We start from the raw sequence: 144,179 nt of genomic DNA, 5'->3' as shown, positions 1-144,179 counted from the left end.
CTAGTTGCTTTGAGGACAATAAAGAAATCTCCCAAAGGTCTGGGTTTTTTTCCTTGACATTATTTACCTAACACTCAATTTTTGAGCTGTCATTATTTCTTTCTACTGCAGCCTCCCTGCTGCAGACTTCAGAAACTGTGAGTCAGCAAGCAGCGGGAACAGACTGTTCCATTTGAGAAGATAAGCCAGGAGGCAAGCATGTCAGCAAGGCAGGCACAGGTCAGTGTCCTCACCAGCAAAGGGTGCAGTCCACAGTAGCCAAAAAAGAAGAGTGGAGCAGGTCTGGTGACAGTAATCGGGGTCAGATAACAGTCCAATGGGTGTCAGAAAAGTTATAGGGATGAAGCAGTCCTAGGTTAAGCCAGTGAGACAGGGTCAGGTCTGCTAGTCAGGTACAGGCATAGCTGCAACGTAGCCAGGGCAAAGAACAAGGGCAAAGGCCTGAATTTAAGTGCTGCTTCTGAGCTCAAGGAAGCAGACCCCAACAAGGCTTCACACAACTCTCGCTAACAGAGCAGTCTGATCTGAGGCCAGAAAGCTGTACCACATCAGAGCTGGCCACAAGCACATGCAGCTAAACCTATGCGATGGGTGGGGGTGTTCAGGGCCCACATGTCCTGAATACAGCAGAATATGGCTTGTAGCTATTTTAAGATTTCTTTTGTTACTTCATTATTACACTGGAAGCTAATCAGATCTTACATCTAGTTCTAAAGCGTTACAAAAACTCCACTAGTAAAGAAACTTTAAAGACCCTCTTCCCATTGCAGTTTAGTAAAGGAGCAGAAAAATAGTACTAATGACAAAACTACAGAATGGAAACAGCGAAAGATAATCAAAGTGTGAAACACAGGATTGTGCCCGATACTACATATATAGAAAAAAATCTGTACACTTAAGAGAACAGCTAGAGGTCAGCCAAAAGTCTGGCCTCAATTATTCAAATATAAGCACTTTAAGGCCTTTTATCCATACATTTTGGTTCATTCAGTTTTCAATTGTGGTTAGGTCACTATTGTCCATTAAGGTGCAGTAATCTCCCCACTGAACAGACTTTCCCTTAAAAGGTTAATAATGGTCATATAAGTTTACTCCAAAACATTACATTATTTTTATAACAATAAAAGGCAAAATGCTAATCAAATGAAAATGATCCCTCACTTCAACAATAAATAAATGTGTTTAAAGTGTACAAAGATAGCAAAAATTAATTTTGGAGTGATCAATTCCTGAATTTAAATGAATATAATTATGTAATCATTAAGTTACTTAATGGATTTCATTAGGCTTATTTCTGGGTTTGTTGTCATTTTTCCTTCCAATTAACTCAGTTGTTAAGATTAATTTTATATTACTAGCAAAAGTAAAGATCAGAGCCAAGATTCACACTACTTAGGTTCACATAATACCATACAGCATTGAAATTGATGATTTCTTGCTCAGCATGAATACAGATTCACTATGTCCATACAACAATAACAACCACAAGTCCTATAAAAGAGCATTGTTTTCACATTGTTTAAATGGAATCTAATATTATGCTATTAGCTAGAGTTGCCTTACAGTTTAAGTGTACTTCAGCCATCATTTTAATATCTTGCTTTCAGGCATGGAACTAATAGATGGATGCCTTATGTAGTTGATAAATCTGTAAACATTCATGCTATATTTTTCAGTGGTATTAATCTGTCATACCACGCTCTTAAAGATAGCACGTTCTCCCAAGTCTCACCCCATCCTATTGTTTTGCTTGATACTAAAACAAGATTTACCAAAGAGATGCAAACTAAGGCAGCATTTTAGGAAAAAAGGGAGATGTCTTGCCCCTGGGGAAAAAAGTAACCATTACAATTACGAACTCCTGGAAGTATTATGTAAATCTATACCTAGCACAGAAAAATTCAATTTCTACCACCACGTTATCTGTTGTATGAGAGAGAGGGGGAATAAAAAGATTTTCTGAAACCATCAACATTAAATAAGACAGAAACACAATCATTTTGTCACCTCAATTCTACTTATAAATTTGGAGAGATGTAATCTGAAGTCTGCTGTGAAATATATATTACATCTATTAACAGGTTAAGTTCTCTAAAGTAAATAATCAACTTCAGCAGAATACAAAATTTAAAAGACATTTCCCATATGTATATTTCAGATAAATGTTACTGCTGCAGACAACCTGTCTGTTACACACTTGCTTCACCTCTTGTCTACTAAAACAAATTATCCCTGACTTCTGAGTCACCTGTGAACAGTAGTGTACCACCACCAGTAAAGTAAGATTTTTCTTTTCCAAAACCTCAATTTGGACCAAAACAAACCATGTACAGAGTCACAAAAGCTGAAAACTGTCAATAATGATTTTGCTCTACAACAGCCTGATGCTGTAAGGTTCTGAGCACCTTCAACTTTCATTCAAATCAAGAAAGATCATTTCCAAAGCGTTAAGTTGAAGCATTAGGTGTGGGATGAAAAAATTAAGATTGCTTAACAATGGATGTCTTATTCACAGGGAAAACAAATATAACTGGATTCAAGTTATTTTACTCTACATCTCACCCCCAAAAATATTAAATAAAATTTTAAAAACCCCAAAGATGATGTTATCTGCCATTCAGTGCCTTGTGATGAGACAGGTATCTACTATACAGAGCAATTTGATAATTTTAGTTCCTCTTTTCACAGGAGTGTCAAATACTCCCTGTCCTGGTTTGAAAGAACCTTTATAGGTAAACAAGGCACAGTTAAAACATTACATTAACATCTGCCACAATCAGGGAAAAATAAATTCCTGCTATTTTAGAACAATGTGGTTTTGGATCTTAGGGATCTATTTTCTAACTAGGATTTATAAACCATCAGGAAGATACAGGGAGTATTCTAGAACATGGAAGGTGACAGAAATAAAAGGGAAATTATATTGAAATATATCAAAAGCTACCACAATCTAGAGATCTAACCTTTGCATCCATCAATTTCAAATGAATGTAATTCTCCTATCAGGGCTCAAAATCATCAGTTTAGAGTTGTATGAATGTACCCATTTGCAAAATACTGGGTTGCACAAATTTAATACGTGAAGATTCTAGGAAACTACTGTATACTATCTTAGTTTCCCTGAAAAGCAGAAACATGAAGTTACTAATACAAGTTGAGGTTGGTTCGGTGGGGGATTTTTTGGTCTGTTTGTTTACTTTAAGGGTTGTTCTGTGCTGAGGGTGTCTTTTGTTTGGTTTTGGGGAGAGGTTGAGCTTTGGTTTTGTTTTGGGGATTTTTGTTTGGTTGGTTTTTGCTGTTGTTTTGGGTTTTTTGGGGGTTGGTTTTTTAATTTGTTCCTGCTACTTAGTTGAACAAACATAACCTAGAAGGACAGTGCAGTTTAACACTAGCTATAATCTACATTCAGGCAACATGACCAAGACTCTTCAAATGTTAGAATCATGCTCACATTGCCAGATTAACATTGCCATTGGATATAATTTCCCTAAAGACTGTTAATTTTAGGGAGAAGACCAGATATAAGAAGGTCATAATCTCCACTTTATCTTTTATTTTTCTTCACTGTCACTAGATCCAATTCCAAATAGGTACCTAACCTGTATTTCCCTTGGTCAGAGTTCAGTATAGGTACAGTTCGAGTAGAATTGATTTACAATACCTACAATAGACAACAATTTTGCACAAACTAATATGGTGACAAAAAGAGGGATTTTTCTTTCTCAAAAAGACAAAACCCAAAAAGACTAACAGCTTTACTATCAGAACTACAGAATGTGTCTGACCGGAATATTATTCTTTACAGTTACCTGCTCTGTTGCAGCACCTTGTACCAAACACTTACTCTACTTGTCCTCTTTCTAAATCAAGTTTCTCAGAAAGACCACCTTACTCACAAAGCACCAGGAACACCTGCAGTGGCTATCCTCATATAAACTATAAGCCAAACAAAACATAGGTATCTCATCACAAATTCTGGGGGGAAACCCTAACCAAAAAACCCACCAAAAAAATCCAACACACACACACGCAACACCACACTTAGATGGTTAGCTTTCTCTTAATGTTGATGCGACTGCCAAACTTCTCTTCTCATATATCAGGGTACTCCTCAAAAAGATCAAAAACGTATTCTGCATGCTCCTCTAATACTATTGTGCTAATGCTTGGGAACATTCTGTGCTCTGAAATATTTTGCTTCCTTCTTAGATGTTTGGCAAACCATCCTTTCTTATGACCAAGTGATCATTTTCATATCAGCTGCACTCATCTTTTTGTTTCACCCTAAATTTATGCTTAAAAAGCAGAAAAAATACAGAGACATAATAATTTTACCTTTTTTTTAAAAAAAAGGAAGAGGTCTGCTGAACCAGCAGTGGCATAGTTGTCCCAGTAACTGCTTTTGCATAACTGGTGCTCCTATGTTATCATCCGGGTTTCTATACCATTTGATAACATATGCCTGCCTATTCCTTGAAAAACATGAGTCCTACTAGATTTTACTGGATAAAAAGGAGCATTATCACATTCCTTATGTTCAAATATGTTGCTAATCTAACACAGAACAGCAAAATCAATATAACAAACCTTGTTTAGGATCCCTGTCATATCCTAGTGTCAGATGTAACTACAGACAGCTGATCAGTTGCTTTGTTGCTGTAGATACAGATATTACCATATAATCAGAAGATGAAAGTTACTACCTGTTTTGTCAGTTTATTCTTTGGCAGTTGCCAAGATTTACCAGCTGTTCTTTTCAAGCAGGAGATAAATATTGTATTTGGTTTCTATTTCAGCACAAATATACACACATATACAAATGTATGCCCGCATACCAGAAGAACACTGGGTTTGTTGCATTTGTTTACATTTTGTAGTTACCCAAACAGCAATATTGTTGAACAAAAACATTCAGTTAAACTATAAATAAAGGATAAACCAAGTAACCTTCACATTTTTCCACTACAGTTCACATGAAGTGAGAAAGTAACAATGAAGATTTGATGTATTATACGTCATACTCAATTCCTTACATTCATTGAGCTAGAGCACTGCTTATTTAGTTCCCACACAGATGCACTCTTAAAAGCAACAAATAAAAAACATTTTAAAGGGAAAGATCTCCAATGCATTGTCATCAACTAAGAGAGCATCACTTTCATGTTTTTTAGCTAAACTCGTTTCTGATCTATTCACATTAAAAACCTGAATTCTGGGGCCTGATCTTGTCAGACACCTACATGGAGCCATTGGGAGAGTAATTTGCAAGTTTTCAGCTGTTTAAAAGCAGACCCTTAGTGAACAACAACCACAAAAATGGTAAATTTCCCATGATATGTATTTCCTTAGTAATCTAGTCTTATGTATAGGATAGGTATACATCATCTGCAATATAAAAATTATTGACAAGAAGGAAAAAGCAAGGGAATATAGAATCCTAGCGGTCATTAAGAAATCAATTTTCTGCATCCAATTAGAGCTTGGAGGAACATAGTCCATTTATTTCACTAGGAAAGAGGGAAAAAATGGGGACCAACTTAAAAAAATAAAACTAGAGTTTAGGTTACCCCATTAAAGCAAAAAAAGAAAAGAAAAAAGTATTTTGTATGCAGAAGGGGAAAGCCAGAATAGATAATAAATATTGGGAAACTGAGGACTGGAAGGTCAGAGTTGTGACACTTCTTTCCACACTCCAAAGTAGCTCCCTAACACTTTAGTTCTTCTGTAATGCAAGTAGTAATTACTTTATTCAATCTACAGTAGCTTAAGCACCCAGTATAATGATGTGGATTATCAGAACACATTTTTGTGTAAACTGAGAACAGAAACAAATAGCAGAAGCTGAGGAGATGGGAGAAAAGGAGGGAGAGAATGAAGAAGCACATTAGCCATACAAAGGAAATATCTAGAGCAAATAGGTAAATACAACTTAGATCCTGAGATTAGGATAAGTCGAAGTTCATTATCACAACTTAAAGTGACCATCTTTTAAAGCTTTTCCCCAAGAAGTCTTTCAACTTTCAATATATTAAGCGAGTAGTAGTTGCTGTCTTTCCTCTCCTGATTGTTACAGCCCACCTGAAGCCTCAACACAACACACAATGCTCAAGTACTGGGCAGGGAACTGAATTTATATCTTGTTCCCCTTAATGAAGATCATCCACAGGTCCCAGAGATCTGTTAGCATGTACTAGCACAATTAAATACAAATCAAGACTTACCTAACCTAGGTACATTTTTCATCACTATTCCATATCTAGTATCTACCCTATATCAACCATTTATTTTAACTGAGGTGAACTGAAAAAAAAAAAAAAAAGAAATTCCTGCCCACGGCACTTTGAGGAAAGAGTAGGTTGGTAGAAACTTGAACAAGAGAAGATATGCTGCTTCTGGTATTATTTTTCATCCTCCCCCTTCTTCCTATTTTAGAGGATCAATAAAGGAGGGATCTTATATATATGTACGTATTTATAAGTGCATACAGTATATATTCCCTATATTATACATAAAACATTTTATACATAAAAGCAGAATCTTGAAACTGAACCTTTACACTTTTTTTTTTTTTTTTTTTAATAAGCTCAAGATAGTTTCAGGTGCTGGCTCACAGAATTCAGACTTCAATTCATCCCTGCCACCAGTTTTATACTTATGAAAACATGACCAGGAATGGTGACAAACATTGTACATACCAATTTAACTGTCTAAGTGTCAACTGCAAGAGATTTTTGGTATCAGTTAAATCCATGGACACAATAGCTAATGTGTCGAAGCTAGGAAAATCTTTGAGTTGCAATGGGTCAGTGGCTAGCTGCAATATTCACTACAGCTTGATTCTGCAGTAGTTTTTATACCCAATCTGATTCTGAAACACTGTACACGTATAGCATTTAATACAGAGCTAAAAAGGAGAATATGCACATTTGCTTACAAAACTGGTTAGAAACAGGAAAGTAGATATTCTGTACCATAGAAATCTCTTCTCTGACTACCTTTCATAATGTTGCACCTTTTAAATTTTTTTCTTTAACACGCCATGTTGATTTTGACATGCCCAATGTTACACAACATAGCATGATGTAGCTTATGGACCCTGGTATGATGTGTCACAATACAAACTGTCAACCAGTACATCTAAAAAGGTACTTCTGTAGAAGTGGTCTGAAAGACTTTGGCTCAAGACAACAGCAAGAACTGAAAGGCGCAGGGGCAGCATGGAACAGGACAGAAGGGAGTAAGGTATTTCAGAATACTTGAAGAAGGGCTAATAAAGTTTCACATTCACAGCTTTAATCTATATATGACTCATTAGATCAAAGGGTTTTCTGACCACACTGATTAAACAATGATACCAGGCAGTTGCCTAGCTTTCAGCTTATTACAGAAGGGGCTGAACACGAGGCACACGTAAATACTGAACTAGATGGATGTTGTAATGATCTATTCAATGATCCAGTGACCTGTTAGCTTGGCTGCCTGTATTACATTTTCAAGGTGTGCAAGGAAAGTTGCTCAACATCTGAAAATGGGTAATAATGGAAGTAATTCTGCCTCCCCAACCACCAAGAATAAATCTAGAACACTTCTAGAGAAGGAAAAGGGAGAAGCTGCTGCAGTTGCTGCAGTATTAGGTTTAACCTCAAAGTGTGTTTGTGTTTTGGGGTCCCCCTCGCCCTTACAATTGAAAGATACTGGAAGTACTCAGAAAGGGAAAAGCTGGCTTTGGCTAAATTACTTGGTCAAGGCATTTAATTGGCTGGGGGTGGGGGGAAGTGTGCTGTTAGGTCCCTAAGTTCCTGCTGTCAAGTGAAACTCCTGACTATTTACTTAGTTCTGCAGGTAACAGTTGTGAAATTATTGGAACATCACTATATATGAGACATATATATGCTCAGTAATGTAATGACAAAGACATTCCCTTTGCATTTAAGTGAAAATATAAACAAACTCAAGAACTCTGGAATCAAACAAGTACAAAGATCTCATTCACTGCTGCCTCATTAAAGAGAAAGCTTTTAATTAGCACACAATAATAACTTTGTCTCCCCTCCCCCTCTTGTTTTTGTTGTGTCAGATTCCTCAGAATTACACTGATAAACTCGTATTAATGTACTTAAGGTAAAGGAATTTAGAACTGTTTTTTTGACAGAAAGGAAGGATAGCATAGAACAGAGAAACAGATCCCTAGGCTCAAATGTTCAAAACTAAATATGGCCAGATACTAACACTTACCGCTAATACTTCAACAAACATTTCACATTCTCATGTAAAAGAAAAATACCCTTGTACAGAATATCCTACTTGCCTTGCTTTCACAATTGTGGAGTAATTTGGAATATTTAACTGTAATTTTCAGTATTCAGCTATTACAAGACTGAGACATTACCACTTGCTCTAGCCATGTAACATTAACTCACGTGGTGGGAAAAGGAAATCAGAAGAAAGAGGCATAAACATTCTATGCAAGGGTCAGAATCAACTACAGGATGCTTTTTTTAGTCTCATGCAAAAAAATTCAGGTATCAAAAGTCAGATCAAATGCAGTACAAAGATAATGAAGCCTTAACTTTGAATGAAAAAAAGAGGATGACAAATCTTTTGCAGAAGATTTAGTTCCCTCTGATGAATGTTCAATAGAGCTACAGAGTGTGGGAAATTTAAGATCAATAACTTGGATTTGCTATAGCAATTTAAAAAGAAAGAAGCTGGGGAAAGTATCAGCAGTAATGGTCTCCTTAAGCAGATGCCTGCAGAGGTTGTCTCTAGAAAAGACTGTAATGAGTTTACACTCTTACTCCACCTATCCTATCCATAGGAGCTGGCTACTAATGATTGTTTGGTCCTTTTGCAGCAGTTAGTGTCTTATGCCTCACTAGATTAGATAAATGAGATAATTAAGGATCATGGGGAAAAGCTTGCTAATGATTAAAGCAGACATTGGAACAGCTTTCTATTTATTCCCCTTCCATACATTTCAGTTCTACCTGATTTACATCTGCAGTTGCATGTTTGTGAATCATCATATATCAATGAGCAATTTGCCTTCTCTTCACTTTTAACATTTTTCATATATGAGAAATGTAACTAATGCCAGCATACACTGCTTGGCAGATATCAGGTATCTGCCCAAATAATGGACAGTAAAACTGATGTTTCAACAGAAGCATATATATTTCTCAAATATAAGAGCACCCTAGAGAAACACACAGGTAGTCATACTGACACACACGCTTATAAATTGTAATGGCTCAAGAGCATCATGCACTAAAACATATTCCCCTTAAGACAGTAAACTGCTTATAGGGTCACAAAAGTATTTTCTTGTAAATTCTTTTTGTTAACTGAAACAGCGGATGAGTTTCTTCTATACATAAAATATAAGACCATGGGTTTTGAGCCGATGGTCAGGATATTTTGTTCTCTAGGCAGAATGTATGAAGTTGGGCGACAACTTCATCATATAGTATCTGTGCAGGCTTTTCAGCTCATTAGCCACTTGAAAGTAATGAACTAGAAAACATTTAGGAAGTTAATATTCATATATCTTCAAATTAGGTGTTCCTCCTGATTATACATTGAAACAGTGACCACAGAAATGCTTACAGCTGAAATAATACTGATAGCAGCTTAGGTTGTGGGGTTCTTTGGGTTTTGGGGGGAACTGGGGGAACAGTATAGGTTGATCATAAAAGCTTTAAATCAAAGCGGAAGCGAGGAGGAAAACAATTCTATAAAACATGGAGATAATTGGCAATTCTCCAATGGAGCTTTTTTGTTCAGAAAAAATTTATAAAAGATTACTTCTGAAAGTAAAAAAGTTGTAAAATGGTTCTACATTTTCTAAATGAAGAGAACATATTTGATGCTTCAGAACAGCTTTTTGTTTAAAAACATTGCAAGTTAACTTACAATTATCATGCGAGCCATCTGCTCACTCCAGTGCTTTTCCTTTGAATATTATCAAGTCTTAGAAATTTTAGTATTCCTCCTGAGTTTGGTTTGGAAGCCATTTTATTTGTTCATTGTTATTATTAAAAAACAAAACAAAACAAAAACCCAAAACACAACTCAAAAGCAGGTAGCCATTCACCCCTTGAAGTTATCCAGATGAGGCAGATCCCTAAAAAAATTTTTATACCAGTTCCAGTCATTTGAGTCTGAGGATTTCTTTCTGGCATCAAATGAGGTACCAAGTAGATCACTATTTTCTCCCCCTTAACACTTAATGGAAGAAGAGCTTGCCAATGCATGAAGGAGCTTACTACTTACACTTTAATAAGTTCCTTTTTGGTTACACAAGATTTTATTGAGCAAAGTTAGCCAAACAATAATGTCATCATCATGGAGTACTGAACAATGAGTACAAGTGTGTTTTCTGAACTTCCAGAGCAGCTGTTTTGAATCAAATGCTTATTGCCAATTTCTTTCCTTTTTATTTCCTTTTTTTCTTTTTTTTTTTTTTTTTGAGAAGTTTAAGTGAATAGAGAACACTACAACTTAAGAAAGCTGAGTGTTACTCCAATTTTCCATCCTAAGCAGAATTTTTTATTCCTTGGCTACATATTTATTTGGCTACAGTTAACTTCCAAGTATGGCAAAAGTTACTGAAATTCAAAGCAACCCCATTACTCCTATAGGGTAATACTTCTTGTCCTACATATACACAGTATTTAGTATCCTAGAAGCACTATACTAGTTTATAAAAGAAAATCCAATCCAAGAATTGGATCCACCATAAAGTTCAACCTCAACCAATTTCTAACAGCTTTTTTCTGTGTAAGTAATTCCATTTAAAAGCCTTATGATATCTGCTCTTTACCCCTTTTTTGGGCAAAAAAGGGATCTTATCATACTTCAACCCAATTCAAAGCACTAACTTAAAGCCTGACTCATGTCCAAGCCCAAGAAGATAATTGCAGTACAGGGAAATACACAAACCTTAGCTGTGATCAGCTGACTTCTGTCTTTTTATACCCCAAGAACTTTCAAGGAGTAACTGAAGCAACCTAGGGCCTTCTCTGTTTATAATTTAGCACAAAGTTTACTCCTGCTACAAGAGAAAAGCTTATCATTTCCACTCTTCCCTCCCTTTCAGAAATCCCTTCCCAACTATTCCAGAAAAACACTAACAAGGCATGTGTTGAAGGAGAAAGCAGAACTGTTCAAGATGAACTTCAAGTATTGGAGTCTGATAAACATTTAGATAGTGCTCTCTTTTGTATGCAAATCTATTCTTCTGACTTTAAGAAAAGTCTTTGTACACTTAGAAATATTACAAAGCCTAAATGTGAAGGCTTACCAATACAAGCAGTAGCACCCCTTATAAGGAAACTTCAATATGATCAAAATGGAAGTTTGCTTCAAAAAAGTGTCCATTTAAAGCTCTGGAAACACTAGAAGATTTTTAAATCCCTAACAAAATTACTATTTTTTTTCCCCACCTGACCTCATTTAGCACAGCAGAAGTCTGCTTTTCCTCATCTATTAAGACTTCAATAAAATCATTCATTTACAGTTAACTGCAACAGAATTCACATTTAGACCTGAATATTAATTGACTGATAATGAGATGATAAAGCTGCTTTTCTCTGCAGGTGTACCAATCAATTTCAATGAAACTGAAGAACTATTTTTCCTTACTGCATCTAAAATTAAAAAGTGATTTATATTTTCCAATAAAGTGCTTTTCATTGATCTCTTTCTGAAAAAGTATGGTTTCATTTGCACCTTTTAAAATTATAATAGTTTCCATTTGTACAAGAATGATTTTCCAATATTATTTTGGCTCCAATTGATGATTAGCTTTAATATGGCTTTGCAGAATTAAAAAACCCTCCAAAGAATTTCCAACTTCTAATAAACTTTAAAATTTCCAGTCAACAGAATGAACCTTTTTAAAGACACAAAAAATTATCAGAATAGTTTTTAAGCAAGTATTTCTCTTGGACTTCTCCATTTGTACAAACTGTTTATATTACTGTTAGCCAATGTAGCTCCAAGGTTAATATATTAAAGAGTTTTGCCAGCCATCAGTAACAAAATCCAGCTTGCAGCAATTCAAAGTACCATTATCTATTGAAATCTTCTAGCAGATGTTTGAACTAACAGAGCAATTAGATTTCACTTCAAAATTATTGTCTTACAAGTGATAATAATTAAGGAACAATGAAAAGAATGCTGTATTCTGAACATGTGTTCAAATACCAGACTCAGTGTAGGGACCAGGAAAATTGGGTACAGATTGTTTGCTTCAGTACCAAGAGACCACAAGAAGAAGGAAAATATGGGATATGGGGTAAAATACATCTAAATATAGGTATAAATATTGCTATACACTTGCAGAAACTGAGGACAGAGGCTTGGCCCCAACTCCTATAAGCTCTGGACATCTGGCACCTTACTGAGCACAGGTACTTAACCAAGGTACTTGATTAAAAAAATTTAAAATCAATGTTTAATATTTTAGTATCTGTAGAACATAGTGTTGTAGATTATAAAGAGTGATCTGAAATAGGCAGAAGAGCAGCTATGTGTTCTTAGCTGAATGAGAAGCCAAAACCAAGGACAACAATCTTCAACATTCTTAGTGACTAATCACCACGTAACTAACTACTATTGAAACTGGAAGTGACCATAAATTCCACCGCAATCTTACAAAAATTTTCAGAGCAGTAAAGACTGCACTTAAAGAATCACCCAGTATCCTTACATTCTAGACACCAGAAGAGTCCTAGATATAAACTATGGATCTGCAAGTGACTGTCATCCCAACAGGAATATCTCTTATCAAAACACATATGTAACACATGACCAGCTTGAGTAAAAGCATTAAAAATAAGCAAGCAAACAATGCTCAGTTATAACATTTATTTTACCAGAGGACTTAAGCCTATCCAGATGGGATCGGATGCCAGCACTGCAGACAGCAACCATCCCAGTACCAGCCACAGTGAAAAACATACAAGCCAAGAGATTGCATTGTTCTGATATACATCCAGTAAGATGGAGTCTGACAGATAAGGAGGGAGAGCCAACACAAGCTCTGGAAAGTTTAAATAAAATGGACCAGAACTAGGAAGCTGACTCCAGGACAGATCAGGAACCAGGAGTAGATAGCTACAGAGACAAAAATGATAAAGCACAGTCTTAGTGAAGAGCAAATGTGCAGCTGAGACATAGTACTCAAAGTCTTATATAGGCTTCTCTTGAGGATCTGTTTAGAATAATAATTTCCCATCACAGCAGAGCCTAGGAATTTAACCAGATAAACAGCAAGTATTTGTAGTATTTATCAGAGACATTTTTGGTTGCAATTTTGGCTTGACAGAAGCTACAGAAGTTAAATGGATCAAAGAATCAAGGAAGTAAGAAAGCAGCATTTACTATGACAGCCTTTAAGTAGACTCTTTCATATACTTTGTAGATGACAAACAAATATTCTTTTTAATTTGAGATCGTTTTTACTTACTGCAGAACTGCACGACAAATACAGGAAATAGCTTTCAGTCAGAAAGTCTGCTTTCAAGGATTCATTACCTTTGGAGTTTTCCAGAGCTACATGCATAGACTCATGAATAAAACATAATTAATTTTCTTCTGATATAAGTATTTCATTTGAAGAATTTAACTTCTTAATGGTATCATCTAGCCATACTCCATACATGCCCCCATACATACCATACCTCCATACACTGAAAAGTAATTTTCTTACTGCACTGTAAGAAAGTGAAATACATTTAAATTAAAATAGATTTTAAATCTACTATTTTCAATGGTAGACCTAAAGTTGTTTGTTTCCAATTTGTCAATTATCATCTAAAGACAGCAAGCCTAAACTCATGATGATTTTTAACTGTACTTCAAGAATATTTTCTTCTCACATTTGAAGAGGAGTATGCAGCAGTTCAAGACATTCACTATAATAAAAGTTTACATCTCCAGCACTATTCTGAACTCTCCCCAGAGTGCTACCATCACATTTCTGCAAAGCGAAGCAAAAGTATGTTTTTCAGTATGAAGAACAAAAAATATTGTGAGTTTCAAAGTAAACATAGCTTAGAGGCAGCATGTTTTTCCTCAAGGGTCTCCCAACAGGATCCTCCATCGAGCCACTGACCTTATCTTTCACTACTGCTTAACTTTAATTTTAGAAGTAATTTGTACCCTTCTGGAGTCATATTTAACACAACAGCAAGAACAGTTTTAAAGTTTTACCCAAGAGCTCGACAAAGTGGAGGCACACAAAAAATAGTCTGCCCCTAAAAACAGCCTCCATAACTTAGTGCTACAGATGCCCAAATGTGGCCAATGTGTACACAACAGCAATAATGGCAACAGAAAATACTTTAGAACATAAGCACTAGGTAAAGATTTTAAGCATTCAACTCATAACAACGACAACAATTTAGATCAAAGCCTTGATAGTTAAAAACATATAGCCTTTCCGATTGGTCGATTTAAGAGAGCTATGCAAGATTAGTGTCTCGCATTCTTCCCTACTGGTCATCAGCAAAGACTGTGTACCCACATTCCTTAATACAGCTTTTAGTCTCGTAATTCCCTTTACAACATTGCCCTCTAGCGGGTTTTGCCTGCAGATATTGTCTTAAACAGTAGCTCAATTCCCTTGCTTCAGTGATTTAGTACTTCTGAAGAAAATTTAATAGATCTCACCAAGTATTTGTTCATGCAATAAGTGTTCTACAGCTGGGAGAGGAGGAGAAGGATATGCAGAAAAGATCTCACTTCATCTAACCTAACATTCTTAGTATTTCAGTTAATTATAAAAAGTATTTTTAATTGCAGATGGGAAAGACAGTTAATTCCAAAAAAGCCTAGCACATGGATCTTGACACAAATTCCAGTTCAGACTACTATTTACCTCTCTGTTACTCCATATTTTTGCTAACGTGGAGAATAAGACGCATACCACATACATGAAATTTTGTTAGCAACTTATCTGAAAAGTTGCATTTAATTTTGTTATGGAATAGAGCACTTTAATGAAAGTAATTTTTTATTTATCTATGTATAGTTTTATACATAGAGACAGACACACACTCTCTTAAGCATTCAAGATAGAGGTAATTTCTTGAAAAATGTTAGTGGTTATCAAAAGCAGTTTGAGGGGGCACCACAAACATGAGTCTCACTACATTTGACAAAGTCACAAAAACAGTACCTTCGAGTAGTTCAGTCATCAGCATAATGCTTTCCAGGCTCCCAAGGCATTCCATTAAGGATGACTGGATGTAGATGAGGAAAAAAACAAGTGAATGTCACCAGCATTTAAAACAAAAGATGCTAATGCAGACATACAAAATCAGCAACCAACATGTATTTGGCTAAAGAGAGGCTCTAAATCTGCTGAACTATGGTTTCGTTCTGACAAGTGTTGAACATTTATTTAGAAGTGCCAGACACCTTTAACTTCTGCCTTCTTCACTTGCTCTTGAGGGTATAATAAAAAAAAAAAAAAAAACAAAACCAAACACAGCAAGTAGTAACAGACCTGATCTCTTTCCTACTGATCCCTCCCTCAGTGCAAATTGAGGTAGGTCCAGTAGGACCAAATGACACTAAAGAAAGTGTCATTTACTGAATTTGGACTACTTAACTGGACTCCACATTAGTGAGATATCCAACACAGCAAGAAACATACCCTTTGGAGAAATGTATCTTCTATTCTTCCTTCTCTACTCAAAGGTTTTGTCCTTTACAGGTATAACATAACATGACAGTTAATTGTATGAGGTTTGGATACATGAATAAGAAACAGAAATACTACTCTGTCTAAACACAAGTGAGTGACACATGGCTCAAGTATTTAAAAGTATTTGATTTAAGAAAAACAGGGTTTTCATCTACAGGATTTTACTTGTTAGTTGACTTAACCTAATGAATCTTTTTTTGTCTCCAGATTGATACATCATTCAAGGACAGAACAAGAGAGGGGCACACTCTCCACCCCCAAAAAACCCAACCCAACAGTTGATAGCTCATGCTCAGATATTTAAGCAGACAGCCAAGCATATTGTGTATATGCCTGCTTTGGAGTCAAAGCCATGTACAGTCCCATGACTAAACTAGAGTTTGTTCAGGATTCAGAAACAGCTAGATGTTCCTTTCCAGCTCACTATACTTTTGAATCAATTCCTTTGCAGGCTCACTACATTAGTTCAAAGCAATTAAGATAGTTTTACCTCATTCGGGCATATCTACCACACACCAGGCTCAGATTATTAAGAGGTTAACCAAATAACTTTAAAAGCTGCAATATTTACAAAAACAGGGTTCCTAAATATATTTTCTTGTTCTTGAGGTATTATATATAGCTATCAAAAAACCCAGAAGTTCAGTGCTATTATAGAGCAATCATTCAGCTCTGTAAATACATTCGTTATCTAGAGTTACAAGCTCTGTTTACATGTGTTCGAGTTTTATACCTCCATTAAAGAAATACACACCATTCAACATTTTTAATGGACATACAATTCAAATTTCACCTTCTCAAAATGAACACATATAAGCATTATTCACAAGCACTTAATTAATGAACAAGCCTTAAGAACTGTCAGACTTTTTAACAGAAGAAACAGTTAGAGGTATAGGCTAGTCCACAAAGAAATCTACACCTAGCAGTGTGTGTCTTGGCATATGTACAGCTTCTAGTACAAACGTTAATAATGGAAGGAGCCATTATCTAACAGGTAAATTTTAGCCAGATTCCCATCAACCTAAAATACAAGTGGTATAGGCCTTGTTAGAACAATAATTTACTTTAGTTATGCCTTTAAGCACAGAACTGTACAGAAATTGTTGCAAGTCTTTGCATCAAGAGGAATCAAGATGGATTATAATCAGGATTTTTAAACTGCTACAATAGAGTTCATTACGATCAGATACATTAGAATTACATAGTAAATATGAAGACAGGTCAATGGATCAACTTTTACAGTTGAGAATAGACAGAACTTAATATGTACTTCCATTTTTAAATACTAGATTTCTGTGAAATGTTTCTTAGATAACACTTTTGGATTATTCAACAAATATAATCACTATTTATACTTAGAAGTCATTGCAATAGAAACTGTTTCAGAGTCAGAGAATTGAAACAGATGTACACATATGTTTTAGGTTTTGTTTTAAAATCAGTTAATGCCCGAGATTTAGGACTTAATTGATTTCTGTGAGATTACTTCAGATCCAGCACAAGTTTCCAGGAGGTGATGTTGATGGCAGGGCTTCTCACACAACATACATGGTTTTCCTTGAGTATTCATGCAGGGAATTCATCAGCTTAGATGTCAATCTCACACCAGTGTCTAAACGCAGATTTCCTTAAGATCCAATATGAAACTTGCCTGTAACTCCACAGTCTGTCAGTAACACAAAGATCAATCCCTTCAAGCACAAAATGCCAATAAACGAGTTGCTTACTTCATAGTTACAGTCTGTATTTGGAGCACATCAATATCCAGTTTCAGCTTGTTCTGTCACATGCACTGTCCGTTATAGCTAAATTCTGGATAGCATTGGCAGTTGTTTCTGTGCAAGGGTCTTAATTTTCTTCCTTCTTCCTCAGGCCGTCCTCCAGGCTTCTGGACAGATTCCATAACTGTTGTGCTCTTACCGGTATTGCAGCCCATTTTGGTCTTAAACAGTCAATGAAAGGATTTTTCTCTTTTTTTGTAGATGTCTATAGAAGGCTCCCTGCATTGCAGGAATGAAGAACAAGGAAAGGAACTCCAAGCTAAATAGCCTTCTCTATTGTACTGTAGAGCAAGTATGTTTGGTTTCTGTGACAACCCACTGATCCTGCCAATCAAGCACTGCCTAATAAAGAGCTACGGTTTACTGCAGCCAGCAGAAGGCAAATTTTCAGACTAGGAAACTGTTCTTCATTAGTGAGTTACTCTGTTAGGAAAAAATACAATTGCCTTGCCCAAGGAAGTCTGCTTTATTTTAACTTTTAAACATCCTAAAGCTCAGTACTAGGAAACAGTGTCTGGCTACAGGGGGAAAAAAAAAAAATAATCTATGTTGTCAAAGTAGCAATTCTGTACAATCTTGTAAACATCTTCAGGATCATAATCTATACTACTATATATCTACCAGGTATTTTAAATAAACAGTAACATCTCCATAGTTTTGTTCCTGTTGCTTTAATGGCTTTGAGTCTGCAACTTTCAAGTTCCAATGCTAGTTTTAATAGAACTCCTTGATCCATCCTTGAGGGATAAACAGTTTGCTCAGTTCATTTATATAATCCAGGTTCCTCATTTAAGTCATGAAATTATCAGTTCACATTAAACATGACAACTTCTGTAACAAAAATTGTGCTATTGGCATGCCTTAATGTCTTTCCTGTTGACAGATTAGGCTTCCATTTCAATACAGCTGTGAAGTAACAGTAGCAGAGTGATTACTAAACCCATCACTATGTAGGTGATTTTGTAGAGCTTATGTTTTAGCACCACACAACAACTTTTGATTTTCTCAAGCTTACTCAAAATGTTTGTTTTGTCACTACCAGCCACAAGAAAGAGCCCCAAGAGCAGGGAGACACCTTGCTCAAGACACTAGTCTCTCAGAAGTGAGAGAAGGCCATATGCCTAAACCCTCTTAAAATATCAGCTTGAATCTTAGACTTAAGAAATACAAAACAAAGAAATACCCCCCAAAATCTCTCAACACTGGAGTAGCTTGAAGTTGTCAGTTGAAAAGAAAGACTGAATGTATACACTCCAAACTCAAGCATGTCAAATAGCACATCTCTACCAGATTCTAAACCAACAAACCAACTCACATTCTAACCCAGCAGACAAAGTTTTCTAGTAAGTCATATACAATCAGTACACAATGACTGGCTCATACTATAATTTATCCACTGCAAACTAACACCCTCGTGTGCAGACAGACCTCAGTTGTTTGTTCCCCCATGAAAAAACTGCCTTCTCAATTTTTTAAGCAGTTAACTGCAGAGGTGTATTTAGCTAAACAAAATATGCCAGTATTTCACAGAACCATATAGTAGAGAAGTGCTCAATAGTACTAGATCTTATAGCCATACATGGATCCTATGGGCTTCCACAAATACATATTTGACTATGGGAAGATCCTCCCTCCTGCACAGCACTCAATCAGCAATACACTGAAGTTGAGCAGCAATTCTCCATAATATACTCAGGGATCAAGAGAGGACAACCTCTGAAGAACTTTGATAATTGTAGGGGACCCATCCACCAAGTCAGAAAAAGAATTTAGGAGGGAAGTTCCAGACTCATTTCCATTCCAAGGCTAGAGCTATTTTAACCTCAGCTGATCAAAGGGCATACAGCATCCAGCAGCTCCAGAAAAAAAGAAAAGAGCTGAATGGAAGTATGAGGAAGAAGCAGAGGAGAATTATAGCTGTGCTGGAACATTTTGCAATTACTCCCTTACTGTTTTTAAACACAGTCCAGGACCACATTTTCTCTTTCCAGTACAAAGTCAGCGCATTTCAGCCAAACCCTCTGAACCAGGCCGAGTTTCACTTCCATTTAGTGATCTTAGTTATTACTGGCAATACTGGAACATGCAGTGTAAGTGGCTTTTAGGAGTTAGCTTGGCTTAAAGTTACATGTAGTTTGTCAGACTGAGGTCAACACAATTGCAAATGGAGCCATACACACGCACTACTTCTTTAATGATTAGCTACTCATTTAATGTAAGTGACAAGCACAGGTTGGCTGTATGGGATTAAGTAGGCCCTTATCTTCTAGATCTATTGAAAGCTGCATCAGTAAGCTTCATCACTAGATGCTAAACTGCACATTTTTCCTGCATACACTTTAAAATTTTATTAAAGGTACACCAAGATGAACTGTCTTAGTGTGAAAGAAAGACTGATGTTAATAGGGAAGAACAATTAAACAGGTGCCTCAAAGATGTTCAATGGAAATAAAGAGGTAAACTCATTTTCAGTCTTTTGAGGCAGAGACTATTGAATTTGCTGCATGATGTTTAAGAAAGCACTCTTTGCCCCAAATTCGGGAGGATCACTGGTTTGCGCATCTGAAGCAAGTCAGAATAGCACCACACTGAGTTTGACTCCGTGACTCCAAATGCTTCCCAGATCATTACCTCTGCCCAGTTATCACCAGAGGTAACATCACTTTCTGCTTTGAGGCTCACATTGTTTGTTCTCTTTGTTTTAGTAATGGCCCTTAAGCAAGAGTTATTTTTGTTTACATCATGACTACCCTCCATTTTATTCAACTAACATTAGGAACACCCAGTCAACCACTTAGCTCTATGAGCATTGGTAGGTAAACAGAGCAGGAAAAACATACTTCATTAAGAAATACCCAAGGAACATTCAGCTTGATGTAACATATCTGTTTTCGATGTTTAATTCATACTGCTTTACTCTTGCATTTAATTGTATGTACAGTCTAGATCCCAAAGCAACTGTAATCTAGTTACTGAACTTCAGAATTTGTATCTGCCAGACTGACTTAACCCAGTATGCCTGTTTTAAAAATGTAAGAGAGGAAGACGGAGACATTCAGACTCTAAAGGGACATGGGTAGTTTTTGGTTTTGTAAGGAAAACCCAGGAATAAAATTCTATCCTTCTGCATTTCACAATTTGCATGCTTCATCCACTTTAGTATACTTCCTCCTTTTAATTCAGGTAAGCTCTTAAGAGGCAAAATGGTCTTCCTTGTAAGGACTATGATCAGACAAAAATCTCAGCAGTTCCCCAAAGTATAATACCTGTATAGGTAATAATGATTCTGGAGTGTTTACTGGTCTGCATTTTCAGAACACTATCTCAAATTCCCCACTAGATGGTATCTGAATAGTATGTTGATTGTGCAATATTATACAGTCTATGGTAGCCACAAGAGCTGTACCTGATCATTACTATTTTACAGGGTTAATCACAATATCTTTTAATAAAAATAAGATGTGCTCAGAGATCACACTGTTGTAAGTTTAAGGATAAGAGGTACCTAGATAATTACACTATCCTGCTACTTAAGAGTACTTTGGTCTCATTGCATTTCACTTTGTTAGTTCAGTTTTCTTTGCAATGGTGGGCAAATGTGTTTGCCAGCTTTTACAGTCAGCTATTTCTTTGGAACATTCTCTTGATTTAATACATTTACTTCCTTCCTCCGTTGAAAGAGAATGCTTTTTTTGTAAGGCTCTTCATTACGTCCCTGACAATACTGAAAAATTCCAAAACAGGTTTCTTCAAAATGAGAAATCATTCAGCTAAAGTACTACTAATGTCCTGCTTATATTAGTAGCCTAAGATTCAGTGCAATTCAGAAAGCAAGTGTCATATATTAGAACTGGACAATAAATGCAGAAGCACTTTATATAAGAGTATTTGAAAAAGGCTTAAGGTGTTATTGATTATACTTATATCCCATTCTCAAAGTTTCTGACCTCCCTCTACTACAGTCTGGCTCCACGTTGTTTTAGTATCTGGGCAGCAGTCAATGTACTGATGTGCTACAAACTTAAATAGCAACAACTAGCTTCTATTCAGTTCCAGCAAATTACTGTTTTCATAGCAACAATAGTAGTTTTTCCATCCCATATTTCCTTTTCAAAACTGGAAGTGCATAATAGCCAGACAAATGAGAAGGTCTACTGCATGCTTAAGTTTAGAATACTACTTTACTATGTTTGAACAAATGAACTAAAAGACACTTTCTATAAATGAACTAAAACACAACTTCTTTCATTTGTCTACTTATTAGACAGACTATTACTTGCCAACTACTTTTATAGAAGCACCATGAAAGCAACAGAGAAAACTCCATATTGAAACATATTACTGAGCATGTTGTGCTGTCTTAATTGAGTATATTTGTACCCTTTATTTCCCATGACAGTAAGGGAGATCACCTGATTAATCTCATAACTAGCCCGTCATCTCCAAGGTTTAAAGGCTGCCTAGTAGACCTAATTTACAAAGCAGTCTGAGTTTCGTTGTGCTTCTAAGATTTGAGTTGAGCAGCTTCCATCTATCTCCCCTAAAAATAGCAGAAAATCTCCTCTCAAAGCCTTTGTAGGAATTCACATACCAAGTCTAAAGATGACAGCCAACATGCAATCATAAGCAATGGGGGCCACAAGCATGGCAGATAAATCTGGCTGACAAACTAGGAAGCAGCTAACTGACTTTGGGGAACTGAATGCTTTAAACCACTTAAACCACATTTTGAGAGACATGCTCTATAGTCAGTTTCTGACTTTTTATTTTATGAACTCCTGTGTTAAAATTCTAATATTTTAAGAAGTCTAGGGATAGTGACTAATAAGCCAGTTCGCTATGAAGTCAGCTACATGAATTACAGATATACAATCCAGTAATGGAAGAAACATTCCAAGCTCTTGAAGGGCAGATTTACAACACTTTCCAGCACAACCTTTGAAAAGCATCCAACATTTGAATAAATGGTAATTCAAATGATAAAGTGAAGATTGTACAAGCAATGCCTTGAATCTAGCTGAACAATTTTATTATCAAGGCAAAGGAGAATGAAGAAACAGATTTTTGGGTCCCAGTTTACCTAGGATAGACTGAGAAAGTTACAAGAAGCAAGAGAGACCAGCCTCAGAAGTCACATAACACACATGAACATGAGCATCCCCATTCACCTAGCACATCTCCTCTGCAACTCTTAACAGCTTTAGCTAGATGCTATTTCTTGAAGACCCTACAGTGGCCTATATCACCCTGGTCATGCTTCCTCTGGAGAATAAGGATTGCTTTCATCTTCATCCCAGCTTTTCTCAATGGAATTTGTTTTAATTCATCATATTAGTTTTTACAAGTCTCTAATGAAAAAAGAAACACAAACTTTAAGGCTTCTAAAGATTTCTTCATGTTTCTTCACTTAATAAGTACACATTTGAGTAGCATAGGAACATCCCCCAAAGTCTTTATAAAAAAGTGGAGAATTTGCTCACATATACTACAGGGTCCGCAGTCTAGTATTCGGTGTTGTACCTAGCTCAAACACTGACTTGCTTTGGCAATTACAGTAACTGAAAAGATAAATAATACTTGTTCAAAACTGAATTATCTAATATACAATCCAAGCCTCTACACTATCTAATCAAACAGCTAAACTGAAAGAGTTCTTGCTCATTACGACAGGTAATGAATTAGAAGTTTTTGCAGATGTGACCCCTAAAAATATAGGTCTACTGGAAAGCAAAATCTGGTAGTAAAATATTTCAGGCTAGTTAAACGGATTGTGCAGGAATACATTATGGCTTTATTTCATACTACAACTACAGTACACAATTAGATATTAGGCCCACACTGTTTCCTCAGGATGCCTGAAAAATGTTTCCATAATATGAAATATAGCTGTACACTGCTCCAGTGATAATGTTCACTCAGCACTGCATACTGATGACAAGGCCCATTGGCATGTTCAGGAGAATTGCCTTCTGTCATACATTTAGCTAATACTTTTATGATTTTCCTCCTATTGACTAGCAGTTTTTCATTACCAGCAGCTAGATCCACCTGGTCAAGCACTTTGAAGGAAGAAAAATGAACTGCAATTACTTTGCAGGTACACAAGATACCCAAGTTTTGTGGGTACTATAATATATGACTTCCCCACTACTGTGTTCCACGTTTCCAGTGAAAATACAAAGGAAGTGTTAAAACTTTCAGTGGCACATAAAGTACATACTGTCATCCCTCTATTTATTTACCAGAGGTTTTTTAATTTGAACGGCTAAACTAGACTGGTGACATTCTTTACTTGTATTAATTATGGTTCTTTGAGAAGTGGTCTGTCTACCTCAGATAAGTAACCTTAATAGATTTTGCTATGAAATTCATGTCAAGTCAGTCTTGTTTAAGCTCCAAATAGCAATATAAAAAGAGACTATTTTGTAATTATTTTTAATTAGCAGACCTCCAGAATTAATTTAGCACTATACTCTCAAAAGAATGCCTACTTGCTATTTATTAACCTAAAAGAGTAAGATGGTAAATAGCTCAACAGAAAAATCCATATATGCCCATCTTTGTGTCTCAATCCTAACACGCTGTTCTGTTGCTGTCAAATATGCCTGTGTTTCTGTACACTAAGGAGAAGGAACCACGACAATCTGTTCTCTCTTTAGAAACACAAGCTGTGTTTGGCTGGCTGAAAAAAAAAAGTCTGTCAAACTAGTAAATATGTTATAGTACTTGACAATTTCACTGAACTAAGTTTAAGAACTGAGCTTTCAGAATTCCTAAATGAGCTACATCACTCTAAGCTTTGTGTGCATGCTTTTTGAACATCAGTAAGAAATGGATCTCACTAAATTGTTAAATGACAAATTTCTGCCTTCAGCCACGTGAGGGAGAAAGACAAACGGAAACAGCAAGCCTACAATATGAAATGATAGAGTTAAGGACCCTGAGATTCTAGGCTTTTGTCCATTTTGCCAGAAGGCAAGGCTACCTCTGCAAAGAAAACACACACTACAAATTTCCCACATTAAATTATTACCTATCATAACTTGTTTTCTGTTTCGTTGGAAGTCTTGTTACCTAGCCTGAACTGCAAACCAAAAATAATTTCCATTAATGATCTGACAAGTATTCTCTATCAGCCAGATCACATACAGCTTCCTTCCAGATTTACTAGTAGAAGGATTCTTCTGTGTCCTTGAATATCAGAGACAGCATTAGACCTTAAGTTACACAGTTTGTCCCAAGCAATCACAGTATCCTCTTAGCAACTACAGCTAACTACTAGAAAGCTTATGACCTAACAAGGTCCTGTAGACAAGGGAGGAAAAACCCCCACAAAATAACAAGACACACAAAACAACGCTATTCTTGTTATTATAACAGGACATGTCAAGCTACTTCACCTACCCCTCTTCCCCACCCCTCCTGCCCAATTACAGAAGTATTCACTTACAATATTGCATTATTACACACACCAAAAAAGCACAAAGCTAATTTGAAAAGGAGGCTTTCTATATTTCCAGCTTCCCCTTCTGTATCCTAGATGCCTTGCTTTGCAACCAAAACTTTTCAAAAGTCCTGAAACCTAAAACATACATTCCTAATTCCGAAATCTGCATTAGAGAAGAGCATCAATAGTCTATTACACAGTTCAGTGTTGCAAAATAGTCTAAAAAACTTGATGTTCAAGTACTGCCTTAATACTCAATGCCTACAATAATGCATCAAAAGATAAACATAAAACCAGTGCATGGAAAGGGACATAAGAACAAATATTTTAGAAGTGAATAGTTGTACCTGTTAGAGATGTTAACAAGACACACACTTTTAAGTTAAGACCACTTCCACTTTAGACTGTTTTAATAGTTAATTAAATAGTATACCTTTCTCTAACAATGCAGCAGAAAGCAAACACCTTAGATTTATAAACTGAAATCATGGTCTTTGTTCCAAGTTATCAATACAAAAATTGCAGTTTTACCTGCAATAGAACCTGCATAGAGACACGTTCTATCACGTTTGGGACAGAATGAACAATGAAAGAGAAAGAATGAAGAGCTCAGAGTCGAAAAGTCAAACTAAAGCATGGGCTGATAATGAGGGGGAAGTGCATCTTTTTCTATGGCTCATGAAAGAGTTGGGAAATTTACCAATTCAGGGTGGGGAGCACCAACATATAAACCCAACTATTTTAAGTCCCAAAATTTTAAGTCCTAAAAAGCTCATAACAGGATCTTCAAGCACAGATTCATAACCCAGGGATTCCCATTCTGCATTCCAATAAAAGCACACCAGTCTCTCAAGTGACTTCCCAGTTTTTCTTCATACGTAAGTTTTGCTTTAGCTACCTTACATGTATCAAGAATTATTGTCTTACTGTGCACAAAAACACTGTTAACAAAGTGCTACAGTAGCAATATCTGGTAGGTCTATATGGTTAACAATCTGCAGGACTAGGGTAATAACTTGCTAAGCATTAAGACAAACAACTGATCAAGTCCACAAGTTTGGACTATTCAGAGCTTTTAAAATTGGGTCTCAATATGTTTTTCATAGTACCTTATCTAGCTAAGCTTATTTGTGGCTCCAGTTGCTCCATTATTTCAATTTATTACAAAGATTATTGAGCTTTACTCATTAATATAAGCAGCTATATCAAACATACTATTTATAGTTTGGAAGCAGCATTCCTAAACAGCCAGATGCCCACCACCACATGAAAAACTTTAAGTACTAATAAAAAAGGTAACAACACTATTCCATCACAACTTGAGGCTGCCAAATTTGATACCAGCCAAGATGATACACCTACCGCAAAACTGCAAAGCAAAGTTTTAAGTATTATTTTGAAAGCTTTGCTGTTCCGTATCTTCAAATTACCAAGGCTATTTAAGTTAAAAAATTCTTCCTGATCAACTTAGAATCAGAACTTAAGCTATTGTACATCAGCCACTCCTGACATTATATCTCATCAGCTATCTGGACTCTCAATATTTTCATCAGCTCTTTTGGAGTTTGTTATTTTAAGCCACTGCAATCCATTATCCAAATGCTAACGCCATCCATGAACTCTTCATATCAAGGGCATCATCTGTATTATGAGTCTTAACTCAGATCCAGAATCATGTATTTGTTCACTTAACTAAGGTTTCTACATAGTGGTTGAAATTCTAACTAATTTTGATGAGATCAGAAGACTTGCCATGAACTCACTGGGGCCATGATTTAACTACATTTCAAAAACAAAATGGCAAAGTCAAATTTTGGCACATTTAAGGAGCTGGAAGCACAGAGAAAAATTAGTACCCTTTCCCTCCTTTCAAGATGAGGCACATTATAAATTAATATCAAGATGATATTCACAAATTAATTCCAAGACCAATACCTTAACATTAATTTTTTTCAAGTTTTTGTTTTCATAGGAATGCTAGAACAGAGTAGTATTCAATTCAATTTATTCTAAGATGAGCAACTTTTAAATTAAAGGAGTCAATTTGTGCAGCTAGAAATAAACAAGCAGGTTCAAGCTGGACAACAAGAATGGTTAAAAAAAAATACATGTAGGCTAGATATACATTAGGCTTTTAGAAGAGTGCTGTTAGTTCAGCATACTCATGGAAGAGCTGTAGGTTAAAAAGATAAACTAAAGTCAAAATAGTCAACAGTACCCTTCTGAAGAGAGGGTTATTTTCTTTTATCCCTTCATAAATAACAGAGACTGAACATCCATTTAATTTATCCAATCATATCTTCTGTCCACTATTTTTTTCTCACAGACCATTCCACTGTGCTTTGTCCAGTGTAGCTATTCTCATAACAACCATGTTCTACCTCTTGTTCTTTCATGCTCAAAAGCTTCAGCTGCCCATGAGAGTTATACCTATTGATCATGAATCCCTACAAGACAATTGGATATATAGTGCTGTTATACAAATGAGATTCTACAAGAGGTGAAGGTGTGAAGATTTAGAGTAGCTATAAAACAAGTTTATGTACTTAAACTACTGTAAAATTGAACATAATAGAAGGTAACTTAAAAGAACAAGAATAAAAAGCAGCACGAAGTACTTCTGTGCCTTTCTTCATATTTGACAGTTAGTCTGTTCAACTTTGTGCAACTAAAATAATCAAAGAGTTTGATATTACCTAATTGGTGCTATTGGTTGCTGTATATACACACACACTTGGTCAGTTTGTACTTATTAAATCATTCTCTTGAAGATTAAACCATAAAACTCTGCTGAATATATCAGTTCTAAATCTTGCAAGAATCCCATTCTGACATCAGAGAATAAAAGTTCTGCACATGCCAGCAAGCATCTGCCCACAAGATACAGACAGCAATGACAGCCTGACCTAGTACCTCTGGAGTCAGAAACAGCATAGCAAAAAAGTAGAAAGCCATACCACAAGCCAGTGCAGGTTTACTGTATTCCAAAGTTTTATTTTTATAACAGTTTCTAAGCATATCTTATCACTAAGTTTCAAAGAAAAACGTTCCTGTCATTCTTTTTTTTCTACTGGGGGATTTACGACATGGACATATTCTAGCCCTAGACAACATAACAAAATTTTGCAAATAAAAATACTGAGAGAGGTCTGCAATTTGGATGGCAAAGGTCACATAAGCACTTTCACTCTGAGACCATGACAAGTTAGGGGAGAAATCAGTGCTTTAGTGACATGCTCCAGGTGTCAGATAAATAAATACACAGAAAAATAGTGTGCTGCCCCTGCCAAGCCCTCCATCAGTGTGACAGGTCATGGCTGTGATAAACAGCGTATTCCAGGATGGAAGGGTCTTCAGTTACTATGAAGCATCAGTAATCCTTAAAAATAAATCAAACTAGGCATTTCAACCACTATTTCAAAACCAATATGGCCACAGTAACTTTTTGACTTTTCAACAACACATGAAAGCTCTATCACCACAATGATAATTACTTCAGAGATTATAGTACAGAAACAATTTTGGGGAAGAAAGCTCCAGTTGACCTATAAACTTCAGAAGTAGTGATTTCACAAGAAAGTTAGAGAGTTTTCCTTTAACCAGAGAAGACATAGGCAATTGAGAATTAGCTTCTTAATTATTTTGCATCTCATAGCAAGTTTTTGCATCATGTGACCAACAGACTTTATAGTAGACTGTTGATGCAGTGAATCAATGCTTTCAGCTGTGCAAAACCAGACTTTAACTTTGCAGAAAAACCTAGATTCAGAATAAACTCCTTCAGTTGCACTCAAATTCGCCTATTTCTTGAAGAGATGGAGTTCAATTACTCAATCCTGTCAACAGAAACCGGAAGATTTAAGTCCCAGTACACAGTTCTCACTTAATGAAACACCTTCTGGGAAAGTCCTTGATCTTTTTCACTAGAGTTTAGTCAGCAGCTACTATAGACCAAATAACCCACCTAACACATGAGGAAAGGTACCCTGATACTTCTGTAGAAACTGTGCTACACATGCTAAGAAAATACACCATGACCAAAACGCTCTTCCCAAAAGACAGTTGAAACAGATTTTGGCACACAGTCTGTTCATGGCTGTTTGCTCGTTGACCCAAGCAGAATGCACATCACAATTCATTTTGAATCCTTTTTAAGAGGTGGGGAGGTGCTCCCAAAACAGAGGTGAATAAACAACTCAAAATGGAAAACAGGCAAAGCTACTGAAGATGGAGAAAACAGGTAAGCTGGTAAGAGTAGCTGCTGAGCCAAGTAAAGGGGAAATTTCAGGGGAATAGGAATCAGATAAAGTAATCAGACACTAGGAGACCAAGCATTCCTGAGAATTAATTTGCACTGAAACACAACACAACCCATGTCTCAGAATTATAAAATTAGTCTCTCTGTACCCCAAATAAGCAGAGCCTCCTCCATCCTTTAAGGCCTTCCCCTTAAACACTGAGCTGTTCCATACAGTAACAGAGATGCACCTTGAGTCATCATTTCTCAGCAGAAAAAACCCACACAAGATTATCTGTACAGACAGAATTGGAAGCAGTATACAAAATGAGAGAACTGGACTAGTGACTGCCAAGGAGAGGCATACGGAGCATATGGGGGCATGAAATGTATATCAGCCCTTCAACTTGGAGTTAAATTCATCAAATTAATACAGCAATATTTAAACTTATGTGAACAAGTTCAGACAACTGGTGTATTTTCCCCCCAAGCTTGTCAAACACAGCAGTTCCTGAGCTCTGTAGGGCCATTTATGGCTTGAAATAGAAAACCACAAACCTCAACAATATATTGTCAACACAGAGCTTTGGATTTATGTTTTAGTCCTAAAGACAAACTGAATTAAAGAAAAACATACTGACAATAGGTTTGGTTTTCATTTCTGAGGCTCTTGTACTAATGCAGTCCAAGTAAGACATTATAGTATTTTATTAAATACTTCCTGTAGCTGAGTTCTCTTTGGAGGCAGACTGTGTCATAGGGGAAGTGTTTTCTTTCTTGTGTTCCAATATCTTCCTAATATTATCATTAACAAGAATGTTAGGTACATAAAATACTCAAAGTTTTGCTATTTCAGCTTTAAAGACCACTTTTATGAAAAGTGCTGAAAAAGGTTGCTATCAGCTCCAGTTAAGAAATAAATGCTTTCGCTAATAGGGTTCATAGATTCTTGCTCCAAGTGGAAGGGTTTAACAGCCAAAAAAACAAAGTAAAGGACTTCTGATTGAATTTGTTGTTTAATTCAAGTTCTTTCTAGCTCCACCTTGAAACAGTCCACTTCAACACAGGTCAGAACAGTGACAGAGTCCAAGCTTAACAATACCATTGGACAAGCTGCTGAAGCAGAACTTCCAAACCTCGAGCATGAGCCTCTGTTTGCAAACTAGGCTCATTAGCTGGAATTAAGATTCCAGTCCTCACACAATTGACTGTTAATCATGACTGAGTAGGTCTTCATAAGGAGTAAGTTAAGGAGTAAGGTATTCCAGCTAGTTAATATTTTCAAGTTAGATCACAGCAGTGTCACCACGTAGATTTGCAAGTGTACTGCAATACACTGCTGTGATTTATTCCTTCCCACATAGCTTCACATCAAATTTAGTAAGTCACACCCATGTGCCAGGGACAGCAGTCATACAACATTAGAAAAAATAAAAAGACTCATCTAGGCACTGTTCGTGATGCATCATTTATCTAGACATTCTTATTTAAGAAAAATTGCTGTCCCCCATCTCAAAACTGCACTGGAACAAGTTCATCCGGACAGCTCAGTCTTCTTAACTTCCAAAACTCAAAATAATTGTCAATATGAAGTTCTTATTGTTTAAACCAAAAATTATCTTCCTTTTTGACATTATGTTCAAAGCACTGCATAAAAAGCAAATTTAAATTCTTCAGATAAATCCTGTTCTTGTGATCCTAAATTCATTTTGCTGTCAGAAGCTTTCCTTACTCTACTGCAGCACGTTACACCATTTCTTATTCACATCTTCTGTCATCATTTTTCTGATTGTATATTTGGATGTCTCTATTAGCTTTTACCAGCCTCTCCTCTCCCTCCCTCCCCCGCCCCCCCTTCCAGCTTGGGTCATAATCCTATAGCATATATGCTTTTAAAAGCATATAATAAAAAATTATATTATAAAGTACAGTTTTTCCTCAGTGTATTTTTATGACCCCTTTAGCTATTCACATAATTTGGTTCCAAACCTGCCTTGTCTATTCAGTGATATATGCTTTTTTGTAACTTAGAGTTCATGAGTTTCTATGCCATTCAATGGGAAGTAATTTTAGAAGTGAAAGAGCCATTATGGAAAATTGTAAAAACAGCTTGTTATAATGAATTTCTTCAGCAGGTAGGCCCTAAAAGTCCAACCATTTGTGGGTTGCCAGTCTTTCGTATTTCCACTGAGAAAAACCATTCTAGACCAAAACTTTAAATCCAATGAATGTGTGGATTAAAGGTAACCAATACAAAAAAAGGACTCTGCTTTAGAATTCAGACACTATTTTAAAAGTTATGTAATGACAACTTCCGTATCAGACCCGATACCTTTGTTTTTTTTTCCTTAAAGCACAGAATTAAATATATATACCAAAAACCAGTTTGCAGAATTAGGAACAATTCATCCACAACAACTAATTACTCTTTCAGGAGTCAGACCTTGAGGCAAGAGAACGCTATCAAGTGTAAAGACAAACATGTTCCTCCAGCTGTTTGCCATACTTATTGGACATAATAAACTTGATATGCTGGAGGCTATAATTAATCTTTACTAAGTGAACACTCCTCTTACCATGACTTGCCTACTGAGCTGTCTAATGACACTTAAGACTTTGATAAGTAAATAAATTAGTTCATTATGGTCAGACAGTCTTTCCTTTTTTTTTAAAAAAAAAAAAAGATCACAGATTTCTCTGTGTAGCTTGCCTTACTCAGTCATCACCGACTACAATACTTTGACCCTGAAGCTGACAAAAGGATGTTCCGTTTCAAAGCTCTCAACTCAAATTTCTGCATTACTTTCAATAATTTAATTTATGTTTAAAAAAAAAGAGTTGGCAATCTTTACTGATAAGAGCCTGGTTTTAAAATGAGTTATGCTGGAAAGTGATAATATTATTTGCCTTTCTGTTACTCAATCTCATGGCAAGGTTTATGCTCACAATAACGTGCACAAAAGTAAAGTTGCAGTGCCCTCTTGTGAGCAGTCAAATCTCGTTTTTGCAGAAGTAGTTTTAGCATTGATATTGTGAGGGTTGGGCAGCATTTGTGCTACAAACTGCCTTTTCTTAAGTAGAAGCACGGCACATATATATACACACCTCCTCCATCTAACCGTTCTGAAACTGATAAAGATGCTCATATAAAAAATGAAAGAATACTTAAATTCCACTGAACTCAGTAAAAAGGGAAATAGACTCATTTCTTTATTCCTAACTTCCAAATAGGAGAAACCAAAAACCAGTTTGTTGGAGCCATTATCATGGATCACAATCTCCTTTTATAACGTGCTACTGAAAAAACCCACAAAACCACATGCGTGCACACACACACTCAAGAAGCCCTCCTACAATTTAAGCATTAAATAACTAGACTGACAAGGATTGGAGGGAAAGGTAACTATTGGTGGAAGTTTAAAAAAAGAGGAAGGAAAACCGTTTGTAGTAGGGAGAGTAAAAGCAGTAAAGCAGTTGAACAATCAAAGCCAGTATAGCCAAAATGCAATCCTAATTCCTAGATGTCCATGGGGAACAATTAGAAGATGGTGATAAAAGTCTGTACAAGCAATGTGTGGCTAGTTGGATAGAACAAATATTTAAGATTTCATTTTTAGTGAACTACAGTTAGAAGTTAGCTAAAAGTCAGCAGTTTAACTCTCAGTCATCCCAAGGCCAATTTTTGTATTTCACAGCATTACAAAATACAAGATCAGTTACAAATACCTGAAAATTTACTAAAGTTTTATGGCACCAACAGAAAACTAAACAACACAGAAGGACCAGAAACAGTACCATACAATTGATTCTGTTGCCTAGGAATTACGTTAGAATTAGCTTTCTGAAAAGTGTCAGTGTGTTATCTGCCAATAAATATTTTGCTAAAAGACTCAAATTTCTCATTTCCCTTACATAGATCTGGTTTATTGTCTGCAGTAATAGTCTACCATTGAATAAATACAATCTCCAGTAGGCTAAGCTGCGCATTACTGTTTCAGTAAGGTTTCCACAGGTAACTTTTTAAAAGGCCTTTTAAGTTAAATTTTGCCATATTCTTGCACTTCATGGCTGGTAAAGAAGTTTCACAGAAATTAAGCTTAACACAAGAAATGCAAGCCAGAACATTCACAAGTCTTTAAAAGTTCATCTTACCACATTAAGTAATCACTTGTAAGCAGATGTTAAATATTTGACTTCAGCCCAGAGAGTCAAGGTCCAAAGGAAATTTATTTGTTTAGGCCCAGATCCAAAGAATTATTTCAACTGAATTTAGGAACACGGGTCCAAATTGCTGCAAAACCCCAATGAAACAAAACCTCTCTCCTGTGACTTTCTAAAACCACTGGCAGACAGCCACATCACTGTTCTGCCTTCAGCTCCCTCTTGGACAGTTTCAGTACTGCAGACGAGTAGAACGGCTGCAGCCAGCTTGCATGGCTCTTACAGTACTCGGGCTTTACTAGGAATTGCCTAAATCACTTTAACCAAATGACTGATGAATCCCACACAGTTTACCTCGAATCAGTCCTCAAGAGAAGATACTTTGGGGAACATAGATGTAAAACTTCTTTGGTTTAGAAGTTTTACAATCAGTACCCTACTGAAAATTGCATGGCAGGTGCAGCAGTCACACAGAGCCGCTATACAGAGTACAGGAGGTGTGCTATACAGACCAACAAGATCTGTGGTCTAGAGCAGATGATCCAAGTTGATTACTGCAGTGCATATATTTTAAGTGCTCAACTACACATTTTACAGAATTCAGTAATATTAGCAGTTATTCCATGATACCTTAGGAACTCACAAGACAACAATTTGCACAAGCTATATGGTACTGATGAAATTTACATAGTACCAAGTTTATTTCACACAAGTCTTGAACTGCAGATCTTGCTTCTACATATATCAAGTTAAAAGCAAAGGGAAGATGGTTCACTTAAAAAAATGCAATGCATGACTGAGACCAAAAAAATTAAAAATATTTTTTTAAATTTTTAATTTAAAAGCAGATGAGTTTTAGTCTAAGTTAACAATACAGAATTATAAAGAACACATCCTCGTTTTGAGGTTCATTATTACTTGCTATTACCTCAGTGCAAATTTGAGGTTTACGTACTGAAGCCAACACTGACAAGAGATTGAATCACTGCTTCATAGCTTCATTACAAGTTTTGTAAAGCAACCAATGAAAATCCACATTTCTCATCAGACAAAAAGTTGACTAGTTGGTTTGGCATGTTACATGATTTAGATTTACAAAACAAATTTCTGAACATGTTCAAGATAGCACAGGAGATTTCTGAAGACATTCTAGGGATCTGGTATTAGAAAACAAGCTTCAGGAAAGCAAGTTCTTGCCAGTCCTCCAGCCTGTCTAGATCTCTGAATGGCAGTCTTGTCATTGAGCATGTCAACTGGTCTTCCCCCATTTTCACGTCACCTGCAAACTCCTCTCAGCAACTGATAAAGACTTTAAACAGAACTAGTCTCAGGATGGATCCCTGTGGTATTCTATTTAGAATTTGTATAGAGCATTAAACACTCTCCACGCTTGATCATCCAACCAGTCTACCACTCATCTGGTTATCTGCCCATTCAGAGCATAAAGTCCTAACCTGGACATATGAATATTGCAGGAGATGGTGTGAAAAGCTTTGCAAAAGCTGAGATAAGTGACATCCACTGCTCTCCTGTCATCCACAAAGCTAGTAATTTTATCATAGAAAAATACTCCATATCCTGTAACATTAGCTCTTGCCTACCAGACAAGGACATCTTTAACTTTACTGGCAGCTAAAAATTCAGCTTTAAAAAAAGGAAAATTAATGTTAACAGCTTCAGAGCAAAAATGTATCTACACAAAGACCACAAGAGGGCAGCAGAAGCTTTCTACACTTAGTAACAAAAAGTTTAGTCTTGTACGGCTGGTTTTGAGCGCCCATTCATACTGCCCAGTCATGCTCTGCTTTATCAAGTCACATCAGATCAATGAATGCCTCACGCAAAACTAAGATATCAAGCCCAAACTCTTCAAACACCTATCTGTGATGATAGGGCTCTCATGAGGCAATACATGCATGCTGCACTATAGGAAACAAGTCAATTTCCAGGGTTTATTTCACTGGCTTAGTATTACATAAAGAGTAAAAGGGAATTAAGAGTAAGACATAATATAATTAATATAATTAACAGTTTGTTGCCTGTTTTGTGGCAGTACACTTTTATAAAGTCAGGAAACAAACAGCATTTTACACCACAGTACTACATTAAAACTTAACATTTTAGGGATTTACTTCATATGCTGCTCACACTTGATGACACTATGCATACCAATATGGACGTCCACGTTACATAAAATGGTATTTCCAGCTGAATTTTCAGAGGTGCCTAACAGAACCCAGTACATAGATCATACCAGTACTCACGAGTTACTGTGTTTTCTGAGAAGTTTAAGGAGCCACAACACTACTATCCGACTTTACAGCTAGTTTTGGACTGCAAAACAATCCTGAAGCTAGGAACCCTAACAAGTTTACTAGAGCTACATGGGCAAGTCCCACAGCCTATTGATTATGATTAGTAAACCTATTTATAGTACAACTGTTCTTGACTACAATTTTGTTTTTCCTTCAGGAGGGTTCCTTCCCTACTACAGTCTCAGAATACAGTGGCTGACAAACTAGTAACTTACTCTTACATTTTATTTTGTACATTCAAACTACCTGAAGAGTTTCTAAACCTCCTTTTTAACTAGTCTGAAGTGTTTCCCTATCTAGTATTTGGAATTAGATGAAGCTTCACACTGATACTGCCCTTACTTCCCACTCCTTATAAAAGGCTTTGAATCTTTAACATATATCTGATTTTCCCATAGTATGTGCTTACCGCTTTCACGTGAGTAAGAGCACCAAAAACCTTCAACAGGGTGTAGTAGTTACCACTAATCCTCTATCCACCTTTACAAAGAAAACCCCGTGGCTATAACTACTCAAATATCCCTTTGAGTAGACAGTCTTGTCTCACAACACCTGAAAAGAGCTCTTTGCATGTCCTACTATTAAAGAAGAAAGCAAAGGAAAACAACAGCAAAGAACAGAATTCAGTTCTAGCAGGAGACCTATTACCATCTCACAGTCAGGAACCAGACACCTCCAGAATAGCTTTTGTATTAAAAAACTAAAAGCACACCTTGACTTTAAATCACTCATATACTATCCCTCTCCTTTCTCCTCCTCATAAGAGCTACTTAGTCCTTACTTAAGAATATCCTAAAAGTTTTCCCAAAGTCAAGAAGCAGTTCTCAACTCCAGCAACATTTAAAGCCAGCCCATGAACAATAAACACAAATAGTTAGTCCTACAGTAAATACATCCTAGTAAAAAGTATTTAACAGCACAAAACTTCAAAGAGAATGCTACACTCACTCTAAACTCTAAATTAAAAAATCAAGTAATGGCATATCCATTCAGTCTCTATAGATAGAAACAAACAGAAGAGAATTGAAGATAAAAACAGGAAAGATATATTTTTTAAAAGCTCTAACTACTGCATTCACTTTCAGCATCTTACTTATTAGCACAATTCAAAATACTCACCCTATTACCAGATCACTTAAGCTACTTCCAGGCTTCCTCTAGACTTTAGAAACAGCATAAAATCTCCAACATATTTCTACTTTAAAAAAACCTCTTAGCTGCTATTTCTACAACTATTACTATAAGGGCTACTTTCTTCCTAGCACAAGTGCCTAGAAGAGGTCCTGTATCACCCTTCTTCTTTGAACGTGATCTTTACAGACTACATTTTAAACCCCAATTCACAAATCTCCTAAATCTCAGCACCCAGATTCACAAGCTGGCCTTAGCCAATGAAGATATAAACTTCTGTTCTCTCAAAAGACAATGCAGCAAACCTTTGCCAAAACCTAAAATTGGTTACTGCCAGCAATCCCCTAAAAAATATGCTTTTTAAATTTCTTAATGACAATATAACTTAGTAAAAAAAAAACACTTTTTCAGTAAGTTCAGATTTAAAGTGTTCTCCTTTTACGCTATTTCATGACAGCCTTCATTTTAGTACTATCATTATGGTTTTATCAATTAACAGTGTACTTGTGGCTGTCATTGTGGCAAGCAGACAGTCAAACTACAGATGTAGGTGTTTGAGGAAATAGTAATGGAAGCAGTTTTAGAAATCAGCATTTTGATACCCTAACTGCAGGTTTACTCAATTTACATCAGTAGTTTCCAGCTGCCAGGTAAACTTTTAGGACATAACCTCCTGAGAGTAAAACATTCTAGCTGCCAAGAGATTTCCATCTTACAAAGTAGATTACTTGCAAATTTAATTAGCAAACAGATTTTTATTTGTAGTTGTTTATCACAATATTAAAGGTTTATATTCAAAATTCCAGCTTCTCTTTCTGATCCATACCCTTGGAGGCAATTGTTCCCACACACAGAGTCAAAAGAATTAAATTTTGTCCTAATCTAAAAAGATTTATAACCATACCCGGGTCTACATCTGCCTCTGCAAGGCCATGAGAGAAACCATCTGCTTCCATGTACCTACTTTGCATCAGCAATGTTTCACATCTGCAGGTGTACAGCAGCATAGCTGCTCCTTGCAGCAGTTGCAGTGTACATTCCAGATCAAACAAAGCTACAAACTACCAGCCAACAGCACAACAAAACCAAGCAGAGCTCCCCAGTTTGAACTGTATGGGAACCTATGACTTTGAATATATTCAGAGGTAAAACGACATGACGTGAGCTTACCCTCACCTTGCAGACTTGTTAATGGCTCCAAAAGTAATCCAGATAAAGTGTTTTGTTCCCTACTCATGCTGCAGGTTGCAGAGGCAATACACCAAGCAGCCAAAGCACCTCAGCAAAGGCCCAGTTTGCATGGCACTACAAGTCTTCACCTGCATCACAGATTCCTACCAGGCTTTTACAGCGTGTCTACAAAGACATATGAAGAGTTGCTCTAATAGCAGAAATCTGTGCAGACAGCTGCTCTTTGCTTTCCCAAGTCACACAGAGTGGCTACTGAGTAGGATCAAAGCAGTCACTGTGGCAACAGTGGAATCTCAGCAGCTGATTCAGTGCATGTGAGCGTCATTCCTGCCCTGACCTCAATACCCCTGCAGCAACTTCCATGGATAATCAAAGTACAAGAAACCAGGCAAGCATAGCAACCAATTTCCTCTGTTGTTTTTTCTTGGAAAATTTTATCCCACACTCACAGAAGGATAAAGGATGAGAGCCCTTATTTTGAGTACACAGGACTTCTCCCTGTATAGACTACTATCTGTTACAAGGCACGCACATGGTAAATCCTAAGGCAGAATGAATTGCTATAGTTCTGCAGGAGTCAAGACCATAAAAAATGCATGTGTTCTAACTCCGTTGTACATGGGACATCTGAAGAAAAATATTTATGGAAATAAAGGAGGGGAGGGACACGGTATTCTTCCACGCTTACCAAGCCAACATTTTAGAAGAGTCATCTGTATGCTATGATGGATCAAGGCAATATAATTAATTACATTGTGAAGTAGTGGTGCTGCAAAAACAAAGATCTCATAAAATGTATAAAACCTGCTAAAATTACGATTGTTTGAAACAATAGTAGAATTTCAGGGTGATGATATAAAGTGGTAGAAGTTTAAACCTGCTAAAATTACAATTGGTTTGAAACAATAGTAGGATTTTGAGGTGGTGATATAAAGTGGCAGAAGTTTTGATGGAAAGAAAATTTAACACTGCGCAAAAGCAACCTCCAAAACTGATTATATATTGACATGTTTAAGAAAATGAAGCCCAAAACAGAAATCAACATTTAATTCTGTACATTTAAGCAACCTATTTTTTTGTAAGAGGATCCATCCAGACATTAAGTGTTCATGAGAGTCAATGTCCTTTTGAGCAACAGAATAACCAGTCACATGATCCTATTTTCAGTCATTCATGTGATTTATCATTCTAAGCCTGTGCTCTCAATTTATGACATTACCATTCATGCTATCCACAGCTGAGAGCCCTTCACAATGTTACAATAGTGTTGATAGCTTTATTAAGGAAGTACTAGAATTGGCTGGCAAATCTAATAAAAGGGTGAAGACTGCCTTTTTTTTCCTCCGTAAAAGTACTTGCTTCTTTCTCTGTAGAAGTTAGAGAAGCAGATATATGTGTTTTCTTTTAGAAACCACTATGATGAAAAAAAATCAGGTATGTTCATTTTTTAAAGTTGTTCTCAATTGTTAGTGAGAGAAAGGGAAATTAAAAAGAAGGAAAATCCTATAGGGCTGGTTAAAAGAAGAAAGTTAGTATAGAAACTTTAGCTTAACTGCTAACAGTAGTCTTTCTGAACAGTCTGAGAGCAAGATCAAAGTTTTAGCTATGAAGGAACTGAGAAGTAAGGAGAAAGACAAAGGTGCTGTAAAACTAAAACATTCAAGCTTGCTTAAAGCTTTGCATTCTGAACTAACGCTGAATAACAACCTACCTTATGCTTGCATCTACAGAAGCTCAGTTGAGCTAGTGAGAAATCCTGGAATTGATTAATGTATTACAATATATAATTAAGCATATAAGATACACAAGAAGTCTGATATTGGGTATAATGACAAACTCTTATCTTAAATGATATCCTAAATATAGAAGCAACAGGTTGGAGATAACTGGAAGTATATCCCTAGTTCCCTGCTAGCAAACTACAGAAGGAAGCCTTAGGATGAGACTACTCATTACCTCTGTGCATCCAGTCCTCCCAGGCACAATATCTAAGTGTAGGTAACTCTGATCAGGAGTTATCTTGCATTCCTGAAATTCTTAATTTAGTCCTTAGATCAACTCAGCAAGAGTTATGTAATTGCTCGCCTGAAGAGCTTTTTCTATTTATATGCCACTATAGACAAAACTGCAAGCAAGTCCCCTCAGTGATTCTCCTTTCAACCATGCTAGAAACTCACGCCTCCAACTTTTTGCTCTGGTCTACTGCTAGAGGGAAATGGGTCCCGTAATAACTTTGTTGCTCAAGACTCTTTAAAAGTTACTTCAGATAAAATGAATGTAAAGTGTTTTCTTTATTAACGGCTAGTTCTAAATTTTGATCTTGAAATCAATATTTGCTATGTAATGCACTTTGCTTTATATGATTGAACAAGTATTATGTAAAAGCAAAGGGAAAGGCTTATAGTTAACTTTGTAGGAATGTATGTGCCCTGTTGGCATATTCAGCGATCCATTTGAAAATGGCTTGAAAGGGTGTGCCTGAGATTATGCTCGCCCTGTCTGGTGTCCACCTTTATTTGCCTTTGAAAGGCGGGAATCCTCTTTGCTCTCCCTGCTGGTACTTGGGCTTCAAGGCAAAATCTGGCGATGCCACCAATAGGTCAAATTAACTGAAGTCCCGGTTGCCCAGGCTCTCCCTAGAGAGAGTCACAGCTAAGTACCAAGCTGTACTCGAGTGGAGATGTTAAACGAACCCCCAATATTTTAATAAAGTGAACGAACGTATGCACGTTGGGCGACGCGGCAGCCCTCCTCCCGTGAGGCAACGCCGCGGCAGGAATCCCGGCCCCGGCGGCGAGGCGGGCTCGGCTCTGCCCTGAGGCGCTGGGCCGCCCGCGGCGCTCGTCATGAGGAAACCACCGACGGCGACTGCGTAAGCGCCTCGCGGAAACGTGCCGGAGCCCCAAGTTTCCTTTTCCCAGGGAAAATCCCCGCTCCTCCCGCCGCCCAGGGGCCGGCACGCCGGGCGGGCGCCGCTCCAGCCAGCGCCGCGGCGGCCTCTCTTCAGCGGGGGCGCCGCCGGCAGCGGGGCCTGCCCAGCATCTCGGGCCTGGCCTCTGCCGGAGCCTCCAGAGTAAACGCGCCCGGGATTGGCTTCTCTCAGCGAAGGGGGCCATATTGGATCAGCTCACCCCGCCGCTCACACACCATTTTATCGGCTCCGCCGCGGCTCCCCCCGACCCCCACCCCCCCTCCCCGCTCAGGGCTGCCCCCTCCCGCGGGGGCTGCGGCGCGAGGTGAAGGTGTCTCGGGAAGGAAATCCGCACGCTCCCGTTTCCCCTCTCCGCCTCCCGCGCACACCCCTCCCCTGCGCACACCCCTTCCCCTGCTCGCGTCCTCACTCCGCCCTCCTCTTCCTTCCCCCCGCTCGCGGGCCCCCTCCGGCCCCCGCCGCTCACACCCCGCTCGCTCCCTCCCTTCCCGAGGCGCCGTGTCAGCGCGCGGTGGCGGCCCCCGCGCGGGCGGCCAATCAGCGCGGGGGTGACAAATATGCAAATGCGCCCCCCAGCCCGTCCCCGCGGGTTCGCTGGGGCCGGTGGGGTCGCGGCGCGGAGCGAGTGAAACTTCGCCCACAGCCCGGCCGCCCCTCCCGCCCTGCCTGCGCGGTGGGCGGCGGGGGGAGGAGAGCCAGTCACGCCGCGCCGCCCTCGCCCGCTCCGCCGCCGCCGCCCGCCTCTCCCGGCCTGCGCCAGCCACCCTGCCACCCGGTAAGTGCCGCCCTCGGCCAGCGGCTCCCTGGGCGCCCGGGGGGGCGGGGGGGAATCCCCGAGGGGGGAGGGGAAGCCGCCGCCGCTCCTGCCGCCGCCTCTGAGCCGCCGCGTCTGCCCGAGGCCGCCCCGGCGGGGAGCTGTCAGGCGCGGGGCATCTCCTCCTCCTCCCCCCCGCGCGTGTGCCTCCTGCCGGGCAGCGGCGGCGGCTCCAGGCGCCGCCGCCGCCGCGTAATGGCGAACCCGGCGGTGAGTACGTGCGAAGGGACGGGCTGCTCCCCGCCACCTCCGGAGCAGGCCGCGCTCCAGGTGCCGGAGACACCGGCTGGCCCCGGCGCCCCCTCGCCCCCCCCCCGCTCCTCCTCCCGCCGGGGGACGGCGCGGCGCGGCCTGCTCGCCGCCCGGGCTCTCCCCGCCGCCCCGCCTCGACCTGCTTCCGCCCCTCGCCGACACCGGCGTTGGAGCCGGCGGGCGCGGGGCTCTTCGTCGGTCCCTCGCACCTCTCCGGCGGAGGTGGGAGGAGGAAGCGGGGCGGCGGCGAGGCGAGCTTTTCCTGGGGGTGGCGGGGGTGGAGCGGGGCAGGATGGAGGCGGTGGGGCGGGCGGGGGCGCCCAGGGATGCGGTCCCCGCCGCCCCCGTTCTCCCTGCCCCGCAGCGGGGCTGAGGAGGCGGCGCGGGGCCCGCGGGCAGAGGGGCGGGCGGGGGCAAAGTTTGGAGGGGAGGAATTGGGCCTTCCTTAGGTAGCGGGGTGGAGGGGAGAGGCTGAATGTCCTGCCCCTGGCCTCTTTAAGGTAAGGAGGTGGCAGGCGAAGGGAAGAGGGCTGGTCTCCTCAGGGAAGTCGGAGGAAGAGGTTGGGTGTCTTTCTCTCCTCCAGCGAGAAGGTGGCAGTGGGAGGAAAGGGCTGGGTGGAGGAAGGTAGGGCAAGAATATCTCCAGCCACCCTGTGTCGTTTAGGAAGGGGGCTGCGTGGCAGGGAAGGGATGTGGCACCCTCCCAGGCAGAAAAGTGGGAATGTTAGACCTGCTTTCTCGCTACACAAGGTAATAGAGGTGGGCAGAGGGAGGAATTAAAATAATTTCCCAGGGCAAGCAAAGCAGTAGGAAAAAGAGGAGCTGAGTTTGGCAGCCCACTGTCTTGGATCCATGACAACAGAAAACGTGGGAGCTGGGGAAAGGAATATGGAAGGGGAGGGTTGGCATTGGGTTGAGGTGTGTCTGGGAGAAATGGAGATGGGCATGCAGTCTGCTGTCCTCCTGGGGTGAGGGGAACCGGTGGCGCATGGCTGCAGGTTCCCACTGCATGGGTAGAGGCTTAAAAAGGGTCTTGGCTGTGAAAGTGCAAGGTTGGAATTTATGGACTGGCATTTTCCAGGTAGGGGCTGCAAGCTGTCTTCCTTCAGGGATGACAAGGAGCAAGGATTTTGAGGCTAGCTCATTAATGTATGTATGTAGCACTGGGTGGATAGGTGGCATGCATCTTTATTCTAGTGAAGTGGAGAAATTACACTATTTCCTACTGAGGCTTAAAGCAGTGAAATGTTAAAACCTCTTCATTCCCTCTTCACTCACAAATTTTCGTGAACAGGGATAAAAACCAGGTGAGGAGAGTCCAGAATTCTCTCATTTGGCTGTATAGCTTTGACATCGAGGTTGATGCATATGCTTTCAGTTCATAAGAAACGGTTTGCACTCCTCACTGTCTTTGTATCATAAGTGCCTTGAATCTTTAGCAACTAAAAACTTCTTTCAGTTTGTGAAGGTTGTTTAACTTCATCAGTGTGAGAAGATACAGCTCGGTCTCCCTCCCTTATGTAGAAGAGATCTGAACCCTTTAGTGTTATAATGCGTGCTCATGGGGGACAAAATAACAATCTGTGTAAAGGGATAAGGTTTCTAGTTCTCCTCTTGTGTCTTTTTTAAGACTTTGTAAGAAGTAGACGTAAAAAGTAATCCTCTTCCTCTCAGGAAAATGAGGCCCATCAGTCGTTAAGAGCTCTCTGCATCTGTTTTTAAACTGGTGTCATTTGACACCATCAAGTTTCCATTTGGCAAGTATGAGGTAAAATAATTATTTCACCTTGTTTTACATGTAGTCATTTGTATGCAAATATAAATATGTTTAGCATTCAAGGCAGAATATTAACTTTCAGTCATCTTTGAGCAGTATTTGGATTTTTAGCCTGGCTCTGAGTTTTAATTTATTGGTGCATAGATCAACTTTTTGCTAGTTTCTTTTGCAAGGTAAATATTTAAAAATTAATAATTATTCCTATCTTATACTTTGTTAACTGTTAAAGAATGAGTAACAATTAGTATCTTTTGGTTTCACCTACTTACAGCATTTCTACACACCCCCAACCCCTCACACCCCCAACTAAGAATGTCTTTTTCATTGTTCCTTCATCTGGCAGATGAGGCTTCCAAAGTGCCATGGATGTCAATGCCCAGTTTTTGTAAACCAAAGAGCAAAAATTAATATACATTAATATACATTATTACATGTTCCTGAAAGTTAACCAATTCGGGGATCCCTGTGCCAGGCCCTATGTGTAAATCAAGGGCACACAGAGAAGTTAGTGGGAAGTAAGGTAGGATGTGAACTTCAGATATCGACAACTCTGTGGTTACTGCCCATTGTGAACTCTCTAACCTTAAAGTAAATGTGAAGTAGCTTTCTCTTTTTCCCCAGCCGGTGGGTAAGCTATGTCAATTTACTTTGCATTTATGAGATAAGGGCAGGCATATAGGTAGTTACAGTGTGTCTGCACTGGTTTAGTTTGTGCTGACTTGTTTGTATTTAACCAAGTAGTTCAATTTATAAGAATTCATGCTGCTCTTCATGATGAAGATGTATTAACTTATTTCACGCTGAGTAAAGCTGTCATTTTTGTTGTAAAAAGAACTGGAATTTTAAGTCTCACAATTTTTCAAGAATTTTGAGGAATCTCATCACCTACTCATTCCACATGAGCTGCTGGTGCTAAATGCTCCTGAAGATTAGTCCAAGAATTCAGTCATGGAGAAATGTTGATAAAAGCACAGTGTGGTTTTTAAAAAGTATTTTTAGTGATGTTATCTAAAAGATGTATGACATGAACCACTACTGAGAGACTATAGAGGCCCTGAAACAGGCATTGTTCATTTGTTTCTTTTTATGAGAGACAAGTTAGTGATGCGGGCAGATTAAAATAAAAAGATTGACATGCTGCTTTAAAATTGCCTTGTTTTTGCAACCCATAAAGTAAATAGATGCACTTTTGTTCTTACTTGCTTTATATGGCTAATTGTAAGAATTTTTTTGTGTGTGTACGTTACAATTTTACAATACAAATTTTTCCTATAATTAAAGTACATGTATCCTTCAGACACTTCAAAAGTACAGATAAGCTGGACAATTATATGTTTTATGGGTCAGGATTCCTTACAGTGCATTTTTTTCTTTTATATCAGTTTTGTAAAAATAAGTGTCCAAACACTGCATCATTGTCTGTCTTTGATACTTTTCATGCAATTTAGGATGAGGAGAAGTTGGATCTGATGGAGTTGAATGGCATGATCCTATTCATTACTGGATTGCAGTATTCTACTTCTTTCCACCACTATGTATGAACTAAATTCTCAGCAGCATTTGGTACTTACGTTCAGAAATCACCCAGTTGAAATATTTTTCTGTGTGTAACTGAAATCCAGTAACCTTTAGTACTCAGTGTCTTTTCTAACCGAACTAGTTTTGTGGATACTTTCTATTCTTCCACTGACCTATCTTTATTTGTCCTTTAATGGTCTTGGTTCTATCAAACTATGGAGCTGTGAGCTTAATGAACACTTAGAAATCTCACACTCACTTGGGCTCATGTAGTGTACTCTCATTCTATTTTCTAGTGCTCTTCCTGTAGTTAGAAATGCTGCTTCAGGAATGCCGGGTATCTGCGTACACATAAATGGGTGATGGAGAAACCATCTGTTTATTTAGTCAAACATTCAAGAATTGATGGTTAGCATTATTGGAAATATTTTAGGGTATTACTGAAGTATTCTCTTTCCCCTTCAGCAAAAGAAACTATGATGCTAAGAAGCAATTCTTTTGCTGATACAACAACCACCGGAAAGAGTTTGTTTGCAGCTCTTGCTTTGGCTGAAGGAATAGCAGGGTTCTCATATTTTGTCCGTCTGGCCAATTCATAAATGTGAGAGCGAGCTGGCCAAAAGTCAAACAGGCTGAACATGCGACTTTCTTATTTACAATAGCGCGGAGAGAAGATATCTTTTTTTAAGCAGTATTTTTTTCTAAAGTATTACTTGAAAAAAGTGTAATGTGGTTTACAATGACCGTGTTTTTGAGTAACTGCAGTGTTGAAAACTTGTGGAAGACCAGCTCTAAATCAAACACTTGTTAACAATGTGGTTAGTGAAGCTATAGCTTGACTTCAGAAACATTAGTATCTTAGTAGTACTTTCAAAACATTTATATAGTAGTATTCAGGTGGATACACAGGTACCTCTCAGAATGAGCTTTAGTGATCAAGTAAAAGGCTACTTTTGGTAGCACCTTGGAACTGAGTTCCCCTTTCTGTGCTGCCTTTTACATTATGTTCACTTACTAAGCTGCAAGAAACAAGTTACAAGGGAGGAAGCACTTTTTTTTAAACCCAGAATTCAGCAGAAATATATTGGTATGATATGGCATCTGTCAGTGAGCAAATGTGTTGAGATCTTTAACTTCATTCATACAGATTACCAAAGAGATATCAAATATTAATGTCTTTAGGCTGCCAGTGTACATGCATCTTTCTTTTTTTAAGATACATCTTTTTGTTTTAATCTTAAATCAATTTACAGATTGATTTAAATAGAATTTGCAGGAAGATGGAAAAATGTTTCCATCCTTTTTCTGAAGACAAATAGTAATTTTGACTTTGTTCTTTATCTGAGTCATATTAGAAAATGTAGTAACTCTGGTTACCAAATTATTTCCTTCTGCAATGCATTCTTGGGCGCTTTTCCTTTTGTGGCATGAGCAGTATTAAAAGGTTGGTTCACTCTTTTCTCTTGGTCACTAAAATTCAGGAATTCCTCCAAAATGTATTCTGCAAATGGCTTTTGAAGAGTGAATGATTTTATTACATCTGATACTTAACACACTAATGAAGAAGATTTTAAGCTTCTGAGAGATTACATCTGTATAATGGCATGAAAATCTACCCATCTGATATTCCATATGTTAGAAGAAAGCCGAGAATTAAATAGGGTATATTTTTGTTTCCAGTTACCCTGTAGTAAAGCCATTGTAGTTAGTGGCTTCCACCAAGATTAAAAACAGCGTTGAGTAAGACAATGGGCCTGGTTCCATATAATATGATGTTGCTGGCTTCAGCATGTAGTTTTTGAAAGTATTTTTTGCTGGTTTTCAGAAGCTAAACTAAAATTTAACTTCAGAGCCAGATTTTTAGGTAAATTTTAAATAATTAATTCATAGATACCCTTGAGGGACAGATGAGTATTGTCCCATTTCATTGGGGGAAGTTTTTTAAAATTCTACTTTGTCAGACTCTTGTGTCAGAGTATTGATGTTATAGTAGAAGAATTCTGGAGTCTCTGTCTGTCTGTTGCAAGTGAATTCAGGAACATGTCCTGAATGTGCTGGAAGCCATGAAACAAGATGGAAAATGTTGTTTTGCTCGAGTTACCAGTTTTAATTGGTTTCCTAATTTAAGAAGAGTATATTGAACAAGTCATAAACTCAGAGTGTCTTGCTTAACATATGCTTGGGAAGGACTTTTTGGAAAAACTTTCATATCAAATCTCCTTAGAAATAGGGTTTTTTTTAAATAGAAAAATTGTATGCAGCCTCTATCTGAAAGGTGTAGACTTCTGTTATAGATGGAACTCCTTATGCCAGCTAATGAAGCATGGAGTGGGAAGTCTGAACCTATTCTGTTCAGTAGAGTACTATCATGGTATCCTAATCTCGTTGTGTCAAGACTTGAAATGGTGCTGTTTTTTTCCGAATCTTCACAGAGACTTCTCTCTGTCATTGTCAAGTCTTCACAACTGTTGTTGGTCTGTACTTACAGATCATGATCCATAGGCATCTGTAAAACAGACATGATCCTTTGTATTGTTCTAGTTGGTACTTCCAGATTATAAACTTGCAGTAGTTCACAAAGATGCCTGTCAGGCTAGAACATGAGAGTTGTTGGAAACTAGTGTAATATCAGACTGCGAATTTGAAGAGGACTATGCTGGTTGATGGTCTCTGATGGTTTGTAATGAAATCTTGGTTTAGGCCACGTGTGAAAATGAGAAGGCTTTTTTCTGGTTTTCAATGCAAATGTTTCTCTACATCTTAAAATGGCAATGTAGTTCCTCAGGAAAGGTACTGGAATTCAGAAACATATTTTGTAGGTCTAATTTAAGGTGTAATGCTGAAATTTATGACAAAACTATAGAAACCCTGTAATGCTTACGTCAGAAATCTGAACAGCACCAAGAGGATTTTCTTTTTAAATTTATAAGGAAGCTTGTGTAACTGTCTTTCTAGTGACCAGAAGTAAACTGTAAATTACAGATGTGTTACACGGAATATGTTATTCTAACTCTTTTGACAACTAAAGAGGGTAAAAAGACACATTTATATTCTGTACAGATACACTAAGACTTGTGGGCAGATCTCTTAAAGAGAAAAGTTGTTTATAGCGGTATTCAAACCTGAAGAAAAGAACATTGGGAAATTTTGTTATCTGTATTAGAAAAATAAGCAGGAACTCACTGAAGTCCTGAAATTTATGAAAGTCTTCACAGGTACACTTTGGAGAAGCACAATGGCAATAACGTTTAAAGAGCAGAACTAGCTACTAGTATAGCTTCCTTCAGTAGCCTTGTGGCGAAACCCCTGAACTTCTTAACAGTTTAAACTAAACTTACTCGGGGATAAACTTAGTTCTTTCCAAGAAGATTCTCCAAACTTTTGCTATCTTTCTAGCTCATAACCAATTGTAGCAAATTAAGTTGTTGTCATTCTCTGTATTACTGTTGTGCCTTTGGAACTATTAATGCCCACAAAATATAAATTACAAAATAGAATGTATGTATACACCTCAGCTATTTTAATGCAAAGTTTAATGGGTTTGTTTAAACTAACAAGAGGAAGGGTTAAAACTAAATTGGGAGACTATACATTGAAGCAGCTGATGCACACGTACGTGTTTTGTTCTGCAGGCTGTGCTTTGAGGGCAATAACCTTTGGCAGAGAGGTGGAGAAGGTAGTTGAAAATAGTAACTTCTTAAACTGCTGCTGTTAAATTTTCTAAAGGGTATTTGCAAAGACTGAAGCCATAAAAGCACACAAGGATTTTGTACAAAACTAAATTGTTTTATTAAATTTACGTGATGTTTTGAAAAATAGAAATTGGGATAAAGTGGTTATTCTAAACTAATTGAAATGAATAGTTTGTTTCCTGTTACACTAACATGTATAGAAGTCTGTCTTTTAGTGTCCAAAATGAGAAAGATTACTATTATTAAAAATTTTTTTATTAGTAATAGTAATGCTTTAGGATTCCATCAAGAACATAAGGAAATCCATGTGCACTTAGGGAAATGTGTATTTTTCTCTAAGTATTTTATGAAGAAACTATATTAGTTGGGCTGTGGAAGATAATTTTTAAAAAACTTTCTAAGATAGCTTAATGTGTATCTAGGCATGCTTATAACAAATTTAGATCAGGTTCTATTTAATAAAATATAAGCTTTGTTGTATATCAGTGAATTTTCCCAATTCAAGATTTAAAAGCAAGCATTAAGACTCTCTTCCAAAGAAGGAGACTTGCAGAACATTTTTTTTTACCGTATCTCATTTAAGAGATCTATACATATATATTTATGTATTTATGTAATTACAAGTTCACATGCAATATAGCTTATTTGAGAACCTGTGGAGATAGATCCCATTTTGCTTCTTAAGAAAACTTTAACTTCCATTTGTGTGTATTTCTCTTTGGTACTCAGTATAATCATCGGTGATTCTTCTGCTGTCTGAAGTATTTATTGTATTTTACATTTAGAATAATGTATCGTAGATCTGGTGAATGTATATTTAGTTATATATGTTTTTTGCTTCTTTCCCACATAGGATTTTTCAAACTTTTAAGTACTTCACAATTATATCCATAATAGAAGCTGTTCAAGCAAGTGGACACTGTCCTAAAGAGTAAGAAACATCTTTTTTCTCTTTATTTTTAGGATTCACAAAGAATCCAGTTGAGGAAGGATCCAAAACTTAAGATAGTGTTTGTATTATATGGTAGTTACAGATGAATTTGGTTTCTTTTTTTACTGTTGAACTCTTACAGCTAGGAGAAATTACTTGATTGAAAGTTTTCAATTTTTCTTTTTTTCAATTAAAAATAAATTTCTGACTGCCTCTATTCAGTTCATTTATATATTGTAAAATCTTTAAACTATAGTCAACAAAGAACTTTTAAATAAATAGAAGTTTAGGAATTAAAAATACATTGAAATGCTGCATAAAACCTGATAGTTAAATAATTTCAAAATTAATTGTACTTTCTGGATGTGAAGAGGACTTTTGCATGATGGGAGCTCTATTTGCATGATGGGAGTTCCAGTATAGGAAAAAAGAACAACTAGAGGAAGTTTTCTGTCTGTTCTGATAAAAAATTCATATCACTTCACATAGATAGCAAACAAAGATGGAAGTATTTTAGCAGCCTTCACCTAAGTATGTGTTTGGGCACATGCTTATTGTTTATGAATTTTAGAAAAAAATCTCTGCATGTTATTTAAGTGTCCCTATTAATGTACAGCAGAGACAGTTTAGCAACCTTGGAATAAGTCTTGAAGTTACAGAATAATAAAAGGAGGATAAATGTAATAATTTATGTACCAAATTAGTACTGAATAAATTTTTTTTACTGGAACATTGCAGGCTTTTGATAGCTGTTATAATCAATTTATATCTTTGACATGTTACAACATTGTCTCAAAGATGTGGGGAGAAGAACTAATCTTTGTGTTGAAATCTGCTTCTTGATGCAGTGATATATGCTACCTTATCTTTTAGTAAAGATTAAAGGTTGAACTGTATTAATATTCTTGCAAAGGTGTTTAAGAGTTTGTCATCAAGAAACTATATTTAGGGAGAGGGAAATCTGTATTTATTGGAATTGAAAGATGCTCTGTGCCTTGGAGAGAATCACAGTGTTTTTGAAAGGGTAGCATTGTTTATGGAAAAACACACTGGTATAGAATGTAAGTTGATATACTAGTTTTTTGTCTGTCTTCTAATGTTACAGGGTGTTTTTGTTTGCTTTGAGGCTTTTACACACAGGCCCTAGAAGCCTTTACTTTCACATCATGCACATTTTCCCATAAACTGTGTAATGTTTTCAAGCCTCTTTCAGATTAAAAGAGAACCTCTCGAAGCTGAGCTCCTCTACCTACTGTCAAGGCAAGGAGTAGGATAAAACTATCATGCAAGTATGCTCCCCTAGAAAGGCAGTGTCAGTTCCTATTGGCAAGTACATCTGTCAGTGTGTAATAGCATACTGCTGTTAAAAGGTAATATGTACAGGGCTTTTTGCATTGACAGGTTTAAAACCTAACCTCAAAACTTTTTTTTTTGGTCCTTATATTGTGTCTTAAAGTTGCCCTAAAACCTTTAGTATTCTGGCGCAGACTACCCTTCAACCTTAGAGGTTTGTAGGGTTGGGGTTTTTTTAGTGGTCCTACAAAATGGGCACTGCACTTGCCTTTTTATCAGACGTTTATAAAATCATAGCTACTAGTGATTGTGTATTAATTCTGGTGTTCTTGTTTTTATGGTATCTATTAAATTTTTGAGTTTAAAGTATTGCATTTGAATATATACTGAAGTTGGTTATTGTGTGACTTGTTTACCATGTTTCATTTTCAGGTCTCTGATGATGAAGTATCCATCTGGATTTAAAGCACATCTCTGAGCTTCTTAGTTCTTCATTAAAAGAGATGTGTTCTGTATTCATGGGTAAGGATACTTTTTATCTTGACTCAGGCCCTTTTCTTAACTATCTTGTGATATATTTTTAATTTAGAAGATTTCAGCAACTTATTTTTATGTCTTAGAGGTTAATCAGATAATTATTGTAGTATAGGGTTCTTTAGGTGCCTGTGCTAGCTCTTAAGTTTGACCCAAGCTAATTATTAAACTTCGGAATTCATATATCTAAGTATCAGTGCTCTAACTAAATCACTCTAACTCTTAGTATTAGAGATAGAGAAACATCATGGTGGTATATAGGTAAATAATTTAAAAACTGGTCTGTGATTTGAGATTCCTTTTCTGATATATACAACAGTTCTACAGGCTTTAATTGGGCATCTCACCATACATCTTTTGAATTTGGAGTTTTGGGAAGAAAGAAACTCCCTCCTGGAAAGCAACAAGAGGAAAGGATGTGAATTCTGTGCAATTAAAAAAACAACAACACTTTTTTTCAATAATGTAAACCATATTTCATTTGAAGAAACTTTGTGGTATTATACACCCCCACTTCAAAACAGTAGAAACAAAATAACCACAACAATCTCAGTAGAAAATACTAATTTTTCTAAATGCTACTTGTATTTTTAATTTTTGTAGGTCTCTAAATAAAATAACTAAGATTACATCATACATTACAGAATTTATTATAATGTGTTCTCTCCATTTATTAAGCACTGTTTGCTGAAATATCATTTTGAGATTATAAATTTCCCTTGAGTTAAAAATTAATATTAAAATGGATTCCTTAAAGATGTATAGTAAATGGCCCAAACATGCTGTGGGACTTTCTGATATCATGCTGTTTTATACAGAGAGTTCTGTGATACAGTTTCTCTTTGGTGTGGTTTTTTTCTGTTCAGCTTAAGCAAAGCTGCTCTCAGTAAAGAAGCTGTCCCATTCACAGTGAAGGCAAACATCTTTGAGAATGGTAGAAATTTGTCTTTAGTTGCATTGGAAGATTGATTTTCTTTCCAAGTGAAATGTCATTTGTTGTGTTGGTTGACTTGAACTTTCATGAATGACCATAGCAATTGATGGTTACTGATTTTTTTTTTTTTCCTATAAATCTTCAGTATTTATTTCCTGAAAGCTACCTGCTTCAGGAGAAAGGAGGAGAGGTGTGGTAGAAGGGAGTTTGTGCATGTCTGGGGAGTAGAGGGGGAAACAGTTATGTGAGATGTTTGGCGCAAGCAAAACAAGTGTGGCTATGAGAACGGACTATTCTGAATTACAATGGCAAGCACACACAATCCAGTTTGCTCCAGTTTTATGCTCTTACTCAGTGTTGGAACTGTAGCCATGGACTGGAACCTAGTCCTGAGAGTTTAATTTAGGGCCATCAGTTTCAAATCTTTCTCTTCCTAATCTTCAAATCAAAATACAAGGTACTTGAGTTATCTTTTGAATATTTAGCATGATGTCTGTGAACTCAGTAGCAGAATAGAATTCTAAACAAAACTGGTATGTTGAGGGTATGATTTTACTAAAGGGGTGGCTCATTACTCAAAAATAATTAAAATGCATAGCAATGAAAAGCAATTTTAAAATAAAATAATGCATATTTATAATTGGATATGTATTTTTTTTATTTAATGAAACAGGCTACCCAAACAAGTTTTCTGCTGATTTTAGTGATAACAATAAGAGAAAATGCATCTTTTCAATCCATATTTAGCTACAGATACCATGGCACTCTTGTGCAAAGACTGACTTACTCATTTCTGTTAGGGAATAAAAGGGTTCATCTCTACTAAATGTCTAAATGTTCTTTTTTTTAATCTTCAGCATTTCTGGGATTTTGAGGAAATTGTGCTGTCCCTTTATGCATTTTAAATTTAACATGTACATTGATCTTTATATCTATAATGGAATATCATTTATATTGGCGCATCAGTGGGAAGTAACTTCTGTATTATTTAATTTACTGCAGCTTTCTGAACTCAGCCAAAGCTTTAGTTATAAATAAATCTGACAAATAATGATAGTGTAATTTTATTTTATTTTTAATATTTGGGAGGGAATGTCTCTCTCATTTCCGAATACTACGCAGAAGTGATCGGTTTTTTGAGTATCTGTTTTTTAACACACTGTGGTGTCTACCTCTTGACACACTGTTTGATCTGCTAATAGATGGGCAAATCATACAAAGCCATGAAACTGTCATGCTGTTGTATGCTACATAGAACTTAGCAAATATAAGGATTTTTTCGGTCTCTTTGGCAGATCTTTTGTTTGGAAGCAAGTCTGTTATGCCTGGTTGCATTACTTTCCTAAAAAAAAACAAAACCAAACCACTTTGCATACTTGTAATGTAATGTTTGCATGCACTTTGCATGCATGTAATGTTTACCCCTCTGTGTCCTTTACCTGTAGTCTGGATTTCTGTGATCTCATGCTTTTATGACTTAAGTTTTAATTCCTTCCGTCTATTAACTTGTCCATAGCTTCTTTCTGAGATAGCTTCTGTTATTTGTCTGGATAGCCATTGTTTCAACTTCTTTTGTGAAAAATGGCCATCGAAGTCACTGACTTCCTCTTATCTGTGATACTGTCGCACATCAATCACGTGAAAAAGTGTTACTTAGTCTATCAAAATATAGAAATGTGGATGTCATGGTAATGTGCTGAATCTTTACCTGATTTACTTGCTTATAAATAGAGTAGCTTGTTTTCTGCTGTCACTTCATCAGAAGTAATCAACAATGCAATTAATGAAATAAAACACATCTGTAGTTTTTATTATCTTGTATTTTACTGCTACTCCCACTTCATTTTTTTCAAAAGCAAAATTTGGTATCTTTGTTCCATTGTGTTTTCTTATGTGTTCATTCCTTTTCGATGTATTCTGTAAAATAAATCTTTCTTTCCTTTTCTTCTGGTGTTTAAATCTTGTACCATTCCCTTCATTTCTGCTCTTGCTTGTGTCTAACTACAGCTTGTCTTTTTACAGCTCAGATCTACCACATGCTAACATAGTATAAAAGGGGATAATCTCTTTAAGACTTGGGTTGTTATTAAACTCTGATGGACAACAAAAATGGAGAAAGTTTCTTCCCCCCCGGAGTTGTGTTAACCATGTTAACTTGAAACCTCAGTTTCCTAACCTAGCTCTGGTATTGATTCATTCTTCTTACACACACACTTAAGGAATCAAACTGGGCTGAGTGTAACCAGTTTCATGTCTAAGTGGGTTTGAATATAATAAGTAAATTTTGAAAAAAGATCCTGAAGTTTAAAAAGTTAGAATTACAGAAGTAGTACATGAGAGCTGCTTTTGCAGATTAAGAGGAACAACAATAGTGCATTGATTTATATTCTGTTTGTAATTTAAAAGATAGTTTTAGACCATACAGAATACAACATTGTTTGCTTTTAAATTAAAAGCATGGGTTATGCAGAAATTGGTACTATTTTTTCATTCACTTGGACTCCTAAGATCTATTTTAATACCAGGTCTCCTGTTCTAATACTTTGGTTTAAATCTTTAATTTAAAATAGATCTCTTAACATTAAGAACTAGTAGGTTGAAGAAAGTATAGGTGTTCTGTTTAATGAATAGTGACCAGACTTAAAAAAACCAAGAGCTGGAAGATGTTTCTGTTCTGATTCAAGTATGTTTGCAGAATAACTTGATACTCTTTGGAGAAAATGCTATGTTTTGTGTGAGATGTCAAAAGATACAGTTGACAATCTGAAAAAAATTAGTGTTTAAATTCTAGATGCTTCAGCATATCTGAATATGGCAAATCTTGAGATGTGTTTCAGCTGAAGTTGGGGAATGCTGTTGGCGTTTCCTGGTAATTAATTTTAGAAATGTCATGTTATTTTTAAAGAAGAAAAAACAACAACTTTTTTCAGAATAGTGAGTCTAACGTGTGATTTTTATTATATAGCCATTAGCTAGTAGTTACCCTGTAGTAGTAGTAGTTCCTGTTAATTAGTTTTCTACATAAAATCAGCTCAATTGGTACAGAGTTGAGAGTTTAAAATATAAAGTGAGAAACTAAGTACTAGTAAGAAACATTGCTGAATGCCTCTGGGTTCCATTATATTTAAAAAAAAAAACAAAACAAACCCCACTGCATTATAGAATTTGGAAAAGTATAAATTTTCCAGATGTCCTATAGTTGGTAAATATTGTTGAAGCAATTCTAGTTGACAGGGGGCAGTAACTTCTTAAATTGAAGTACAACCACCGTAGTCTTCCAGTTACTTTGTCAGGTTGTACCTCTGCTGTGGTGCTCATTTTATTTTCTAGAATTTGTCCAAGTAGTTCTTAGACATTGATATTGTGGAATCATCTTGCTCACTTTAAACTGGGTAAAGATTAATATTAAATCAGTATACAGTGGTGGTAGAGAATTTAGACAAAGTATTAGAATTAATTTAGTTTTTACAAGAAGTGTAACTTCATCACATTCTTGATGTAAGAGGGCACAAGGATGTCAAATTGTATTTTCTAAGAGAAATCAAACTTTAGATTGCTGTAAAATGGAATTATTTACCATAACAGTGATTGCTTGTGTTGAAATACTTAGTTTTGACAAAACAAAGATTTTCTTCTTTAAGGAAGAATGAAGAGCTCTTTTTCCTCTCTCTCCCCCCCCCCCCCTTTTTTTTTTACACATTCTGCTTCTTTTACTGTCGTTTGCTTTATTGAGTAGGGATTCAAAATTAGTTTCCCCGTTCTGATTAAACTGCAGCTCCAATAGGAGCTTATCTTCCTTGAGAAGTATTTTAGAACTGATACTATAAAACACTGGCTGCCATCGCATTGTTGAACTTGTAGTTGTCAAGTGCAATAGGTGAAAGTTTTCAAAGTGTTTATTTCCTTGAAAGCTTTTCTGCCAGCTGAAGGTTAAAAGCATGTCCAATGCTCGAATTCGTACCACAGATCTGTTTGGGAAAGGAGAAGGCTGGATGAAAGTGTGGTAAAACATAGTTGTAGCTGCCATCATTTTCTATATAAGAGGGAGCAACGACATGGAGAAGAGAATCACTTACAGAAAGCATGTAAAGTTTTCATGTCAGAACTTTTTTGTTTCATTAAGTTAGATGTGAGGAGGTAGGATTTTTTTTAAGCAAGGGACAGAAAAATAGTACTTGCGTGCCAATTAAATTCAGAAATGCAGCACAATTTGCCTTCTTATGCCTTCACAGTTTGCAAGCTGAGCATCTAATGTTTTCATATTCATGTGCAGCAGAGAGAAACAAAAAGGACAATTGCTTAGTAAATTTGGAAGATGACTTTGTGTGAAAGGCTAGTTTCTTTAAATCAAATATCCTTGAATTTCCAAGCTGTGCTTTTCTTTGGGCTGAAAAGCATAGCTTGGACACTGCAGACACTGAAGAAACTGAAGAAAAAGGCTAGAGGTAAAAGTACTTCTCTGGTCAAAAAACAAGGTGTCTTTGCAACAGAGTTGTGTTCAGGCTATCTGCAGTGGTATCCTTTCCCAAACAGGTTGGTTGGTTGGTTTTTTGTCACTTCGTGATCTCCTCTTTACAGAGAAGCTTTCTTCATAATAAATTTATGTTGGTCTAATTAGCCTGGAGAGGGTTTTCGTGTATCTAGTCTAGCCTTCAGATTTCTCAGTTTGGAAGTTCATCTGTGCTATCCATCTTGCTTGGATCCTTGAAGTGAAGCTGACATCTTCAGGTTATGCTTCCTTTTTATACCTACTAAGATCTCTTTGTTTTATAAAGACTTTGCATTTTAAAAAGAGAGTTTGTAGTATTTGCCTCTTATTTCCTCCTTTTTTTTTCCTTATGCTGAAAGAAAGTAGGAAAACTAAGATGAAAAGTGTTTCTTGGGTTTTGAGCAAAAAAGCAAATTTCTGTGAAGCAAGCTCAGAGTTACAGTGTTGGAACTGCAGTGATGCCAGCTGTTATGCATGCTTTTTCCAATTTTTACTATAAAGGTACACAGTAATCAATAAAACATGAAGTCATTGTCTGTTACGTGTTTTTTCAATACAGGGTTGTTTTAGTCCTGTTTGATAGTTCTAGACTACTATGTAGTTACTCGAGAACATGTTATAATAGTTAATTACCATGGAGTAGCTGGCCTATATGTCACTTATCCTATGTGTAAAAAATAAATAAATAAATAAATTGTACATCCTATTGTATCAATATAGCTAAAGATGGAAGAAATCTTTTTTCTGTTCTTTCCAGTTAGCACAAATTGAATAGCCTTCCTTAGAAATCACAGTGAAATATAGTTTATCTCTGGGCATACAGGAGCTGTATGCAGTCTGCTGACCTATTTATACGCAGTCTCAATATGTAAACTTTTATTGATAGGGGCTTCAAATTTGAGTTTTTAACAGTAGAGTCCTTGATAGCCTGGAACATGACATTTTACGCACGGCTACCATAATTTCCATCTATCTTTCCACAGATGGGGATTTCTTTAATTAGATCATTTGTTCTGTGTCTCTGATATTCTTTCCTTGTACTTAATCTGACTTCGTTGTCTTCTCTTAAAATAGCTCTCCCTCGACTTATCTTTTGAGTTGAACTACAATGAGAGATGATTATATTAGAAATGCTACAAAAACCTAAAACCATGCCACATCATCTACCTGGATCCTGACGTTGGTTTATCATCTGTTGGAAGGTGTTTGATACTGGGAAAGTCATTATTCTGTTGCTTTTAATCATAAGCAGACAACTTAATCAGTGTTAGAAGATAATGGGATCTAATTTACGTTAGTGCTTCCTTTAACTTGGGACTTCAGGAAGTTCTGACTTTACGCAATAAGTTGTACATCGTGAATCCACGGCTACTTTGCTATGCTAAGCTGTCACCTTCCTAAGCTTCTGTGCCTATTTTATAGCATGCTTGTTCTCTATACTCATAGTGATTAACACTCATACCAATCCATATTTGATAGATTTCACCAATTGGTGTCTTTCAGTGTGGTAGAGGATCCATCTGTCCTTTTTCTGTGTAGACCAGAAGTTTTATATACCCAAACCCTCAACAAGGTTTATTAATTTAGGTTAGGCTTTATTCTGACTATGGTCACAACACATCCAGTGGACTAGGAGTATAAGCAGAACAGGTTTTCTTCAGCTTGTCAAAGACTACTTTGTACTTAATGGGTTCAGAATGAACCTTGTCCATCCGAGAATACTTCAGATTTCCAGGGTGTCCATTTCTGGAAGTATCCTATACTAATTTTATTCTTAGGAGAATTCATTAATGAAGAATTGCAATTGAAATGGAGGAGAGCATGAAAGTGAGCTTTAGTAGTAGGGTCAGGACATAAAAGCTGTGGCTTTTCTTTCCTTTTTTCTTTGTAATAATTATCTATATGTATTGACAGGATAAAGGAATGATTATTCCATGAAGATGCTCATTTAAAGTGATTGCTCCTCTATTCTAGAGGTTTAACTAGTTACTTACCTGGGGAGGTAAATTGAGACACACACATTTTCATTCATTTCCCATTCTGTTTCATTACACTACAAATGTGCAAGTTTCTAACCATCCTTCTTAGCTCCTCTTGCCTGAAATCCCTGATGGCAAACTAATTCATTAGTGATCACTCAGTGATACTATGAATAAATAAAAAAGAAAAGCAACTTGTGTTTCAAAACTAGATAAGTGTGTAAACTCTTTTGTTGAATCAAAGGCAGTTCTTTTCCTGTGTTTATCTTTGACTGTATCACTGTGTTCATCCTCTTGTCTTTCCTTTAAATAAGAATTCTATTATGTCTTGAAGTGAGATAAAATATAGTTTTTCAGAATCTTAATGCAACTTCAATAGAAGAAACAGAGTATCTCAGCTTTTCCTATTGAAGTCAAGGTAGCTTTGTTTTTAAATGTAGTTTATAACCTCTCAAGTTTCCTGTTTAAACATACAGAATTATTGTGTACATTTTATGTATTGTATGATTTATTTCTACAAACAAATTTTAATTCTGGACTACTAAAAACCACAATTCTATTACAATTTGGTAGTTTTAATGAAAATGGCAAAGGAGAATCTAAAAGTGTGCTTAGGTAATAGAGCAAACTGAATGAAAAAATGAAACCATTACATTTAAAACATCAAATATTACTTTAATTACATAAGGCACAAAACCAATAAATGCTGCACAGGGCATTGAGTATAAGCAAAAATAACTTAGTTGATTTGTGGTTTAACTAAACTGTCAAGGTATGAACAAAATATGAAAAATCTGTAAAAGTGTTGGGGAGGGGAAGCAGCAGTTAGGAGAGTCATGAAAATAATTTTTCTCTGTTTTTTTTTCTCTCCCTCCCCCCCCCCCCAGGATGCTTTAACACTTTAAGACGAATGTTTCATCAGAAGCACTAATGGATGTTGGCATGCCTTGGATAAGGTGGTGACCGCTGGATGTCATTTGTTTCTGTTCACTGCAGAGAGCCAAAATTGACTCCATTTGGAGTTGAGAGAAAAAGCAGTACAGACCTATCAAGATGACTGATCCTATGATGGATTTTTTTGATGATGCCAATCTTTTTAGTGAGACCTTAGAAGGTTTGTCAGATGATGCCTTTGTTCAACCTGGACCTGTTTCGCTTGTTGATGAATTGAATTTGGGTGCAGAATTTGAACCTTTGCACATAGACTCATTGAACCATGTGCAAGATGCTCAAAATCAACAAAAGATGAGTGAGTTTGATCAGCTGAATCAGTATGATTCACTGAAACTTCACTCAGTAAATCAGTCTTTTAATAGCTCAGCTGACAGCGTCTTATCACCACACTCTCAATTCAATTGTTCACCAATTCATCCGCAAAACCAGTCTAATGGGATGTTTCCAGATGTGGCTGATGGTAGTCCTATGTGGGGTCATCAAACTGCCACAACTGTTTCAAATCAAAATGGGTCACCCTTTCACCAAGGACATTCTCAGTCTATGCAGCAAAACAAAAGCTTTGTAGCACACCATGACTTTGCCTTATTTCAGGCTAATGAACCGCAGCATCAGTGTGCCTCGCTACGGTCGCAACAAAGCAGAAACAACACGGGGCAAGATGCTCTGAGTCAGCCAAAAGACTTCATGGAAGTTAATGTGTCTACTTCTCACAGAGTCAGTGTTAACCACCCACCTCCAGTTTCTAATCCATCAACTTCACAGCAGCCTCTGTCTGTTCAACAGTTTTCTCAAACTGCAAGTGCTTCAGTACACTTTTGTGCGAATCAAGAAGGAAATTTTGATGGACAGTCCCCAACTATTACTCCATGTTCTGTCAATAATAGCCAACAATTTTCATCTCCTTATTCTTACTCTAATAACCACATTTCTCCTACCAGCCTTCTTCAGTCTACAACAGCTCTTTCTACTAGCCAGCAGACGCACTCTATCTCTGACTTCACTGGAAGTGATGCCTTTACATCTCAAACAGGGACCAAGCAAGAAACAACTGAGCACATGTTGAATCCTAATACACCTTTGAATTCAACTAGTTTTCAGATGTTGCATTCTGCGCATCCTCAGGGCAACTTTAGTAGTTCAAAACTCTCTCCTGTGAATATTAATTTTCCAGCTTCTGCTGGTTCTGCTTCTCAGATAAGCCATTTCACTGACCCTATTGAAAGCAACGGTTTTACATCTTTAGATGAGAACTTACTTCATCAGGTTGAGACTCATAATGAACCATTTACAGGACTTGACCCGGATGACCTCCTTCAGGAAGACCTTCTGCCACAGTTCGATGATTCTGCATTTGTTCAGGATAGCACAAGCCATGTTTTAGAGCATGACCTAGAACACCATATAACCCCACAGCAAGTAACACAGTCATCTGATCTTGTTCGGGCACAGTCTCAAAGTCAGATACATCCTTGGCATTCTTCAGTTTCTAATCAGCATCTGCAAGACAGAAGTCGTGTAACCTTACAAGGACAGGTACGTAGGGATTTGGGGGGCAGGGGTTTGAGCTGTTTCGTTTGGTTGATCTGGTGAAATGAATAATAGTGACTGGTGCTTGTGCCAAAGCATGATAACCAAAGTCACTGAGCTGTTGTTATTTGACCCTCAAGAAGTCTTAAGTAACTGCTAGTTTAGGGGAAAAAAAACCCAAAACCCTGTTGATGCAGACTTTGCTTTCTCCTGTTGTTTTCTTACTATTGTAGAAAACAAGATTTATATGACTGGCAATATTTATTCAGAGAAAATGGTGTCAGTCCTTCTGCTAATATTTCCCAAGTACAGCAGAGAAGATCACTTTTTTTATGGTTTTGGTGCAAATATAATGGCTTATTGTCTTTTAAAGTACTTATAGCAACATATTTTTAAGAGCTTTAATAAGGCTTGTGTGGTTGATTCCCTGCAAGAATTGCACTGGTTTTGTTGTTACTCGGTCCTTTGCTTGGTATCTTTGTGGTCACACTCATTGGCTAAAAATACAGACTTTTTTGTTGTTTCTGATGTGATTAGTAATAATAGAAAACATATAAAAGACTATTCCTGTGTTTGATTTTGTTACTTTTGGCTAAACTAAAAAACTCTGCAGTTGTTCTAGTGTAACATCCATATCTACTGCAAGTATTAAAGCCCTCTGTATAGAGGACAAGATAGCGTAAAAATTATATTGTACTTTTTAAATGGTATATAAGAGAAACGAACTTTGCAGACAGCGCTTTTCACATTATCTGAGAGAAATTAAATTGTGTGAGCATTGAAGAGTTCAGAAAGACAATCCTTCAGTCCTTCAGCCTGTTTCTTATGAGTGCTTTCTCATAACATATGTAACGTAGTGAATTTTCAAGTAGTTTTAATTGAGATATTAAGTCCACTTTTTTTTTAACGCTGACCTTTATGTTCCTCTGTATCATCATCTTCTCTTTTGTAGGAAGGATGTAACTGTCAATAAATTGAAATATAGACTAGTGCTTCTGTATTGCTTTGATCTCTTAGGAGAGTAGTTAAGCTTTTCAAAAGCAAACAAAATAGGGCAAGTAGAGTTATTTTTTCACAACACCATAACCAGCAAAATCATGTTTTTATTACAGCTACTAGGAACCTCAGCGTACGTGAGATTCTTGCAGATTTTTCAGCTCAAAAAATTCCTAAATCAAAAGAAAATACCTCTTCAATGTAGGAGAGACTTCATAACCAAAGGCACAAATAATTATTCTTTCAGCTTTTAAAATTTATCAATCTTTAAAGCTATTGCTATGGTTTTTGGAGACTGGGTTAGTGGCTTTTGTTTTTAGTGCTTGAGGAGTGGTATTGGTGACTGCATTATCTGTAAGTTAGTTAATACCTTAATATTATCACAGTTTGGTGCTTCTTGGTAGCTTCCAGCCCAAACTTGATTTGACAGGAATGACTGAAACTTCTTCAGTTAGATGGTTTGGCAGAAGGAGCTGTAGCTTCTGTGTGATAAATGCACATATTCAGCTGCCATTGCTGGTTATCTAGATTTTCCAAAATTGTGAGACTGTCTGTTGAAATCCATGTACATGTGAATAGTGAAAATAGAAATCTTTATTTTAAAGTCCGGTTTTAAATTCTAGTAGGAATTTAGCTTGTATTTGGGAAAGGAGAGGGGAATATAAATGTTTTCTAATTCTCAGTCTGTGCATTTCAAAATAGAGGCAACTCTGACATCAAATAGATACATGCAGACAGCTTTAAAAAGGCTGTAATAACTGTATTGCTTCTCTATATTCTTGCTACCAATATTCTCTCTACCTGAGAATGGAATGCTGTCTTACTGGGACTTACTGGGACTAAGGAAAGGAACTTAATTACTCACTCTTGCTTCTACTTAGTTTACAGGACACAGGCCTGTGAAGGAGGCAATGTAATGCTTTTTTCCCCCCTTTAATTTTATGTCAGTGTAGAGATGAGGGTTTAACACATTTTATCTTTGGTCTTAGTTCAGTAGATTGCTTCTCCCTTATGACTTCTGCTTATGTTTATGGAGCGTGTAATTTTCAATTCCTACTAGTGAAACTTTTTCTGTAAAATTGTGGTGTGATGTTAATAGAACATACAGCTCTGTATTTGAGATTAGCTTGATTAACTGAATGATGCAGTAGATGCATTCTGTTGGTTTCGATAAACATTTCTTACTTTTTAGGTCGGGGAGGGGGAAGAAGAGTGCACAGCCCAAGTAGCTACTCTAGTCACTTATCTCAGTAACCTAAAGACATGTGGTATAGTAGCTACTAGTGAAACATGATCCTGTTTATTACTGTGTGTACAGTACTGCAGAGGGAGCAGTGCCCGAGTTCCCTGCCACGAAGCGGAGCAGCAGAACCCAGAGTTGTGAACAGTGGTATTGAGGCTGTTGGTCTCCCATGAGCATACTTGGGGTGAAGGGTGAAGGGGAAGTGGATTCCAGGAAAAGTGGGGGTGGCGAGAAATCCAGGGGTTAGCATTGTTTGTGAGGAGCATGTGGGATACAAGCCAGGTGGCGAAAAGTAGGTCTAATAAAACTTTCTGGTGCTGTGACTTTTCTGTTGCGTGCATTAGAACCTTTCAAGACTTACTTCAATCTCATCAACATCAGTTTTTAGCGCTTTGTTTTGTAACTAGGAGTAGAGGGAAAGTTCTAAGGCCTGTGGAGAGTGTTTTAAGTTTTGGGGGGTTTGGTTTTGGTTTTTATCGTGGTGTGAAGACAAAGCAACTGTACAGCATTTAAACTTTTTTATGTGTTTCCCCTGGAACTTTGAAATGAAACAGACAGAAAACAGTTATAAAACTGCTTGGTTTAGTTTTTATTATTTCAGGCTATGCAATAAATTGTATAAATTGGATTCTGACCTTGAGTTTATCTAATTGGACAGATGTTTAATGTTTCCTTCAGAAACTGGTTGTGAAGCGGTAGCTGTCAAACTATTGTGAGGAATGTATTGATAGGGGAGTGACAGAAGGAAACAATGTAGAAGCCTCTTTAAATCAGCAGTGTATGTAATATGAATAGTAATAGAAAAGTGTGGCAATTACTGAAGTTACGAAGTTTCAGATCTGTCTTTTGTCTGATGACAATTCAAAGAGGCGTTTTAGTTCTAATTCTCACTTTTATTCTTTGATCACTTTGCAGAATTTAAAGTTCAAGATGAATTTGTTCTGTTCGAGCTTTTTACAAATGTGTGTAGTTTAACCAGAGAGGAAAAAGGTGGGGTAAGGGATGGGGAGGGAATATTTGTCTTACTGAAACAGGTTGTTTCTAGGCTATAAGTTAGGTGGGAAGGGATTTTGGTAACTTTCATATGTAATAATTAAGGTGAAATGTTTATTTCATACTGGCTTTTGTACATGTTGAGGAAACAATTACTAGTGGATTTAAGTATTTTCATCAGTTTTACTTTGATAATTATTTGAGATTTTTTCAGAAAGGAAAACTTTTTATTTTATGAAATAGTTAATGAACTGCGGCTATTGGAATGGACCCAACATTAGACAACCAAAGATCTTTAACGACAGTTATGCTGAGATTATTTAAAAATAAGAAAGAACATTAAATATTTGTTGTTTCATTACTTGAAAGCAAGCATACTCATCACATTTTTACTTGTACAGCTATTCTTTTGATAGAAATTAATTTAAAAATTAATACAATCTGTTCAGTGTAATAATACTGCAGAATTAAAAACAATCTAGACTGTATTATGCTGCTATTATACTTTCTATGCCTGCTGTAATTAGATTATAATTGTAAATAAGTTGTGCCTCTTAATTTTACATCATGCATTTTTCATCAGAGTTAGTTTGAGAACAGAAAGTGGAGAAACGCACTGAAGATTTGTGTAGCCTCAGCTTTGACTAATATAACACTTCTGATCTTTTTAACTCCACTTAAAACTGTTTTGAGTTTGCTAAAGCTAAATAATCTATTTGCTTTTCATAAAGTTGAAAAAAGATGACAAAAATACTGGCTTCAACATTCAGTTCTGCATGTTTAGAAGAAAAAGGAAGTTGGAAAGATAATCTGAAGTATAAACTGTCCTAAGAGAAGTTTACAACCATCTCACTGTGTATGTTATTTTGTAATAAGCATTTTAATCTCTTCTGGCTACATACATACAAAGCAGAATAATTGAGATTAAACTGGAAAATAATATTCCATTAATAATCTTAAGTGCTATAAGACAAGGTGGTAATCTTGGTTCTTAAATCAGGTGTATCTTTTTTTTCCCTTTTGTGACTACAATTTTGGCACCTAACTTGATAATTTGGTATATTCATGAATTCCAGTATCTCACATCTGACTTTTTTTTTTTTTTTAACCTGACTTGAAACATACAAGTGCTTTTGTGCTTGCAAGCACGAGCTTTCCTACCACTTGTTTTATAGCAACAGATGACACTATTTTTGGAGAGAATTTGTCTTGACCTTGTTGAAAGCTTAGCAAAGACAGTCTGAACATTGTAGATGATTGCTTGGTTGGTGTCGTAGCCTGGGACATCTGTATATATCAGAATGGCATAACCTCATATATAAGTGTATCATCAGAGAAGGCACTAAGTTTCACCTGATCAAAGTTCAGGCTTCTGTGCTGCTGAGATGCATGTCCTGAATAGTCATAGGCCTTTCACCTCTGACTGTGTTAGCAGATGCCTCCCTTTTATATCAACTCTAAATTTATTGTAGACAAGTATCCCTTGGATTATTCCACTCGTAAACCTCTTATTCTGCCATTGGTTGCTGTCAAACTTGCATATGAAATCTTGCACTGTAAAGTTTTTATGAGAGAAATACATAGTAAGCAGTGATGTGTTTTCTCGGCTAGTTATGGCAGGTACAGCAAGCCAATTACTTGATAGATGCAGTTATGGAAGATGTATAAAAGTCAAGGATATAGTATTTGTCAGTGTATTTCTTACATTCCATATAGTTTAATTTTAAGTGAGCCTGTAATGAGAAATACTCTAAAGTAATGAACTGATCACACTATATATAAATTCTTTGTAGAAGAGACTGGCTATTTTGCATATTAAGTTTACAGGTTATGGCTCCTAAATGTTGTTACAATATAAGATTGTAAAAATATGATGCCGTTACATATATTGCTTGTGAAGCAGAGGATGAGAGTTTCCAGTGGGACTGAGCATAATAAAATACATGTCTCAAAATTTGCCCTACTTTGCATCATCTGAAAACTGAAATCTAGACATTGTTCCAGTAAGCGTTTGTGTTTGGGGGGGAGGGGGGAGCATTAAAAAGTATATCTTGTAATCTTGAAATGTAAAAACCACACCCCCCAAAAAACCAACCCCCAAACCAAAAGAGCCCTAAAACCTTGTTCTGTTTCCTAAAATGCTTAATGGTGCTGGTGTAGCTCCCATTAAGCATATCCACTGTATTTATATTGTTCTTGTTCCTTTAATTATCGTTAATTTTATGGGTGGCGTCATGATATTAACAAATGTAAATCTTTGTCTGAACTTTCCTTTTAAACGTTTCTAGGAGTTGTATGCTCTGGATTTAGTTCTCTATGCTTAAAGAACAATTTTCTCCTTGTAGGAGCATAATAAATTGTCTCTACCACAGTGAGGCAGCAGAATTCAGTTGTCGTCTCCCAGCACCTGATAGCTTTATCATGTAGGTACAAGTAATGAAAGTAATCCCTCCACTGACCTTCTTTTTGTACCGTATTTTCCAGCTTTTTTGCTTTCTTTCTATTATTTTCAGAAAGGCCTGCACAAATAGGGGGGAGTGAAAGTGGTGAAGCTGTGTCAAATGCACAGAGTTAATGAGAGGAGCAGTGCAACATCCCTGAGCTTGAGTAGTGCAGTTCCTGGAATGAACTAAGTTTTTTAAACTATAGCTGTATATAATATGTTTTCATTACTAATCTATGGCTTTTTGCCAATGATGTATTCATCATTGAAGATAGCAATATTTTGATAGCTTTATTTATAGGTGAAAGTGTATGAAGCATTTCCCTTTGTATATATTTTATCTAAGTTTTAGATAAGCATTTTGTACATTTTGTTTCTTTTTAAAATGATAAATTGCATAGGGTGGGGAAAGGAAGTACATGTTTGTGACATTAGTTTGTAACACACTGATGAATATTTATTATAACTTCTATTTTTCATTTGCCTTGTTTTTCCTTTCAACATACAGCTGTATAGTAAGGGAAAGACAAATTTCTGGACTTCTAAGAACAGGGAAAATGTGCCAGAGTATCTGCTTTACTGTTTTAAAGGCTTTATGAGTTTGTTAGTAATTACCATCTCTGGGTAGAGTTAAATGGTTTCATAACTTTTCTTTTTTTGAATCTCTTTTGCTATCGCTAATGCTTTTCTTAAGTCTATCTCAACCTTCGTCACTTGTCAAATAATTAGGCTGTCCAATTCTTGGTGTATGTTTCCTTTTTAAAATGAAGTACTTGCTGTTGTAATGATTGTTATAATTTAAGAATATAATTTTTCCTGAGATAATTGCACACTCATTAAATGACTGCAATAATTGTCTTTAAAATCTGCCAAAAGAGAAGCATTTTTGTAAAAAGTAGTTAACAGATGGCAAGCATAGGAAGGAAGCTTCTGGCTAGGTCAACTTACAGGAGTAATCCTACAGATATCAAGGTGAGACATGTTGACAAAAATAAGTAAAATAGATTTTTTTTTTTTTATGATATTGCAGAGTAAGTGTGATTGAATAAATAATTATTTGCAAGCAATGTCTTGTTAACACTGAAGAACTATAAAGCTATTCAGTAATGTGGGAGTACTGATATAATTGTGCAAGCTTAGTGTCTGGAAGAAGTGGTACCTAATTACAGAGAAAACAGAAAACAAAAGCTATCTTAAATTGTCTTCTAAAGACAGCAACCCATACTATAGACTGTTAAAGCTGTAGTTCAGTGTATGCCTAAAGTATAATTAGTTTAAGGGAAAAAAAGTTTATGGAAAAAAGCTCCTATTCTTCCACTTTGTCTTGTGTTAGTGCAGCCATTTGTGCTATGAACTGAACTGGGAAACTCATTCAGGTGCGGAGAAACTTTTTACTTTTTGTTGAGGGTGTTTTTCAGGAGTACAGGTTCCTGATTTAGTTCTCCTCTTAGTTGTACAGAATTGTGTACCATAGAAACAGTGATGGGGAGAGAGGAAGGAGTGGGAAGCATCATTTTCTGCAGTAGAGGCAAAATAATTGTGCATGGAACCACAGCCTCAAATGCAAAGAGGGTGCAAGTGGGCTCGTTGTGGGACTATCCATTGGCACCCATAACCACTAATCTGCTTTGTCTAATGCTATTATCTAAAGTCTGAATTTTTGAGTGGCTTCAAACATATAATTGCCTCTGAAACTTCCAGAACGGCACTTCATCTTGAGACATTTTGTAGAGAATCAACACTTTATAAAGTGTTAGTGAAGTGTTATTACTGAAAGAAAAGCAGAACTTGTAAAGATGTTAACCAGTAGTATGGTTTTGAAGCCAAAGAATCTGAAGTACATTTGAAATTCATGTGGCATTTGTCCAGATGTCTGTGTGCTTTATGCACTCAGGTTTTACAACTTTTAGCTGTTATGATAATTATAAATATAAAGAGAGTTCAAAATAATTTCCAGCCCTTTGTCTACCTAACAGTCTCCTACATCTGGGGAGGTATTGTTTTCTTTGTTAATTATCAGGTTAAAAATTTGCCTAAGTTCCTGGTTACATGCATTTCCAAGACAGTATCTATCTTCAGGTGTTGAGTGGATTGAATTTGGGAACTCTTGAGGCTAATAAATACAAGTGAGTGGATTTCTAGGATGGTGAGACTGAGAATTCTTATGTTGATTTGAGTAAGTTTGATAAATGAATCTAGGAATGTAGCTTTAGGCTAGAAGCAGTTGACAAGTCTTATGTTTTTGAAGGCTGTGTAATTTGTAGTAGAGATTGATTTTTCTTTCATAAATGTGGCAGGTTTTCTTTTGTGTGGGTTATTTGGCTTGTGTTTGCACTTACTTGGGTTTTTTGCTCCCTTGATGTCTTACTGTGAAGGCCAGCATTTTAATTTATATCTTAGGAAAAAGTTCCCATCTTTTACATACTGCCTTTTCAGGAGTTAGTCTGTATTTGAAAGTAATTTCAATGTTAGTACCATATCATCTATGTACACATAATGCTATTCAATAGCATATTGAATTGCAAACCCCAACTAGTTTCATAGATGGATAGGAAGGCCTCGTGACTTCACAATTTAGTTTTAGTTTATATGTTGGAAAGAAAAGAGGAGTTGGCCTTAGTGTTAAAGAGGACTTTGAATATTTTGGTTCTGAGCATTTTGTTTCTTTTCTTATAGTTTGAAACATTGTTTCAGAAAGAGTTCTGACTGATAAGTTTTTAAAATAAACTTAAGAGTAGTCTTAAAAACAATTGTTTCACTGTACCATCTTTTTTACTGAGTACCACACATAGAGGAGGAGAGTTCTATAACAGTATTTGAAGCATACTTACTAGAAAACCATAGCTATTGTGCTTTTTGTGACTTGCAACATCCTATGGCTTACAGTACCTGTCTTTATTCTTGAGAAGGATAAGAAATAGTGCTAGAAGATGCAGTACGTTTGGGTTGGTTTTCTTCTTCACTAAATCTTTGTAGCAGCTGCTCATGAGGCCCAGGTATGGCTCAGCTGGATGTGTAAATTTTGTTGTAGCAGGAACTTTGGTTCTTGCAAGTCTTAAAAGCAGCAACCAACTGTTACAGAACACAAGTTGTCACAGGGAAGGCAGGTAAATTAAGGAACACTAGTGACAAAATCAGACATGTGTCTTACTGTCGTTTAGTAAGAACAATTTTTTAAAAAGATTAGGTGAATTTATTTTGAGGTGTCTGTGTTGTATCTCCTATTTATGTCATCCTATGCAGGATTCTTTGACCTGCAATCATGTGGTATTATGAAATCTGATCAACTCCAGATACTACCCAAGAGGCATGTTTCATGTTGCCAGCCCGGTGTGCTTTTTGGCTTAATATAGTTAATTGCAAATGTGTACAGGCTTTGACTGATTTCAGGAGATTTTCAGAAATGGTGACCCAACCTTGCTTTTCAGGGACAGAGGTATGAAGGTGCTCATGCTCCTGGCTGAGCTCGAGGATGTCCTTGGCAGCGCACTGCTGTCTCTAACTAGGCTGTCATTCTGCTGTATGTTGATAGCAGTTTCTGTTGACATTAACTCCCTTTAAAATTGATAAGAATTTCCCTTGTCTTGAGCTTTACACTGAGTCTAGTCCTGCCCCTTCTGCTAATAGCCAGACTCAGTTGAGATAAAAAAATTATTGCTATGCTTATGTTTCTAGAGACCTGTCTTGCAACTTTTTCTGTTTGATCCCTACCAAAAGTTCATGCTCCCTGCTGTTTTGTTTTGTTTTTTTAATGGTTATCCCTGTGAAGCTCTTGGATGCTATGTTTTTTTCTGTAGAAATTTTTTAGGAGACTACTGGGGAAAAACAGTTTGGTGTGTTTTGCTTTTGGGTTTTTTCCTTTGCTTGAAATTGAATCCTGTTGATCCCCAGTAGCATCCTCTGATTTGTGACCTCTATTTTCAAACCATCCCTCTTTCTGATAAATTCCTTTTCTGTAAGCATCTAGTTTTCCTCAAGGGAGGGGCGGGGGGGGGTGGGGTGGAGAAGTTTTGTTCAGGAATATTTAATTGAGAAAACTAGATTCAACAGGAGTGGTTTCATTGGGCTTGCACATATGCTGAAGTCCTCTTATATTGGAGATTCTGGCATCGAAAGCTGTTGAAGTAGTTCATTGAAGCTGACGTAAAAATATTTCAGTTGGTTTGAATTGAAGTGGAAGAAGTATGCCCCCCTTTAATTTAAATGGAAATATGCCGTGCAGTCAGTACTGGTTTTAATGATATTAGTGACTCCCTAGCTTCTGATGTTAAAAATAAATTACTTTTCCCAATTTCTGTCAGTGTATTTTAATGTATGTTAAGAGCTGATTTTTTTGTTTCACTGAAATTACAAACATTGAAAACATTTTGGTTACTCTGTTAAGTATCGAGGAGCCATGTTCAGAAAAAAAGCCATGTTCAGAAATGGAGTAAACTTTTAAACTTAACTGTTTCTAGTGAATAAAATTATTGTAAGTAGAGATCTTGCATGCTAGCCTTTCTGAATATGCATTCTGTTTTGATTTAAAGATAGCTCATGATCAGTACTTTCCTATTAATATGGAATCAAATCATCATTTTTTCACGTCTGTCATCTTTCACAATACTTCATTTTTCTGCCATGAACGAGCAGTGGAAATGCGTAGTTTTTTTAAAAAGTAAAAATTTAAAAAAGGAGGTTGCCAATATTATCATAGAGTCCTTTCCTGGTACTGACCAAGACAGTGATCAGTTGCAGCACAGATCAGAGCAGTTCTAGGAGCCTTCATACTCTGAATAAGCTGCTTCACTTAACTTCTAAGTGAATTTTATTTTACCACTGCGCTCAATGTACTACAAAATTTGAGTAGAATTTGGTAAATTACGCTGTTAAAACATGTTGTGGAAGAGAATCTGTCTCTGTGTTTTGTTTAATCTGTGGTTGTTTCTCTGACCTAGCCCAGCTTTCCTTTCTGCAGGTAATTGCAGAAGTGAGGCGTTGAGACAAAAGGTGGGCAGGTTCATGCTAGTTCTGCATAGTTCTTACCTACTTGCCCTTCACTTTCATCACTTCAGGAGGTTAAGTGACTCCTTTAAGTAGCAGAAGAGTGCAAAAAATAGACTATGGACGGTTCTGCAGTTTACAACCCTTCACAACTGTAATGACTTCTGACTCTGGGATAGAAAACAAACGGAGACGTTTCAAGGGGGGGAGAGTATAAGGAAATAGTGGCAGTATTAAACTTCATGAGGATGAAAGTGTTTTTGTTTCTAATTATAAAAATGTTTTCTTACAAGGCTGCTCCCATGAGAAGTGTACAAGGAACACTTTAACTGATATTAACTTTTGACAAGAACCAGCTACCATTAAGGTCCTGTTGCTTTTTCTTGCTAAGTAAGAGATGTATGCCTTGCTGGTTTCTTAATGTGCTTGGGATAAGTGTGCTAAAGCTGATCTTGGGTGTTTGGATTAAGGTGAATAAAAAGCTCCTTGTGTGGTGTTCTTTTTGGAGGTAGTTTGGGAGGGGTTTTGTCTCCTGGTCTTCCTCTCTGGTTGGTAATGAAAAACATGAGAAAATTACTCTCTTGATGGCACACAAAAGTGGTGGCCATTTAGAACATGAGTAGGCAGGTAGCAACATGGGAAAATGGAAAGAGGAAAGCTCTTTTTTCAGTTTAATTTGGAGTTTTTTGTAATTTTGTTTTCTGTTCTGCACACTTTTGCAGCCAATTCTTTGTTGTTTTACATTAAAATCAGCATTTTTAAGGATTTGTCATCTTGTATAAATCACAATTTCTGTCTAAAGGTAAACAAAATTACTTGATTTAAGATTACTTGTAAAGAAAACAGTAGCTAAAAACCTGAATACTTTTAAAGTAACGTGCAAGTTTACTGAAGACTCTAAATCTGAATAGTGCTTATGTTATTTAAATTGTTGGGTGTGTAGTGACGAGGTTGGATAAAAGCTATCTCAACACGTTCAACTTCATGCCCTCTAGTTTGTATGGCATGTATAGGTGACTCAAATGTTCTTTTTTCCTTAAAAATAAAGTCAAAATTTCAGCTGCTGTTTACAATTTAAAGCTTTATGCAGCTTCTAAAATATAAAGCCTTTATTTAGAATCTTCTGTCTGTATCTACCATGTCGTCCTATATCTTGATATTTCCTAGGGAGCTCAAACCTGAGTTTACAGTGGCAGGTGAAAAAGCTACATGCTCGCTTCTGCCAGTGTTTAGGTTTTTCCTCAGTGTGAAAGACTTTCTAGGAATGTAGAAAAATGTAGCTTTTAAAATTTTACTTTCTTTAGATTGAGTTTGTGCACCTTTTTCTACCTCCTTCCCAATTTTTAATGTGAGATACCGTATGTATCATTTGCATATATAAAGTTATGTTTTCAACTGCATATAGCTGTAATGGTCGAACACAATTGTGTGTTTAGTTTTCACAGTATTTGTTTCACAGTGTGCACTGCAGTTTGTATTTATTTTGGTATCAGGTCATTGACATAAATATTATTACTTTGCTATCTGGATGACAGTAGCACTTGGACGCTTTGGGTCAGTATTGGCATTCTGTTGTATATACAGGTTGGGTATGTTGCTTTCATAGCTGGTATGCCTTAAAGTTAGATTATTGAACTCCTAGTCTGCATCTGCTTGATAGTTTCACTTGATAATATTTGTATACTAAGATGAAGTTAGCAACAGAGTTCCACTGGATTAGTGTGAGTTTGAGCTGTTATAAAAATATATATATTTTAAGAAAACAGCAATAGAAGTTGTGGTGAAAAGGGAAACTTTAAAAGTTCAGTATATTCTGTGTGCAACATTTCTTCGTTTTGCCTTATTTTGTGGATGGAGTATATTTCATTTCAAGTATTTTTCCACCTGTTTTTTGTTACAGATTTGAATTTATTATTCTTAGCACTCTGATTACAGAATTCCAATGTTCTGTATTTCCAAGCAAATAGAAGCTTGGGGTTTTATTGGCCCCTCGTTTTGCTTTTTGATCATGCTTGCAGTTTTGGAAAAGTGCTAATGCTTAAGTTCCTTTTGTGACTCGTAAGGCCTTAAAGTGAGCTGCTGTATTATTATAGATCTTGTTCCTTTCCAGACAAGCAGTTTCTGAAAGAATCTTTCCCATTAGAAGACTAACTTCCTTTGTGTCAGTAAAAAAGATTACATTTCAGAAGCTTTATTTCGACCATGATATTGCAAGACTTGTTTCTGCATTTAACCCTGGGCATATGAATTGTCTTAACTGACTTCAGACAACCAAACTTGTGAATTTGTCTGTCTTTCAGGACAGGAGCTTTAGCATATCAAAAGAAAAAAAAGTGTAGAAAGTAAGCAGTAGTTTCTGAAATTGATGGTTAGAAATATAAACTATTACAGCAGTCTTCTCTTTTTCTGTTTTGTTTTTATTGTGCACAGAGAATTGAAACAGGCTTGAGTAATCAGAATGGAAGTACAGTAAGTGGAATCTTTTCAGGATGTATTACACTAAATTTAGAATATTTCCTATATTAAACTTTTTGGAAGAGGGAAGAGTGATAAACCCTGCATTTCTGGGAATACACAATTTCCTCAAAACTTCAAAATTAATACATTTTAATTTATACATTGAAAAGTTCCTTTCGAATCATAATTTAACACTAGAGAATGATATTATGTGTAGGCAATACTTCAATAGAGTATTAAAGACAGTTTAAATATTGTCATAAATGGACAAGTACACTCCACAGCATTTGCCTTTTTAAAAGTATTTATTCAGCCATTTCTTAATCTATATAGAGTAGTAATGCCATGAGAGTCCTGTCAGTAGGTGCACATTTAAGAGGCTCAGATGCCCAGGTAGGAAGGAAAAAAAATAGAAGTTAGAAGGCAATGTTAGATACTACTAAGCATGAATTTAAAACAAGAATAACAAAACAGGTATGAAAGATGGATATTTTTGGCCACTTAGTCAAAATACCTTCTGAAGAAATATGGGTCCCTATAGCATTTCCGCAGTTCTTTGGTTTTGGTGCATTTGAATGCCTTCAGGGAAGGGGGAAGAGGAGGTAGGTAACAGGAAGACCCGTTTAGCATTGCTTTAGCAGAACTTATTCGGGTTTTCTTTTGTCAGATGAGAATCTGTATGGAAGTAGGGAGAAAAGAAAGAATGAGTAGATTATGCGGTGTCGAAGGGTTGGATTTAGCAGCTTGCAGTTACTGTAATTGTAATGTCTTATGTGGATTCTCAGAGATCCAAGGAGGATTGAGCTCATGTTTCATTTCACTCAGTAAGATATCTGTTCTCTACCTGTCTGTCTGCTTCGTGTAAGTGGTAGGGACATCTCTGAGATTTCTGTTCTTCTAATTTGACTAAATTTGATCAATGGATTAGAAATTACTAGGAGTTTGGAAACATAAATGCACAAACTTGTATGGCATGGTTGTATAGACTTTTTTTTTAAAAGCAAGCTGCATAAAAATTGAACAGCTGTCACTTGTAGTTTAATGTGCATGTATAACTGTAACCTGAGAGCTGAAAAACAACCTAGCTGAATATTTTAAAGCAAAATCTTTCTTGCAAGTCTTTGGTCAGAGAATGTATGATTATCAAAGACTGGCTTCGTAATAAGGGACAGAAGCATTCCTTGCTCTGAGGGACAACTGTTCTCTCTCTTAGGAGGTTAGGGGGACATTTAGTGTACCTTACTGTTTTGTTTTAGATCAAGCAATCTGGGAAAGAGGCCAGTCAGGTGAAGGTATTAATAATGTGTTTCCTTGGGACAGCCAGTGAGGTTTGATAAAGTTGTAGTGAACAAACTTAGCTCCATGCCATGTTATCCTTAGGTAAGTTCATCTTGAATGCGTTAACTTCATGAAGATGTCTTATGTGTCCAGTGATGAAGCATCCAACTGGGGGGGAAAATGGGTTACTACTTTGCACTGCTGTTTTAAATTTCAAAATGCGTGGCATTTGCTAGACTGGCATGCGTTTTAGTTGGCATAGGAATGGTTTAGATTGAGGAGCATGAGGAAAAAGACCTCTGGTGCCTGCGGAACTGTCTTTGCTACTTTACCATTCAGAGCTCTGTAGACAGCTGAAGAGCAATGATGTGGTTCACAATACTGATATTGGCATTTGTCTGCCCTCTTTTATTCATATCGCTGCTACATTTGCTTTTTAAAAATTCAGCAGATAGTAGCAGGAGCACTAGAAAATCTTGCTCACAGTAAGCTTATACTTGGTACATTTTGTTGCTATGTGTTATATTTTCAAGATACCTGTAGTATGCAAACTGGAAAGATGGAATACTGAATCATTCTGTTACAGAATAATTAATTTTTTATGTGTGGATGAATTTGGTGGCGCTTGTTCTTGCAGTTTTAGAATAAATATTTGTATATGGTTTCTCTTTTTTCCAAAGCCTCAAAAAAATAACCCCAGGGAAATGTCTGAAATGATGACTTACCTTGGGGAGAGGGAGAACAAAACCCAAACTTACTCCAGCCAAAAGTCATTTAGGGATTTTCTGTTGTTTGCTTCCATTTTGTGAGGTGGTTTTGTTTTGCCTTTATCAATCTTAAGTTAGGAAATAAAGTATCTTCCTATCGTTTTTTTTTTTTTGAAGGGAGAACATGAGTTTAATAAAAGTTTTCTTCCTTTTTGAAATCAGAGGCATTCAAAAAAAGACATGTTTCACTAGTTTGGTCTAAAGAAGAGCTTAGATCTTTAAGTACAATAAAAATTATTTTTAGCATCCCTTACTGCAATTTATATTTACATTTAGTATCTGTTTAGGGAGTCACCTTACTTAGGATTTCAAATATAATGGAAAAATAAACTGAATTTAATCTCGTGAGGGAAAGCAAGGTTTCCTACACAAAAGAACAAAGTTAACAGCTTATTCTGATTTTCTCCAATATTGTTACTCAGCAGGTTCTTGAAGCACCACTTACTGGTGTGAGAAATTACTTTAACTGACATTTGTTCAGTGACAAAAGGCTAGAAATTAGTGCAGTTTCAGTTAGTGTTATATTTTTCTGGATTATAAAAGGTCATTAAAAAAATGTTAGGGAGAACTGTTCTCTTTTGCTGCTTTGCTGCATTCCACTCCCCACAGTTATAGAAGCTATCTGGCTTTACCTCTTAAATAAAGGTTTTCCTTGTAAAAATGGGTGTGTTCCAGAAGAAGCTAACTCGTACCTGTACTTCTAAGAATGTCCTTGATGATGTGAGATTTCAGTGGGTCAGTATATTTGTAGGGCTTTATCTGAGGGTTTTGAACTCTAAAGACTAGTCTTTTTAAATCAGAAAAATCTGTGTTATTTTCTTGCCCATAAGTATTTGGCGAAGTGTCTTACAGATTTATTTCCAGATGCTTGCACAGGCCTTGTTTCAAACAGTGAAATGAAACCTGACTTTCCTTTTTATAGAGTATTGAATTAAGTCAACTCTTTTTTTTAAGGAGTCGAATAATTGTGGAAATTGTCAGGTAAGACCGGTCAAGAGTGCAAGAAAGAAACAGAGTAGTTGAGCTTTTTTGCTAAACTGTTTTGACCCTTAGGATTGGTGTTAAAGGCTTTAGAAAATCTGTAGAGGCAGAGGTATGGCATGACTCTGAGGTTGGTCTGAGCCTAGTAATTCAAATCTACTGTGCATCCACGGTGCCAGTTGCGTTGAATATGATCGTTACATTTTTTTCATATATCAGAGCCCACAGTTTTCTCATGTTAAGTATAGCGGTACTTCTAGTGGGGACCCCACCCCATGGGTGGAACAAAAGATATGCACTGCATCAGGCTCAGATCAATACAAGTACTCAGTGTTACTAGTTCTGCATGTGCAAAACAGCATCTGAGAAATTTCACTGAGGCAGTAGGTTTTATTGGTATTGTATGGTGTTTTCCAAATAGCTGTGTTCACCATTACAGACTAGAACCAAAGAGGTTCTAGAGAACCAAAGAGAAGTGGGTACATGATGGGCACTGAACACCAAGCCACTGAAAACTGACACGCATCCAGTGCTGTAGCTTGGCAGAGCAAGCAGGATGAAGTTCTCAATTTCTTTCATTTCCTGGCAATTTAATATGCTCCATTACATAGTACCTCCCTTAAGAATTACAGTGAAAGTTGCACACAGTTTTTATACCACTGCTAAATATTCAGAAAAACAATCTAACTATATCTGGCACTGAGCTCCAAAAAACTGTCTTGAAACAAAATCTCCAAATGGAAGCTTACGTGTGTTGTAGACTTGTTGTCTAATATCCAATGCTGCCTTTGCAGCATGCCCAGGTTAGCAGCATGTGGTTACAGTGGACGGTGGCTTGATTTTCTCCCAATGAATGGCATGGTAAATGAGAGGCTTACTGGTTAAGAAGCTGCTACTAATCACAACTATGGTATCTTAGCTATAGAAGTGGTGGAACATGATTAGTGATATGTATTACTGCGTTCTGTAGCATTTAGATGAGAAACAACACCGTACGTAGAGTGTGTGACATGCAAAGCAGGTGCTTGTTTCGTCTTAGAAACATGACCTTAAAGGTTGCTGACCTTTACATTAATGTTTTCATTTCCGCATAAATTTAAAATCTGGTCATAAGCTTGGTGTTAAATGCCTTGTGAGATACAAATCACAGTAACCAAAATTTACATTCTGAAGTGAGTATTATAGAGATAAAACTGTTGCCTGGCCACATTGCTGTAGTTAGCCATTCATTTATCAACATTACAGATAACAAATGTGGAAGATGGAAAAGGTAGGGTTTTTTTTCCCCTGTATCTTTTTCCTTTTTTTAATCTATCTGTAACATGTCTGTTTTAATTTGGGTTAGGTTTCACGTATGTATGTCTTGAGATTCTGTATCCCTTAAACACTGAGACACTCATTAGCGATGATAAGCAAGAAAAAGAAGGAAGAGTATTATCAGTGTATTGAAAGAACCACAATTTGGAATGCTTCATTGGCTTTCTTAATAGTTCCATCTATGCACCAAAGAGAATGGAAAACTGATAGAACTCCATGGATCTTCATTTGCTCTTGGCTTTGTAGAGCAATCCCAACCAATGGTGTGGGGCAACTGTTCAACAAGAAAATAAAAAGCAATTCAGAAGGAGCTCTGAAGGGGGGGAATAAAAAGGGGGCACTTTTCTGGAGAAAAGAAACCCTGTTGTATGTTTAGGTGATCTTCCCATCAGTTGTGCAGAAGTAGCTCGATTAAACATGGAAATCTTATTTCAGTATGTCATCTAAAGAAAACCACTTCTTTTGCTGGGATTGCCATTCAGCAAAGGAGACTCCTTTCTGCATGCATGTGGGGTGACACGCATTCATATTATAAGGAATCTTCTACAGATTGACTCTGTCAAGGGTGTGAGCTCATATCTTTCTTTAACAGATTCACTTTTTGACTATAAAACTGACATTAAAAATCACTAGAGTTATTTATGCAGACTATTCTAGAGGAAAAAAGTTCAGAGTACTAGAATGGAATTCAGAAGTCACTGAGTTAATGCATTTTTTTTTCAAAGTTGCATTCCTAAATACAATTTTATAATTCAAATGATGAATGGATATTCCTTTAAGATTTTTCACTGTAGCAGCTTAAAAGCCACTGCAGTTTTCAAATTTTGATGTGACTATAATGTGAAAAAAAATGAAAGGCTAATTTGGACAAAAAACCCAAACTATTGATTATCATAAGTTATGCAATTAATTTATTTGTATTATGGTTGTGATATTGATACCATTTTGGTGAGTTGACATGCACAAAGAGATTCCTTGTTTAGTAATAAACATGGACAAAGATGATGTGGTAATGCATGAAGATCAGGTTTCCAGGTGGCTAATTTTAGCTGCTTTCAGTGCAGTTGATGTCAAGGTCATCTTGATTTTCCTGAGGACCTGGTAGACTACCAAGAGCTTGTTATGCTCTCGAGGCATATGGTACTTAGTATGTGCACCTTCCTGCTGGTGTGTACTACTACCAGTGGAAGTAGAAGCGTCATTCAAGGCATTGCAAATGTAAACTTTAGCTTTCTATTGTTAGACTAGTTAGGGTCATAATTTAGTTCTTAGTGGTAGCTAGTGTTTGGATGAGTAGATCCACAAGTGAAAATAATTATTTAAAAAAAGTGCTTTATATAATTAAATCAGGAATGTGTGACTCATTAAAATTCCAAGGAAAGGCATTACCAGTCCTTAGAGTATATCAAGAATGGATGCAACTCAGGAGAGATATTTAGTCTTAAAGATTCTGTGCACACACAGAATTGAAAGTAATGCTCCTCTCCCACGAATGGCGGTACCTACTGTAAGAAAGGTGCTCTTACAGTAGAAGCAGTGTTTTACTTACGGAACAGATAAGGCAGGATTTGGGAGGGTTTTCTAGGAGATAGAATTTTTTTCTATGGTAAACTTACTTTCTTCTTGGGACTTCCTTTGTAGTGACATGCAGAGGATGTGAAGAAACTATTAAGTTGTTGTGGAGTAAATTAAAATGGCTTTAGGCCTTCATGGGAAAAAAAGCAATGTCTGTAAGCATTGAGGACAGTGGTTTGTCCTTGCTGTGGGAAGTACTGTTATGCCAGTGAAGGTCTTGAAATGCATGTCCTACACAACCCACAACAAAATGTTGGAGAAATGCTTTTCTATGAAAAGCCTACTCAGCAGAGTACTGCTAGTTGTTGGGAAGACTGCTGTCATGATTCTGTCTCCTGATATTGTCTAGTAACTTGATTGCTTTTACATTAGTTTAATTAAGATATCATTCAGACGTGTAGTGTACCTTCTACTCCTGCAAGACAGCACGTCAAATTCTTTTGAATACTGCCGAAGAGAAGATGCTCCCCTGGCTGCTGTGAGTCAGGGCATATGTGGGGAAGTCTACAGCTGTTGTCGTATTTGTTCCACCCTTAGTATTTTTTTTAGGGCAAGCTCTTCCATGTGAGTAGCAGTACAGCCTATACCTGCTGCTGTTAATGGCTCTTGCAGGCAGCAGCAGTAGCGTGGAATTGCCATGATTCCTGCCAATTTCCCTGCTGCCCACAGGATTGCGGGGAGCAGCAGGGAACTGATGGGAGGCTTGTTCATTGCACTCGGCTGCTGCTTGGCAAAGCTGTTAGCAGCAGCAGATACCCTGGAGCTCTCCCTGTGCAGACTCAAGACAACATTGCATTGGTTTACGTTCAGTTATATCTGGTTGATTATCTTTGCAACCATGAAAAGTAAAAATAAATTTTTCAAAATAAAATCTTCAGTTTTTAAATACGTGGCTGCCTCAGGGTCTTCCTTTCCACCTTCTCCTGTATGTTTGTCCGTTAAGAATTTGTTTCTTAATGCCGATAGATGGAATAGGTTTGTAAGCCATTGGCCAAAGGGTATGCTCCTTTAGGATGTTTGATCTGTGTCCCCTCTCAGTGAGGGGGAGGGGTATTTTTGGCTTGGCAAAACGCTTTGTCCTTTTTGTTGTAGATGCTCTGTAGCTTTTGAAATTGTTTTCAGTGTGCATGATGATTTATAGCTGTTTAACTATTTATAGCCACATGTGTTTTGGAAGCATGAAATGATTATCAGAATAAAAGACCTCTGCTGAATTAGATGATTTTTGTTGCTTTAGTTGCTACGTACACACAGATAACACACAGTTTCTGGTTCTTCTAATCTCAAAACACTTGTGTTGCTTTCCAGTTTTGGTTTTTGTGACAATGGTGACTTCCTTGATGAAGGTTTCATTACAGCTTTATTTAGCTTAGAATGGCTGGCTGGTGCCTTCCTGCATCTTCATGAATGTCATTTCCATATGGTGAGAAATGTCATAGCAAAATTAAAAAAATACGTTCTCAGTTTTCTAACAAATAGCTGACTGACTGTGCAGTGCAGGAGACATAACTTATAAACAGAAGCAATAGTATAGAGCAAGAAGCAGAGGGTCAGCCTGAGGAATTAAAATATACAGTAGCCTCATCCAGCATATTCCCAATTCTACAGTAAGAAAGTAGTAAAAGTTGTTGAGGAACACCTTGGGAAGCAGCTTTGAGCTCTGAGGAAATGTAGCGCAAGAAACTTTGTTTTAAAAGTAATACAATACCTGGGAAGATTATTGCAAAAGAATTATGAAAAAGCCACCATTTCTATAGTGCCCACTTAATTTTTTGTTTGTTTGTTTCTGGCCCAGGAATGTTCAAGAACATACCAATTTCCTTTAAAAATCTTCTAACCATACTGGCTTTAGTAGCATGTGGCTTAGAGCTGAAATTATACCAAGAGTACATTAGGAATATTTTTTTTGTTTAGCTGATCTCTAAATGCAAAATAGTACATTATTTAGCATTTTTACTAAGTTATGAAATAATAACCATAAAATGTAAATCACTGCAATTCGTTATAGGTACTGTAACTATAATGTAGAAGCATCTTGGCTAGAGTTCTCAAAATTAAAATTAAAATTTAATAATTGTCCTTGTGATTAAGATGCATATTTACAGAAATACCTTTGAATTTAAGTGGTATTGTTAAGAAAATAATCCATTTAATGTATTGGTACCACTAGTATTTTCAATGGACAATAAAATTCATTTTGAAATGAATCTTAAATAGAAGTGAAATTCTGATTAAGTGTAAGGCCTAGTCTTAACAATCTCAAAATCCTTGCAGTATTTTAAATTTTCTATGGAAAAACACATGTATCACAAAAGTATAAATATATATTAAGCAAAACAGAAGTGAAATCCTGATCATTCTTCTTTAATGGGCTTCTGAGAGTAAAGGGTATTGCTAGGATGGAACTGTGCTGTCAAAAGCTTCTTTTTTTTAATAACCTTTCAAAAAAACCCAATCGTATCTTCTTTTTGGTTTTATTTGATATGTTGACAATATGTATTTAAAAATTTGTCTGATCTTTTAAAATAACACTTTAAAACAACCTTGGAATGAAGAGGAGTTTACCATGTAGCCATGTCCCATGTAATTGAGGAGATTTTCACTGCAAAGCGTCCCGTAGGTCTGGGCAGGGAGCGGAGGGATAAAATCGAGTTAAGGAGTTCTTCCATTTTATGTGGGAAGCAGGGAAGTCTGTACGCAAATGCTTATACAATTACTGTTGCTAGCTTAGAGTAATGAATTCAATGTTAAAAAAAAAAGAAGTATATTGGAGAGCAAAATATGTTTGAGGCCACAGACTGAGATTTTAGTCTCTGTCCTCCCGTGCCGTCCCCTGGCCCCGTTTTGATGAGAGAACTGGAACCACAAAGTTGCCACGAATTGAAGTCTAAGACAGAAAAACGCTTAGTTCCCACGATTTTCCATCCAAGCGAAGAAACATGGGTGCAGTACTGCAGGAGGTGGAGAAGTAAGAGTTAATGCCCGTACCACATGCAGGGAAGAGCAGTCCGTTGGGGGTTAAACTGCAGAGTCTAATGGAATAATAACGGGTAGCACCATCTGCTGGCCTACTTCCGCAGAAGGAGTCAGTATTTTTAACGACATCTCTAATATTCATGCTGATGCATTTTGATGCTTTGTGCATTCATTTCTTTCTGTGCTTTGTTGGAATCTGGCTATCTCCTTACAGCTGTTGTTGAAACCCCGCTCTGGAGGGGAGGCAGGCAGCCCTTGCCATACCTGAGCTGGAGGATCAGCGGATGTGTACTTGCCAGGGGAGGAATATGTTGATAAATCACAATGTGTGTTTGTGGAGGGTTGTGCATATCTTGGCTGCAGCTCGCTAAATAGGCCATTTAGCAATCTTCTTTCAATGCTTTTCTCTTGAGCACTGCCTGGGGTGCTGAAAAAGCAGAGGGCAAGCCTTTGTCTGACGCCAAAAATGTCTTCAGTGAAGAGGCCAAGAGGAAGGGTAAGTGAAAGCCTGAATGAGTGGGAGGAGGAGGGGTTCTTTGGGCTAAAAGGCTAATGGGATTGAATAACCTTCCTTATTACTGGCTGCTGCTGCGGGAGCCGTGCTGCATCGCCATCTTGAGCTTGTTGCTGTTTTCTCGGGTCTTGGTTATTTGTTATAGCCTGTAGGCCTTAAGGTGGCATTTTAGAGAGTGATCCTGAACCCTGCCTCCTTCCCGGTGCTGCAGCGCTGCTGTTAAGCCTTTGATGAGGCTCCTATAGAAAATGTATCCAGTGAAGTGCGCTGGATTTGGCCAGAAAATGTGTTTGGAAATTCCTGGTGGCTCTTCTTCATGCTTTAGGCAGAGGCGCATTTACGGGTGAGAACGTAACATAACTGTTATCTGCTGGGGTTTTTGTCTGTTTGAATAGGAAATTCTTTCCATTCCTCAGAGGGGAAGGGGGGAGGGGAGGAAAGCAAAAACATGTCTTCTAGCCTGTTTAAAGAGAGGCTGATAATCTGAATGTTGCACTCTTAGTGTAAACAATTCTGTGTCTATGAAAGGGTGGTTAAAAACCTGAAAATAGAAATAAGGTACATTTTCTAAGGCACCGACCTTATGTTGATCTAAATAAAGGAAATACTGCTTTCTGGTTTTTTTAATGAATATAGAGCCGTGTAATTGTAGTTTTGGTTTTATCTTTTGTCTGTTTTTTAATCTTGATTTTGTTCGAGCATCTGTTCTGTTTAGCACGGAGTTAGTCTTGTAGATCTTTAGTCTGCTTTAAGGTATCTGTGGTCCTGGTATCTTACCAAAGGTGAAATACTGATGCTGTTACCTTCGTGAGTTCTTTGCTTTTTCAGATTTTATGAGAAGAACATTTATTGGAGATGTTGGAGGTGTGTGTCAAATGTATGGGAATGCCTGAAAGGTTAAGGATCGGTGTCTCTAACTACAGAGCTGCAAATAAGGCTGACAGAATTTTAGAAAGACACCTTTTACTGATTTTCAGTACATGGATTGGTTGTTTAAAACCCACAGTTGATGTAGTTATTCTGAAACCCACGCCATTCTGTGGTATAAACAGAATTCCTTCTTTTTTGTGTCTGAGTGAGTCCCTGACAGTTTAAATTTTTTTAAATGCATATCCAGATCAAAAACATTTGCACTTTTTCTTTCAAGAAATGTTTCTATTCTTAAAATAAGATGGTTTTATTTACTTTTTGTCTCATGCTACAGCCTCCTTCCTCCAAGAAGACTGATGGTTCAGGATCATATACTAAGTTGCAGAATACCCAGGTGAGGGCAATGTCTGAAAAGAAGCAGAAGAAAAAAGCAGACTCGGAAAGTAAACAAGAGAAGGCAAATCGCATAATATCTGAAGCAATTGCAAAAGCAAAAGAGAGAGGAGAGAGAAACATTCCACGAGTAATGAGTCCTGAAAACTTCCCCAGTGTTTCAGCTGAAGGAAAAGAGGAAAAGAAGGGTAGAAAAGTGAAATCCAAACCAAAGGACAAGGAGAGCAAAAAACCGAAAACTGGTTCCTCATCTAAAATTAAAGAGAAAACAAAAATTGGGTAAGTAGATTAAAATGTCTTGCTTCTCTTCAGACTGTAAATCCTTGATTAAAATGAAAACTGCTTACAGATAATAAAATTTTCTCCTCCACTGCCTACACAAAATTCTTTCTCATTAAGTCCATGTGTGGATTCTCATTCAGGAACAAGAATGCTCTGTTTTCTCTTTAGATAAAATCATTGTAGGACTGTCCTTTTGAAAGGAATTATTTTAAATTCATATCCTAAACTATTCTATACTTACTTTGAAGCATAGACAAGACCAAAGTATCTTTCATCTAGTGTTGTAATCAGTTCCGACTCCAAATTAAGTTTATCTGATATTATAAATGCTGTCTTTCTCAATTTTGGCATGTATCTTCAATACAGTGTGCATGATAAAGTGCATAGAAAGAAACTGGAAGCTTAATGAACTTGTTAGCAAGTGAATATTCTTGTAGATATCGTGTCAAAAGGAAAGTGCATATTGGAAAATTTGTATTCTAAGCACTTTGTAGTCTTTAGTCATATCAATTCAATCTGCCCTCTTAAAAATTTTGCAGACTCAGCTGGGTCAAGCTGGGTGGATACCTTGGGGTAGGGAGCTTTCAGAAGACGTTACATGTTAGAACGCTCCAAGGGATTCAGTAGGTGGCATGTCTTCTGACTAGAGCTAACCTAGTTCTCCTGTATATTTTTAAAGGAAAGTGTGTAACTTCCAATATTAAGTATGTCAGTCAGGACTTGAGATGGAAATCTTAGCTACAGTCTGATTTTTATTTTTTAAATCCATGCTTTTTGCAGTAACAGAAATATTAACTGGCATATCTCTCCAAATTTAATTGTCTCATGTACCTGTATATTCTCATGTATATGGAGCAGAAATTAATTGTTCTTTTAATCGGCCCATTTCTCTGCACTTTCATTTTTTTTCTAGAGATCAGTGCTTTTCTTACATGTCCAAGTAAACAACTTCCTTGAAGTTATCCTATAGTATAAAGGTTACTGCTCTAAACTCGACTTGATTCTTAACCTGAACTTTCTTGGTCTTAATTTCTTTCTCTTCTGGTTATGGATTGGCATATGAATGCTGCTCATAATACTCCTTAGCACACTGTATGGTGCTTCCTTCCCCCCCCCCCCCCCCCTCCATCTTGTTTTGAAGTGGGATTTTGGATGTGTACTTCCAAAGTTGATTTCACTTTCATGTTTCTGAATTTACTTATGTTCTATAACAGACATTTTGTCTGTCTGTCTAATCAGAAAACTTACACAGTGTTGTTTAGCTAGTGTCAGTTTCCTGAAACTTTATGTGAATTGTCCTTAGTGTGCTTTTTATTCATTCTTTTGGGTAGTTAACAAAACTTGCCAAAGTATCATCCCTATGATATACTACATAGTTCCCATGTTTTTACTGTTTTTAATCAGAAAAGTGAAATGAACTGTTACCTTTGACTTATACTTCTGCATTCAGTTTTCTGTCTTCATGAAACGCTTAGCTGGGCACATCAGTTAGGATCAGTTTTCAAGATTTCATGAGGCAGTGTCAATTGAGAAATAGGCGTTTCTCAAACTATTTTTTAACCATGATATTTGTGCTTGATCCAAAGTACACTGAAGCTGGTAGAGAGACTCCCGTTTAATTAAGTATGGTCAACTTTTCATCATTTTGCATTGAGCTGTGAAGGTTTGCCTCCCCATTATTTACCACTAATCAGCTAATGTCCCAGTAGCACTCTTAACTTAATCATGTTGCCAGGTATTGCTTTAACTATGTGGGACTCACACCTAAAGATTTAGCAGTCGGATCCTGTTAAAAGAGCAGTGAAGAGACTCTTCTAAAGCCACATACTACAGATTTTACAGAATTTCGATGTATTTTGATGGAGAGCAGCAAATCAAATGCTTTGAGGCATCCACACACTTCATTTTTGTATCTAAACAGCTTCATGTGTTATGTTTTTAGCGCTATTTTATATTATGTATATAAACACATAAAATATTAACTGTTTAGCAAAGAATATACTACAGCAGTTATGAGGAGCAGTAATTGCAAGAAGGCCTTGATTTTTTTTTTTTAAGAATAGTCATACCAGACTGTTTTCTATGCAAATATAACTGTTGGTCTTCTATAAGAAGAATATTTACTATAGAGTGGCTATATTTGTGTTTTCAAAGGTGGTTAAAGAAATTGTGAGATCAATAAAATTTGTTTTATTTAGAGAAGAACAGAATTAAATCCAATAACTAATAAGGGGTTTAGAAGGCTAAACAACTCTTCTAAAGGTTTCTTCCTATCTTACATTCTTAGGAAAATATTTCTTGTTATGTCAAAATAGGCTTGGGGTTTTAAACGTGTGGGTTCCTACACTGGTTTGCTCATTTATCTTAAAATAAAACAAACTCTTACTGAATCTTGGGAGAAAATTTTACCATGTTAAAATAAGACCTTTTGAAGACAAGTGCTTTATTGGGCAAGAAGGGGAAGGGAGAACCTCAATTCTATGAAAACTTTTGGTTTTCTCTTGGAAATAAGGATTTTTGAGATCTGTTTAAAATTGTAAGAGAAAAATTACTATTTTTTTTCTTTTTTACTCAATAAGGAGAAAAACTATTAAAAAAATAGCGAAGTTGTATCTATGACATTGCTTGCCATTTAAGCAGGAAAGAAAACCTGAAGACAGTAGAAAGTTCCCTCATGATTCAAAGGATAAATAAACAATTTCCAACTGTTACAAACTGTTGTCAACTGTAGTTCTTCTAGACGCAATAAAATAATGAGTGAAACCTTACAACCAATAAAGGTCTACAGTAGAAAAATAATAAGCTAATTATACATTTTTAACAGTAGTGGAGAATTTATTTGAGTGCATCTGGCTTTCCTTTTTAGAAGGAGTTCCACTATATGTCCATCCCAGATTAATATCTTTCTCTTCATTCAGTGTTTTCTATAGCAAACATACTTAACTTGCAGTAACTATGTTAAATATGCTGATTCAGTTTGGATTCTGAGAGCCAGACTGGTGCGGGAGGTGGTGTGGAATTATGTGTGTTTGAGAAGATATGAAGTCAGACTCGTGTTTCAGGTTCCTCCTGTTCAATTTGCAGGCTGGTGTAGAGCTGAAAGAGCAGAAACTAACAACAAATATATTGGGTTTTTAGGTTTTCTTGATAAGTGTTTGGAGAATGGTTTTAATCTGATCTTTCACATGTCTGCTAGCATCAGACATAGCCTATCCAATATGAACACAACTGTACCTTCTCTAGTCCAGCATTCAAACAGCAAACTTACTTAGATTGTGATCATAAACTTTGCTGGGATCTTACAAGGCTCCTGTCCGTGTAGCATATCCTCTGTAGGATGTCCTGTATCGCTCTTGAGGAGGATTTATGGAGGTACACAGTTGTCCAGCTGTGAAAATGAGATACTCTGCCTCGCTGATCTGGCAGAGCTGGAACACTAGTTGCTGAACAGACCTTGATAAAATTGCCTGGTAGCCATCTGTTTAAAAAAGAAAAAGTGTGCTTTTGAATGTAATGCAATACAGCTTTTACTGAAATGATCCTAGATGAGGGCTACTCCAAGATAAGTTTTAACTGCTGTGTCTTAATTTAGGGAATTTAGGGGATGGCATGATTTTTAAACAGTCCTTCCCCCCCTAATTAAACATAATTGGTATGTCTTTGGGGGCTTCATGTTAACTGTTCACATTTTCCTTAGATCCTTAGATTCCTATGAGATCTACATGTACCAAGATAAATTACATCATGATTCTTTTCAATGTATCATTGCTAGTTATAATTTATTAGCAGTTACTTTCTAGGCAGGCTGTAGTTTCTTTCTAAAGGTGGGGATTGAGGTATTTAATCCTCTGACCTGTTGAAGTCCTAGAAATAATGCCTGTTAATTTCAGGCAAATGGTTTAGAACTGGATTCAGTAATTAGTAAAGTTTCTGCGCCATAAGCATTGGTGAAGATAAATGACTAAATTCTTTTACTACCAAGAAAATTGTAAGGGTACAACAGAAATTATTAGAAGTAGAACAACATATGTGTATTGTATTTAGCCTTACCAAATTAAGTAACCAGTTTGCCTTATGCATTGATTACTGATAAAGTCAATTCTTTAAAATTAACTTACTTTACTTACGTATTTTTCTGAGGACTGCAGAACCACTTTTCATATGGCTGTTTACCAAGGTGTGTTGATGTTTAGGAATCTATTTAAATCCTTAATATTTTTGCATAGAACTTAGTTCCATTTATAAGCTTTTTCTAACTGATTGTAATTCTAGTTGTTCCATTTAAGGTGATGCATATTTAAGCTAAGAAGTCTACTTCTTACCACTTGATATGAAAGATAGAAGAATTAGGAATTTGTGAACATTCTGTTCAAAAAAGTAGATTGGCATTTAGGTTTTATAGCTCTCAATGTATTCCCACCTACTCAAACATAAAATTAAATATCATGGCCCTGATGAAAAGCAGCAGCTCTGCATTGGTGATGTAAAGGACAATATCAGTAGACTACATTTAAGACATCTTTTTATCACTGCATAGTTCAGATAAATAAATCCCCCAGATTTATTTGATTCCAGAAGAATTTGATTTACAGAAGTTCGATTCAAGGTGGTAGTCCTTAAGTTTAAAACTGATTCTTGTTATTAGAAATGGCTGTATTGTTTCATGTGCTAAAAGAACAATGGTGGATTTTTTTAAATTAACCCTTAAATTATGTAATAATGAATCCAGCAAGTCCTATGTGATCCTGTTCACTACTCAAATGAGTGAATGTCCTTGTTGCCTTGAAGTAGGTCTCGTGTACTGTTTACAAGATGGAGCATTTTTAGGACCCAAGACCCTGACAGAAAATCTTTATATGATATCTTGTTCATATGATACTGTTAAGATGATTTGAAACCTTTGTAGACTCAGTTAGCAACAGGAGACATAGGGAGGGGGGTGGAAGGGAAGTGTTACGCCTGTTACGCTGATCCTGTATCATTTAAGTTTAAATGCATAGAACTTGAAGTGAATTTCCTATAAGGCAGACATTGTGAGTTGTCTTTTGTGTTTTGTGTAAGTCAGGCAAACGTTGGCTAATAGATCTGTGCTCAATGAGAAGAGATCTCACTGAATCTTTTTGTTCTGTTAGGTCTGTTAGATCATAAACAACAACTGTCATGATTAGAAATGGCACACAGATTCCAAATTTGATCATCCTTCTGGGATGTCTGAGCTGTGACTCCTTGGTGAAGTTTTTTCTGCTTCCAGATTCTAGTTTTGATGCATACGTTGGGTCTAAGTGACATAATCTTAAGTTTCTACTGAAAAATATATGCATGCAAAATAGTTTTGTCTTACTGAATAAATAACTAAATGCTTGTTTTTCCCCTTGCATTATTATTCCAGTGTCGTATGAGCTTGAAATGGCTGTTGGTTCCAATAAGACTATAGGAGTGTTTTAAAAATCTGTGCACAATCCAGAAGTTATTAATTTTAAAGATGACTGGAGAAAGGAGACAGTGGCTAATATTAGTGTGTTAGTATTATCCTTTTAGCATATGTTTAATAAATAAAGAGCAACTGTTTTTATACCACCAATTTAACTCTCATTCCAAGAGGATATGCTGTCTTGTCAAGGAAATATCTGCTTTGTATTTTGCTAATAGATCAGATTTTTAGCTAAGTTTTTAGTGATAAAGAAATACTAATACTGGTGATAACACAGGAGTTTTATTGCTAGTAATAATAACAAAGTGCTTTGACTACAAATGAAAATATTTGGGAGGTGGCTTTGGACACTAATAATTAATTACTTGTTGTTTCTCTGTTTTGGGAAAATTGAAGTAAAATGATGTATTAAAGGCATGCATTGAAGCCCAACAATACTTCTCATTTCTTACATGCCTAATACATATTTGCTGTTTTTCTTTTCTTTCCTCTTTGATACTTCCTCATGTTCACCACTTGGAAGGCTTTGAAAACTGTTCTTTATAATTTTAAAGCTGTTCAAAGTGCTGACAACTCTTCTGTCATATTCTCTGCTATCAAACAGAAGGGGAATGAAGCAGATTCTTACTGGTTCTTAATTTATAGGACAGAAGTTGCAACACTCCTCAAATAATGGTTCCTGGTGGTCTTGCCGATATTTTAAGTCTTTTAGTTTTGTGGATCTAAACCACGTTAGGAGTCTTGTGCTAGGGATCAGAAGTAATAATGGCTTATGAGGTGGCTTCTCTTTAAACTTTTCCATTAGTGTAAGTTTCTCAACATCTTCAGTTTGTAGTTATAGAAGAAGGAGAAATATATGTTGAAGAAATGTACACTGTCTAATTGTTAAAGTATTTCTAGACATTATGTAATAAGATAACACTTTAAAAAGGCAAGAGAAAGTGAAATTGGAATGGAGTCTAGTGATATTATTTATTCTGTGTCTACAGTATGCTGTTTCCTTTCATAGAAACAGAATAGATAGTTTCTGTTCAGAACAGTTTGTTTCGGAGTGGAAAAAGGAATTTTAGCCAAGGATCTTTATGCTTTCATGCAGAAATTTATAAACTGGCAAGAGAACTTGCTCTCTCAATGAAAAATAGTCAGAGTTGATCCAGTTTACAAGCTTCTGAAAATCATTGTTTTCACATAGTAGATTTTTTTAGAAGTTTTTGGCCAAAATATGAGCAGATTGCTTTTTTACTAATAGAAATGCATGACTTCAGCACCATACTGTCATTCAGCAACTCTTGATAGCAAGGAGCATTGTGGTTCTGGGCACTGGATCAGAAAGAAGTGAAACTGCATTTATTCCTCTCATTGGCACCATATCCACATACAGAGGAGGAAACATTCTGATCTGCAACATGTAGAGAAGATGTTAAGAAAATTTCAGGGAGATGCTTATGAAGAGAAGTACTGGGGGTAGGGAGTACAAGATCAAGACAAGGCACAAAAGCAGATGGAGAAATGGAGTATTATGTATAAGACTGCAGGGGCAGAGCAAGAGGTGAACACAAGGGGGGACTACAACTACAACAGAGGACAAGAGGAAAAAATGCACAAGGAAAGATGTAGCTAGAGCAGTCTAATTACAAAATAAAGCCCATGTTCTACAACAGAAGGTCCTTAAAATCCTCTGCTATTCAATGGATACCACTACAACCCATAGTAAAGTAGTCATGGCCTTTCTTAATATTGTGCTTCTTGAATCCAAAAGGAACCTGAGCCTAAAATTTTAGGCAGTAGTGCATGAAATGGGGATGAACTATGGTTATATAGATACAAATCCTTAACATAGCAGCATGCATTTATGATGCATTTTAATTACCATTTCACAAAAGAGGATCAATATATTTGGAATAGGTTGCCCAGGGAGGTGTCAGCTTTGGAGATAAGCAGAACTTGACTGGACAGAGCAATGTAAAAGAACTCTGAAGTTGGCTTCGAGTAGGGACCAGATGTCCTCCAGCAGCCCCTTCCAGCTTGTCTTACCTCTCAACACTTATTTGATGAAAGAACATTGTTATCCTTGTTCTTTGTTGTTAGTAGTCTTGTTGTTCATTTAAAAATCAAAATGTGTATCACATTCACAACATCTCAACATGCCTGTCATGGTTTAGCTTCAGTCTGCAACTAAGCACCACACAGCCGCTCGCTCACCCTCCCCCTGCGGTGGGATGGGGGAGAGAATCAGAAGAGCAAAAGTAAGAAAACTCATGGGTTGAGATAAGAACAGTTTAATAATTGGGAAAAAGAGGGAAAAAATATATAAATTAATAATAATTGTAATGAAAAGGAAAACAACAAGAGAGCGAGAGAGGAACAAAATCGGGGGGGGGGGGGGGGGGGACGGACGGACACGACAACAAAACTAGTGATGCAACCACTCACCACCTGCTGACTGATGCCCAGCCAGTCCCAGAGCAGCGATCACTACCTCCCGGCCAACTCCCACATTTATAATACTGAGCATGACGTCATATGGTATGGAATAGCCCTCTGGCCAGTTTGGGTCAGCTGTCCTGGCTGTGCCCCCTCCCAGCTTCTTGTGCACCTGGCAGAGCATGGAAAGCTGAAAAGCCCTTGACTAGTGTAAACATTACTTAGCAACAACTAAAACATCAGTGTGTTACCAATATTATTCTCCTACGAAATCCAAAACACAGCACTATACCAGCTACTAGGAAGAAAATTATCCCAGACGAAACCAGGACAATGCCATACATGCATTAGGCCTTTACAGCCTTTGCTCTAAATCAAAGAGAAGACTTGGGATCTTATTTATTGGTCAAAAAATAATAATTTACAAATTATATCATGTGAGTTCACTGGACTGAATATGTTCTGTGTCCATTTATTTCAATGAAAAGATCAACAAGGGACAGGGACAGATCAGCACAGCTTGTTGCACTTAATAATATACGGGAAAAGTTTAGAAGAGTGCATACCCGCTTGAGACCAGAGTTTCATCTAGCCTAGTATCCTCTCTCCAGCAATGGCCAGAAGGAGATGCAATGGGAAGAATTTAAGAGCAGGGAAAACATATATGATACTTAGTATTTTCCCAAACTCCAAAGATGCAGACTAGGAACTTTGTGAGATAGCTACTGCTTTGTGAATTTAATGGTTTTCCAAGAAATTCTCACCCTTAAGTTTACCAGATTTTCCTTTAAATCCCTATTAAGTTTTAGCATCCACAATTCCATTGAACAACAAGCTCAGAAGTTCAATCACAGTGTGTCTTGTCTGTGTCACTTTGGAATATATTAGCTAATTTGACATATTAGCTGACAAGTGCTAATGTAACACTTAAATTCTATGAAACAAAATGAGATAAAAATGGAAAAAGTGGTTTATTCAAGTCCATCACCAGAAGGAGTCACAGTGGACAAACACCTGAGGATCCAACAGTCTTTAAAAAAGAAAAAAAAAATCCTAATCAGAGATTGAAAAGTGAGGGGGGAAAAAACCCCCAAACTACTCTTGAAGACAGTAGGAAAACCAGTGTTTGAAATGTTCATTGTTGAAATTATTTCCTGCAATTATGAAACATGTTTTCTAAGGAATAATTATCTGAGAACACCTAATGAAAAGCAAGGGCTTTGAGGACCAGAATTTACTTTTGAAGAAGCAGCTCTGTGAACAAGCAGATTTGTGATTGAGCTTACTGCAGCTTAATTTCAACATGCATTTGCCAGTGCTATTCACTTCATACGAGAAGTAAAAAATATGGGAGTGGAAAATGTTTCCTTTACTTTTTTTTTAACCTTTCCACTGAACATACCTAGTGGTTAAATATTGAAAACCAATGGAAATGTTAATTGCTTCTTAAAATGTGCTTCTAATCTTTTGTAAGCCATGTTGCTTAAACTATCCATAGTGTTTTGGTAGTTTAAGATTTTAATTTTCGTTGTGGACTGTTGGTTTGGACGTAGTAAATATGTGATAGTTCTCTTATTTGGACACTTGCAAAGAGAAGCAAATGAGATACAAGTGTTTCAACCACTACCTTCTCATCAGGGGTTTTTCAGGTGGCCAATATATTTGATGCTACTTTGGTGTAAAATAATTTGGATTGTCTGTATAAAGACTAGTGTCTTGTGTTTCATTTGTTCCGTAGAATGGCAGAAGAGGCTTGTATGCTGGAACAGTTACCTCATTTTCTATTACACGGATCTGATGATTAGATACTATATAAAATATATGTTTTAGGACAGCTCTTCATCTGTGATTTTTTTTTTGATAGTTTGTCATCATTCTGCAATTATGCCACTGAAAACATATTTAAAGAGGAGTATTTGGCACATTTCAAATATAAAAAAATAAATATTTTGACACCCTTTAGTTGAAAACAAATCAGATGAATTGGTATTATCATTTACAGTGTAACCTTTAAATCTGAACAAAGAAATAATTGGTGCTTGTTCATTAGAATTTAATGAATTTATTCAGCACAATGTTGGTTCTTAACGTATTCTGAGAGGTTCTGAGATTTCTTACAGATAAAACTACTGGGTTTTGAATACAGATTCTCTTTTTTTACTTTTTTTTTTAAAAGGGCAAAAAGGATTCATGCAATTCCCTCATTTTCACCATTGAATGACTTACTAAACATAAAACTTTTGCATGTCAGACAGCTTTGAATGATTTTAGATTGTTGTCCATAGCTAATTTTTTTGAGTAAAAATAAGAGAATATATATTTTGCAATGATAAATTGTTTATGATAAATCATTTACTGTCATCATCTGCAGATGGTATTTATGCTAACTTTGTATAGTTTACCATTGTCAGTTTAAATGGTGGATTTTGCATCTCTTGCTCATTTATAGGCTCAAAACATGTGTGATACAGAGGCATTTGTGATAGTAAGGTAGCTGCTTGCTTGTAGAGAAACTCAGTAACAGTAGTAGAAAATACTGTCAACTGTAAAGAGACATATTTTTAATTTTTCAGACAGTGGTGCTTCCCGAGTTTTATGTGAAGGAGAAGATGGGACTTGCTAGTAGATGTGGTGTTATTTTTAATCTTGAAGTTAAGTAGACTAGTATATGGCATTCATTTAGATGTTGGGTTTTTTTCCTAACAGAAAGCTAATCATCACACTGGGTAAGAAGCAGAAAAGAAAAAATGAATCTTCAGATGAATTGTCTGATGCTAAGCAGACTCCGCAGCGGCCATTGAAAGATGAAGACTCACAGGTAAGTAGTTAGAATTTTTCCCTTTTAAATTTGTGTGTGTTGTTATTCTACAGGTCTTTTCCCCCCTCTCTCCAAAAAGTCTCCTTTTGACACAGTGATGGTTACTTTCTCACTGCTGTCTATATCTCTATAAGTAGAACCTTATTATCAACTACTTTCCTCAGCTGAAAATCAGAAAATCCTACAGGTTAGAGTCCTGTTTCTGTAATGGGACATCAGTGCCCTGCTTGTATCTGTTTCATTTCAGTACAGAAGTCCATAGATTTGAGACTGTCAGTACTCACCTGTTGAGCTGGCAGTTAGACCTGATCCTTACTTTGGCTGACTTTGTGGGGGAAAAATGCAGAGATTGCCTAATAGAAGGGACATTTATTAGTGAAACTGGCTCTTTGAGAACATTTAAAAGGCTCATTTCAAACTTTACTGTTTTTTCTGAGTTCTGCTTCTGTAGAAACTGAAAGAATTGGTTTCTTGCAGTGTTGGATCTGAAGGGAGAAATGATCAATATGCTGATAGGCTCTATTTGTTTGTGGAATACTTCTGAAGGAAGTGCCAGATCAAGAATTAAAGTGGTGGAGTTGTTCCCTTGAGGAATATCTCCCTTGCAACTTTCTGCAATTTTTTCATAGATTGCCCTGGTATAATAGTAGCATAGCTAATTATTTACAAAACTTATGCACAAAGAAGTATGAACTGTTTGTAAGAGATTATATCCTATTCATGCGTATGTTAGGAACAATTATGACTTCCTTGCTTTAGGGCAAGCTCCATAAAAAGTAAGGTTATATGCTGGAAATGCACAGGGTTTTATCCTGTGGCAATTTCATCCACAGAGATGAAATCAGTATTCAAAATAAGGTGGTGTTGAGTAAAAATTAATTGCATTATTTGATGACAGTGTCAGAAAACAATTACGAGATCTGAGTTGACCTTTAGTATTTCACAGATGATAATGCTGGGGGAAAAAAAGGATCAGAAGCCATTTATCAGAATGACTTTTTATTAACTTAAGTGATAGCTTGTCTTAGGTAAAGGTTAACTGGAAGGGAACATGAAATTATTTCTCAGGGAATTTGTCTTGGTATAGAAAGTCCATTTAGTACATGGAAGGAGATGAAAGCAGGTTCGGAAGTACTGTCACTTATGCATAGTGTTCTGTAATCAGATAGGTATAAACTTGTAGGCCAACAAGTATAATACAAAAGACTGAAGATTATTTCTTTTTTTCTCATTGCTTTTGTTTTTTTGGATATTTGATTTTTAGCATGACAAGGGTCATCTTCAATTCTAGTGTGGATAGACAGGGAGTATCAACAAATCACATGATCCTGGCGTGAAAGGAACAGAGGGTAGAGACAATAAGAGGTGACATGGGGTAGAAAACAATTATACTGCAGAATGTCACAGCACTGCCCCATCTATCCCTGAAGGAGTTTGGGAGAAGCATAACAGGAAAGACATAAGTTGCTTTACTTCATTACTTCATTCTCTCTCTAGTTTTCAAACATTGTCATGGTTTTCTTTTCCTGTTGCAAATAGGTGTCTGTTTCTAAGCTCTGGAGGGCAATTTTAGGCCTTTTTTTTCCCCTAATTCATTTTGTATGCTTAGTTTCACAGTAAATGTCTTCCTTAAATATGTTATTTCTCGGAAAAATGTGTGGTACTACTGTATTTTGTGCCTTAGAGCATTTGTTTGTGACCATGCTTCTCAGCTCAGGGAAATACAGTGTTTTTTTCAAACAACTCGGGTTATATATTAATATGTTGGAGAACATACATCTGTGATGTTTTGTTAATCATTTCATACTTTAGGAAAAGACATAGTGAGAAGGACTGAAAATGCCAGTTAATGCCTCATTAGGTTTTGAAAAATTCAACAAATACTTAATGAGTGAAACTTGAACCTGATTCTTAATTCTTCTTTTCCTAATTCATACATAATTTGCATTGCTCCTATTAGCTGGCATTTAAAAAAAAAAATCTGCTTCTGTCAGCAAACTATTGTTGATTTAACTATAATGTGATGTTTTATGTCACATTAATGTGTCTGTTTAAATCTGAAGTTTCTTTTTGTGCTAACACCCCACCCCGCACACACTCACTTTTTATTGAAGACTAGCTAATCTGGCTACATTATTGTGGAAAGCTGATTGAATGGTTTCATATATGCACTGTCCCAGCTTCTCCAGAAGAATGGTGATGCCTATTCTTTGATTTTTACTGTATATGTAGTGTTACTACTCTACCTTACTAAAATACTTGCAATGTAGTTGTTGAAGTATAGCTAAGTCTTTTACCAGATACCAGCCACACCAAGGGCTGAATTCAACAGTCAGGAAGAAAGTTCCTGTGCTGCAGTCTTACTGTTACTTAATATCGGCTCTGCAGAAGCCAGTATGACCACAGGATTTTGGTTTTTGTTCAATTCTCAACTTGTTCTTCTCCCGACTGATTACTACAGTGTATTAGAAGCAGCAGTGGCTTTTCCTAAACAAAAATATGCTTTGCTGTGTAGCTCAATATAATTAATTCATTTTATAGAGACTGTTTTACTTTGCTGATTTTATTTTTGTGATGATCAGTTCTCTAAAGCAGATTGCACTGTTTTCAAATGTTATCTGACTAGTTTGATTCTGCTATCATTATTTGTCCAATGGATTTACAAATTAATCTTATGGTTAAATACGCAGTGTCTCATATATTGGTACTGAGGGGTGGAAAGGATATGCAATATCCTAATAATCTAAGTATTTAAAACTTAAACAGTGAGTGAGAAGGAATTATTTTCTTAGACTGAACATGATTTCTCCAGCTGGAACTTGTCCTCAGATTCTTGCAGAAACAGGAGTGGAAGATTAGGGAGAGAAACCACAAAGCAAGCCAAATGCTGCTGTTAAACAAGCTCGATTAAGGTGGAGGAGAAAACAAATACATTAACAAAGCAACAAACTTTAGTAGCCATCAGATCAGACTTCATCAGCAATCTGACCAATATGATCTAATGAAAATCTTCGTAATTTTTTATATAACACTGTTTAGCAGAGATACTTCAGCATATTTTGTATCTTTCATTCAGATTCTTGAATTGGACAGTAACACACTGCTGTTATACTGCATTATGAAATTGCTGTTGAAATACTGATGCTTATGGGAGATCTGTTATATATTAGCTTTGTTCCCATACCCTGGAAATATTGTTCCATGTTTGCTTTTGAACTCTAAAAATAAAAGTATCAAATGGTTATATGAAACAGGAAAAAAAAAAAAAATTAATTGATCAAAAATAGTATATGGCTACTTCTGTCCCTCTGTGATACACATGCTTCATGTTTTCTATCAAATTTTGGCCTTTTGTTTTAGATATAGCTAAAGTATTGCTTAGAGTGTCCCAAACCTTGCAGTTCATGTTAGAGTAAGATTTTGGTAAAACCTATTTTTATTCTCCTGCATGTAGAAGAGAAGATCAAATCGTCAAGTTAAAAGGAAAAAATATGCCGAAGAAGGAAAACAATCAGAAGAAGAAGCTAAAGTTTCTGTGAAAATCAAAAAGAATTCTGCCCCTTTACCTGCTGAACAGCCTTTACAATTATTTGTGGTAAGTAAAAACTGGCTTGGTCTGTAGTGGGAACTTCCCATTTGTCTCAAGTAGTTCAGTGAATAAGGCTCGTAACTTGGAAGGAATACATTATTATTACTAAGCCATAGTTTATTTAACGTAACATCTTGCTAAGATCTTGAAAACTAGAAGAAATGGCTATTACTATTTTTTTCTTTTCTATAACAGAAAAATCATTGACTTAACTGAACTTAAGGGTAAGGATAAGACTTAAGGACAGGTATATCTCAAATAATGTTTTACACTGTGTAGGCGTATGAAAAAGCTGTATGCTAATATTATCGTGACTTTCAGAAGTATAAAATTAATTGAGCTTATGGGGATCTCTGCTTACTGAGATTTTTAAAAAGAATACTCCTCCCTTCCCCCCCACCCCCTGCTTCAGGTTTACACTTCACTGTTTAACTTGTGTCAGCTCTGGTACTCAAACTTACTGTTGAGCCATTCTAGGTAAATAAAGTGGCAGGAAAGAAACGGGGAAAAAAGTGTTTGTGAGATGTTTGAAGGAATGCCAAAGTTGTAAGGGAAGGAGAAGGATAGTATGATTGGGAACAAATCAGACAAGGAAGGTAGGTGACTTTTTATTGGAAGCAACCTTTAAAGATTGGCTCTTTATCTCTGGAACCACAGCTTCAGTCTTGGCAGAGCTAAGTAAACCCATATCTGTGTCACACCTAAGCCCTGCTGGAATTCCCAGACACAACCTTGTCTGCCTGATTCCACAGCACATTTGTTATCTATGTTCAGAGCAGATCTATTAAATTGAGTTTGACACATGCTGGTTTTGTTTTATTAATTTTTTTTTTAACCTGTCTGCCAGAGTTCTTATTTCTCCATATCTGTATAATGAAATTCTGGGTATGTCCGCTGCATCAGATCAACCCAGCAGGGCATTCACAGTGAGTCTGTGTCTGGAAAGCATCAGAATCACCATTGCTTGCACTATAAGTGTGTTTGGCAGGTGAGCATTGCATCTGATGCTCTTTGGAAGTGCCAGGCGTACTGTACTTTTGTATGTATTTCTCTCAGGATATAGACCTGGATTTTAAATTTACTCCCAGACTGCTATGAGAATGTTAAGAGAATGCTACTGGTAGACGTCAAATTCACCTTTATTGTTGATCTTTTAACAAGCCACTTGTGTTTGAAGGTTTTAAGCCTGATGAGTTTGAAGAGAGGGCATTTACTGAAATTTATAATGTCATTGTTTTCCTGTTTTAAGCCTGATCAGTTTTGAAGAGAGGGCATTTACTGCAATTTATGTCGTTGTTTTCCTGCATTTATAGGAAAACCCAAGTGAAGAAGATGCAGCAATTGTAGACAAAATCTTATCCTCCAGGGTAATAAAGAAAGAAGTAAGTGATTGTCATGGGATAAAGTTGCTTATTTGAAAAAGGGGGTTGTATTTTATTTTTACATTTTACATTTCCCCTGAATTTCCTTTCCTAGATATCTGCTGGGATGACAGTAGAAACAGAAGAGTTTTTTGTAAAATACAAGAACTAGTAAGTATTAAAAAGTTGTTTCATTGGAGGTGTTGACTGAAATAAGTACCATATTCATGTACTAAAGTTTTGTAATGTTTGAAGATTACTTATAACTAGATTTTGTCATCTTTTGAGATTTTTATTTACAAATTTAATCTTAAAATTGCTAAGAATCTGCATTATATTGTTAGTAATAACTTCAAAATTATCAGTATTGTGAAACCAACACTGACCAATAAGCTGACAGCCATTATTGCCAAAAAAATAGAATTTTTAGAGAAGACACATTTATTAAATTCAGCAGGGGCTACATGCCTGAGGCTAATTTTAATTTCATTAATTTAAATCAGAGCTGTTTTGTGAACCTAAATTAGATTGTGTCATACATTTAGGAATGGTTGATGTAGGAGTTGGTCTTACTGTTTTAAAAAGAAAAAAACTTCTAGCGATAGACATTATTTTACATCAGAAGCAGGAAATAAAAAAAGAATGAAGAAGAAAACTTTTTCCATATTTTCCTATTTTAATTTCATACCTATCTTTCTGTCACTACTCAGTTCTTGATGTTGAAAATGCAAGCAGATTTTTCATTTTACATATGTGAGTAATTTCATGAGATTCTTGCTAATAAATGTCATTTTTTTTGAGACTCTGGATTCACATGTTTCTGGAGACCATTTAGCTCTTGTTTTCTGAAAGGGTAAAGTCTGTCTTTTCATCCGAGAATGAGTAATACCCAGCAATAGCTCTTCTTTATTTCTAGCATATCTTCAGAAAGCTTAAGAAGTGATGAAAATATATTAAAAAGGTGTGAGGAAGAAATATATGTACTTCTGTCAAACCAGTCTAATTTCAGAAAGGCTCACTTGGAGTGCAGTTAGATGGTGTAGCTACCGGTGCTCATGCCTTCTTCCTTCGACTCTGTTACTTTGTGCTTCTCTCCCAGCCCAATCTGATGGCATGTTCCTTTATGCCATGGGCTCTGATGCTCCTCACTGATCTTTTAATGGGCTCAGCTGTATAGTTCAGCAGTACCTGTGAAGAGATGTTCACATGAAGTACATGAAAAAGTTAGATCCAGTATACTAAGTACTTTATATCTCTGGGTATTTTTCTGATAGAGCTGTCAGATTTTAAACTCGATTTATTTAAGCTCACTTTAAATACGCTTGTTTCTCTTCTTAGGACACATGAAAGAAATTCGTGAATCCATAGACTTCTATGGGTCCTAGCCCAAAAACACTGCCTTAACTAAATGCTGTAAGATGCTTATTTGGAGGAATAAATCTTTGATCTTTACAGTGAATTCTGTCTTAAATGATAAAATGTTCTTTTTTGAGTGAAATTCTGGTTTATAAAATATATTATTTTAACTGTATATTAAAAATAGTAAGCTTTTGCTTTCACTAATATGTTAGTGTTCTTTCACTAATATGTTAATGTTAATCTCTGTAATTTTAGCTCTTATCTCCACTGTGAGTGGGCCACAGAACAACAGCTTTTAAAAGATAAAAGAATCCAGCAGAAAATAAAACGATTCAAACTACGGCAAGCACAAAGAGCTCACTTTTTTGCAGATGTGAGTATGAAGTATACAGTTAAATAAGCTTTTTTTTTCCTTGTAAAATTGTGATTAATAGTTTGCTTTTAAATAGAACAGCTGAATATTGAGAAGTAAAAATTAGCCATTGGGGTTGAGTTTTTGGTTGCAGTAGGGGGTTGTTTGTTTAATGTAATTTTAAGAACAAGTCTTCTGGAGTCACTGAACTAACCTGACTTGCATGGTTTAAAATTGAGATTGTTTGGGTAACTACTTAAAAGTGGTAAGGAGGGAAAGATTATGTTAGTATGGCTAGTTTGTCTACTGTCAGCACTTTATCCCTAAATGACTGCATTTTCTAATCTAATGTCAGATCCCTCTTAAGTGCCAGTTGCCAAAAAAAAAAAAGGGGGGGGGGGATGTGCAAAAGCCTCAATAGTTTCCAGCTGCCAGATTCATTTTGTGTACAATGAGACCAAGTCTTAGCATATAGCAGCTTTTTTTTGCCTATCTACTGGTTTTATTAATCTTGCATTGCAGATGGAAGAAGAACCTTTTAATCCTGACTATGTTGAAGTAGACCGGGTATTAGAAGTATCTCTTTGTGAAGATAAGGACACTGGCGAGGTAAATATATCTTAAAGCAAGTCAAGAAGGTACACCTCCAAGTAGTGTTTGATAATTGTAATTGTAGCAGATTTCAGAGTAACACCTTAATGATTTTAAGCTTCAATAATATTTCTAATGAGACATGACAATCCTGTCGTTTCCTATGCTAGCCATGTATTTTGAAATAGAAATCAGAGTTCAATGGCTTATATTTTTATTAGTATTAATAGGTGTTGTGGTTTAACCCCAGTTGGCAACTAAGCACCACACAGCTGCTTGCTCACCCTCCCTTCCCACCCCCCACCCCCCCCCTCAGTGGATGGGAGAGAGAATTGGGGGGGGGGAGTAAAACCCGTGGGTTGAGATAAATACAGTTTAATAGGACAGCAGAGGAAAAGAAAATATAATGATAAAAGAATGTACGAAACAAGTGATGCACAGTGCAATTGCTCACCACCCACTGACCGATGCCCAGTCCATCCCGAAGCAGCAATTGCTGCTCCCTGGCCAGCTCCCCCAGTTTCTGTAGTGAGCATGACGTCGTATGGTATGGAATACCCCTTTGTCCAGTTTGGGTCAGCTGTCCTGGCTGTGCCCCCTCCCAGCTTCTTGTGCACCTGGCAGAGCATGGAAGGCTGAAAAGTTCTCGACTAGTATAAGCACTGCTTAGCAGCAACTAAAACATCAGTGTGTTACCAATATTATTCTCCTACTAAATCCAGAACACAGCACTATACCAGCTACTAGGAAGAAAATTAACTCTATCCCAGCCAAAACCAGGACAATAGGTCATAGTAGATAAAGCTTAGGTAGTTACTGACATAAATGTGAGGTTTGATAATTGCCCTTGTGAGTTCAGACAAAAGGCTGATCCCATGTACTGTCCTGTCTCTCTGATAGTGACAAGGGGTCACTGCTGAAAAAGGCACAACAAGGCAGTGCAGTGGTGGTTCCCTCTTCCTCTCTAACTCTGTCCCTAGGTTTTAGGCAACCAGTGATGGTGAGGTGTTTTGATAGCTACTAGTGGACCTTTCCCTCTGTATTTATCAAAAACCTTTTTTTAATTTAAAGTACCTCTTCTGGAAAGCTATTAAAGAACCCAAACATGGGATTAGAAAATTAAAAAAAAAAAGAAAACAGAAAAGCAAATCAAGCAAATAAATTGCCAAAATTCACAAAGAGTCTGAGGCAAGCAGAGAACAAAGACTGACAAAGTTGTTGATTAAGGCTGTTGGAATAGCTATGATACTTATTCTGTTCTTCTAGATAGTAAAATGAGCAGACTTTTACCCAGTGATTTCTGCATTAATCTTCCTAAAGCAGGGTTGAGGGTTAAAATTGCTTTTCGTTGTATGCAGCAGATTTGTCATCATTACACTTATGGAAAAAATGTGGTGTTGTCATAAGACTTTCCCCCAGCTTCTTGAAAGATGACTTTTTATTTGGTTTTTAAATATTTATTTACTGAATCTAAATAAAATAATCTGCTTTGGTTCCATCTTTTGAGACTTTTCCTAAATTTTTATATATGTTGCCCAGCAGACCTGTAAAGCTTTCAATTTTGTTGAGAAGACCTCTGTTTTAGGAACTTTCTCAAGCTCTTTGCTTTAGGCTTAGGTAGCCTCATTTGGAGAGCAGAGGAAATGTTCTCAGTAGCAACTCTGTAGTTAACCTCTGTAGTTAATTCTGCCCTGCCGCACCATTTCCACAAACATCACAAATGTAGTAATTTATCTTTCCTAAGACTAAGATTTACTTGTGGGTAAGTGGGATTGAAAAGTACTCCAAGGGTCTGCAACAAGTGGTAGAGTATGAGAATCCAAGGGTAAGTAGGTAGATAACAAGAATCTACACCGACCATTTTTGAAAGTATGAAATGTGCTTTTGTTTCCAGCTCGCATGTAAGCTAGCTACTCAAATAGTAAGGCATATTAACAGTCTGTATACTAAATTAAAAGCTGATAACATTCAGAATTTTCTTCTGCAGCCTGTTATTTACTATTTAGTAAAATGGTGTTCGTTGCCATATGAAGACAGTACGTGGGAGCTGAAAGAAGATGTAGATCAAGCAAAAATAGAAGAATTTGAACAGTTGCAAGCTTCCAGGCCTGACTCAAGGAGATTGGTAAAATTATACCCAATTTACTTGTCTGTCTTGACAAATGGGATTTGGTTTTTCCAACTTTAAACTTTTGTGTTAAAACATAAGGCTTATTGACATTCTGTGTAAAGGATCTGCTACCTTTGTTACCTAGGAAAAATAATATTTTCAGGTAGGTATAGATAAATATTCTCATCTAATTTGTTACTCTTAAAAAAAATTAAAGTTTTTGTTTAGGAAAAAATATAAAGTGCTATAAATTTCTGAGCTTCTGAGTGATGAGCAACACATTGAAACTGGCTTTCACAGAATCTAAACACCATTAAGACGAGGAGAAAACAGAATGAAGTATAAACATCCTGTTAGAGAGAACAGAGTTAAGTCTTGTGCCTCAGCACTGAAGGAAATTGGCAAATGAGATCTGTCAAACAGATTCCGTAATTACTTCCTGCTTTTATTTTTCTTGTCATAAAGGGCTAGCTGAAAGGAAGAAAAATACATGTAATAAGGAAATGTGTTTTATCTTTAAATTATCAATCTTCTGTCTCATAGAGCAGGAGAAAACAAAATAGTTCTATTTTAAGTCGTGTGTGTCATTGTCAGAGTAAGATGTGTCCCGTGTGGTGTAGTACAACACTTGTTCTAACTTACTTATTTTACAGAACTGAATATGCACAGTGTTTTAATTTGTAGGCTTTGGATTTTATTTTAATGGTTTTTCCATCTACAGATAATGACAGTAGTCACAATTAATGTCTTCATATTATATTTAGTTCATTTTTCTAGTATTTATTTAAAATCCTGCCATTTTGGCATGTGGGAAGAAGGGCTTTTATACCTCTCTGTTTACCATATTTGTCTTTGAGAGAATAAGATTATTAAAGTGCAGCTGTACAACTGACAGTCATCTTAGCATCAGCAACAAGTATTTTTTTGTTCCAGGCTCCAGCAAGTACAAGAAAGTATTTGCTGACTGCAGCCCTGCAAGCAGGAGCGTGGCTGCTCCTGGTGTGGGGGAGTGGACAGATGGTTGCTTGTGGGTGAGGGGAGGAAGCCACAGCTGCTGGGGAGGGACAGCTACTGCTGCACTGAGACCTTGTGTCAGGTGATGCTGATGTTGGCAATAGAGAGATACAAAATCAAAAACTAAAATTCAGAGCTGCTAGATAAGGCCATGTGAGTCTAGAGTGAATTCAAGCTTTTATAAACACCGAGACATGTAGCAGGGGGGGAAGTACAGCTGATCAGAAAAGCTTTTACTAAAAATATTTTGCTTGAATGTGTGAGTTTGTTCACATTGGGATGCAGAAGCTATCCAAAGAGAGGTGTTTTCTGATGGAATCCTATCTAGTATCAGTCAAAAACATCATGATTTCTCTGTCAAGTTGCCTGCTAAGCTAATTGCTAGCCTGTTGAGTCTCCAGGCTTGGGAACTTGTGTGTGTATATATGTTTGGGGGTTTTTTTTAATACATAACCTGTCAGCTTTCCTTTAGCTTGCTAGGGACATTAAGATGATATACCTTGATACAGTCTGTTTTGTCATGTCCTTTGTATCATGATCCTGCGTATGCTGGTAACTGTCTTTCGTCTGATCCCTTGGTGAAATCGATTCAGAGAACTAAACCACACACAAGTCTACTTTTTTGTATTCCTGGTGTTGGCTTCTTGAGTTGGCTAACTGTGAGGTGGAGTGATAAGCAGTGACCAGGGCAAGTGCTGAAAGGAAAGGGATCACAGTAACTCAGTGTAGATTGCCCAAACTGCTTCAGGACGGTGGCATCAGCATCCAGAGTTACTTAGACTTCGGGGATTTTGGTAGTCCCAAATACTCAGTTGGCTCTTAGAGCTGTTCTTAGAGCTTCCAAAGTGAAACTTCATATATTCTTGAAGCTTCTCATATAAATGACTTAGTGTTTCAAATTAGCAGTGCCAAGCTATTTGTATGCTTAGTTTTAGAGATCAGTTGCTTGATATTATTATTATATAGTCTCCAGTTACTTTTAGAAGTATTCATTTATATAGACAAATAAATACAAATTTCAGGTTTCTGCAGACTAGTAATTAGTAAGTAATGTTAACAATGATACCTTCCCAGTTTTAAGGTTGAATAATTACGTTCTAAATCTGAATTGTTACACTGAGGAAATAGTGGGTTAAAATGTTTTGGAAAAAGTAAAGTGTGTACCAACTTGCACATGTATTAATCTTTCCCTTAAAGGACCGACCACCTCCAAACTCCTGGAAGAAGATAGAACAGTCCAGGGAATATAAAAATGGCAATCAGCTCAGGGAATATCAACTGGAAGGACTTAACTGGCTCCTGTTCAACTGGTACAATAGGTATATGCTTGGAATGTTTTTTAATGTACATTTTAAACCATATGGAGTGAATCACTGTTACTGGGCATGAATACTGTTTTAACTAAATTTATCTTGACTTCTCTGCTTATAGCTAAAAGGGTGTAGCTGGAAAAAAACAAATTTCTCTTCCTTGGGGTGTACAAGTATGTTTTTGTCAACAAGAATAACAAAAAACAAATCTAAAAAGAATAAAACTAACCTAACTAGAAATAAATTTTCAATGGCTATGAGGAAATTAAAACAAAAAGCAACTTCCATCAAATACAAGCTTTCAGAATTTTTGGAACAATGGGGAAACGCTTGCATCTTTCAAAATGATTTCTAGAATTAATATGTATTTCAAATAAAGTTACCTGTCTTCAGAAATAAGGCTAGTAAATAATTGTGTTTTCTGTATTGTAAGCTAAAGTTGACTTTTGTTCATTAATACTACGATGTATTAACAGGAATATAACTTTCAAGATTTTTTTCAGAGCTGTGTATTTTCTCTGTATCTAAGTTGGATTTATATTCCTGAATCTTCCTGCTTGCTTTATTTCCAAAATATCAGTTGCCTGTCCTTTATAGAGATTATGTCAACAAACATACCATTTTACCATACAGTTTCATGATCTGCAAAAGAAAATTTTGGTTTAATTCTCAGTCAAGCACTACATAGCTGTGTGAACATCTGTGCTGGAATGTATGGCTGAGGGTGAGCACCTAGTGGTACTTCATGTAGTAATTTGGTTATGTGCGACTGCCTCAGTTTTGGAAATGAGGGGAAATTTGTCAGTGATGCTATAATGCACTCCTTTTATGTGAGCGTAGCTGGGATACTTTCCATGTGTGACTTTGATGGAATCTTCATTAATTGGTAGAAGTTTTGTCAAGGTGAGTGTACATGTACAAAATCTGATTAATTCCTTTAATTAGGGCAGATGTAGTCCCAAAAGAATGCTTCTGGAATAATTTTCTAGGAGCACCTCATGGAACATTCCATTCTCAGGTTTTGCTAGTGCTAAACATGATTGAAAGCTTGTGGTTTTGTGTACCGAGTTCATTCTTTCACCGTAACGAGGGAACATTTGCAAACACTTTCACAGTGCCTCAGTTTTGACTATTGTTTTAAACTGGTATATTTGAGCTTTGTTTTTATAAATTGTCCGTTTGAGTAACAGCTTTAGTGTCTGTATTTTCTTTGATGCTAATAACAAATAAATATATTTTACTTTCAGGCGAAATTGCATTTTAGCAGATGAAATGGGTCTTGGCAAAACCATTCAGTCAATTACATTCCTCTATGAAATCCTCCTGGCTGGTATAAGAGGGCCTTTTCTGATTATAGCTCCGCTTTCCACTATAACAAACTGGGAAAGAGAATTTCGCACGTGGACTGACCTTAATGTTGTAGTGTATCATGGAAGTATGATCAGCAGGCAGATGATTCAGCAGTATGAAATGTACTTCAGGGATTCCCAGGTATTGTAATGTCACTTGTATGCAATAACTTACCCAAACCCTGTGTCAGGTAGTAGTAACGAAAAGTATGGTTTACATTATCTGTACATATGTCTTAGTGAAAGTCATTTTACACCCCATTATGTGTTTTGGGTTTTTTTAAGCTTTTTACATATCAGAATCTTTAACATAGGCTTACTGAGTAAATTTTGTGAAAGTGGTTGCAGCATGATGGATGTTGTTTCAGTATGCTGAGTAATTTTGCAATTGAATAGCAGTGACGCTGATGCTCATGTGGAGATTAAAGTGTACACAGATGGTCCTGAATTTGAAGAGCAGTGAGAAGAAAAATACAGCTGATTGAGCTCTATGTTACCTTTAGGTAGCTGTTGATTTCCTTTTGCTAGTATAACTAGCTTCATCTGTGTACAGTTTGCTTTTCTGCCTGAAATACTTCCCATTAAATAACATGAAAAAAAAACTTGAAATCTGATTATTTTAAAAGGGGGGGTTGCCTTTTCTATATATTCTGTATAAATAAACAATTTTTTTAAAGTATCATGGTATTTCTACAAAATTGATAAGGCTGAAAACTTTTTTAAAATTAGTGCTAAATATTAAAATGACATCTGGTTTCTCTAGTGAGTTATTGTATACTGCCTATTGAAGGCCTTCCATATTCTCTTTGTCAGACCAGTGGAGTAGAGTAAGCTGGATAAAAAGTGTTCATTTAGTTCTCAGGTGATACTTTTATTACTTACTGTATGAGTGCTAAATATATTACCGTCATATATTTTGATTGATTGACTGTAGGATTTTTTCCTGTCAGTTAGTCTTTCAGATTTTCCCAGGGTTAAAAATGTGATACTATTACATGCACCTTTTGAAACAGTTTCATTAGATGGTTATATCTGTAATTTAAAAGTGGTTAAAATTTTTCTGTTGGTTAGATAATATTTGATTTGTGGCTATGGATAATTACTCATTAGTATTAATTACAGAGTTATAGAGATGTAATACATGTGTATGGGATGACAAAACAATTCATAATGTAAAAACTGATGTTGGGCTCTTGATAAAAATTTCAGCAACAAAATCTTTAAATTGAGTAGATTCAAGGTAATAAATCTTTTGTGTTGATGAATCTCCAGGGACGTATCGTTCGAGGTACCTACAGATTCCAAGCCATTATCACAACTTTTGAAATGATTCTTGGTGGGTGTCCAGAGTTAAATGCAATTGAATGGCGTTGTGTTATTATTGATGAAGCTCACAGACTGAAGAACAAAAATTGCAAACTCTTGGAAGGACTAAAATTAATGAACCTTGTGAGTAACTATTTTTCACTTTTTGGGTTTGATTGTAGTTAATTACAATACTGTGATAATAAATCACAAATTTGGTTTACGTGCCAAAAAAGATCTCTCAAGCAGTCTTTCTCAGGAGATATCTATTCCTGATACTCTCTTCAAATGTATGTATTTTTGATAGCTGATGCTGATATGTCTTTGATGAAATAAAATGTGGCAAGTTCTAACTAAGCAGATCTATTTTTGATGGTACTATTCTATAGTGTGTTTTAATTATGATGAAGATTTCATTTAAAATGTTTTGAAATAATAAAATAGCTTCTGTGCAGGTTTTTGTGCAATAATTAATGTTTAAAAACCTAGAAAGTATTTTAAACATGTTACTTAACAATAAAAACAAGCAAGTAATAACACTACTGCTATGCAAGTAGTAGAATTTAAAAGTTATTGTCTAGTCTTGTATTTAAGATCTTATTTGTTATAGTGAAAGATTTTTAAAAAGCAGATACTGCCATGAATCTTGAGGCCTTTGGTGCATTACTACAAGATGACCATGACTAGTTTTGCATTAGTTTTTTTGACTTCCTTATTACTTTGATACACTTGTTGCTGCAGGTTCTCAAAAGTAGTCTTACTTGCTTTCCGATACATGCTTAGGGTGTATTTTCCACACTATAGAGAGAGAGGGTTATACATGTGTGAATATTACAGGCAAAAGTTGAAGTGTTCAGGCATTTCTTCATTACAGATGCAGGAAGACAGAATTTAAAGTAAATACTTATTGTTGTTTTTATAAATCTGTTTATCTGTATTACCTGTGTATTTAGTGACACGCAGAACTGGTATTTTCAGGTTATGACACTCAGACTCAACACAAATTTTTGCAAATGTGTGCACGTAAGGTTATGTGAGTTTTGTTTCCTTTCATAGGAGCATAAAGTGCTGTTAACAGGTACCCCACTGCAGAACACAGTAGAAGAATTATTTAGCCTCCTTCATTTTCTTGAACCATTGCGTTTTCCTGCTGAATCTACGTTCATGCAAGAATTCGGAGATCTTAAAACAGAGGAACAGGTATTGCATGTTGAATAAGTTCGTTTTGAGCTTCAGTATTTAAGCATGACTTCTTTGAAGGAAAAACTTTTGTTTTGTATAGTAAGTGTTACTGCTCCCCACCCTCCCCTTTGCTCCCCACATATCACCTATGATTGTTTTGTCATGCAATTTCTCTAAACTATGCAGGCAGTAGATATCAATTAAGTATGATATTTTATGTTAAAGGATTATTTTTACTTTTTTGGGTCGGTTTTATAAATTTGGCAAGTAAATAGTGAGAATAATAAAAATTGAAGTTTTCTGGCTTTGTAGGCAGAGTCTTTGCAGACAAATGCTAACAAGATATTCTTTTTTGGGTTTGGAGTACCTAAAAAAATCCTTCAGTAATTTGGGGTTAAAAATAAGGCTATATCCCATCTGGAAAATATTTTATATAAGTCTAGGAAAAAAAATTAGTGATATGGAGTTCAAAAATTTTTAATTAAACTACACTATTACTTTTTCATGTTCCAACAAACTGTTGTGTTTCATTTAGGTTCAGAAACTGCAAGCTATCCTGAAACCCATGATGCTCAGACGATTAAAGGAAGATGTAGAAAAAAAGCTGGCTCCTAAGGAAGAAACTATAATTGAAGTAGAACTAACTAATATTCAGAAGAAATATTATCGAGCAATTTTGGAGAAAAATTTTGCTTTCTTATCCAAAGGAGCAGGGCAAGCAAATGTACCCAATCTGGTCAACACTATGATGGAACTCAGAAAGTGTTGTAATCACCCTTATCTCATCAAAGGTAAATACATTATAAATACCGATTCTTTTTTCTTTTTTTTAACTACTTTCGTACCTTTATTTAAAATATGTAAGAACTTTTGTTGTAATTCTTTGACGTTTTCATCAGACTTGCCAAGGATTGGATTAGGTGGAAGCATTTTTTTGGTAGATGGTAAGGCAAAGTTGTGAGGCAGTTGCGTATTTGAGGCCTGAAACATGAACTTGTTGTTTTGTAGCATTTCACAGAACATTTAGAAGCAATTATCTCATGGAAATGTTACATCTCTTTGAAAGCAGTATGAAAAAGAACTTCTAGAGCTGACTTTTAAAATTAATGCTTCTTGCAAGTAATATGGTCTTGTGTCAGTCTTAATTGCTTTTCTCACTTACTTGTAACTAACTTGGATGTGTTTCCTGCTTCAAGAAAATACACTTTAAGCTCTTAAAGTTTTTGCTATGATTTCAGTCATAGTGGGACTTCAGAAAAGGTCTTCAAAATACTGTTTTTAAGACTCGTGTCCCATTTAAAATATCACAGAGACAAAAGGACTTGTGTGTTTTAGTTGGTTTTTTTACACAACACTTGAAAAAGTTGTATTTTCGTTTTTGCAGTTTTGGGGGGCATTCACCTCATTCTAGGTGTTTTTTCTGTGGCGTTCTGCTTAAAAACTTAAGACTTGTTTTCAAAGAGCATAGAAATAGATGTTCTTGCTAGACTTTAGATCCATGCAGAACTTTGTTTTGTCTCCAGCAGTGGCTAATGGGGGATATTATCAGAGCACCAGCACTGATTTTGGTAACTTAGTCTTGTAACTCAACAGAGATATTTGTGTAGATACACCTATAGATACAGAAATACATTCTTCGATAGGTGCTGAAGAGAAAATCATCGGAGAGTTTAAAGAAACGTATAGCCCAAGTGCTTCTGACTTCCATCTGCAAGCAATGATCCAGTCTGCTGGTAAATTGGTTCTTATTGATAAACTTCTTCCAAAAATGAAAGCAGGAGGCCACAAGGTCCTTATTTTCTCTCAAATGGTGCGCTGCCTTGATATTTTGGAGGATTACCTTATACATAAAAGGTAAGATACTGCATATTCTGTCTCCTGTAGTATATTGTTCTCAGTGGGTGTATCTTTGAATGTTAGTGCAGAATTAATGATTACTGCATACCAAAGATAGGAATTTTTTGTTGTTGTTGTTAATCGCTGTGTAACTTGCTGTGTTCTGTAATGGTTTATCATTTATTCACCAACAAATTAAAAACTTCAAAGAACAACTAAAAGAGAGTTGTTGAGTAAAACGTGTGCCTTCAGTTTGCTGCTTTTTCTATTAAACGTTTTTGTATTTATGTACTGTTTATACATTGCCTGTCAGAAACTAAGTAAGTTCAAGTTCAACGTAGCTCATCCAAACCCCAGAAGCATAGAATGTGTTCTTTATTTACATCGTGTTGAACTTGGACCAGACGGGGGTAATGCGGCTCCTTACTCCCAATAGAATATGAGTACGAAATGGTAAACAACTGGAGGTTTGTTTTTTTTATTAATGTAAAAATAAAAATGTGCTTCCTATTTTTCCTAAATTATTACTGCTTTGAATTTTGCAGCAGAACTGAACTGCCAGCCATAAAGCAGCTCCTTAGATCTGCTTTTGCTGTCCCATATAATAGCACCCTTTGATTATACTGTTGACTCCACGGAAACTAAGGGCTTATTTAAGCATGTGACTAAATACTATGCATAAAGCCTTAGCACATAAAATCTAACCTTAAACTTGGTTACAATCAGTAGTTGCTATATCAACCTGAAAAACTATAAAAAGGCATAGTTCTGGTTGCTTTAATATTCCATTTGTTGGAATGTACATACTGCTTTGAAGTGTATATTTGTCTGTGAACTACATAGAGTTAACATGTAAAAAAATAAAAATTTGTAAAAATGTCAAGCCTTTCTGCAGTGGATACTGGAATGTATATTGAAAATCATTAGTAGATTATATTAATACTTCTTTTTGTGATAATTTTGTGTAACTTCTATGCTTCTATGGTTTTTGTTTTATAAAGCTGTCTGTTTGAACTGAGAGCTCAACAGTTTGTATGGTTTATTTTAATAGACTAATTTTAACTTCATAGTAGTACTTATAATCCAGTATGGAAAATACTTCTTTTTCCTGTAACAATGTAACATCTAGACTAGTGCATCATATCTACAGGTAGAATCTTCTGAAATCTGTAGAAGCTGAAACTTGCTCTGTGCTACTGTTCGATTAGAAGTGTTAGAGTTGCACATGTGATTAGACTTAGTACTTAACAGAATTCATGACTGTAGGAGGTGGCTGCCTGCCAAAATGCCTGTGGCCCTATGGGTTATCTGCTGTGCCATTTTATAGCTGATTAGAAGAAAAATGGTTGTGAAGCTTTTTGACCAGTAGATAGACATTGAGCATCTTACTCCATTTACAACGTACAGAAGTATTTGCTTCCAAGTATTTTGCTTGATTTCAGAAGTTTCATAGGAGTCTTTCTAATTATCAAAGGTAACAGAAATGACAGTTTTACTTCAGGCTTTTAAATTTGCTGGGTTTAGTTAGGAAGCCATGGATTCATTGATGCCTTGATAAAGATTGTTAGAGGTGCTGTCATGTCATTTTTGTTCCATTTCTCTTAATCTTGACAGAATCAATATGCAGTTTGTCCAGTGACAGCTCACCAAGTACTGCTTTCTGCTTATTGCTTGGTTACCTCTAACGTGTTCAGACAATTTGGTATATAATACAGAAGTACACTGTCCTGCTTCTGTGATCCTAGTCAGAGATCCAAGCATAATAGCATGTGAAAAACTTGTAAGTGTCCACATGGGACTTCAGGCTATGGTGTGTTTTAATGCAACTAAGTGCCATGGTAATACATGTTTCCTGATATGTATAATCGGGTACTTGCTTGAATGGTCAAAGTTCAGAAGAACTTGTCTTAAAATGCTCAGTGTTTGGATTTGCTGATGTGTATTAGTACTACAGATAAGTGAGTTCTGTCATGATTCCTGGTTATGTTACCCATTGATGACCAACGTTAGTTTATATCACTTTTATTCACTGTAAAGAATGAACATGCAAGCAGGAGATCTGTTCTGATCTCTGGAATGATTTGTGTCTGTGTATCTGTGGTAATTTCCAGATACTTGTATGAACGAATTGATGGTCGAGTACGAGGGAATCTCAGACAAGCTGCAATTGACCGGTTCAGCAAACCAGATTCCGATCGCTTTGTCTTCCTTTTGTGCACCAGAGCTGGTGGTTTGGGCATTAATTTGACTGCAGCAGATACGTGTATAATTTTTGATTCTGACTGGAATCCTCAAAATGATCTGCAGGTAAATTCCTTTGAGCATTATAGTGAGGCCTAAGAAGTCAAACCTGGTTGATATCAATTTGGTCACTTTGAATATTGTCTCTGTTTTGAACATGCATCATTTTGAAATGTTCAAGTTTTTTAAGGCATATGTTTAATGTTTTTTGAAGAATACTTTCTGCTTGGATAGGAGAGGTCATCTGGGTTTGGCTGGGTTCTAACTTTTTCTGTCAAATTGATTACTCTGTAAAAACACAACACAGATAAACTAAGTCAGTGAGTTGATAAAACCCTTAAGATTTTGATGACGTTATGAAAGCGGGGGTTAGATTTTGCATATACTGACTAACACAGTTTATGGAAAAAGAGCTGTTCAGCTAAAACATAAAATATAGAAAAGGATTAATATGTATTAAGAAAGAGTGAATTAATCAAATCTAGGAATTGGATGCTGAAATTGAATCCATTCTCAAGTTGCAACTCCTTTATCTGGAGATCAGATAGCTTACGAGCTAAGCATGCCTTTTTATCTAGTATTACTGCAAGGGGAATACCATTCAGTAGCATTCAGGACAGATCATTCATCTGCATTTTACTTACTACACTATTTTTAGTAAATTGTTCACAATGTGGAAAATGTCTGATAGCTTCCATTTAAGTAAATGTGAATTGACTTCCTTTTGAGTTCATACTACTGTTTTTCAGATTGTGCTACAGTAGAAACAATTTCTTAAGAATTGTATCTTATTCCTATATAAGTCTAAATGCTTATTGCCATTCTCCCTTCCTTCAAAAGGCTCAAGCCCGTTGTCACAGGATTGGTCAGAACAAAGCGGTGAAGGTCTACAGACTGATAACGCGTAACTCCTATGAAAGAGAGATGTTTGACAGAGCAAGTCTGAAACTGGGACTGGATAAGGCTGTCTTACAGAGTATGAGTGGAAGAGAAAACAGTGTCGGTGGTGTATGTAGACTTATTTCTTGAAATAACTTTCATTTTGCTTTTGTAATCATGTGCAAACTATTTTAAATTAGAGAAGCTGTCATTTTTCTGTTGTTTGCATCTCATGTTTTCTGATGTGGACTAACAATATAGTTGACATAATTTTAAATGTAGTCAGTTACTCTGATAAATCTTGCACTGTTTCTTGCCTCTGAAGGTCTAAGTCAGATAATGTCAAAGTTAAAACAAGGAGAAAAGTTTCCCTTTGTTTCCTTGTATCTTCTCACATTAATATAATGTGTTACTTTAATATAAGATGAGATTTACATCTAGTATTAACAGGTAATTTTTTTAAACTTATGTTCATCACTGTTTTGAGAATAGCCAAAATTAAAAAGACATACCTGTAAAAATGTGTACTGTAACCACATAACAATTTATTTCAACTGTCAACTAGACTTTTCTCTTAGCTTTTAATAATCTAGATTTTAAGTTTATAAATTATAAGGCACAGCTAGGTTGCATAAACATTGGAAAGGGAAAGAGAAATAGGAAAGGCTTTGGGGGATTTTTTTCTCGACTGTCTAAAACTTATTTTATTTGCTCAGATCCAACAACTCTCCAAAAAAGAAATAGAAGACTTGCTTCGAAGAGGTGCATATGGTGCCATTATGGATGAAGAAGATGAAGGCTCTAAATTCTGTGAGGAAGACATTGACCAAATTTTGCAACGTCGTACTAAAACTATCACAATTGAATCAGAAGGAAGGGGCTCCACTTTTGCCAAGGTGCAGAAGCAGCAAGTTGTTCTTTGACAGTATAGAACTGTAAACATAATTGAATGTTGTAAAGCTTATGCTTTTTTTTTTTTTAAAGCTATGTTTACTTTACTTAATACGTGTGTATGTTAGGTACATTTTGGGGGTTCTTGTATCTGTGTGTTTATATTAACATGTGCACATAGCAAAATCAGATTTGCACACACAGATGGAGTAAATGCCAGGTGCAAAGAGCATGCTTGAGCAAAGAGGAGTAGTAGGTGTGTGCTGCTTTTGAAAAGACTAGGTTTTGTGTGAGGTATAATGGACTGCATTAACCAAGAATATTATAACAGTTTTGTTTATAGATCCATTTGTATTCACATATATTAAGAGCAGGGGAAAATGTATACAAGACAAACAGTAATAAGATTAAAAATTGTCAGGCTTATTCTAAAAATGCCTACACATACAATATAGTTTGAACCGTTAGCTTTTTTGGTAAGAGTTTGAAAAGCAAAATAAGAAAGCTTCTAAAATAGCAGGGGGTGGAGTGTATATGTATGTTCATGGGGGGAGCTGAGAACATAAGGTCTTAGGAGTAATAGTCTAGAATAAAATTGGACAGACATTTTCTAATTTTTGGTGGGTAAGAGAAAAACAGTAATATCATAGCATCCAAAAACCTATGCTGGAAAATTGGATGAACAGAACAAAAAGTAAATTTGGACTCTTTAATTTCCAAAGCATGTGCAAATATGAATCTGAACAAATACAAATTCAGGTAAATTAAAAAAAACATAAATAATTAAAAAAAAAAATCAAGCAGTATAACTGAGCTTGGAACATGGGTACTTCACAAATGCAGTTGTGACAATTCAAAAAAAAAAAAAGGCAAAGCAAAAGGAAAACTTTTACGACTACATGTATATTTATTATTTATAAATATACATTTATTTAGACTCTCTTATCTTGCTGATTGTGGGTTAAATAAGAAATAGACTTCTAAAGAAGAGATAGGAAACCAATTAGGGAACATCATCATCATTGTCTTCTTATCAGAAGAGTTAGAAATTTTTATATGTATTTACTCTTTTCCCAAAAGTATTGTATCAGGGTTTCTTAAATGCCTTCTGAAATTAAGCTTATTCCATGCTCTCAAGCTTTGATTGTTGGTAGTTTAAACACTCCTTTGAAATTTCCCTCAAGCGAGTACTTCTGCATAAGATGAAATCCCCAAATGCTGATAAGCCTCTTCAAAAGATTCTATTTTCTTCCATTCAAGTGATTTAGATTCAGACTTAGAAGCAGAAGAATCTTGCTGCTTAATGTCCTGATGGTGCATAAAAGTTCATTAGATTTTTCTGATATATTATGGATCTGATTTTAAAAAATTAAGGGGGAGGAGAACTTTTGAGTTGCTTTGCACTGTAAGTAACTTCTAAAGTCTTAACAGCTGCTTGGGAGATTTTTGATGAAGTAAGGTTATGCAGTCTTTACAGCACTAAGGCATTCAAACTCTAAAAACTTTTGATGTATGATGTTGGTAAGATTTAGTTTTATTTATTACAGGCTAGTTTTGTTGCATCTGGAAACAGGACTGATATTTCACTAGATGATCCCAACTTCTGGCAGAAATGGGCCAAAAAAGCAGAAATAGATATAGATGCTATCAGTGGTAGAGTAAGTATTTATCTTTTTTAATGCACACTTTTTCACGTATGTGCTTGCTGATGAATTCTGGAATAGCATGTGTAGGACTTCCGGTGCTTTTTTGATTAATATTTCAACAAATCAAACTTTTTGTGCATGGGTAATCAGCCTGCTGATAGCTTTAGTATTTCCTAGCTCCCTGCTGTCCCAAAAGAGTTTGGGGGTCTTTGATTTTTGTCAAAGACCTGGAAATGGTTGAAAGTGTGTAATTGTTCTCATTTCCCTGTCTGTAAATCCTGGGCTGGGATCTGCGAAATAGCTGACTAAGAGTTGTATCAATTTTATAATACTGGAAGCTGTGTCCTATACTTGAAGACATTCCCATGGAGTCAGTTCTAAAAACTTTCCAGTGCCCCTTTTTACTCACAGAGCCTGGGGTGTAGTCTGTGTAAGTATTCAGCTCAGATGAGGTATTCAGTATTGTTTGTAACTAATGTACTGGCATCATGGTATGAAACCCATTTTTTGTTGCCTTAAATGCCACAAAATATTTTACTTGCTTTATGGGTGTTTACTGTGATGTCTTTACAAAAGACCTGTTAATGACATTAGATAGAAATTGTTGTTTCTGAACTGAAGCCATCTACTTAAAAACTTATCAACTGTTTCTCTGATAAGGTTTGTTTGAAATTTTGCAGAACAGCCTGGTTATTGATACCCCAAGAATTAGGAAACAAACACGGCCCTTTAGTGCTACAAAAGATGAGCTGGCCGAGTTGTCTGAAGTGGAGAGCGAGGGTGATGATAAACCAAAACTCCGCAGGCCTTGTGACCGTTCCAATGGATACGGAAGAACAGAGTGCTTTCGGGTGGAAAAAAACTTGCTGGTCTATGGGTATGGTATACACCCTTCTTCCTTCTAGGAAGTTTTTAAAAAACAGTATTTTTCCATGTACTAAATTGTATTTTTGGGATAACTCTTAGCTATATTGGCAATAACCTGCTGTGTATATATAGAATTTATTTAGAATATGAATTTCTGTGAATTTATCATGCACCCTGTATAAATCTTTCTGACAATTTGCAGTTGAAGAAACATTAAAGAGGGGAGGTGAAAACCTTTCTTCAAAGTAGATCATTACATTTAACATGGGCACTACAGTAGTCTCTAAAAATCGGTACAGTAAGTGCTGCAGGCAGGCTCAAAACTCTGTAAATAAATAAATATCTGAAATAAAGGCTTGCTAGGTGACTTGATGTTCATAATAGCAGAACATCTTGCACTTCCATGAGGTGCAAATAGGAACTGAAAATCTAATCAGTTACTTTAAGCATACTTAAATCAGACATGTTCATTTGGAAATAAAATCTTAGGTCTTCTCTCACCCACCTTATAAGATAAATGACTGTGCTTATCAGTATGAGTTCCTGTCAGTTTTGTGTCTTAGAATCCTAAAACAATCATCCATATTTTTTTGTAAACAGGCAAGTTTTGTTTAAAACTGTTTTAAAAAGATGGAGTTTTGTTGCAAATGTTAGATTCATATTTCCACTCAGTAACTTAAGCTGAAGGAGAAAAGAGGAAAGCTAAATATTTTACAGAGAAATTCCCTTTTGTAACAGAAATCTACAGGCTACCCAAGTGTTTCACTTCTAAGTGCTGATTTGTGTTTCACTTTGGACTAGGTGGGGTCGATGGAGAGAAATTTTGTCACATGGTCGCTTCAAGAGACAGCTGAATGAACAGGATGTGGAGATAATTTGCCGAGCTCTATTAGCCTATTGCCTTGTTCACTACAGAGGGGATGAGAAAATAAAAAGTTTTATATGGGATCTCATTACCCCAACAGAGGATGGGCAAACACGAGAGTTACAGAATCATCTTGGTAAGACTTACATGTTTCTGCAGTTAAATAGCTTCATATGTGTATGCCTGTGGTACTGGGATAAAAACAGCTAAAAATTCTCTCTGAATGCGTCCTACTTGAAATAAATGGAATTTATTCCAGGTACGCAATTCAATTGATGTCAAAAGAAGTGTCATTTCTGCTTTGCTTTGTGTTTGACGGCTTGCCCAAATGGATTGGTGTACTCTGTGTAAGCTTTCTTTTAATTTCAGTTCATAAGAACCTGTTCTGTTTCATAGTAGGTGACAACACGCTCTCATTTCTTTCCCCCTCTCCTGCTTTGTCCTTAGCTGGTGAAATGTACTCCAGGGATGCTCTAAGAGACAAAAGGGGAAAAAACCTCATATCCAGAGGCTGTGATGCTAGTATTTTTTTCTGCACTCCAGGTCACAATACTAGTATAGGATATAGGAACTATAAGTGTCATAGGGATCTATACGTACCTGTTGCTATTACTGTATTTATATTTTAAATTATATAGGCTTATCAGCCCCTGTGCCTAGAGGAAGAAAAGGAAAAAAAGTGAAGACCCAGGCTAGCACTTTCGATATTCACAAAGCAGAATGGCTTCGAAAATACAATCCAGAACATCTGTTGCAAGACGAAGGATACAAAAAGCACATAAAGCACCATTGCAACAAGTAAGCAGTGGCTGAAGTGTGAATGCCTTTCAATGTTTATATAAAGATTCTTTTTTCTTCTAATTTCTCATTGTCCTGGAAGACTTTAAAATACTTGTGGCACTATGAAGGAACAAGTTCTAATGGTGTTAGCTTGATTAGAATAAATAGGTTGCAGTGTATTAGAAGGTGAACAGAGTATTTCACATTTAAAGTAATTCTGTTACCATTTAAATTTAAAGAAACTGTATGTTTGTGTCTGTACAGAGAGAGATCGATCTTGCTAGAATGTTTGGGGAGCCTTGTAGCAGCCAACGGACTAAAGAGTTTGGGAGTGCCTAGCAAAGAAACTGTGAAAGCATTGAAGTCATTGCCCCTCAGTCTTATATGCTGTTTACCTGGCATGTTTTCTAGGCTTCTGAGAATCTGAGCTGTTAGCTTGTTGAAAGCTCATGCATAGCCATGAATGAACTTGTTTTAGGTAAATCATTTTTCTGTAGCAAAACTTGTCATACTGTCCTTGAAAACTTCATACAGCTATAGTCAAGAGTTGAGATAAAGCATGGAGAAAGCCACTGGGGTCGTGCACCAAATTTGAAGTGAGAAGGAATTAAAAGGTGATGTGAAAGATGTTCATTGTCAGCCTGCTCGATTCTTTCTAAGGGAATCTTCTAAGTAGGAAAAGGGAAATAGAAGTTTGTTCTTAGCAGTATTTTATGAAGCAAGTGAGGATTGTTCTGCTGGCCCTGGTCTTTGTCTAGGATTTGAAAGAATTTTTGTAATGAAATTATTTGTAGCAGTGATCGCAATAAAAAGTGTTAGGTGACCTGAATTAGAGGTTATCTCCTCTTATAACTGCAGGAAGTATGTTTTAGGAAAATGACTTGAAAGCTTTGTGATATTACAAAAGACAAAACAAAACCACCCACAATTATTGAAAGCATTTAGGGTGCTAATATTTGTATTTCTTTTTTTCTTTGTTTAGGGTCTTGCTTCGAGTAAGAATGCTGTATTACTTAAAACAGGAAGTCATTGGTAATGAATTCCAAAAGGTGTTTGATGGAATTGATGCCAGGTGAACTATAGAGAGGTTTTTTTGCTTGTTTATTTGAAAATGTAAACTATCAAATGAAAATTCAGAAATCTTCCTAGACCTAAATAAGAAATATTAAAACCAAATATTTGTATCCTTAGGCTGTGAGAAAAATGTTTTTGTTTACTAAACACTTTGTATTGACTTGACATGAGGGAGTCCTGATGCCTATTTATGAGTCTAGCTGTATTAAGTAAAATTATTTAAGTCAAATAGCCTGAAAAAGTGAGTGAAAGATAGAATTATATACTTTACATTCTCATTGGCGTGGTTTTCCTGCCTCTTTATGCACACTTCTAGTTATGTGCTGCATAGTCCATTAATTTTTTTTTTAATGGAAGTATTTCCATTTGGAAATTTTTGAACTCACTGCTACAGGAGCTTGGTGGATAGAAAGTTTTAATTTGATTCAGAAAGCTGTTATAAACATTTGTGGAAGAACAGTCCATCTCGTGCTATTAAACATAAAAGCAGATAATCCTTGGTTTGATAAGTTTTGCAAGCACAAACTGCTAGGAGTTTTGGCAGAGTTTACTGAGAGAAGAATAGCCTATGCTCGTTCTGGTTTCATATTCTTTCCCTGTTACTGGTCTCTGTGAAATACGAAATACCAAGCTGTCTGGGTGTTTTGTATTACTGTTTTTAGGTAATACAAATTATGCAGAGGTGAAAAATTGTATGCAGAGGTGAAAAATTGTATGCCTCAGTTTCTTTAGGTTATCAAAATTACTCTTAATGATAAATTAATATTGTATTGTGTGGCTTATGTAACTTACTAGCGTAACGATCCACTTTTTAACTGCTACTTGCTATTAAATAACAAAGTGCATTAAAAAATTAAATATTTCAATCCTAGGACTCTTTACAGCCTTCAAAGTAATCTTTGAATTAGTTTGCTGGACATGGAATGTTGTATATATGTGCTTGAAGAGAGAAGTTTAAAAATCCCACATAAAGTACAAATGTGCAAAGAGAAAATAAAAATTTATTTCTTCCTCTGAATATTATTGATGTTGGTGTGCTGTTGGTGATTCTCCTTAGTGAAATTGATGTTTGGGTCCCTGAGCCAGATCACTCTGAAGTTCCTGCTGAGTGGTGGGATGCAGATGCAGATAAATCCCTTCTAATTGGAGTTTTTAAACATGGTGAGTAATATGGATGACTACGTATGTACTTCCCCACCCCTCAGTATAAACACCCAACACTCAATTTTTTTTTATAGCTTAGTCTGAAAGTTGAATTTGTGCCACTTTTTTTTTTCCTTTATAGGTTATGAAAAATACAACACTATCAGAGCAGACCCAGCGCTGTGCTTCTTGGAAAGGGTTGGCAAGCCAGATGAAAAAGCAGTTGCTGCTGAACAGAGAGCAAATGATTATATTGATGGGTATGAGCACTTAAATTGGGCATGAATGTTTCGGGGCCTTAAAGTAAACAAGACTGAATTTATATGTTTTACTTTATTCTCTTCTTAACTGGTTTTATACTAATTTGATGCCATTGTTGTGAAGAATACTACTTTGATTGCTCACAGAGTGGAAAAGAGTTGGGAACAGTCTAACAGAACCATTGAAATTTGGGATTTCACAGTTAAAGGAAAAATGCAGCAACTTGTTGTTAACAGGGACTCTACCTTGTGTTGCTGTATCAGAAGTATTACTTAGGCACTGAAGTAATACTTCAGTATTACTGAAGTATTAAGTATAAAAGCCTTCAGAGGCAGAGTGCTACAGACCTATTGAACTTGATTTCAGGTCAGTCAGCTTGGTGTATTAGTCTTGTGTAGCTAACCAGTGACCCCAGTAGATAAATTTGAGTAATGCTGATAACTGCTGAAAAGGAGAACTGCTTTTATTCATTGCTTCATCAGTGAGGTTAGCAGCTGTGGTCATAAAGACCATCTTTGAATGAGGTAGTGAATTGGGGGGGGCAGGATTCAAGCCATGAAATATTTTCCTCGTTTCAAATAGAAAATTAAATATAGTATATCTAACTAAATTGAAATTAGTTTTGCTTAACTGAAAAGAGCATAAGGACTTCTAAAGTATTACTAAGATGGGTTCTTTTGTGTTGAAATTTTGACAGGGATGTAGAAGATCCAGAATATAAACCAGCACCAGCAATGTTTAAAGATGACATAGAGGTATAGTAGGCACCTATTAATAGCACCTTTTAACACACCTAGAATGTAATACTTCCACCTTTTCATTGAGCAGATTACTACATTTTTCTATATTTCTCTAAACTGATAGAATTTATTCCGTGCGTTTCTGCAGTTGTGTGGGCGGGGGGAAGGGGAAGGGAATTGTTCTATAATTCTGTTGTATGCCTTGTTAGCCATTTGTCCAAAATATCTGTTACTTTTGTTCTTTGTCATATTCGTAAGTCGACTGCAAGATATAAGTTTAACCTAAATCTATGGAGAGGGCTACATTTTTAATTTTGCTTCACTTTTGTTTTTCTACAGGATGATGTTTCATCCCCAGGTGATCTAGTAATAGCAGATGGAGGTAAATACATAAAACTTCAAATCTGAGCCAATTCAGTCTATTTTGAATTGTTTCATTCTCTTGACTCTTAGCTAAAATGTATTTAGATTGCCTAGTGTAGAACCATAGGCACCAGCAATGATTAACTTCTTTATTTTTCCTGTGACTTTGTTTTAATATAGATGGACAAATGATGGAAGGAGACAAAATCTATTGGCCCACTCAGTCTGCCTTAACAACACGCCTTCGCCGTCTAATAACAGCTTATCAACGAACAAGTAAAAATAGGCAGGCTCAGCAGATCCAGCCAGCATTCCCAATACAAACTAGTATGATGCAGCCTCCATATGAAGAAGCTGCTCTAAATCCAAAGATGGCTGCTAAGATTGAAAGACAGCAAAGGTATGTGCAGCATGCAAATACACGTTTTTAATACATCCTTATATAAAAAATATTGAAGAAATAATAACTGCTAGCTGAGTTAAATAGTGAAGAAAATGACAGAATTTCCATTTTTTTTCTTGCTGATCAAGATGGACGAGAAGAGAAGAAGCTGACTTCTACAGAGTTGTGTCCACATTTGGAGTGGTGTTTGATCCTGAAAGGGGACGATTTGATTGGACCAAATTTAGAGCAATGGCTAGACTACATAAGAAAACTGATGAGAGCTTAGAGAAGTACTTGTATGCATTTATGTCAATGTGCCGGAGGGTCTGTCGTCTCCCCTCAAAAGAAGGTGGGTGTATATATTTTTACTTCTAGTTTTATCTTCAATTTCTATTGCCAGTGCTTATCTTAAAGGTTTTTCTTTCATGTTTTCCAAAATAAAAATGGGGGAGAAGGAAATAAGGAAACACGTTAAGTGTGAAATTGAAAGCTTATAATGGGGAGACATACATTAACTGATTAAAGCCATCTACTTCTAGTATTGATTTGCAGTGGTTTGGGTTTTTTTGTCAGATTCTCATCTTTGTTTTGTTTTAATACAGAACTCGTAGACCCAAACATTTTTATCCAGCCAATTACAGAGGAGCGTGCTTCTCGGACTTTGTATCGTATTGAACTCCTAAGGAAAGTGCGAGAGCAGGCTCTTAGACACCCACAGTTGTTTGAACGACTAAAACTATGCCAGCCAAACCCGGACTTACCTGTCTGGTGGGAGTGTGGGACTCATGACAGGGATTTACTTATTGGAGCTGCTAAACATGGAGTTAGCAGGACAGATTATCATATTCTTCGTGATCCTGAACTCTCATTTATGTCTGCCCAGAGGAACTATAATCAAAATAAAGTGGCACTCTCAAGGACTTCTACTCCACTCTTGCATCAGTACCAGATGGCATTATCTGCTTCTCCTCTTACACCTCAGTCAAGATTGTCAGATGCTAAAGTGAATGCTTTTGAGGACACAAAAGCTAAAAATGAAAATCTGAAAGAGGACCCTCAGTCTTCTGAAGAGGAATCTATGTCTACAGAGGAGACACAGACAATAACGAAATCTGAACCTTTGAGTCCAAAAAATGGCACACCAATACAAAATACAGACCACAAACCTAGCGTGAAGACTGAAACAGACAGGCGCATGGTGGCAGCAAGGACAGAGCCTCTAACTCCAAACCCAGCTTCCAAAAAACAGAGAGTCAGCAAAAGGGGATCTGACTCTAGCTCTGACTCAGACTCTGACTCAGATAGATCATCCTGTTCTTCCAGGTCATCTTCTTCATCGTCTTCGTCTTCCTCATCTTGTTCACACTCTCGCTCAGGCTCTAGCTCTTCATCATCTTCATCTTGTTCTTCAGCATCTTCATCCTCATCATCATCATCCTCATCATCGTCGTCGTCGTCATCATCATCATCTGAAGAGAGTGATAGTGATGAAGAGGAGGCACAAAAACGTGGTATGTGTGTAGTCTTTATTTCTGCAGTATAACTCTTAAACTGAACAAGTTTGTTCTTAATGGAAAAATGTCTGAAAAAGGATATTAAATCCCACAAAAGTAACCTTAAATAAACATCTTTGCTTGATTCTTCAAGTGAGTTGTAACAATTTCAGGGCTACAGCATTTTCTTTGCTTCATATCTGTGCCTTGGATGAGGTAGCTAGGATTTGTTGACTGATTCCGTAAGCAAGCTTACTGTGCATGTGGTTCATGTGTGGGAGGAGAGTTGAATGGCTAATGTTTCCTGGAAATATATTGTGTGTGTGTGTATTCCCTACTACTGTTTCTTTTTCTTCCTAAATACAGAGATTCTTTTGGTTTCCCTGTTTCTTTTTTCCACTCTTGCTCACCTGTCTTTGTAGCTTCCTCATTGTGCTTTCATTAAATCTGCAAGCTTCCTTCTGTCCAAGCTGTTACATAGGCTGTTTTTTTCTTGTAAACTGGAGGTGGCCAAGCAGTGTACTTGCACTGGAAATTTACAAACGCTTAAAAATAGGTACCTGCTTAGAAAAGACTGAGGCGATTATAGAGCATAGGACCAAATAGCACAGAGACACTTTGAAAGCTTCAAAGTAGAAGCAAAAACCTTTGATCAGTGATTTAAAATTTTTAATAAACCAACCAGTCATTCTTTAGTACATTCTTTATTTTGATACTATGAAGTGTCCTCTGCTCTTGCCCCATTGAAACGCAGAATGTGAAAAGATTTCTCTACTGTGTCATAGCAAATGGTAGTAGGAAAAGGCAGAGGATGAAGTTAGGCAGTGGGATCACAGCATAAGTAAATAAGCTATTTTTTTTTCCCAATACCTCAGGGAAAAAGGCATTGTATTAATCAGATGGATCCTCTTGTCTGTGGAAATGACAAATGGAAACCATAGAGTTAATTTATGGGGAAAATGATTACTGGGCAAGTAAAATGCCACTTAAAATTATTAAGATGCTGCTGCCTGTAGCAGTGGAAGGACATTTTCAGAGGAAACAGTCGCATGCAAACATTAAAACAGTGAGAGAAAAGGAATGCTTGTGTGACAAATATTTAGATCTAGATGGTGGATACTATAACACGTGCTACAAGTCCAAATACTAGGCTTGCTTTCTGCCAGCTCAGTCTGTTTAGGCAAGTAATTGTGCCATCCTCAGACTGCAAAATTTTGTAATCAGTCAGCCTTTCTTTTTGTAGCTCTTCTGCTGTAAGTTGCTGTTGAAGAGATTGGTAAATGCTGGAAAATTCTGTTAACTTCATTTGCATTTTAATTTTAAGCCCAAGTTTTATTTCATATGTTGTACAACGATCATGGACCTTTGGCACACCTTTCACATTTGAAACATCTTTTAAGAGAGAGCTAAATTGTATCAGATGACTCGATACATAGCTATTGTTAAGGACAAATTGAGTTCTGTAGAATTGTCCCTCAATATTCTTACTCATTGTGCTGATGTAGTATTCACCTTTTCAGGCAGCACTTCTGTTTTTTTTTTCTAGTTTCAGACTGTTTCCTCATGTCATAGTGAAACTTAAATTGTTGTCTGGGTGGAGGCAAAATAATAATGAGGCGAAAAGTATAAGGATGACACACTGGAAAGACACTAGGAAAAAATGCTCTGTGATTAAAATTTAAAAAATTAAATTATGCAGACACATGTGTTCAAGATGTGGAACATCCAGTATTCCATCCAGTAAAAGAAATGAGATGTTTTTTTAAAGTAGTATCCAAATAGATTTGCCGTGTTCTGGTTGTTAGACACCTTTCATTTCAATTTCATTCTATATTTTAGTGCATGTTAGCTTACAAAGGAAATACGTTAAAATAAGTAAGGACTGCCTATCAGATTGCTCTGAAGCATGTCTGTTTTCAAATAGCTAAATGTTTGATGTGTTGAGCTCTTGAAATATTAACAGGAATATGTGTGGAATTTACATGCCTAGAAAAAGATCAGCAGTCGTACTGAAAAACCTAACAGATTAATTCTTCAGTTTAATTTTGTGTTTGGACTTCCCCTGAACGTTGTTCTGTGTGTTTTGTTCATCTGAACCTCTTATAATGAGTGTTTAACTTCTTGACAACATCAAATGATATTAGTGGTTTTATTTAGCAGAAGGAACCCCGCATATAAAAGCATATGATGAAGAGAGTGTAGCCTCTCTGAGTACAACACAAGATGAGACGCAAGACAGTTTCCAGATGAACAATGGAACACCAAATTCCAGTTATCTCCTACAAGGTGGATACATGTTGGCTGCATCCTACTGGCCAAAGGCAAGTTCATAATACTACTTTGAAAACCAAAGTTGTAGGGGAAGGTGGACTGTGACATTAGTATTCAATTAAATATGTTAAAACCATACCACTGAGTTGTGGGGAGATCTTGGGGAAAAAAAAAAACAGAGTTTTGTTCGTGGTACATTATAGTAAAATTAGGACGAAGCATTTTGCACATCAGTTGTATAGCTATATCTGTAAAAGAGAGAATGTTCACATAGGAAACAAAACTTTAAAGGAAGCACATTTAAGATGAAGATGAGATAATTTATCAGGTATTTGGATGATCTTAAGTCAGTGAGAGGAATTGTTCAGAGTAGTCCAAAAGAATGTAAAAAATAAAACAGAGCAAGAAATCAGTGAAGCTAAATATTAGAAAAACTTTCTTAATAGTAGTAGGACTCTTTCAGCTACATTGCAAAATCCTAAGTCATGTTAAAGTATAGACTGGCTGAAGCACTGGTGTAATACAACTTTTATGTTAAAATATAACTGTATGATTCCATATGTGAATTGTTGAAATTAGTGAAATTCTAAAGTACACTTCGAAAAGATAGTAACACTAAGTGACTGGAAATTCATCTTGTTTGAAATAAATACTGACTATTTTTAAGCTCTTTAGTCATATCTGAATTTCTATGGCTGACATAGCTTGAAAGACTGCAGAGCAGTTTCTTAGACTTTCAATTACTAGCTTACTAAGGAGAGGAAGCAAAAATCGTGAATTGTTGGAATGGCTGTTCACTACATAAACTATTAACTGTGATATATTTTTTTGATACATTTCTTTCCTGACGTATAAGGAAAATGAGACTGACTTGGACATATTCTGGGTCTCAAAAATGTATTTGCTTCTATAGTCAGTATTACACTTACAGGTTTTAGTGTGTTACCTTTTGTTTTTTAAGTGTAGGAAAGCCCATGTGATAACTTTTGTGACAGACTTTTTTGATGCTTATATTTTTCAATAGCTCTAAAGAAATTTTAGCATGTTTAGTGTGTTGCTAGGCATATGCTATATAAAAGAAATACACTGGCATTTTAATAAAAAACATAATTTCAAAATCTACTTCTGTGGAACAGGCATGACTTGCAAATCAGCATGAAAATTCAGAGCCAGATCACAAGCTTGTAATGGAAAGTTCCAAGGTCAGGCAGCTGAGGAAAGTCTGAAAAGGAAGGCAACACAGGAGACAAAAAGGGTGATGAAACAAGGAAAACAGATGTAGGATCTGAACTTTCAGGAGCCTTTAGTTATTTTTATGTTTGCTCCTGGAAGATACATTTAAATCTAAATGCTACTATTCATAATTTTTGAACATTCATTTTGAGAAGGGGAGCATAACTTTCATGTCACAGGTGCTTGGAATATTGTGAAAAATGGTGTACAAAAGTGTGAGTACAGCAGAGTGTACAAAATCAGACTTTTTTTTAAATATGGGGAGGGTCTTGAACTTGGCGAAAAATGTTTGCTTACAGAACAGGTAATTTTAGCCTTCACATTTTTTATTTACAAATAACTGTACTCTGAAAGTATCAGGAAACTTGGTAGTTTCTGGAGTCTGCGTATACTTAGCTGAGTTTATTGGGACTTGAGATCTATGTAGTACGCAAGTGCGAAGTCAGATCTGTGTTTGGTGTCTAAGAATGTGACTGAGGAATAATGTGGTTTCAAAAGCTAAAATGAGATGTGAATAAAAGTCTGTAGGTCTAGTTCTATAAATGCTGTTCGCCAGATACGTTATGGTGCTCCCCACAGGTTCAGACCCTGCTGCCTGTGAGTCAAAGCCAGACCCACAAATAATACTTTGGTAGTTACCGTATTTTTCCTTTAAAAATCAGTGAGATAATGTGTTTCAAGCACTTGCAGGCCCCAGACCCTGTATAGGTGAGGTTGCATATTTGTTTACAGGTGGTGAAATTAAGTACAGAGATGGCTTTCACAAAGTTTTACAGGGAATCTGTACAAATTCAGGAACTTACAAATCTTTTAGGTTCAAGTCAGTGATTAACAATTTTGACATAATCTTTTTAGAATTAGAAGATAATACATAAATGTAATGTGTACAGTGTTGGTAAACATTACTCTTACAAAAATACTTTCTCTGTTTTTTAGGATCGAGTTATGATTAATCGACTTGATAGTATTTGTCAAACAGTGTTGAAAGGTAAATGGCCTTCAGCAAGAAGGAGCTATGACAGCAATACGGTGGCATCTTTCTACACAACCAAACTTCTGGATAGCCCAGGTGCAGCTGCAGATTACAGTGAGCCCAGCGCACCAACACCCCCTCTTGCAGGTGTTAAAGAAGAATATGATCAGTCACCACAGATGTCAAAGGTGAAGAAGCATGTACGAGAAAAGGAGTTTACAGTGAAAATCAATGACGTATGTTTATTTTTATTGCCCTAGGACCTGATTGCGATTGCGGTGTGCGGCATGCTTTACCTGCAAGTGGCTGCCTGCTCTCACTCTCACTTCCTTCACACACTTGTTTGTGGGTATTTGGGTCTGCTGCTTCTGGGCATTGAGTGTTTCGTTTTTGGGTTTGGGGTTTTTTTGGTTTTTTGTTTGTTTGTTTGTTTTGATTTGCATAAGCCACTGGAAGGAGTCACTGTTATTTCTCTCTCTAAATTGAAATTTTGCCATTCTGGTGCTTCCTCAGACAGCCTGCTTTATGCTGTTTCTAAGAAATCTGGTTAGTCAGAAAAGGTATTTCTGTTGTTTGGCTTTTTTTGAAGATTTCAGCATGTCCTATCCAGCACGCGCTTTCATTATTTTATGGCCTTCACAGGTAAACTTCCCAGTTTAAATGCAAGCCAGAAGCTTCAAACATTTTTCTTTGCATACCTGTTGGTAGCACATAAAAACGTTTGAAAATTTTCTCTTGTAATTGGGTTTGGCATTTCTTAAGGACTAGATTAGGGAGCTAGACAGCTGTTCAGTGTCTGGATTTTTCAGTTGAGAGATAATTTAAAATTTATATTCGTAGAAGCAATTCAATTTAAATTTCTATTCATATTTTTTTACACGGAAGAGAAGAAGGACTTGTTTTAAGGTCTAATACAATATTTTCATTCTTCCTCAACTCTTCTAGTGTAACTGTTTATCTGTGAGAATCCTGATTATGAAGTAGTCATTTCTGCTTCAGAAGAGACTCTTCTAACCCTGGGATTTATTTAACAGGAAGGTGGTTTGAAATTGACTTTTCAGAAGCAGGGACTGTCTCAGAAAAGGCCATTTGAAAGTGAGGAAGGTGCATTGGGACAGCAGCAATACCTGGCTCGGCTACGCGAACTCCAGAATGCTTCAGAAACCAGCCTTGTCAACTTCCCTAAATCACTTCCTGAATCAGGTACATAAAATATCAGAGGGCATAAGAGTTAGGAATAAATCTTAGCTTCTGGGTTCTTCTGTTGATCTCCATGTATAGGCAGTGGCGAGAGATGTTTGCTATTTGTTCTGAACTGCAGTCTGGAGGAATTTCTCCAGTGTGCTAGGGAAACTGGGCACCTAAGTTGAGGCGTGAGGTTTGAACCACATGAATACTCTCTCACAGTGTCAGTTACTGTAACGTTCATTTATTAGAAGGATGCCATTACACATTATAAACAACCCCACAAGAAGATTTTAATACTTATAAAGTGCATTACTCTACACTGACAGAAGTCAGTTTAAATTGGAACTTATTGTGGCTAGTTTGTAAGTGAAGATGAAGAGTTCCAGATTTATGCCTGTGTTAATTTGCACTGTTCATATTCTTTCCTGTGTCTCATGTAAAGAAACAGTGGAGGACAATAGTCTAGACCCAATTTTTTTTGGCTTATAGCCAAAAGTTTACAGCTTATTTTCATAAAAAATAACAGTAGGTGTACACTGACAAATAAAAATGAACCTAAAGTAAGCAGTTAAAATTGGGGTTAAAATATTTGAAATTGTTAGAATTGGGTGCTTGATTTAGGCCAGCTTCTGATTAAATGACTGTAATTCATTGAGATCGCATACATACTCAGATGAGAACATTTTCTTTAAAAAAAAATACTACCCTTCACTTGCATTTTGTAGTTTCTTGTTCTTTTACAACATACCATTAAGGTCTTGTTACAAACATTTATTTAGGAATGTCTGCCTCTGAGTGTGTGTGATGTCAGCAGTTTTTAACAGCTCTCCTCCCTGTACAGATTTATTTGGAGGGGGTAGGGGACAGTAATAGGAAACTTTCATCATAGAGTGGCTTTTCAAAGCCTGATATTAAGTGTTTTAAACAGTCATAAAACAACAAGCCATTTCTGTTAGATATTACATGTAGAAATTATGTGCACTTGCAGTATTTCAAGTAATTTTATTTCTTTTTTTTTAATTATTTGGACATGTTTCTTGTTATAAACAGCTCAGGCATCTGACACTAATTTTATTGCATCATTAATTAGGTAATTCCAGTCACTTAACAGCCAGTGCTAATGGAATCATAGTTGACAGTCAGCCTGTAGTCAAAAAGAGAAGAGGAAGAAGGAAGAATGTGGAGGGAGTTGATGTCCTCTTTATAAATAAAAATAAACAGCCTAATCATGTAAGTAAACTTGATTTTATATCAAAAAATAAGGTCCAGATTACTGTTAATCCCTTAACTGAGCATAACCAGCTGTCAACATACAACAAAAACTTTATTACTCAAAACTGTTGGGTTGGGTTTTTTTCTGAAATTGTTCACTGATAGTTTATGACTACATAAATGAGAACTGGTAGAGTTTTACTAAATACTAGGTCTGTTCAATATTGATAACTATTTCTAAAAGGTAAGTTTAATTCTAGTTTTGATGAACGGTAATGAACAGTGTATTATTAAAAACTTGATATTTGACCTAGCAACACCTTCTGACATCCTTTCCTGTAACATCTGTTACAGGACCTGATTGTACCGTGACTTAAAGGGAACTATCTTTATGGCATGAGTAATCTCACTGAGTCCTTGAGTGTGTGCATAATGATCTGTAGGACTGTGGCCTTCATTGTATTATACATGAGGTAATCGTGTTGGTTTGTTTTCTGTGGAGAACTTAGTCAAATGTTTTGAATTTCTCCAGGTTAATCCAGGTATTAACTCCTGTCAAGTTGCTGCAGGAATAAACCCAGCACTCACTTACACACAGTCCCAAGGCATGCTTGATGCAGAGAGTCCGGTTCCTGTTATTAACCTAAAAGATGGAACAAGGCTTGCAGGTGATGATGCCCCCAAAAGAAAAGATTTAGAAAGGTGGCTTAAAGAACATCCTGGATATGTTGAAGATTCAGGAGCTTGTATTCCTGTGAGTATTCCTTTCAGCCTTGTTTTAGCTAAATAGTAAAACATTTCTCATAAAATGTATTTGAATTTGTATTCTGTGTTACATGGAATTATTCTTTCTTTGTTCTTCTCTTTTGTTTAGGAAAAGGAAAATGTCTTTCTTTTCACGTAATTTGAGCTCCCCAAGCCTTCCTTTTTCATCACAAATGTAATTGCCAAGAAAAGCAATACTAAAGAAAGACATTTGATCTTTGTCTAATTTACCTAGGATTAAAAAAATTATCTAAGATAAGAAAAGACACATTACCGTGATACTGATGATGGCAGCTGAAAATTTATAACGGCATATTTAGTGATGTGCAAGAGGGTTAAAGATTTTACCATGGGATGTATTTCATACCTGCGTTACAGTGCTATAGTAGTGATATTTGTGTGGGTATGATGTTCATTTTCCCTCTGAATTTGAGATTTGGTAATGTTGAACGGACGATAAGAAAATCATATTTATGACGTCTGGAATAACAACCTTATTTCTCTATAAAGATGTTATAATACAAAATAGTAGCAACATTCCCGACAGTTAAAGCACTGTTGAAAAGTGAAAAATTATTAAAACAAACCAATGGGTAGAGGCATATTAGAGAGGATTTAGTGCTGTCTACTGGGCTGCTTATTATATGACTGGTAAATTAGTATTGTTACTAAAATATTTCTGAAATCAAAGATGACTTCAAATTGAATGCCTGACTTAAGAGAATGCATATATATCTTTACCATTTTTAAAACAGTTATATCAGAAAGATAATTGGCTTTTAAATTCCTTTATAACAGAGGATGCAGCTGCACGATGGGAGGCCCAAACAAAAAAGACACCGTTGTCGAAACCCTAATAAACTGGATGTTAATAGTTTGACTGGTGAAGAACGTGTTCAGCTCATAAATAGAAGAAACGCAAGAAAGGTATTCATATTACTGCTCCCATTCCGATGTTCCCCAAATGTAAAGTTACCTGAAATGAGGAACTCTAGTATTACACTTGCTAAAATACTGTGTACAAATGAAAGGTTTTTGTCTTAAGGTTTTGTCACAGAGCAAGAAAGTCAATGACAGTCTTCTAGTAAATGTTTGGCAACTATGAAAATGTGAGATATAGCTAGAAACTTAGCCTGTGGATTATGTTCAGCTGGAATTGAACACTATATTGCAATATTTGTGCCATTGACCTAATACAGAGGCATGTCGACTGAAATAGATGTCGTTCTGATCAAAGTAGCAACATTCTCACAAGTTCTAAATTTTGTGTACATCTTCTCATTACTACTTTTGACATGATTAAAATTACATTGGTAGTGCATCCTGCATAGAAACTTGTCCATCAGAATTGCTTAAATCCTGTGTACTGGATTATTTTGTTTTTTTCTTTTTTCAGTTATCTCTGGCATTTGACCTTTATGGTTCACCAGTATATATCTGTTGTAAATCACATTGCTAGGTTAAACAGTAGTGTAACAGGGGAACAAAAGTAGAACGGGGATTCTTGTATAAAATCCCAACAGTGGAAGATGAGAGACCAGGTGCTGAATTCAAGCTTTTGAACAGGTGATCAAAGTTTGGGAAAGGCATAATGCATTTGAATAGGCTTTGGGGAAGGCTAAAAGGCAATATTTGAGGAAAGCATGCAAAACATGACTGTTGTTTATTTTGAACAAATTTGGATAGATGTGTGGGATGGTGTCTTTGAATGTCAATATAGTACCAGAGCAGCAGTCCAGTGGGAGTCTTTGAGGTATTGCGTCAATGTATGGAGCATTTTCTCTTGTGATACTGCTAGCTTTTCTTTTTGTTAGAGAGCAGTTGCAAGGAAAGCAGGAAATTTTTTTATGCTGCTGTATTAAGGTCAGAAGCTTTTTGTATCTGTAGCGGAGAGTGAGGCAGAATTTGAGAGTCTCTAATCTCTTCAGTGCATTGAGACAGCAGCTCTAAAGAGGAACCTGTATGGTTGCTAGTCTCTTGAAAAACAGACCCTTGGCTGCTCTACAATAAGCTGTGCCCTGAGGAATCTTTTCAAAGCTGATGATCAAGGAGTGAGAGATTTGATCTGTGCTTGCTGTAAAAGTCTGTGTTTTCATGACGGCTCTTTTTTGCTAATAAATTTCCACACCATAGTTGAGACTCTCTTCTGTTACTTTGTTAACCTCAGTTTTCCCGTTGTTAACCTTTCCTCAACTTCTCTGCATCACCAAACTCATTTTGTCTCGCTTTCTTTTTTAGTTCAGTTATACATTCAGTAGCAGGGGGTGAGGGGACCAAAAGTAGCCTAGAAAATGTGAGTTTAAGTTGCAGTTCATAGAGAAAGTGGACTAGAAACTGGAATTCTTTCTCCTTTCTACCATTTCTTCTTTCTTTCTGGATCTGAATAATACTTCTGATTAATTTGAAAGCTTACTTCCCTGCTTATATGATTTTATTAGGACTTGCTGTCTAACAATCTTAACTTGGCCTTTTTCACATGAAAAAATACAAGAACTAATTTCACAAGAGAAGCAGAGCCTCTGAATGGAAATATTTTTAGAAAGTTGGCTGAGATTATAAAATAGGACTGATTTAGTGGATAAAGGAAGAGTTTAACAAGATTGTGGTTACAACCTTCTTGGTAATACTTGGACCACTATTGTCCTCTATTCATGTGGCCGCTCTTCCATTCACTGCATGTCTAAATAAACTCTGATATTAAACATCAGTAGGAATGTCAAATACTGAAGTTGCAAAGTATGAGATTAATAGATGAGTTTGAGTTTAGTAGATTCAGAACAAATCAAGAGTATCTCACATACAATACCAGGAATCAGTCAAAAGCTGTGTTGTACTCATTGGTAATTTAAAGTGAGACTTTATTTATATTGTTTTATATAAAAGGCAAAAATGAAACAGTGTCAGGTACAAATGTTGCCTTTTCTTATCAAACGAGAAGTATTTCCTGACTTCTATCTTCTGCTTCTCAGGTGGGGGGCGCATTTGCTCCCCCTCTGAAGGATTTGTGCAGGTTCTTGAAAGAAAATCCAGAGTATGGAGTGGCTCCTGAATGGGGAGAAGTTGTAAAGCAGTCTGTGAGTATTTGCAGAGTAAGATAACCATGACGTGAAATGTATCTTAAAAACAAACAAGGCAAACGGGGCGGGGGGGAAAAGGCATGTCAAAAGGCATGCTTTCATTTCTGGTATTATATTAAATGTGGAATGTGAGTCAATGTTAGCTTTTTTCTGCCAGCTCCTCAGTTCCTGGTTTGCTGGCACAGCTGTGAGTAGGAGGAAGGGAGGGACAGTGGCTGACAACCCCAAATTAGAGATTTGGTTGAAGGTGCTATAATACTGTGATTTTTTTTCATCTCATAAATGTAGTCTTGAAGGTTTTTAGGGAAGGTATTGGCCCACAGAATACTTTCTTATTCTTAAAGTTACAGTTAGGCAGATAAATATAATTTTAAATATTTATTTTACTTTTTAATTAATTTACTTTCAGTGTGCACCTTTAAGAAATTACTATCCTCGATCAAAATGTAAATCAAGTATTAATATAGCTATTTTCTACTACTTAGATTTTCTATTTTGTATTTCTTAGAGGTTTTGTTTTTAGCTAAAAACTAGTATTGAGATTCCAGCGCAGGAAACTAAGTTAATATATTAATACATATTTTTAGGAGTAGGTCTGCACTACAACTTCAGTGTTGCCCATGTATTCCTTCTGTATGGATTACCGACAAAGTTAGTGACAAGAGTACTATGTTTCCTGGTAGTCCTGAGCCAGCTTCTTACTAGTAGCAGGGTGCATTCAGTGAGTGAGGTTTTGTTTTGTTTGAGGTTTGTACTTGTTTAAATTTAAAAGAAGAAAGTTTTTTGGTAGGCTTTGTCCACAGTTCCAACAAAACAGCAGGTACGCATTTTAATTACAGGAACTATTATATAGCTGGTGTCTCTTTCCTTTTAAGTGTCATTGGTTCAAGTATGGTGTATGGTTCTGAGTTCATTCCCTGTTTGCCTTGAAGATAAGGATGTATTTTGAACTTCAAAAGTTGTGTTGTATAATGAAGAACGGTTTCTGGTTAACCCAGTTACTCTTCCGTTCCATGTGTCTAACAGAAGTGAAGATGGTTTGGCAATACTCTTGTGAAGTCTATTTCCTCACCTGCTAGAACTTGTCAGAAGTACATTATATTTATGCTACACCTTCAGCCTCTGGCAAAGAAATGACCAAGTTAATTTTTTTTCTAGTTCACTATCAACAGAACTTGTAATCTTTCTGTGAAGTCCTAAATGCCAGTCTCTCCAGTACCCTTGTGGGACATTCTGGTAGAGAAATAGATAACTAGGAACAGGATTAGACTGCAGTGAATAAAGGTATAAATAATAGCAGAATTACTTCTAGAATTTAGTAGTGATCCCCAGGACAGAACAACAGAGCATGAGTTCTGAATTCCTTTAGTTGTATTAAGCTAGTTTAGAGATCTTTGCTGGAGGAAAAAAAGGCTATTGTAGTATGGAGGTTAGTAATAGTTGATCTTGAGATTGCCATTTTTGAGAGGAATTTTCAAGACAATGCATTTCAAAGCAGATAATATTAGTGTCCATTGCAATTCTTTCTTCATCATTAGGTAGGAGGGCTTACAGAGGTGAAGTAATACTGTGCAAGCCCTAAAAAGAAGTGCTCTGAATTTCATTTTAATTGAACTTGAGTCTTTACTGTTTATTCTTAAGTTTATGGATGAGGTGAAATATGAGGACGTTAAACAGACACTAGCAATAATAAAAAGGGCTCGGAGATTGTTGGTCTGTGTGAAATCACACATTTATATTTAACTTTAAATTGAGGGGTTTTTTTAATTAAACTGTCAAATGACTGGAACGTGGTAATATTGCAAAGTAATGCTGGTTTAGATCTTAAATTGAGATTGTTCCTATAATTGGCTGTATTTGGCTTGATCTGCAAACAAACCTCTAAGGATGAGTTAGCAGAGGGTCTGAGAAGATACCTGTGTAGACCTCACTGTGGAAATGGGCCTTTAGATGTTTGAGATGTGATAGCACAAAGTCACCACAAATTCCAGTGAGCTGTCTGGAGATCAAGCTGCTGTGCTTACATACCAGAATAATCTTTGACACTGTTACTGTATGCTTGGGTCTTCCGTTTGCTTTTACTTTTCCATCTCTAAGCTCTCAAAATACTAAAAATGCGCAATGTGTCTCTTGCAGGGATTTCTTCCAGAAGGTATGTTTGACCGTATTCTCACTGGACCTGTAGTGCGGGAAGAAGTAAGCCGGAGAGGAAGGCGCCCCAAAAGTGAGGTTGCTAAGGCAACAGCAGCTGCAGCAGCTGCCACCACTGCAAGTGTATCAGTTAACCCTCTGCTAGCTAATGGATTGCTTCCAGGAGTGGATCTGCCTAGTCTTCAGGCCTTACAACAAAACCTGCAAAACCTGCAGTCACTGCAAGTAACAGCAGGATTAGTGGGAATGCCAGCTGGCTTAACTACTAGAGGAGAAGCGAAGAACATGGCTGCCATGTTCCCCATGCTGCTGTCAGGGATGGCTGGATTACCAAACTTGCTGGGCATGGGAGGACTTCTAACAAAGTCTACAGAATCTATTTCAGAGGAAAAAAAGGGAAGCGATTCAAAGGAGGTAGATATAAAGAAAGAAAGGACAGAAGACCAAAATACAGATACTGGTGGTGAAAACTCTGTTTCAAGTTCTCCTTCAACATCCTCTGCTGCTGCAGCTGCCAATCCTCTCTCTCTTAACCCGTTACTTCTGTCCAACATACTTTACCCAGGGATGCTTCTCACTCCAGGCCTTAATCTTCATATCCCAGCTTTGTCTCAGTCTAATATTTTTGATGTACAGAACAGTGAAAGCAATGACACAGGCTCAGCCAAGCCCACAGAAGAAAAGGAAGAAAATTCTAGGGTTAGAGATCAGGAAGACAAAGGGGGAACAGAGCCAAGCTCTCACAATGAAAACAGCACAGATGAGGGTTCAGAGAAAGCAGATGCTTCATCTGGATCTGATAGTACATCGTCTTCATCTGAGGATTCAGATTCCAGTGATGAAGACTGACCCCAGACTCTGCACTTAAATTATAAACTGATTTTGAATTTATTCTTTAATTATTTCATTGTAAATAACCCAGTGTTGAGTGCATCAATGATTTACTGACCGAACATTTCAGTATTTGTTTAGAAGTGCAAACTGCTTTCAGAGACGTTTTGCATGTAATATTTCTTGAAGTTCATAAGTTTCTGAACTTGTATGTACTATCAAATACACAATGGTGTAAAATTACAACAAAAGGCATTATAATTTTGTTGGGGGGTTAATTTTATGAAAATAGTGCTCAAGTAAGAGCTGTATATTTAATATATTTGCAGTGAACACAGAATACTTTATGCATATTATTGATTTAATTTGAATATAGTTTTACAGCCTCCTTGACACTTATAATTTACAGATCAAAACTCAGCAATAATTTGGGCAGCTAATGAATGTCATGAAAGCTGTAGAATCTACATCACCATCCATTGCTTTAATTACATGAAAATGCTCTAGTGTTGTGATGCACTGCTGTTTCCAATTCAGGTACAAGTGTGTTTAAAAGAAGATAAATTTTTCCCAATCAGCCAATTAAACTGGCTACCTGTTACCTCAGCTGAGTTAGTTTAGGAAGTTTACATTGGTTTCTATTACTTGTTTTCAGGTTTTGTTTTGTTTTCTGAAGACATCCTGTATATCATGTTAAAATCTGAGTTGAGATATGACTGTTGGGGTTTTTTTTCCCCCCCTTATTACAGCTGTTCTCTTCGACAGCAGTAAGGGGAAAATAAAGCAAAAACTGTCTTATTTCATGCTACTTGGCACCACGTAGATCTATTTAGTTTACACCTTGCAAAGTTTTGGGCTCCCTCTGCAGAATTAAAAGTCCCAAAATGAGGAGTAGTTTCCCCAAGACTCAGAAGAGGCAAACTGTCATAAAGTGCCACTGAAAAGACCTTTCAACACTGCATACTTCATGTAAAAATTGTTTGTTTGCTTTGTTTGTGTAGATTTCTATTTGTGTTTTATGTCATAAAACCTCCTGGAGTTACCAGTTAATAATGGTAAATAAAGTATAGATAGTTTTGAACTCCTTTTGAGTTTAAACTTCTCTGCAGATTTAAATCTGACTAAATATTAAATATTACCCAAAATCATTATTGGGATATCATTTCATATATTATGCTGAGTTACCCACTAAAGAAAAAGCACTTTGAATAGTAAGGAAGACAAGTTATTCCTGGAAACCACAATAACAGGGCATAAGGCATCTGTTTAAGTCCAAATCCTTAGAACCCTTTACTATATAAAATCTGTCTAATATTTGATGTGTGATATGATTCCTCCTTCTTCTTAAGCTGCTATTACTCTGACACAGTCGAGGCCCAGATTCACATTTACAGAAGTTTTGAACTGACTGAGACTTCAGTTGACCTTGGTTACATCGTTTGCGGTCCAAGAATAAGCAAGTGTTAAGAGAAAATAGATACAGGTACTGGTAGAAGTCATTGAAAAAGCTTTACAAAGGGATAAATTTAAAAATAAAAAAACAAAAATTGTATATTTTGATATAGTTCTGTTGCTTGCTTGTACAGTAAAACAACTGTGTTGTTTTTTATCAAGAAATTTACCAATGAAATATAAGTTTCTATGTGCAAAATAACTAGCCCCATGATTAGAAGCAGTATTACATGTAATTACACAATTATACAAGTACCATTTGGATTGTGCTGGTTACGTATTTTCCCAAATAGTATTCTGATTTTTGGCCCTTCATGCAGTGTCTTAGCAATAGTGAAAATTAAAAACTGCCAAGAGAAGGGGGTAGCAATTCTTCATCGTGGGGGGTGGAAAAAAGTATTTAATATTTTGCCCTTTGTAATATAGCACTTTTATTTAACTAGGATGCATCTATGAAATAGCCAAAGTTTTACAAACAGTTACTAACTTAGTTTGCTGATGGAGTATGTCAACAATACCATCACTTCCCACTCTTACCCCACAAAACAAATCCTAAATCTTGTGGCTAAAACCTAATTTATATCAGATTTATTAAATAAAGTATTTTCCTAATTATGGTCAAGTGAGTTTGGTTACCATTCTAGTGATTCTTTCTATGTAATAAGGCAATTACAGTTTCAAGTAATGAAGGTTGGTGCAGACTTGAACATATTGGGTTTATTTTTAATCAGTTTGAACCAGAAGGGGAAAAAATGTCCCACTATCAGCTAAACTATATGCAAATACGGTTGTATAAAGTTAAGGGTTATAAGGAAACCTCAGTAGAATTACACTAATACTGAAGTTAAAATTAAAAGGATATCCAAGGTGATGATAAAGTGTGTGTTGGTAGTTACTAAAAGAACCTTAGCTGTTATTGCCTTGTATTTCTACCCCTTGTTTCAGGCTTCATGATCCAAGTCTTAGTCCAGGTTTTTTTTGGACATTTGCAATATTTGCCAGTTGTGTTCTGTGTAGTCTGAATTTGCTTTCTGTAGTTGAACAAGCGTCTTAAAAAGTCATTTGTAATTTATTGAATTACTTTCTATGATGTTCTATAGAGCAAATGGAAGTTTAATTATTTTTTATTAAACATATTCTTTGACTACCCATGATGTCGGCCTCCATATGTGAAAATAATGCTGTCTGTATAGGGATTAAATATGTATCTTTCAGCAGCAAAAGTTAAGTTCCAGCGTTAAGCTCTAAAACTGAAATTATTCTTACGACCTTAACAAAAAAAAAAATCAAGCCAAGGATGTAAACCCCGCCCCCTGACCAAGACCGTGCTTTACTGTTGTATACTTTTTCTGGGAATCAACTTCCTGCAATTCTGTTGTCTTACAAACAAAATAAGCTGCTGTTCCAGCCCTTTAGTAGCTACGGTTAGAAAGGAGTATACAGCCTAGGTTCTGGTCCAAAAGTTGACTTAATTTGAAATAATGATGCATCTAATGTTCCAGGGTAAGCATGCTGGCAGTGGAGTACCTTTTGAATCTTTCTTTTTAAAACTCTGCATTACTTCCTACATGTTTACTAAATCTTGTAATTATGTACACAGCACTTAGTGTTGCTATTTTTCGTATTGCTATTTCATACAGGGCATGGATGTTTCTCCTGAATGTGAGTTGTCTCCTGGTTGTCAGGTGC

The 144,179-nt window shown here is 36.5% G+C and overlaps 1 protein-coding gene across 7 annotated transcripts; it reads left to right on the top strand.

Annotated features, from left to right (window-relative positions):
• The first annotated feature begins 41,496 nt into the window (after window positions 1–41,496).
• Window positions 41,497–143,639, top strand: CHD9 (chromodomain helicase DNA binding protein 9). 7 transcript variants are annotated; one of them, XM_072871930.1, is made up of 42 exons: window positions 41,501–41,688; window positions 49,820–49,897; window positions 51,623–51,712; window positions 60,014–60,240; window positions 61,375–61,616; window positions 85,338–85,675; window positions 96,240–96,351; window positions 99,806–99,946; window positions 101,254–101,322; window positions 101,417–101,472; window positions 102,916–103,033; window positions 103,535–103,621; window positions 105,591–105,728; window positions 107,925–108,046; window positions 109,285–109,528; window positions 110,659–110,835; window positions 111,748–111,891; window positions 112,409–112,664; window positions 113,517–113,727; window positions 115,821–116,016; window positions 116,791–116,958; window positions 117,546–117,725; window positions 119,268–119,378; window positions 120,047–120,243; window positions 121,035–121,234; window positions 121,737–121,896; window positions 122,861–122,950; window positions 124,010–124,113; window positions 124,238–124,355; window positions 125,054–125,111; window positions 125,436–125,478; window positions 125,640–125,859; window positions 125,991–126,193; window positions 126,447–127,355; window positions 129,495–129,658; window positions 131,778–132,050; window positions 132,849–133,017; window positions 134,093–134,232; window positions 134,747–134,968; window positions 135,778–135,906; window positions 137,949–138,053; window positions 140,193–143,639. In XM_072871930.1, exons 4-42 carry the CDS (start codon window positions 60,180–60,182, stop codon window positions 141,054–141,056), a joined length of 7,539 nt encoding a protein of 2,512 aa, XP_072728031.1. In that variant the 5' UTR covers window positions 41,501–41,688; window positions 49,820–49,897; window positions 51,623–51,712; window positions 60,014–60,179; the 3' UTR covers window positions 141,057–143,639. The 7 variants fall into 7 exon arrangements, with proteins under 7 accessions (XP_072728028.1, XP_072728029.1, XP_072728026.1 ...); XM_072871927.1 differs by having other exon boundaries at window positions 41,497–41,688; window positions 60,014–61,616; window positions 129,498–129,658; XM_072871928.1 differs by having other exon boundaries at window positions 41,497–41,688; window positions 60,014–61,616; window positions 132,876–133,017.
• The last annotated feature ends 540 nt before the right edge of the window (window positions 143,640–144,179 follow it).

This window comes from Ciconia boyciana, chromosome 9, assembly GCF_034638445.1.
Source record: "Ciconia boyciana chromosome 9, ASM3463844v1, whole genome shotgun sequence".
Lineage (NCBI taxonomy): Eukaryota > Metazoa > Chordata > Aves > Ciconiiformes > Ciconiidae > Ciconia > Ciconia boyciana.
This window is presented reverse-complemented; position numbering and strand designations above follow the sequence as displayed.

Bases quoted from the DNA above. Each gene is read 5' to 3' on its own strand.
- CHD9 (XM_072871925.1), top strand. From the start codon at position 60,180: ATGACTGATCCTATGATGGATTTTTTTGATGATGCCAATCTTTTTAGT. The intron at 122,951-124,009 runs GTGAACTATAGA...GATTCTCCTTAG, and splicing joins TTTGATGGAATTGATGCCAG to TGAAATTGATGTTTGGGTCC. The intron at 133,018-134,092 runs GTACATAAAATA...ATCATTAATTAG, and splicing joins TAAATCACTTCCTGAATCAG to GTAATTCCAGTCACTTAACA.